The sequence below is a fragment of the Lissotriton helveticus genome, chromosome 4_1 (genome assembly GCF_964261635.1).
Source record: "Lissotriton helveticus chromosome 4_1, aLisHel1.1, whole genome shotgun sequence".
Classification (NCBI taxonomy): domain Eukaryota; kingdom Metazoa; phylum Chordata; class Amphibia; order Caudata; family Salamandridae; genus Lissotriton; species Lissotriton helveticus.
The window spans coordinates 1,365,669,827-1,365,814,005 of record NC_136063.1 but is presented as its reverse complement, the minus strand read 5'-3'; the positions used below and the strand labels follow the sequence as shown (position 1 = coordinate 1,365,814,005).

The window sequence follows — 144,179 nt, the reverse complement described above, 5'->3', positions numbered from 1 at the left end:
ATTCATGTCTAATCTTGGCTATTTTTGTGTATCTCCCACAAATTGTAAATCTGCCCGATTTCTAAGAGGATATCTACATTTTCAGCTCCTACTAGATTCTTAGCAAATCAATTCCATGGACACCTTGGCTTTTCTGTGCTACAAATACGTACAACGGTACAATTCCACCTCACATCTCGCATTCCCTTCAGATTTCTTTCAATGTCGAATGACTAGGTCTGATGTTTTTGCTGTTACTGGGTCAAATGATATGTAACTTATTGATTTTTCCACTTCTGTTTGCAGGAGAGAGGCCTATTTTTATAGCACTTTAAGGTGCTTTTCACCTGACTTCTTTAGTTCGCAGCTAACAGTTCTTTGGTTCACATCTAACAGAGTAGAAGGGTTGCTTTCGAGACGTGTGTGCTGTCCCAAGGCACTAGCCTGGAAATGCAACCCTAGCTGGCTCAGTGTGGAATCAGAAGCATTTGCCACACACTCAGAACTGGCCTCTTCTGCCTAAAACATAATTGATAAGGCAGCCTTCGAATGACTCAGATGTGTAAATGTACTTTTTTCTTGTAAAAATGCATTTGAGGAAATTCTGATCCATGAACTTTAGTGGAAAATTGACCACGCATAGCCATCAAATCTGTTCTGCCCATCAAATCCGTCCCTTGGGGAATTTACTGAGTTCCACAGCACATTTTTCTATTTCGAGCTTCAGTTATAAAGGGTTGTTGTAAAAAAGTTATGTTGAAAAAATAAAACTACTGCACAAGTGTGCGATGGAAGCATGCATTGCTTTGCTACCCTGTTTCCCGTTTGCACTCCCCTTGCACCCTGTGCTGCTGTCTTGCACCATGCACCTCTCATTGCAACATGGGCTCCTCTTACCCCTTTGAAAACAGCATTCTCCTCTGTTCTTTAGTCACTTGGGTCGTGACGGGACCAAAACATCAACCCACACACTGGTTCTTTGAAGGTGGACCATCTGGTACTGTCAGATTGCCCGACAGGGCTGTCAAACTCTGCACATGGGAGCTTTATTTATTTACCATTTTGTGAAATTTCGTTTGTGGGTGCCCAGAATCAATTAGTTATAAGTAGGGCTCCCTGTTTTATGGTGTTTATTTTTTTAACATTTCCATCTGTATTTATCCATATTTATTTTTGGGCCTTTTTATCTGTATTTATCCATATTTATTTTGTGTTTTGTGTATAAATGAAGTTGTAAAACTGTACGTGTCCATATTTATTTAACTGATAGACGCACTCATACTTTTTCTATGATTTAGCTATTTAAGCTGCCAAATATTACATGACAATAAATCCACTAAATATTAGCATTATACCACAACTGTATGTTGACATATGCCATTATTTAAAGAAATGTTGTTCTGTTTTTAAATTTCCCCATGCTGACCGTTTGTTCGGCTATTGGCTAAAATTCATGATAGACAGCACGGAGAGTCACTTAAAAGAAGCACAATTTTCTGTATTTATGCACTTTTAAAAATAAATCCAGACAGAAAACACATTGCTTTCTGTCTCTATTTATCTGTAAAAATCCGTAAAAACGGAAAACAGGGAGCCTTAGTTATAAGATTGACACATTGGGGCACATTAGGATGGCGGGTGGACATCCCGTCGTAAAAAGGGACCGCCCGCCATAAGGTCAAGGGTCCCGTGGGTGCCATTAGGATGTGCCCGCCTGAGTGGGGGGCACATCCTGCATTCCTAACATTGTGGCGGGCAGTGCACGCAGCACCGCCGGCCACAATGCCAGGAAGGCATGTCGTGCACTTATTATTATTATTATTGAATTTGTAACGCGCAGCAGCTGCCCACAAAGGGTTTCCCGGAGCGAAATGTGGAGTAATGTAAGTAGGGTTAGGAGGACAGTGTTGTTAGATGTTGAATAACCAAGTTTTTAAGGTTTTACGAAAGCTCATATAATTCACCTCGTTACGTACTGTAAAAGGCAGGGAGTTCCATAGCGAAGGCCCTAGGTAGGAAAAGGACCTGCCGCCCATACGTGTGAGCTTGATTTTGCAGTGCCTGCCATGTTGTGCATGGAACTGCAGGGGGGTACCATAGGTACCCCCCATGTGCGCCCCCCACCACCGTGGAGTCCCTGGGGGCCCGCAACAGGCCACCTAAGCAGACCCTGCAGGCCTTTCCGTGGCGGCAATGCCGCAAAGTAAAGGCATTTCAAAACCCACATTCTACTATGGCTGGCGGTGTCTTTCAGACACCACCACCATATTGAACCCTTTTCCCCCCGGTCAACAGGAAAAGGGGCGGACAGTCTTTCCATCCGCTGCGGACCCCCCAGCCATCGTAATATGGCAGGGGGTCATTTCTGCACGGATGGCGGGTGGATCGCCCCGCCGGGCCGGCGATGACTACCGCCGGCCTGTTGGGGGCGACCCGCCCGCCATCTTAATGGGGCCCATTGTGTACAATTCCCAAAGATTTACAAAAGGACGTGTAGAGAAGAGGCAACATTGGTGCTTGCTATCCACACGCTTAGAGAAAGTGACACATTGGCATTAACAATGCATGTTTTCCTTGCAGACAACAGGTGTTTATGGCTGTCCTAGGCCGGATTTAAAAAAAGACACACAATGCCGCTCATCAGCCACAAATTCTGCACTGCATTGTGTGACAGGAAGGGAGCAAGAAAGCGCCATACCTACAGAGATATGGATCTCCCCCCTCTCCCTAGCGCTGATATCAGCTGCTGTGCATCACGCACACACCTTATCACCATAACACTAAGGTGCCTGCCTGAGCCTAGCATAGGTTTTGTACAGGAAGGATACCCTTCCAGTACAAAATACCATGCCTAGACAAGTTCAAACACTTTTCCCACTTTGTATGTTTGGTGCACAGTGCAGCAGCATGCAAAGTCAGAAAAAAAGGGGAAATAAAATATTTTCTCCTGTTTAACGCCTCCTTTCAGATGGTGTTAACCTTTGGCGCTAAACGCTGTCTAAAAATTTTGTAGATAGGGTTTTGAGTCAAAAAGCATGGGTCGTTGCATGGAACGCCCATGAACTACCCAGTAATGCCCCCCTTGGCGCTAAGTAACACAAAGCAATGCTTCGCACTGCTTTGCGTTACTTGTAGGGTACTTTCCAATGCAAAACAAGTTTTCGTCTGGAAAGTAAACTGGTATAAAACATTTTGTGCTGGTTAGCGTCACTTTTGTGACGCTTATTGTTGGACAGGCCCCACGAAGGGCTCGCTCCCTCCCCGCATGACAGGGCCCAGACACCGGCTTTCCGGGGGCGACCCGCAGAAGCAACCCGCAACCCGTCCCCTCCGGGACGCCTGCTCCCGGATATCTCTGTGTCACGGGCCCGGGCCCCCGTCAGCCCCATTGCCCGGCCCAGCCGCCATCTTGGACACTGCACCACGCGGCCGCGTGGCCTCAGCTCGACCCCAACCCTGGGCCCGGCCAGGCCCCGCCATCCCGGCACCACCATCCATCCAGGAGGTGAACGGACCACTTGGCAGGCTAATGGGAGAAAGAAGTGTCGATGGCTCTCCCCCACCAGGTGCCGATCGCCCCCAGCCTCCCCGGGTGCTGGCTCCACCCCCCTGCTGGGTGTCTGGACTCCCTCATCCCGGACCTCCCGACCTCCCAGTGCGAGGGTCCGGACATCAAAGGGCGCCAGACCTATAACCGAGGAGCCCCAGAGCAGGAAGGGAGTTGTATCCTGGAGTCGAGAGACACCGAGAAGAACTCATCCTTGACGGACTGCTGGCGCTGCCGCAGCCCTGCCTTGTGAACTATCGTCCTGCCTGCTGGCGCTGCCGCGGCCTTCTGCAACCTTCATCCTCGTGGGACCTGCTGGCGCTGCCGCGGCCCGTTGTAACTTCCATCCTCGTTGGGACCTGCTGGCGCTGCCGCGGCCCGTTGCCACCTACGACCTCTTCGGGACCTGCTGGCGCTGCCGCGGTCCGACCCGTCCGACCGCCGAGCTCGAGGATTGTGAGCTACCGCCGTTTCACCTCAGTACCCGTAGGTACCAAGACTGTCCCGCTACCCCCTTTCCCTACTAGAGACTAGAATTGAGAGGATCATTGTGTCCTGATCTCCTTGTATCGTACTACCTTACTTCAAGAACTGCCTATAAAAGGTGTTAATCTGATCTTCGTGTGGTGTCCATCTGTGGGGGGGAAGTTACTTGTCTGTACGATCGCTGGAGACGGCCCTCACCGGAGGCCTCTCCCCTTGTGCTCGGCCGACCCTCCAGGTCCCCGTCTAACATTGGTGGCCAGCGGCGCGATCCGAACCAACGCGTAACCGTACAGAGAGTAACTCACCCTACGACTAATCCACAATGACGACCAGAGAGAGCGGATCTGCAGAGAAATTCCAGATGGAAAAACTGGAAGAGTACAACCACCGAGAGCTAAAACAATTTTGCATAGAACTAGGCATTGCCACCACCGGTCTGAGCACGAAAGAGGACTTCAAACACGCCCTAGAATCCTGGGCAGAGACAAATATCGCCGGACCCCGGGACCCCGAAGCCCCGGAGACAAACACCACTCTGACGGAAGAAAGGAGAACGGATCTCTCCCGGGAAGAGATCCGAGAACGAGAGAAAAATAGACTACACGAGTTAGAGTTGGCACGGCTCAAATTAGACGGAGAATTGAAACTGGCAGAACAAAAGATGAACTTAGAACACTTACGGCTCCAAGAAGAGCGAGAGGAAAAGCAGAGACAGAGAGAACTCGAAGAAAAAAGACTGGCATACGAACACGAGTGCAAGCTAGCGGAGATAGAAATGCGCAAACAGAACAAAGACCTAGGGGTGCCCGAGCAACCGCGCCCCCCAGGTACTACCGAACAGAAGGTCCACATCCCCAAGGATGTGGTCCGTGAATACTATCGGAACGACGACATACAGCAGTGGTTCAAGGCCTACGAGATCGCCATGACTGCCCACCGGATCGCTCGAAGTGACTGGGGAGCCGGTCTATGGGGGAGATTCGTCAATGAAGGCCGGGATGCCCTGCTGCAGCTTCCGGACCATCAAATGACGTCCTATGACCACATGAAGGCCGCCCTCCTCAGTCGATATGGGCTGACGCCTGAGATGTACCGCCAGAGGTTCCGCAACTGCACCCGGATCCCGGGTACAACCTGGATAGAATATGTGAACTATTTCAGCCGAGCCTTCGAGGGATGGATCAAGGGTAGCAAGGTAACAACCTACGAACAGCTCTTCAACCTCATTGTGTGGGAGCACCTCTCCAACAACTGCTTCGTCGAGCTCAGGCAGCACCTCCTCGACAGTAAATTGACTGACCCACGGCAGCTCGCCGCCGAGGCTGACCGATGGGAGAGCACCCGAGTGACCCGGAGTGGGCCAAACGAGCAGAACAGAACCAACCAAGGTCATCATCGTCCCCGAGGAGGAGGACAGGGCCGGGGCAGAGACGCCGTCCCGGCCGCTCCCGCCAACAACACCCCACCCCCGGCCGGCCGGGGCAACCCCCCGATGCGCCCGGGGTTCCGAGCCAACGTTACGTGTCATCGATGCCAGCGAGTCGGCCACTATGCCAGTGACCCGACCTGCCCAAAGAACCAGACCCCCGGACCCCGCCAGGTGGCTGCCGCCGCCCTAGGAGAAGAGCAAGTCTCCGAAGAGCCTGAAGAGTATGAGCAGGAGCAGCCCGAGTGGGAACCTGCCGCCATGACCCTGGCCTGCCTAGGGGGAAGAGACCTGATCCCGCGGGCTCCCCTACCAGCCAACACCAGGAAATACAGCCAGTGGGTGAACATAAATGGGCGTAAGGCCGAAGCCCTGCGTGACACAGGGGCCAGTGTGACGGCCGTCCGTTGTCACCTGGTGACCCCAGAACAAATTCTGCCAAACGTTCTTTGCCCCGTCCGATCGGCCGACAATTCGGAGAGCCTGTGTCGGATGGCCTGCGTCCCCTTCGAATGGGGAGGAGTCTCCGGTATGTTAAAAGTGACTGTCCGCGACGATGCCCCCGTGGACTGCCTCCTGGGGAACGATCTCGAGAGTTCCCCGTGGGCAGCCGTGGAAAGAAGAGAGCACCTGGGGATGTTAGGCCTCCCGGGCTGGGCGTGCGTAACAACCCGGTCCATGGCCGCCGACACCATCCCTAGATCTGAAGAACCCGAATGGCCAGCACCTCCTCCCCCGATCGCTCCGGAGGGAGACTCCATCCCTACCGACAACCCGGAACAAACCCACGAAGAGCCCGCTCAGCCCCAAGACCTTCCGGACCTGGCTCAGTGGCGTCAGGAAGGGGGGCCCACCCAAGAACAATTCCGGCAAGAGCAAAAGACATGTCACTCCCTCGAGGGACTGCGACAGCAAGCGCTCGCCCAGGGCGCAGGAGACACCGCAGGGGCCCACTGGATCTATTGGGACAATGACCTACTGTACAGCGAACAAAGAATAGCGGAGCTGGGGGCCAGTCGAGTGCTGGTGGTGCCCCTCCGTTTCAGAGACTTCCTTCTGAACTTGGCCCATGATGTCCCTCTGGCTGGACACTTGGGGCAAGACAAAACATACAACCGCCTGGTGACTCACTTTTACTGGCCGAAAATGAGAAATGACGTCTCCACCCACTGCCGGTCCTTCCCGACCTGCCAGGCAAGCGGGAAGAGCGGCCGCAAACTCAAGGCACCTCTGCAACCCTTCCCCGTTGTGACCACCCCGTTCGAAAGGGTGGGAATAGACATTGTGGGGCCCCTGGACCCCCGAACAGCACAAGGACATCGATTCATCCTGGTCCTGGTGGACCACGCCACCCGCTATCCTGAGGCGGTTCCCCTTCGAACTGTAACAGCACCAGTGGTAGGTCGAGCCTTAATGGGGATCTTCTCTCGAGTGGGCTTCCCCAGGGAAGTCGTCAGCGACAGGGGCACGAACTTTATTTCAAAATATATGAAATCCCTATGGCAACAGTGCGGAGTCACCTACCAATTCACAACCCCCTATCACCCGCAAGGAAACGGACTGGTCGAGCGATTCAACCGCACTCTCAAGGGGATGATCATGGGGCTGGAAGAACCCCTACGCCGCCAGTGGGACGTGCTACTACCGTGCCTCCTCTTCGCCTACCGAGAAGTCCCCCAGAAGTCCCTCGGCTTCAGCCCTTTCGAACTCCTGTACGGACACCCTGTTCGCGGGCCTCTCAGCCTAGTTAAAGAAGAGTGGGAAATGGCCCCCCTGAAGACCCCTCCAGACGTCTACAAGTACCTCCTGACCCTCCGTAATCAGACCCGGCGATTCAGAGAGCTCGCCAAAGCCAATCTTGAAGCCAGTCAGGAGGACATGAAGAAGTGGTACGATCAACATGCCTCCTCCATCGAATTCGAGCCTGGCCAGCAGGTATGGGTGCTGTTCCCCATCGAACCTTGTGCCTTACAGGACAAATGGACGGGGCCCTTCAAGGTGATCGAGCGTAAGAGCCCCGTCACCTACCTCATCGACATGGAATCCCCCCGGAACTCCCTCCGGGTCCTCCACGCCAACAGACTCAAACCCCACTTCGTGCGCTCGGAGCTCAGCCTGCTGATGGCTACAGACAGTGGGGCGGAAGAGGACTCCGAGCCCTTCCCTGACCTACTGGGGGCCGGGGAAAAAGATGGTTCAGTGGACGGGGTCCAACTCTCCGAGGCTCTGACCCCGGAGCAGCGCCAAGACTGTCGGGCCCTCCTGCTGCAATTTGCAAACCTATTCTCCCTCACACCCGGGGTCACCCCCTGGTGTCTGCACGACGTGGACACTGGCGACAGTCCTCCTATCCGACACCGGCCGTACCGAGTACCAGATCGGGTACGCACCTGCATCCAAGAAGAAGTCTCCAAGATGCTCGCACTCGGAGTCGTCGAACCCTCGGATAGCCCCTGGGCCAGCCCGGTTGTACTGGTCCCCAAAGCTGCGGCCCCGGGCACCACACCCGAGCTCCGGTTCTGCGTCGACTATCGGGGTCTGAACGCTGTCACCCGAACCGACGCTCACCCCATCCCCCGAGCCGACGAACTAGTTGACCGCATGGGGGCGGCCCGCTACCTAAGCATCTTCGACCTAACGGCGGGCTACTGGCAGATCGGCCTCACCCCCAGGGCACAAGAACGATCCGCTTTCTCCACCCCGGATGGACACTACCATTTCAGAGTGATGCCATTCGGCATGAAAAACGCTCCAGCCACGTTTCAACGACTTGTGAACCAGGTATTGGCGGGCCTCGAAGAGTTCAGCGCCGCATACCTGGACGACATCGCGGTGTATAGCCGCCACTGGTCAGACCACCTCCGCCACCTCCGAGGGGTCCTGCAGGCCCTCCAACGGGCCGGCCTCACAATCAAGGCCAGCAAGTGCCAAATCGGCCAGGGGTCCGTGACCTACCTCGGACACCAAGTGGGGAGCGGTCTGGTGGCCCCCCTCCAGCTCAAGATCGCTGCCATCCAGTCCTGGCGCCCCCCCGTAACCCAAACCGAGGTCCGAGCCTTCTTGGGGCTCACCGGATACTATCGGCGGTTCGTAAAGGACTATGGCAGCATTGTGGGGCCCCTCACGGAACTCACATCCAAGACCAACCCAAAAACAGTCAACTGGACTCCCGACTGTCAAGCGGCCTTCGAGAAGCTGAAGGCCGCCATGTGCACCGCTCCTGTGCTCCAGGCCCCCGACTACAGCCGTGAGTTCATCGTCCAGACTGATGCCTCAGACCATGGCATCGGGGCCGTCCTCTCCCAACTGAACCCCGAGGGAGTCGACCAACCAGTGGCCTTCATCAGCAGACGCCTCCTGGCCCGAGAACAGCGTTGGAGCACCATTGAGCGAGAGGCCTTCGCAGTAGTATGGGCCCTCAAGAAGCTCCGGCCTTACCTCTTCGGAACCCACTTCCGGGTACAAACAGATCATCGGCCCCTGCAATGGCTAATGCAAATGCGGGGGGAGAACCCCAAACTTGGCAGGCTAATGGGAGAAAGAAGTGTCGATGGCTCTCCCCCGCCATGTGCCGATCGCCCCCAGCCTCCCCGGGTGCTGGCTCCACCCCCCTGCTGGGTGTCTGGACTCCCTCATCCCGGACCTCCCGACCTCCCAGTGCGAGGGTCCGGACATCAAAGGGCGCCAGACCTATAACCGAGGAGCCCCAGAGCAGGAAGGGAGTTGTATCCTGGAGTCGAGAGACACCGAGAAGAACTCATCCTTGACGGACTGCTGGCGCTGCCGCAGCCCTGCCTTGTGAACTATCGTCCTGCCTGCTGGCGCTGCCGCGGCCTTCTGCAACCTTCATCCTCGTGGGACCTGCTGGCGCTGCCGCGGCCCGTTGTAACTTCCATCCTCGTTGGGACCTGCTGGCGCTGCCGCGGCCCGTTGCCACCTACGACCTCTTCGGGACCTGCTGGCGCTGCCGCGGTCCGACCCGTCCGACCGCCGAGCTCGAGGATTGTGAGCTACCGCCGTTTCACCTCAGTACCCGTAGGTACCAAGACTGTCCCGCTACCCCCTTTCCCTACTAGAGACTAGAATTGAGAGGATCATCGTGTCCTGATCTCCTTGTATCGTACTACCTTACTTCAAGAACTGCCTATAAAAGGTGTTAATCTGATCTTCGTGTGGTGTCCATCTGTGGGGGGGAAGTTACTTGTCTGTACGATCGCTGGAGACGGCCCTCACCGGAGGCCTCTCCCCTTGTGCTCGGCCGACCCTCCAGGTCCCCGTCTAACACTTATACTGAGTAAAAATGTTTGAAAATCTACCCCTAAGTGTGTTGTCTGTTGACATGGTTTGCTGTATTATTATGAAGCTGTCGTGGACCAAATATATCTGTTAAAATATAGCGTTAGTTTGATTTTAAAAAAAGTCAGCATATCTGTGTGATTTAATGCATGATTGGTAAATTCAGATAATACTGGTTTTTAAGGTGTATTTTGCCAGACCATAGCTACCTAGCCTTGCAAAATCCACCTTGAGTACTAATATTAATGGAAATTACATATAATGCATTAAAATACACCCATATTCTGACCAGGTTAAAATCAAGTTGATACTATATTAACAGGTATCTTTGTCCTCAACCACTTGATAACAATTTCACATGTATGCTTGGGTTAAGAGCTACTCGCATGGACCAGCTACCACCAGTGCCCGAAGTTCTGCTCAGAAGCCGGCGACCGGTGCAATTAACAAGGGTGTGCCGGATACCGAGGCTAGTATTCGTTAATCAACTGAGAGTTTTCCTACATTCACACATGAGTTGAGAGTGGGAGTTTTAATTTCCCTTTTTTTTAAATAACAGAAACGGCAAGCACAGATGGTTGGGTGTATAACTGTGCATGCTTAACCACATCAAGGCCACGAGCCTCACAAGGTTGTTGAAATGTTGCCAAAAAAAATATCGCATATGCGATATTAGAACATAGGAATGTGGAGCACTCCATTGCATGCAATGGAGTGCTACGAGCTTCTAAGGGCCGGTAAAAGCCCTCAGAGCAACATTACAATCTGTTTTACAAAGGACCCTCGGAGCCTGAGGGGATTTAAACCCCCTCGGACTCCAAGAGGCCTTTGTTTTATTTGTTAGAACATTCTGCCCTCTAGTGGCAGAAGGATCTAATAGCCATATAGCCCTCCGTAGCTGGGCTAAACCAGCCATTACAGTCCCACTCCCTTGTTAAAGGCACTCGCCTTCGGCTCGGGCCTTTAACGTTGAAGCGGACCTTTACTGGCCGGTATGGCCCGCTACGGCGAGCTATAAGGTTGTATTAATCAAGCATGATGCAAATAAACTGCAAATGAGCCTGAATGATTGAGTACAAGTTGGGAATAGTCATGTCATTATATAACTGTTACTCTGACTTTTTACCAACCTTTTGTTTACTATCAGTGTGTGACTATGAAGGAGGCGTCCCCACATTTTAGCCATGCTGCCCATAGTTGAATATGACTAGGATAAGTGATTATGCAAATGTGCATGCATTCACAACATTAGTGTATTGATTTATATTTACTTCCACAAAAGAAAAACAGTATTCTTTCTTGAAATAAGATAGTCTCAAAACAAATGTTTTAGACGTATTTATATATTAGAGTATCCTTCACTTTGCACAGTTGGGGGCCATTATCTCCCCTTTTCCTCCTCTTATTATAACTAATAATTGTAAAATAAATACATTTCTCTTTTTAAAACAAATGCTATAGATAGTGTTGGTCACAACGTTGGTGGTTTCATCACTACTTTCAGAGGCTAGAAAAAACAAATTACGTTATGATGTTTCTATGTTAGGAATTCAGGCGATTCTCTCCTAGTCATAAGATAGGTGAGTGCTTCAAGATGGTTGAGACTTTGATTTTGATTTTAAAAAGAAATAATGAATTGTAGGTAACTAAAGAAGGGTCAGTACAGGAGCGTGTCACATGGATTGTGATTTGGTCTTGAACATCTTTTTATTTCCTTTTCTGCGGGTGAAGCTGTATTGCCAGAGGAACCGGTAGTATTACAGTTTTTACCCTTATAGCATGGGTTGAAGGTATACCATGCCCTATTACCCTAGACCTTGTTAGACTGAACGAGTGGTCGAAACATGTTGGTAATATAATGACAATACAGACACTTTAGATCAGGAGATTCATTATTAACCACCAATTGACCTACACCTTTTCATGTTTTTAAGCATACCAGGGGTACTCAATAAATAAAGGAATGATTTCAGTATACTTCTAGGTATATTTGAACCTTTCTCCCTCATTCACAACAAAAAACAGGACCGAGTGTTTTGTCCTGACTATAGACTTATAAGAACTCCCAGCGGGAGACTAGCTCCCTCAGGTTAAGTCTGCAGGGGTGGCATTGTTCCTACCCCAGTGTGAGAGGTCGTCAAATGATGAAGCATGCCTCAAAAAGTTGAGGGTGAGATAACCTCTCCAAACCCTTTTGATGACCTATACTCCTACTTTAGTTTTTAACAAACATGTGGTCTGTGTTTTTTTTTCTTCAAAACTTATGGCGAACAAAGCGGTACAAAAAGGGGTGGTGATGGACGGAGCCTCTGAACCAATGGGCTAAAGAATGGTGATGGATTAAACCCAGATCTGTTGACTGGGTGTGAGTGTTTGATTGGTAGAGACGCTCAATCCATCACCACCCCCTTTTGTACCGCTTTGTCGCCATAAGTTGGCAGGGTATGCTCGGACGTGAGTCCCTTGCTCATTTTGCCACTGGATTCAAGCAAGCCTGGCTGAAGACGGCGGTAATGCCAGAAACCGGGCCTAGGAAGCTTGATTCCGGCCCAGGGAAGGCATGGCTTGGCAGTTCGGGCTGGACTGTTCCCATGAGGCACAGGGTCAGACTGATTTGCATATGGCCATGTCTGAGCTGGGGTGGCAGAGTGGGCTAAAGAATGGTGATGGATTAAACCCAGATCTGTTGACTGGGTGTGGGTGGTTTATTGGTTCAGATGCTCCGTCCATCACCACCCCCTTTTGTACCGCTTTGTCACCATAAGTTGGCAGGGTATGCTCAGACGTGAGTCCCTTGCTCACTTTGCCACTGGATTCAAGCAAGCCTGGCTGAAGACGGCTGTAATGCCAGAAACCGGGCCTAGGAAGATTGATTCCGGTCCAGGGAAGGCATGGCTTGGCAGTTCGGGCTGACTGTTCCCATGAGGCACAGGGTCAGACTGATTTGCATATGGCCATGTCTGAACTGGGGTGGCAGAGTGGGCTAAAGAATGGTGATGGATTAAACCCAGATCTGTTGACTGGGTGTGAGTGTTTGATTGGTTCAGATGCTCCTTCCATCACCATCCCCTTTTGTACCGCTTTATCGCCATAAGTTGGCAGGGTATGCTCAGACGTGAGTCCCTTGCTCAATTTGCCACTGGATTCAAGCAAGCCTGGCTGAAGACGGCTGTAATGGCAGAAACCGGGCCTAGGAAGCTTGATTCCGATCCAGGGAAGACATGACTTGGCAGTTCGGGCTGGACTGTTCCCATGAGGCACAGGGTCAGACTGATTTGCATATGGCCATGTCTAAACTGGGGTGGCAGAGTGGGCTAAGAATGGTGATTGATTAAACCCAGATCTGTTGACTGGGTGTGAGTGTTTGATTGGTTCAGATGCTCCGTCCATCACCACTCCCTTTTGTACCGCCCTATATTGAATAAGGCCAATTCTCTAATAAGTCTGCCAAAATTAAATCTTCATTGAGAAAGGGTTTTTGTTTATGATTACCAGGATCCCTAATATATGTAAGCATCAATGGTAGATCATGTTTATATGGAAAAGATGTTGGAAGAGGTCCCACCATACCCATATTTCTCAAACCATATGAGAGAAATCCTAAACTGGTTAGATACAAGAGAGTGGCCTTATTTAAGCAAAAGCTAAAACAGCTATGGAAATAGCTTGGCATCCCACAGATTAATGCAGTGATCCCCCTCAAAAATGTATGCCCCACAGATCTTACACAAACAGCAAGAGGTTGGGAAAGAGCCAATATGGAAAGGGGGGCAGGAGACTGGATTAGATTAGCAATAATGAACTATTATTCTGGGAAGGAAGGCAGACAAGATCTCCCTCAGCCAGGTCGCAACATCCTTGACTCAACAAACTCTTCCCGCTTCAGATAGAGGAATAAAGGAAAAGAATGGGAGCAATATACAATCCTAAAAACATTACAAAGAAGTTTTGGCAGAGGGTAAGACGGCTTCATATTTTCCATAAAGATGCTGATAAAATGTTTCGCATTGGTCAAAAAAGGGGATGAAAGATATTGGAGCAAATCTAGCTGAGGGGGACTGGTCAGAAATACCAGTTTTTAACACCCAGATGTTGAGGGGGGCAATGTTAAACAGATGCCGATGTACTTTTTGTGGTTAGTATATTATACCCCTAAGAAGTTACATGATTGGAATGCAAATATCCCAGCTAGATGTTCTAGATGTAACCAGATAAGCATGTGGGAACACATGATTTGGAGTTACAAGAAGCTAATAAGATTCTGGGAAAAGGTTCTAACATGTGTACACGAGGTTTTAGGAGCTTAGTTTGTACCAGATGCTAAGTCAATACTCTTAGGAAGCTCCAGACACCTGGATATAAGATTAGAAATATGCAAAGTTGCTGGTTAATAGCAATTTTGCTAGCTCATTCAGTGATAACTAACTACTGGAAATCAAGGGATTCACCAGAGTTTTAAATATGGCTGAATAAGTTGAGTATTGTTTATAACAAAGACTATTGATCTGCAAAAAGGGTGGAGAGGTGTAAGAAGTTTTTTAATGTTTGGAAATATTTCATTTGTTTAATGTACAGCACTTTAGTGAAATGAACTAATAGATTTTATGAATCAAAAAATAAATAAAGGAATAATTAAGATAAAAGATAAAAGAAGTTGCACTTCTTCTCTTCAGCACTTTATACAGCAATGTTTGTTGTACTCTTACCTTGGTTCATGACTGAGAACCTATTCTGTTCCCCCAGTAAAAGAAATGTAGGTGGGCCCTCGTTAGGGTTTTTTGGATGCCATACAGGATATGTTTGGAAAATGTATGAATTGTAGTTTAGAAATATGAATTGAAGATGAATGCACTTCTTCCTGCACTTTATATAGTAATGCCTGATGCACTGTTTCTCTCCCTCGTGATTGAGTATTTATTTTGCACCTTCAGTCAGAAAATTCAGTAGGGTCATCAGTAGGATTGTCTAGATGTTTTGTACAATATGGAATAATCCTCTATTTTTGTTAATGGAAATGAATTAAAGTGTTGTATGGAAACTGTGAAACTAATTAAAAAATATATAAAAAAAGAAACCTATAATGTACAGAGATGACCACTGAGCCAATGGTCATCTCGAAAATTGACAGACGATAGTTCATCAAGATAGTGAAAGTATTGTCCTCCATCACCCTGACAGAGGATAGTCCTTCAAACTTAACATCTGGCCATAAGCCATTACACCAAAACATAACATAAATATTAATGCAAAAAGGATTAATATAGTCAACTGCAATGAGGGCACAATTAACAGAAGTGGCCAGTAAAGGCAACATTCAGGAGATTTAGCAAGATTGTAGGGCAGTTGAACTAGCCCAAATAAGAGATGGCTTCTGAGGAAAAGGAATTCAGGTCTTTTTTGGAGGCAGTATGTGAAGGGAATAGTCCAAGATTGGGGGGGAGTCTACATGAGGAGAAGAGTTCTAAATTGTGGGGACGCACCCTGGGAATGATTGAACTAAGGGACAGTGGGGCATATTACCAACAAGTAGCGATATTTATCGCTAAATAGGCTTAGCAACGATTTTTTTATCGCTGCTTATCGCTGGATATGTTAGCGGAGAAAACATGCTATTAGCAACATTTTTCTCCATTGTGCTAAAATGTCCAGCGATAGCGGCGAAATGCGTGAATATCGCTGAGAATACAGCGATATTCACGCATTAGCGGCGAAATGCTCTTAGCCATGTTATCCACCTCCCATTGGAGAACATGGCTAAGAACTGGTCAGGGCAGGTATTAGTATTTGGAGATATTTGTGCTTAGCGTGAATATTTCCAACGCTACGCCTGCCTTGCTAATAGGCGATTGCGACGTTAGCGGTCGCTAACTGGTTGAGTGTGCCCACTTTGCATGTCATTAGCGATAAACATCGCTGACATGCAAAGCGGGCCCCAAACCGCTCGCTATCGCCTAAAAGCTGTCGCTAACATCAGTTAGCGACAGCTTGCTAATAGGGCGATAGAATTATCGCCGCTTAGCGGCCGAAAACGGCCGCTAAATCGGCGATAATTGCCTATCACCCCCCCTGGCAATATGCCCCAGTGTTTCTGGGAACAAAGGAGCACCTAGCTCTTTTGTAACAAGTATTAATTCCAAGTGGAGGGATCTGTGCCAGTGTGGGGTTGATGCATCAATTGCTATCTGTGCTCTGGAACAGTAGAGGTAAGATACACATACTGATTAAAAGGAAAATAATAATATTAATTAATCACATCTCAAAGATAGTCATCACTTATGTGTCAATGGTGGCTTGTTGTTCAATTGCTCCACTTTCTGCACACACAGAAAGTGGAAAAAACAATAAGAAATAAAGATATTTCTCATCGTTACGCCTCATCTGGGAAAGCGTAGAATTTTTACGCATTCCTAGGTCTACCACTAATGGTAAATCAGGGAATGCCCCAACATCCATTGGTGGATGTGTGGGAACAACCCACACTTCACCCATAGAACACCTCCCTGCTGCAGAGTAATGCAAAGCAGCGATTTGCCTTGCCTCACTCTAGATTTATCAAGCAATGCAGGGACTCAAAACCTTGGTAAATCTGGCCTTCAGTTTATTTTTTTTGTAATTCTGAAGTTTAGTGGAAACAAATATTTTAATATAACCAAAATACATCAATATTCTAAGTGATGACATTTCCACACATTACCGTTTATGTGCAGTAAAACTGTGTGCCTGTGCAAATGTAATGGTAATTTCAATTGATAATGTATTGTCTGTAATAACAGTGCACAATCACACCATGCATACTCCACACATCGCCACTCTACACTACTCCACTGTACAACACTCTACTGCACTGTATGCCACTTCACTCTATGGCACTGTGCTCCACTCTGCGCCCCTCCACTCTATGCCATGCCAGTACATTCTATGACACTTCATTCCAATCTACTACATGCCACTCCATCTACTACCCTCCATGCAACTCCATTCCGCCCCACTCCACTCCATGACATGCCACTCAACTCTCAGCCCCTCCACTCTAAGACACTATACCACTCCACTCTACTCTACGCATCTCCACTCTAGGTTCCTCCACTTTATGCCCCTCCTCTACACTCTACCCCAATCTAATCTACCCCACCCCAATCGGCCCCACTACACTCCAACCTAATCTAACCCACTCCACTTCACTACAATCTACCCATATCTATCCCACTCTACTAGATTCTACACTGTTTCAGTCCAGTCTACCACAATCTACCCCACTACACTCTAATCTACCCCACTCCACCACACTTCAGTCTACCTCAATCCACCACACTCCACCCTAATCTAACTCACTCCACTCAACCCCATTCCACTCCAGTCTAACCCAATCTTCCCCACTCCACTCTTTCCCACTCTTTCCCACTCCACTCTACTCCAATCTACCCCACTCCAATATTCACTCTACTCCAATCTACACTACTTCACTCCGATCTATCGCAATTCACATCACTCCAATATGCCACAATCTACTCACTCCAGTCTTCCACAATCTACCACACTCAAATCTGCCCCATTCCACTCCCTTCTACCCCAGTGTACCCAACTGCAATCCACAAAATCTACACCGCTCAACCCCAGTCTACCCCTCCAATCTACCCCACTGCACTCCAGTCAACCCCACTCTACACATATCTAACCCACTCTACCTCAATCCTCCCCACTCCAATTTACCCCACGCTGATCTATCCACCCAATCAGCCCCACTACATTCTACTCCACCCAATCTACCCCACTTAAACCTACCTCACTACAATCTACTCCACTCCATAACACCCTAATTTACACTGCTCCACTCAACCCCAATCTACCCCACTCTAATCCACTCTACTCAAATATTCACCACTCCACTCTACCCCATCGACACCACTCCACTCCACCCCAATCTACACCACTCTACTTTACCCCAATCTACACCACTCCACTTTACCCCAATCTACCCCACTCCACTCCAGTCTACCACACTCCACCCCAATCTACCCCACTCCACCACGCTCCTATCTATCCAATCTACCACACTCCACCATAATCTACCCGACTCACTCCACTCCAATCTATCCCAGTTCAGTCTACCCCATTCCAGTCTACCCCACTCTACTTAAATCAAATCTACCCCAATCTAGCCCAGTCCATTCCAATCTACCACACTCCAGCCCACCAATCTACAACCACTCCACCCCTAACTACCCACTGTACTCCACTCCATCCTACCCCTTGTCTACCCCACTCCACTCCAATCTACCCCACTCCTCTCTAGTCTACCGCAATCCACACCACTCTCCCCAACCTAACTCACTCCACTTTATCATAATCTTCCCCACTACAATCTACCCCACTCCAACGTACCCAGTCCACTCCAATTTAACCAATCTTCCCAAATCCAGTCTACCATTTTCCAGTCCAATCTACCCACTCCACCCCATTCCACCTTAATCCAATCTACCCCACTTCAATCTACCTAAATCCAATCTACCCCACTACAATCTACCCCAACCCACTCCTCTACAATTACACCACAAAACCCCAATCTACTAATCTCTACTCCACTACAATTTACCCTACTATACCCCACTACAATCTACCCCACTCTACTCAACTATACTCTACCCCACTCCAGTCAAGCACAAACTACCCTATTCCACTCTTCCACAATCTATCCCACTCCAATCTACCGCAATCTTTTGGAAATTGAAAACAAGATGAAAGCTGTAAGGCACATTCCCACTAAGACTAAATATTAAAAGCAACACAACTATGACTTCTGTTTAACAAACAGACAACTTGTCAGAGTAGACACAGATTCCAAGAGCCTGCTGATACAGTGACTGGTTCTTTTCCCAAATACTATTCCCATCTCAAGGACCACCCCAACAAAGAATGTCTTCCTAACTAGGAAATCTAAATTTAAAAATACATCTGTATTACCAGCTGCAAAATCACCCATACACGATCTCGTCGCAATGGTTCCGGCAGGTTAATTCGGCTCTGGGCCAGTTCCTGTGGGCAGGGGGGCGGCGCGAGTGGCCCTGCGCACCTGCTTTTTGTCCACGTACTGCGGAGGACTGGCGACATCAGATATGTTGTCCTATTATCAAGCGTCCCATCTCCTGGTCTTGAATGAATGGTGGTACGGGGACGGGGACAGAGGGGACCCAGCATATGCCCTTAAGAGATACTTGATGGACCCGGATACATTATACACTATTTTATACTCAGCAAGGCTGAGGAAGGGGCTGCCCAGGGCAACCCAGGTGCCCCGAACGCAGTTCTTTAAGTACTTACAATTCAGGCATGCCCTCACGCCCTCACTGGAGGGACTAGACTCCATGCCTGCATTCAGCCCGATAGAGGCGAAGATATTTGTGGGAGACCTAGAGGAAAAGAAAATATCCCGCATTTACCAAACACTAGTCACACATTGCTCTTCCAATTTACACTACGGGACCGCTGGGTGGGGGACATGGGGGAGTTAGAGGAGGAGGATTGGCGAGAAGCCCTTGAGGCCCCTAGAGGAGCGGCCATTGCCATGCGCCTGCGCTTTATACAGTTCAAGTACCTACATAGGGCTTACTACACCAGGGAGAGATTGTGGCGGGCTGGTTTGATTGAGTCTCCAATGTGCCTGAGATGTGGACATGTAGTGGGTACTTTCCTACATACTGTGTGGAGCTGTGTTGGTTTGGCTGGATTTTGGACTGGGGTGTGGGACTGTCTATCGGAGGTGCTGGGCTGGGACCTCCCTCGTACCCCCAAATTAGGACTGCTTCATGTTCTCGAAGGGGTGGGTGGTAACATCTACAAGAGACATTTACTTTTGCTGCGTCTTACAGTAGCAAAGAGGGATGTGGCTCAGGCTTGGAAGGACCCCAGGGCTCCCAAAGTGGTTGTATGGAAAAAAGGCCTTGATTTTTGTATGGGGTTGGAGCGGCCAATATTTGAAGCCAGGGGCTGCCCTAGGACACATTACAAAATATGGAAAAGGTGGGCGGACTACAGGGGTCTGGCTGGAACCCCCAGCACCGTTAGGAGACGCAGAGGGGTAGATGTGATGGTGACATGGAGGCGATATCATACACACTGTTTTATGTATGGAAAACAAAATTTCTACAGGAATGAAGAGACATTGCTCAGGGGGGGAGGGGGGAGGGAGTGGGCCAAAGAGGGGGGGGAATGGGGCAGGGGGGCAGGGGTTAAGTATTAAGATGTATTATGGATCGCTGATTATGCTATGATGTACTTGTTGCAGCTCCTCCGGGGTACGGAGTGCTGTGTCTTATGTGCGATCCGTCAATAAAAAGAGTTGTTAAAAAAATACATCTGTATTGAGATCTACCTATTAAAAATATGTATATAGTTTTATAAACTGCGTTATCATTGTAATATCACATACAATTCATTTATTCACTTATACACAATGAGTTTTTGAAAGCTTTCTGTGATTTAACATTATCACTTCGTACATACAATGTGCATTTTCTTTGAATTACTTTATAATTTTAAGAACTACAAACCAGTAGCCTCTGTTAACGCAACATAAAGTGCTGTGTACTAGGATTTTGCAGTTTCGTATGGCATACTACATTCGACTATATTTGAATTTAAGTTCACTATCATGTTCCATGACCTTTTGTGATCTCTAAGCACTTGTATACATTTGCATCTGTGTAACCCCATGGGTATTCGGGATTAATAAGCATATTGGGGCATATTACCAAGGGCATTATTGCCGCTTTAGCGGGAATTTTTCCCGCTAAAGCGGCGATAATTTTATCGCCCTATTACCTAGCTGTCGCTAACACCACTTAGCACAGCTAGTAGGAGATAGCGATCATCTTGGGGCCCACTTTGCATGTCAGCGATATTTATCGCTAATGACATGCAAAGTGGGCGTGCCAAGATGTTAGCGACTGTAAACAGTCGCTAACATCGCCATCTTCTATTACCTACAAAGGCGTACTTTTGGAAATATTCGCGCTAAGCGTGAATATCTCCAAAAGCTAACTTCTAAGGGGGATGCCCTGCTGCTGTTGCGTTGGAGTTTTCAAACACCCTATGGGCATAAGCTGTGCAGAGTCTCCACACAGGAGCTGGAAACTCACTCTCTTCAGGATTGTCCTGCTCACGTTTTGTTCCATGTGACTCCATGAAGGGATCCAATGTTGTATGGCATGCAGTGAAGCCTTGTGAGTTGCAGGTCTGTTGTCTCAACCACCTCAGAATATATTTGGTAGGAGGGGACCACTTCTTCCCTTCTAGGCACATCATGAGGCACTCCACTGAAGTCCACAGATACATCACTACAATACAGAGATAATTTGTGAGGGGTGCAAATAAAGGCTTCCAGTCTCATAAGGGTCTTTCTTACCAATCTGTGCTCAGACTGGAGGGAAAGGAAGAGCACATATCACTCACACGCTGGTAAGTGAGGAAGACCTATGAGTGAGAGAACAGGGAGTACACTTTTTGGTTCAGCTTTTCTTAGCATTGATCAACTGACACAGCCGCAGGTCAAATTTTCATTTCAGGAGGGAGGGTATGGATCTCATTTCCATCCACCCTTGCTGTTTGTAGGAGACAGGACATACACATTACCTCACCTCTGATCTTCCAATCCCCCAGATTTCTCAGTAATAGGACTTATCTTCAAAAGTATATGCTGGGCTATGACTTTGCACTGCCTGCCCTTAGGCAAAAGAAGATTCACTTTCTATTTCACATCACCGGTGTCAGTGCTCGCTAAGGATGGTCTGTGGCCTTCTGCTGGACCAACACCCTTCTCATTGCTTACAGGTTCTTAACTTTGCATCCTGGCTAAGGTTTGTCCCTTTTAGGGTTCTGGGGATGCTATGCTTCCATTCAAGGGAACTGGCAGATGGCATTTTTCTCAAGATGCACTCCTTGATAATTTTTCTTCCTCCCAGATGAGAGAAGAGAGTGCAGTTATTTGACTCTATGGGTCTCAGCAAGCCCGTCGAAGGTATTTCCGAGCATTCAATGCTCTTGTCAGCACTGAAAGTAGGAAACAGAGTGTGAGAAAGTGAAAGAAATCTGACTTATTTATTTATTTATTTATTTGCGTGTTTTTATAGCGCTATGAATAGACTCCCGAAGGAGTATCTCCGCGCTGTTAGCAACCAGTAACGCAACTGACAAGAGAGCAATACAATTAAAAAGAGAGTACTGTGAGGCTCCGAGTCCAGCAAATGAACAGCTAAAATGAACTAAACAGAAAGGTTTTCAGATATTTTCTGAATTGAAGGTGGTTATGACACTGTCTTAGTGAGAGTGGGAGGGAGTTCCAAAGATTGGGACCTACTACTGACAAGGCCCTACCACCTAGTCTGGATTTGGTTATCCTAGGAACATTCAATAACAGCTGGTCACTGGATCTAAGGGATCGAATAGGGGCATAAGGAACAAACTTGCTGGCTAGATACTCTGGTCCCAATTGATTAAGTCCCTTATGGATAACGCAGCAGGTCTTAAACTTCACACGTTGGCGTATTGGTAGCCAGTGTAATTTTTGGAGTAATGGTTTTGAGGGGGATCTGGGGGGTACATTTAACACCAACCTAGCTGCGGTATTTTGCACCACCTGTAAACGGTCTAGAACCTCCTCGTTTGCACCTTCCAGAAGACCGTTACAATAATCAAGTCTGCTTATGACCAGAGCTTGAACTAAGGTTTTCCTATGAGAGTCAGGGAGAAAAGGAAAAATCCTACGGAGGAGACCAATCGCATGGAAACAAGATCCCACAGTGATATTAACAATTTGCTTCATGGTCAGCTCCGGCTCCAATCTGACTCCCAAATTCTTGATTATTGTTTTGGGCTCAGGAACTGGGCCCAAATCTGAAGGCCACCAGTCGGGGGACCATTGAACCCTGGCTTCCCCGAAGAGCATCACCTCCGTCTTTCCAACGTTGCATTAAAGGAAGTTGGAAGACATCCACCTAGCAACTGCCTTCATCCCATCAGAAAAAGATTGTATTATTTCCGGGGTGAGTTGTTTAAAAGGGAAGAGCAGCTGCGTGTCGTCAGCGTAGGACACTGGATAGAATCCAAAAGCTCTGGTAACATCTGCCAGGGGAGCCACATAGGTATTAAATAAAGTCAGGCTCAAACAAGAGCCCTGTGGTACTCCCTTGGTGATGTTAACCTCTTCCGACCTAAACTCACCCATGGTGACAGATTGGGTGCGGTTCTTTATTTCCTTCACTATGCAAGGGAAGGAGTTGGAGACTGTGGAGAACTGGCAGTGGAAGTAGGAAGGAAAGACTAGATATCAAAGTTCTGGGAATTCACTCACTTCCGGGTTGGGCCATGACCTCCCTGTTGACTTGACAAAAGCGGGATGAGTATTTAACACTTTCAGTCCAATTGCGAAGTTATTAGCAATTGATCATGTAGTTGTACTGCTTTTACACTGCCTAATACTTTGTCACCCGACTGTCTGTTCCTCCACCTGTGTTGTTTTGTCTTTTTTTGGTTTCCCTCAACTTTACCTATTAAGTACCTGCCTCTTTGTTTCTGTTTCTATGTTTTCCCCTCCCGTTCCTGGTTGGTGCAATGGTTCATCATATGATCACCTGCCCTGGAGTTTGGTCAGGTCCTTAAATTGCCATTCTATTGATGTGCCACTGCTCCTTGTCTTTCATCCCAATCTTTTGCTCCCTTTTCCCATTATATGCTCCCCCTTATGCCAAAGACATAGGGATTCTGTGTCTCTCTCCCATCTGCCTTGTCCCCTCAATGCTCCATAGGTCGCACTATTACTAAGATATACCCTTGTCCGTAAACGGGAGGGAGGATTTAAATTCTCTGTGGCTTTATCTCCTTAACAGTTCTCCCCTTCTCTTTCCACCTGGAAGCAGTTCAAAAAGATGATCTGTCGGTCCTCTGTCTTTTCTCTCACTAGGTTGTTCCCCATGAGGACATATCATTGTTCTAATGGCCGCCAGGCAGCCTTTGGATACATCCATTGGTCATATGGTTCCAATCTCTATCTACCTATGTCACCTGATCAAACTCAGAGGTCTAACCCCCTCTTAGATGATGGTCTACTAGGACAGAAATTCCAATTTTATGTTATTGATAGCTTTTGTGTAACGCAGTGAGGCCCAAATGTTTCTGGTGTTTTACAATGAAATAGTCATAATTTTGTAACAAAGAAAAATAACTTTCATTGTGTTTGCAAAGTAAGGAAATTAGGGAAAACTCATCAAACAAAGGTATGCACTTCATATAGTGTAATAGCTCACTAACTTAACTACCTAGAACAGTGGGGAAACTGCAGGAAAGGGGGAGAATTTTCCCTATACAGTGCTAGTCCTAGCAAACGGTTTCCTATCTTGCTTCACGCCTGCGGTTGTGGTAAGGTCTAGATCCTCAAGCAGGGGTCCTCCCTAAAAGACAGCAGTACTCCAAGTGGTATCCTATATGTTTTTTTGGGGGGTCACTTAGATTTCTAAGAAACAGTGAGTAGGAAGCTATTATAGGCGGCTGTTTTCAAGCATTGTGCAGAGGGTAGAAAGCTTCTCTTTCACACTCTACACAACACTGATGGTCCCTGCAGGGCTGCTGGGTGTGCCCCAGCCTACACGTACCGAGGAGAGTGTGGTGAGCACATCCTTGCAGAGGCACCTTATGATTTGAGAAACCGCACTCACACAAAGCCAGTTTTAGCCCAAATCCTATTAACCCATCAGCTAAGGTATTTTCTTGCACACATGGGGAATGTTACCCATTGATGTGAGAAATCGCCAACTCTTGCAACTTTGGCTCATCCGCTTCAACGCCAATTTCCAATGAACAACTGGACTGCTAACAGACTCTTCCAAACACCTTGCTGAAATAGGAGCTGTAGAAATCAAAACATTTCCTATGGAGGAGACTGCAGTAAATAGGCACAATCATTGGATTAATTTTTCCAAGGGAATTAAGGTTTGAGCTCCAAAACACTAAAATAGGATACACTTTCTATACATTTACAAATGTCTTCCTCATCCACATGTTAAAGTCTGGCATGCTGAGTGACATGCTTGTGGTAGGAGCCTATCAGATGGATTCTCTGCATTCAACTGTGGTTCCAGTTATGAAGAACAAGAATGTTAACATTCTGCATTCATGACAAAATTGAGGCACTCCTGAACACCACGTTGCTGTAATATGTCAGATTGAATTAAAAACCTACCCAAATGAGCAGCCGTCCCTACGGGTGGTAAACCATGAGTTGCTATTTGGACGTTTAATTTTGGTTTTTAATTCTTTCACTTCTTTTTATAAGTATTTGCTTCTCCCTGCCTGAACATGTTTTGAATTTCAAAATAATTTTTATTATTAGTTAAATGTAGGGACAATGGCATACCATGTTCTAAAATGCATATGTATTGTGTGCAAAGATGTACCTCTATATACTTTATAAACAACTACATTCAAAGTAGAACATATTTAAAAAAGCAACATTGTAAATCAGAATGAGCCAATTATTTTTAAACACAATAATAATTGTCATGGTCTAAACAAATTTCAGAGACTGTGTACACCTAATTATATCTTACAAACACATGGGAGTAATCTTTTTTGGGGGCACATTTATTTCCGGAACTTGAAGCAGCAGCGAATTCAGCCTTCTGTCTAGGAAAGTGAATGATTCTAAGTACACTTTCTAGTTCTTAATTAGAACGCTGTGATCCTCACAGGTAGCTGATGTGGGAAGAAGGTGGTGATACATGGGTTGATGCTGTAAAGAGGGTTGACTCAGGTACTAGATGTGAATCTCCTCAGTAGATATTAATCGTCTAGGAGTCCATAAAAAAGTAGCATTTGGTAGTGTACAGCTGTTTAATTTAAAATTTTCAGTACAGGATTCCAGTGAAGGTAAAAATACCCACAACAATTTTCAAAAGGATCATGGAGATTGTGCACGAAATTACTGTATTTCTATTTTCTTTCATTACATGAAAGTGAACTTGAAATAAGTGCATTTTCAGAAGGGTGAGTAGTTATTATCAGGGCACAAGTCCTAAAAAAAAAAAGAAGTGGGGGGACGCTGTCACCGGAAGTGACGTTACGACAGGAAGTGATGTCACCAAAGGTGGCTTGCACCATCTGCCTCGTTGCCTCCCCTCGCTCACCCCTTAGATGCGATTGCATCTGCGAAGCCAGCGCGTGTGTAGCGTGCTGTGAGCTCCGATCTCGTCCCAGAGAGGCCAAAGAGTGAAGGCCAGCTGTTTGGCAGGGGGGACGCTGTCCACCTGGTAAAATAAGTGGGGGGATGCCGTCCACCCGTGTGGTACCCCGACTCGAGCCCTGGCTATTATATTCAGGGAATAACGAGGTGTCCCTGAAAGTTGCTCAGACACAAGAGAATTTGTGTTTTAGGGTATTCGGATGCCTAGTGATCGTCTATCATTTGCATCACAATGTTTAATTTGCTTTGTTCATTTTACTTCAAAATTCATGTTACCTGATTTAAATTCCATGCAATCCCTCTGTGAAAGAGAACTTTTGTTTTGAACGAAGAATCTCCTGTTATTTTGAGGACGTTGGGCTGTGTTTTTGGTATTTCCTACTTTTTTTCTAAGGTATCTGCAGTTGAGCATAGCGACATAAATGACAAACACCATACACTGTATTCAAGTTATGTTTTATTTTACATATGTTTACCACGTATTTTTTCATTTGATATGCATTCCGCAGAGTAAAGGAAGTAGATGTACTTGTTTCATTCCACCAATGGCCATTGCATAGCCTTCAGAAGGTTTACTTCCGGGTGACTGTGATAGCGTCTCCACATTCGAATTTAGTATTCCCTCCGTCAGGATTTGTTTCCTCAAGTTGATTAATCTGTAACTGAAAAAAGTACATGTTGATTGTAACATTTCTACGAAAAATGGTCTCCAGTAACAGCTGTCGGTCATTTTCTCACATAATCAAAACAGAAATAAATTACGGTATGCTTTTTTTTTTTTTTTACAAACAGCCCCATTGCCTTCACAATAGTCAACAGAACTTCCCCTGAAGTCTATATGCAGGAAGAAAACATTTTTAGTAAACTATATTTAACTGCACAGTACTTTTGGAATGCCTGTGCAGGGCAGTTGCTTGGTACGTAGATAGGAGGAGGCATGCAGTATGGCATACTGTTCGCAATTTTGGATCATCAGGTGTATTTCATGCATAGGAATAGCGATTGTTTTCATTGAACATGAGCCATAGGAGTACCACAAAAACCGGCCCTATGGTCATTGCTCAAGGCTGGGAGGAAGAGGCAGCTAGTCTAAAAACAAGCTATGCCACTAATGTTTTGTCGCAACAGGGGCAGGTGCAGTGTTCAAAGGCACGGCATTGCGCTTCAGTATCAGCAACGATTCATGATGTGGCTAGTGCAAATCACTGTGCATCTACCAATCCACAATGCATTTAGATGCATTGTAGGTAAGCGTAAAACTCCTAATTAAAACGATACTGCAGCAATCACATTTACATCTATTCATTCATTTAGGTGTTTTATACAGTACTGCCTGCTACCATCTGATTCCTTCAGAGCCACAGGGGAGTTAACAAAACACAATATTGTGATAAAAACTGAAGTTAAGGATAGAGCCCCTATTTTGTGTCTCCAACCCCTGATCTAAAAAACACTTAGAAAGCAAGTCTGAAGAGGTGGCCTTCAGAAGTTCCCTATAATCTAGGGCCTTGTAGTTCCAGAGATCTGCCACTATGGGGCAGATTTACTAAGAACTATTGTTGTCATGATGTGACGCAAGTCGTAGCAGGGCAGCGCAAGTCCTTAACTGGGTTTTACTAAACCATGGAAAGCCCCTTAGCTTGGTTTTGTGTGCTTTAGTAAACACAAAGTAATGCAATGCATACCTTGTGTTACTTTGCGCCATGTAGGAGTTACATGCGTGGAGCTTGAGCATTCCTTTGCATACACCCATTGATATTGATACAAACCCAGATCTCCAAACACCTAGATTTGAACCAAAATAGTGCGCCTACCCGACAGAGGCGGAATGAGGAACAATAGGTCGACTCTGCAGCACTCGTACAAAGAGGAAAATGCCTTCCCCTTCCGTACAAAAACAATCCTGCCTAAAACGTAGAATAGTGCAAGGGTACCTGCGTTGGTGCTAGGCAGCACACAGTGCACCAGTGCAAGAAGAGACATAAATGCTCCATATCTTCGTAAATATGGAGAATTGCTGCCCTCTCTCTTTCACTTAACGTAGCACAGAAAGTTGCCTTGCTGCCTTGCATGAAAGAATGGTAAATCTGCCCCTGTGTCTCCACCTCTTTAATTATCATTGGTGGATAAGGGCCAGATTAAACTTTTCCCCAGTAGGGTGCGTGGGCCTTGCAAAGAACTCTGAACTTTATGCTGGCCGTGGTAGAGACCTTAGGGTAGGCTTGATGCGATTGCAGAGGGAAAATCTGGCAGGCTGGTTTTATAGCCTTTTCAACATAGCACTGTGTATTTCGAAGATTACGGTGCCAATGTTATATTCTAGGTGTGTCATGACAAGTAAGACTTTGTAGAGAAGGGCGAGTTAGAGATGGATACTTTAGGCCACCGTATTGACTTTTAAGAAAAAGAAAGATTTAGAGCCAACAGTAGGCACACATTCCTGATTTGTGTGCAGTCGAAGGATAGATTCGAACACCTTTGGGCATATTATTCTAATTTTTAAAAATTAAAATGCTGTTTTACAGGCAAAGCCATGGCCTCCCTTTAGGCCTACACCAGTCGCTTTAAAGTTTAGAAATTTTCTTCACAGACAATGACATCTTTGTGTATGGAGTATAACTCTATTCAAAGAGTGATGAACAATTTACTTACTTTTTGAAATATCCTGTCTGTGGGATTCTGTCCAGGCACAGATTGCTCCACCTTTCAATTCACCCTTCACACCAGGCTGGATAAAGAAACCTTTCTTGCAACAGCTATTGTGCACCTGTAAATGGCGCCATCATCCTCCACAGTGTCCTTTCCCTGCCTCACAAAGTGATGACATGGGTCCACGCCTTATAAGTGGCAACCATGCCCTGGCATCAGTTTACAAAGGCAACTTTCATACCCTCAGACTTTGAGCAACTGAGAAGTTGGTAGGTGGATACTTTGCTGAATCTAAAATGGGACCTTTTGACCCATCAGAGGTCCAATCCACAGAATAAGGAGGAGGATGGGTTGGTGAGGGATCTGTTGTTAGACATTATACATGTAAAACAGCATTATTGAAGGTAAGTAACTTTTTTTTCTAATGGATACTTAAAATTGCAGATTCCTCACCTTTTGAGTAGATATCAAACCACTACCCCCTCAAAGGTGGTGGGTCTGAGGAGGGTACTTTACACGAGGACTTCTTGCAGCAGTGAGCGGGCAAATTGGCCTTCCCTACTGTTAGAAACGGGACCTCTGGCTGGCCAAGGCTTGCGCCAAGGTCAGTCAGAGACCACCATTTCTAAGGTCAGGGCAAGGGAGTCACACACCAAGATAACCCCCGCTCACCCTCTAGGTAACGTGGCGCGAGCAGCAAGGCTAATCTCGGAGGCGATGTGTAAAGCGTTTGCGCGCGCACCCCAGCGACAACAACCAAAGGCCCACCACAAAGGAAACTCCACACAAGGTTGTATCAAAAATAGCCTTTGTATTATAATAATAAAAACACATTAGATAACACACACACTTTACAATGTGCCAACAGGCACGGGCAAGATTTACAAGGGATTATGTACAGGACAGGGCCACCTGGACCACTGTCAGGGGTATGCACTTTTTAGAATTAATACTTGTAGGTATAACACTTTAGCACATCAACATATAATGACTGTAACACACAAAATAGTTATATGTAGCATACAACCAGTAACTACTGGTAAAGGGAAAATACCTCCTACGCCACCCTAAACACTGTAGGGAAATCACGCAGGGAACTAGGACCTTATCATCAGGACCTATGGAAGGAAAACCTATCACCTAAGCAAGTCACATTTAGCAAAGGGAAGGAAACCTAAAATAATCACCTAGGCAAGTAACATTTAGCAAAGGCAATAAAACATCAACATTCCTCTAAGCAGGTCACTTTTAGCAAAGGGAAATAAAAGCACAAGGCATTACCTAAGCAGGTCACTTTTAGCAAAGGTAATGACACAAACAATCCTCTAAGCAGGTCACTTTTAGCAAAGGGGATAAAAACATAAAGAATTACCTAAGCAGGTCACTTTTAGCAAAGGTAAAAACAAACATTCCTCTAAGCAGGTCACTTTTAGCAAAGGGGAATAAAAGAACAAAGAATTACCTAAGCAGGTCACTTTTAGCAAAGGTAATAACAAACAAGGGCACATGAAACATTAAAACACATTCAGAGGTGCAGGTAGAACATTTGCGCAGAAATCAAATAAGCAGGAATCATAAATTGCGCAGGGTGCACATGGCACAACATTAGAAATGTCCCTCAGGCCAACTGGCCTCGCAAGGGGCTGGAATGCCCTGAGTCTCAAAGTCAGGGAAGGCTGCGCAGGCAGCACAGCACAAAAGCCTAAACGTAGCAACTGTCCACTAAGTGCTGGACAGTTGTAAATATGAACTGGGCAACGTTGGAGCCAGGTGGGCTCAAGAACAAAGTGGGGAGACACAGAGTGGGAGCCTCGGGGCTACAACCAACTAGCTACCTGTGTCCCCCTAGAGCCTCTCAGGGCTCGCTAAACAAATGGGGCGCCTTAGAGCTTCAGCGCTCTCAAAAATAATGATGTGGGCGCTCAAGAGCCTTTCTGGGGCTCATAAACAAAATAGGGCACGCAGGAGCCTCTCTCAGGCTCGTGGAAAGGACTGTGGCTGGAGCCTCATGGCTCAACGATCAACTGGGGGCCCTGGAGCCTCTCAGGCTCGAAATCGGGAATGCCCTGAGCCACTGGGGCTCGAAATGTACAATTTGCCCCCAGGAGCCTCGGGGCCACTCAACACAGAGGTGCGGCACGGTGGAGTCCCTCACGGGGGACTCGAAATGACGTAATGCCCCCGGAGCCCTTGTGGGCTTCGAAATCACTGTGGTGCCTCTCGCAGGCACCGGAGCACACCGAGAGCTTCCCTCCCTCGTGGCACTCACCGGCTACTTGGACAAGCTGCTCCTCGGGCGGGACGGCAGTGCGGGGAGCTCCTCTCACTCTCCGGGGCTCTCAGGCAGACCGGGGCTCTCAGGCTGGGCACTTCCGGGTCGCGGCTGTCGTCCAATCCCAGCGCGGCCCGGCAACCAATCACCAGGCGGGAATGCTTGCTCCGGGGCCGCCAATCACAGCGCGGCCCTGGATAGGGAGGCGGGCGCAGCGCCTCTCCCGCTGTCTCCGGGCTGAGACGGTGATTTCTGCACGGGGCAATGAAGCGGCAAAGTCCGCGGTAGCACACAAGGCAGGGTGGGCACCTGCCTGGACCAAGAAGCGCTCTCAGCGCTATAAGCATAAATAAAGCGCTCGAAGCGCTAACAGGCAAATAAGCGCTCCCAAGCGCTTAGGGGCTAAGCACAGCGCTCTCAAGCGCCAGAAATAAAAGCAAAGCGCTAGGGCTCAGGGAAAGCGCTCCTAGCGCTATAAATCAAGTAGAAGCGCTTCCAGGCGCAGCAACAGCTCCAGCAGGGTCTGGAGGCAGGCAGAGGGGCAAGGCAGGGCCAGAGCCAGCACACTGGGTCTCCAGGCAGGGAGACAATCCAAGTGGCGGTCCTCCTGGCCCCAGCAGCAGCAGCCCCCTCTGGCAAGGTCCAAAGCAGAACAGAGAACAACTTCTGTGGGGACACAGCCCCATTTTTATACAGAGAAATCCTTTGTTAGGAGGTGCAGGGTGGGGGGAAACCAGTTGCAGCTGGCTTGGGAGTACCCTTGATGGCCCAACCACCCCTTTCATTCACTGGGGAGGCTTGGGTCATTAGACAAACCACAGGGGGGCGGAGCCAGCATTGTGTGGGGAAAAACCCAGCCCATCCAGGACACAGATCTACTCCTCCCACACATCACTCATGCTGATCTCACACTCACCACCGGGCAGACCCATCCAGACTTCCTGGAGCCTGGCATGCCAGCCAGCTCCAGCCAATCACGCTCCACTATCCTCACTGCACACATACATCAATGTCCAGAAGTAGCACTTCCCTTCTAGACACATACATGCCGCAGACACCATCTTGCAGCATTCACTCTCACGAGTTCATACATACTAAACTCGAGCCTGCACTCCCCACACATCAGGAACTACCAGGGCACACACATTCCCCATGCATTCCTATGGGAGGGCAGGCCAGCCATACTACACGCACGCACTTTCACTCTGGGACACAGGGAAAAAGTGCGCCAAGACCCAAAAAATCACTACACAGGGTCACAAATAAAGGCAAAAAGATTAGGGGTGAACCTGCCCTAAGGCCCAAGTCTAACACCTACAGACCTGATAGTGGATACAGTAGTGCTTGTAAGATGTGGACAGACACCCACAAATCAGCCTAGCAAGTGTCTAACACCAAAACATCCCTCTTTAAAGCCAAAGTGGTGGCTTTTACCCTGATGGAATAAACCCAAAATGGCACAAGAGACTCCTTCTTGGTGAAGGCAAAATACATCTTGACACAGAAAATGACCTATTTTCAGCTGGTTAATTTTTTAACTGCTATTCTCTTCTTTACACTAGTGAATGAAATGAAGAGTTGGCCGTGCTACCGGTGCTCCTTAGTCCGATTTTGGTCCAACCACTAAAGCCTCGCCTCATTAGTGAGATGCCGAAGGAAGAAGAATGCTGGGGGTGTTATTGACTGCCCCACATGAAAGAGTGACACCCCTTTTGGAAGAAAGGATACCAGAGTCCGAAGTACCACCTTGCAAGAATCTATAGTGTTATAGGGGTATAAGGAGGCTGCAATGACAGTGTCTGTAGCTCACTGTCACGATTTGTAGAAGGGATTTCAATGGTAAAAATAGTCTTACAGGTTAGCAACCTCAAAGGACTGTTCATTGGCTCAATAGGAGTACACAACAAGAACATAAGGAACAAAAAAGCTCCCACTGCTTCATAATAAAAGGTGCAGGAGGAAACATATATATAAGTCTTTTAAAAAATGCATTACATAGGTTACTTGAACAAGCTGGGCAGATCAGGCAAATGTAGATAGACAAAAAGGGCAGTCAAGGACAGAACAAACAGAAATGAGTCAGAAAGCTTCGCCAAAAGTGGACCAGCAAAATATCCTCGCACCAGGCCACAAACTTTGTCCAGTGATAAAGTAGGTGGACTTGTTGGACCGGCAGAGAGCAGCCAAGATGATATCTACCACCTGTGAAGGAAGGTTAAAACGACTTAACTGGTTTCTCTCAATCTCCACACTTGGAGGTGTTGGTTGTCCAGATAAAGATCCCTGTACTATTGTTGGGACAGCAGGTCCTCCCAAAGAGGTAGACGAAGCGGAGGACAAATGCTCAGGCCCAGCAACCCTCTGAGTCCAGTCCGGGGATATCAGCCTGATCACTTGTGACCTTCCTCCGAACTTGGTGAAGCAGCAGGAAATACATACAAGAGAATGGCATCCCAATGGAGTGTGAAATTTAGGAGGTCATCTGGACAGCATCCTGTCCCTGGAAGCAAAGTCCATGAATGTTTTCTACACTCACCTTCACCTTTGAATACAAATTCTCTCCTTTAATAATTACTCTTAGCATATGACAGAGTGAACACTATCATTTAATCTCACCTTTATTACACTAATTTAATTTAACTTGAACCCACAGACAAAATCTTATGACAACTGCAACCTACTCAGAATGGCATGCAACAAATGCTTACAAAAACCCACAGAAGATCACCAGTTCTGAGATCTTAACACCTTCTAACAATTCAATACTGAGTGGCCTTTAAGGTCCTAATATTTGTTCGTTACGCCCTACATCTCAAATTACCTTATTTTCTAGTCAATAAATTATCCTTTTATCAACCTTCATGCTCCTTCAGATCAGAAAACAAATTCTTGCTTGCCAGAACTACGATCAGAATGGTTACATATGGAGACTGCTTTTTCTACAGCAGTGACCAAACGTGGCATTCTCTACCTTTTTAGTTTGTAGTCAGAAACACACATACTCTGTTTTAGAAGCCTACTTAAAACCTGGATTTTTAATTATTGAGTATCTTCTGGCTTTTTTCCCCGGTCACTGTTAGGTTTTACAGTTGTGTCTTTCTTTAGCTACAAGAAGCATTTGCATATGAGCACTCTACAAATACATTATGACATAATACATCTCCCAAGGAACCTCAAGGTGAGACTTCCAGGGCACAAAAGGGGTTATACTCAGTGTTCTTCATGGCGACAAAAAGGTCTACTGAAGACCCATTGGGAGAAATCGCCCCTGACCTACCTCTGGATGTAGCTGCCCTTCATTGTTGGCCAGATTTCATTTGCTGAGCACAACGCCTCTGACATTGTGAGAACCCACTAGGTGATTGGCCTTTATCGATTTACCTTGAAGGTCCAGCCACCACCACAGTTTCAGCACTCCCTGGCTCACAGTACCCATGACCCCTCCTACTTGCTTTACTAACAAATGGCAGTCAGGATCTGATGGACTTGCCCTTGCTGGGTGTTAGGAAAGCCTTGTTGGTCATCCAAATGGCATGTAACTCCAAGAGCTTGACCCTGGTCCCTCTGCTCCATTAGAGACAAGAGAACTCTGATCTCTACCTCATCCATGGGCCCCTAAACCCAGAGACAATCCATTTGCCCCTCCATCAGCTCTAGGTGAGGCATCGATAATGATGGTCACAAATCATGTTGGCATCGTTCCACCACCATTGATCCTAAATGCGGATGTTTTCTGAGAGATGCCCCAATGCCAAGCCGTGGTTCAATAGCAGTGGTTTAATTGTAGAGGTCACATCTGCCAATAGGCACGATGCACAATGCCAAGACACAAGTTAGATTTTTGGAGCTGCCTGTGTGAGTGCCTCAGACCATCCGCCCGACATAGGAAAGACACTTTTTACAGTTTTTGGGCCGCCAGGAAAACCCTGTCAATACCAAAGAGACAAAAAATAAAATACCCTCCCATCTTCGGAGTAAACTCCCAGGGTGTGATGGCCAGTAATGTTTTGTTTTTCAAAAATAAACTCTTGCTCTGGGGCTTGTTTTTGAAAAACAGAAAAGTTTGCTGAGCAGCTGCATGAACCACTGCAACTGCTCAGCAAATTTCAAATCCCTCACTGGAGCCGCAGTAGTGGTGGTGGCTCCTCTGAAGGCATAGCGATCTATGTGATGCAGGTGTAGATCTTTAAATATGGCTGGCAGTAATCGGACAGAGTGATGGAGCTGAAAATCTATCACCTTGTATCCATCTTCATTTTTATCTTCCAAAGACACCTAGCAGTGTGCTACCCTTGCACACCTCTGTCAACAAACACCTCGGCCCCCATTATGAATGGACTCAGTAAGTCTGGCCCCTCTGAAATTACTGATACCTAAGGACCAGTATCTATATGGATCAGTGTTAACAGGGGTTTACAAGTGGGACTATGAGAAATTAGAAAATACTGTAGGATACCAGTATTTCTGGATTCAATTTCCAGTAATTCCTAAGGAATTATCAATCTGCCCAGATTTGCGGTGTTCCCACTAATTTCATATTTCCATTGGGACCATTAACTGCTGTTAATGGATCCTGTGGAATTAAAATGAACCTCATAATGAGGCAGCTTGTGTCTTGCCTCGAAATTCCATTCCCTTTCTTGCCCACTGAATCAAAACTCATTTCATCAATCCACCACGTGTGTTCACCTCTTAAGGTTTCCCTTTCAATAACTACTTGGGCCCCCATTAGGATGGCGGGCGGATCGCCCCCGCCAGGCCGGCGGTAGCAGGGGCGATCCGCCCGCCATCCTAGCTGGAATGACCCCCCACCATATTAGTATGGCTGGGGGGTCCACGGCGGACGGAAAGACCGTCCGCCACTTTTCCGCCCCGGTCGAGTTGCGACCGGGGCAGAAAAGGGTTCATATGGTGGCGGTGTCTATCAGACACCGCCAGCCATATTACAATGGGCTTTTTCAGATGCCTTTCCGTGGCGGCATAGGCATGCGGAGTCTGCTTTGGGGGCCCGATGCGGGCCCCCATGGACTCCGAGGGGCGTGGGGGGTGCACATGGGGGGTTCCTATGGTACCCCCAGCGGTTCCATGCACAGCATGGCAGGCACCGTGTGGTGCCTGCCATGCTGTGCATGGAAGTGCACAGCATGCCTTCCTGCCATTGTGGCGGGCGGTGCTGAGTGCACCGCCCGCCACAATGGTAGGAATGCTGGATGCGCCCGCTACTGTGGCAGGCGCATCCTAATGCTAGCCACGGGACCCCTGCCCTTATGGCGGGCGGTCCCTTTCACCGGTAGGATGATGGGCGGACAAAGTCCGCCTCTCATCCTAATGGACCCCTTGGTGTTGTGCTCCTGTTTATCCCTGAAGAACAGCCACACTTCATTCCCCTGTGCTCTTGGCCCTTTCCACCAAAGTCAATACATGAAACTCAAGAAGGTAGCCTTGCAGCAGCTCTCAATAATGAGTCACTGCTCATGCTGCGACACCAGTGGGCAGTGGCATCTTAACGCATGGGCACGCTGGGCAGCCATCCGGGCGCCCCAGGAGCATAGGGGCCTCTTGCAGACTACAATTTAACACTAATTTTACGTTAAACATTTTTATTCCTGTGAGTGGTCGTGTAGACAGGGCCCAGTGCACTGCTTTGCTCGGATGCCTACAATGCTGTTAAGACGTCCCTGACAGTGGGTACTATAGACCCACCCAGGAGCATACTATGTGTTGCTGGACACTAACCAGAGATAGTGACATATGCTCATTTTCCTTTGATCACTCATGCTCTTTCTCTAGACTCCAAACCATAAAAGTAGGGAACCCTGGGTATCTCTCAATCTTTTGGTGGAGAGTTGCTACATTATATAGAACACACCTACAATAATAGCAATATTCGAATGGCCTTGTATTTGTATTTGTATTGGTTATTTGTAGAGCGCAACTATCGCTCCGGAAGGAGCATCCTGGCGCTGATAAAACAGAGTGCATACAATTGCGGGTTTCGAGTTAAATGGCTGTCATTACGTACTCTTCTGGAAGATTGAAGATCCAGGTTTTCAGATGTTTCCTGAACTGTTTTTCCTGAGTAAGCAATCTAAGGTGTTTGGGCATTGCATTCCAGGCCTTGGAAGATAAGAAGGTCAGGGTCTTACCCGCCTTAGTTTTGAGGTTGAATTTGGTCAGTTTAATGAGGTTTTCTCCTGCTGATCGTAATGTCCTAGTTGGAATGTAATGGGGGAAACGCTTAATGAGATACTTCGGGCCGGCGCCATTGAAAGCTCGAAAGCAACAATCAGGATTTTAAATAAGATCCTCTTGTGGAGGGGCAGCCGATGTAAAGTTTTTAAGGCAGTTGACGCTGAGGATTTTCTTGGCAATTTGAGGACCAGTCTGGCTGCCGCGTGTTGTACACTTTGGAGTTTTTTTAGTGTGGTTTTCTTAACGCCAGCCATCAGGCCATTGCAGTAATCCAAGTGTGCGAGGATTAGAGCTACAGTGACGGCTTTTCGTGAGTCGATGGGCAGGAAGTCAAAGAATTTCTTTAAGGTTTTAATGATGCTAAAGCAACTTCCTGCAACATTCCTCACGTGTTGGTCAAATGAAAGCTCGGTGTCGAATAAGACCCCTAAGTTTCTTGCTGATGCCACAGTTTGTGGGGGAGCGGGAGAGTCTTCGGGCCACCATTTATTGGGACAGAAATGTTGGGACTTTCCCATAGGAAGAATCTCTGTTTTACTGATATTACATTTAAGATGGTTTTTATCCATCCAGAGAAACACATCCTTCAAACAGTTCTTAAGGTTTTGTTCAGCATTGGTAGAGTTCTTCTCCAGAGGGACAATGAGCTGAGTATCATCGGCATACAATGTTACAAGTATGCCGTATGATTCAATGAGAGAAATGAGAGGAACCATGTAAATATTGAACAGGAGTGGGCTCAGAATAGAGCCCTGAGGAACTCCTGATAAAACCTTTTTTTCCTTAGAAAGGAAAGGGCCTAAAGCGATTGTTTGTGATCTCTCTGTCAAAAAAGAGATAATCCATGACAATACTACCCCCGAGATTCCGATATCTCTAAGTCTCCCTATTAGTATAGTATGGGAGATGGTGTCGAACGCCGCTGTGAGGTCTAATAGGATTAGAACGGCGTTCTTTCCTTGGTCCTGCAAGATTTTTATGGAGTCAGAAAGTTCAATCAGGGCTGTTTCTGTGGAATGGCTAGGTCTAAAACCCGATTGTTGAGGATGCAGGTTATTGTTGGTCTCCACGTACCTTTTTAGTTCTTTATGTACCATTTGTTCTGTAATCTTGCCCAGAACTGGGAGAAGTGATATTGGGCGTAAGTTGGTCCACTCTGTGGGGGGTTTGTTAGGTTTTTTCATCAATGGTTTTACGACTGCCTGTTTCCATTGGCGAGGGACTATGCCTGTATTAAGAGAGGTATTTACAATCTTGTTTATCAAAGGATTGACCACTTTGATTGCCTGATGGAGAATACGTGGGGGGCACGAGTCAGAAGGGGCACCTGATTTGCAGGCAAGAATTACTTCCCTGGTGAGGTCAAGCGATACTGGTGTGAAGGTGTTAAGATTGTCAGTTGCATTTGCTCCTTGGTGAAAGGGGGTCGAGGGCTGGTCGATTTTAGGAATTGGGAAGTCTTTTTGTATAAGGTCAATCTTTTCCACGAAGAAGTCTGCAATTTGATTGCAAAGCTCTAAGGAGGGTGGAATTTCCGGCTGTAATGTTTTTGGATGCGTAAAGGTCTTTACAATGGAAAATAATGTTTTTTGTTTTTGTTTTGCTTCCCTTATAGCATTAGTGTAGTAATCCTTCTTAGCAATTTTGATAGAGGCTAGATATATTTTCCTCTGTTGTACATAAAGGATTCTGTGGGCAGGGTCATAGGTTTTACGCCAATTGCGTTCACCTTTCTTACATGATAAGTGGAGCACTGCTAGTTCAGGTGTAAACCAGGGGGCATTCATCTTCCCTCTTTTTCCTTTTTGCGGGGATGTTTTAGTGGAACCCGTTGTGTGATCTCTTGCTGCATCCAGTTATGGAAGTTTATTGAATCTAGTTCTGCATTGTCGGACAAGTTGGGAGTCTGAGTCTGTATTGCGGGTCGGAGTTTAAAACTATCTTCGACCTTAGTCCAGTTTATACTATTTACTGCCTGTTGATTCAATTTCAGTGAGTTAGGGGGGCGTGTTATTTTGATGTTAAAGGGTATCAGGCTATGATCTGTCCAAATTTGTGGAATGGGAGTGTGAACGTTCAAGAGGGGAAAGTTTGTGCATATCCCATCCAGGATATGACCTGCTTGATGTGTCTGTTTAGTTATCTTTTGCTGTAAATTGAAGATTTGGTGGAAATTAAGCACCTGGGTGTCTATTTTGGATTCCAGATGTAAATTGAAATCTCCCAGAAGTGTGAAGTGAGGGTAACGGAGAAGGAGCTGCCCTAGGGAGTTGATCAGTGATTCTAAAAACTTAGTTGTGGATCCTGGTGGGCGGTAAATTAGCCCTCCTGAAAAGGAGGTGGTGTTCTTTAATTTGATGGAGAACCCAATCCCCTCTGAACCCTGCAGCGGGTCTAAGTTAAAGGTGTGACATTTTATATGATTTCTCAACACCAGACCAAGACCTCCTCCTCTCCCCTTCGTTCTATCCTGCCTAACAATAGTATAGCCGTCTGGTAGGGCTATTGCTAGGTCTGGGTTACTGCTGTTCGTAAGCCATGTCTCAGTTATGAGAAGGCAGTCCAGATCTTGCTCCAGAATAAGGTCATTAATGTCCTGACTATGGGCACCCAGGGAACGTGCATTTATCAGTCCACCTTTAAAAGTTAAAATGTCGGTATATGTGGTGGTAGGCGGGTCTGTAATCTCAACAACAGGGGACTCGAGGGAGGTCCACTTGCAACGTTTACAAGAGAAAGGTCCCATAATCTTAGTCATATTCATGGTACAGGCACAATAATTTGTATTATTGAAAGTATGAAGGTCGCTTGCCTGATACAGAAGGGAAGGGGGTAAAGGTCCAGAGTATCCTGCGCCTGTCGCGTCCTTGGCGCGGACGGGCGCAGACGGGCTCGCCTTTGGCGCGCCCGCTGCGCGGACGGGAGTGTTGGCCTTCATATAGTGGCGGAGGAGGGTAGGAGGCGTCGCAAGACTAGAGCGCTGCCCTTTGTTCTCCCCAAGATGGCTTCCGTCCCTGAGTTCGGTGCATCAGCTGTAAATCGCTGTGCAAGGACCAGGGATCGAGTAGGTGCAGGAACGCGGGTGAGTGCAGCGTTTGAAAGAGGAAATCAAATCTTCCAGTGAAACACACACACAGCGTTTTTAAAAGGAAATAAAATCTTCCAGTGAAACACAACTAATAAAAACAATTAGCTTCGTTTTTTATCCAAGCGCTAGCCTAACCCCCGGCTTTCCGCCTCAGGGGACAATTTAAATGCACAATGAGATAATGTGCGCAGAGTATGAGGCTACTTTTGTACCTGGGAGGGCGGGAGGCGTCGCAAGACTAGAGCGCTGCCCTTTGTTCTCCCCAAGATGGCTTCCGTCCCTGAGTTCGGTGCATCAGCTGTAAATCGCTGTGCAAGGACCAGGGATCGAGTAGGTGCAGGAACGCGGGTGAGTGCAGCGTTTGAAAGAGGAAATCAAATCTTCCAGTGAAACACACACACACAGCGTTTTTAAAAGGAAATAAAATCTTACAGTGAAACACAACTAATAAAAACAATTAGCTTCGTTTTTTATCCAAGCGCTAGCCTAACCCCCGGCTTTCCGCCTCAGGGGACAATTTAAATGCACAATGAGATGGCCTTCGGTGCAAAGCTCCAGCGATTTGCAAATTGGTCTCAAATCTGTTTGCAAATGCTAAAATATAGATTCCTTATGTGCAACAGTCAACAAAGTAAGATTTCTTAAGTTTGAATATAAACCAAAGATTCGAGAAATTGAAAAACAAAGACCGCTTTTGCGATTTCTTAAATAGGATTTGCAAATTGTTATTTGTATGTGCAAACCATTCACAAAATGCATCCAAAAAAGAAGAATAGCTTGTGCAAATTGCTAGTGGAAGCAAGTGGTAATCAGGTGGCAGGTATGAAAGGCCACCTGAAATGGCTGCACATTACGTGATGGTGGCCTGGAGGCATGTGCTGGAAGATCGACAAAGGAACAGAGTGTGTTACTTTACTGGATCAAACCGAGGCCGAAGGAATATGGGACACAGACTCAGCAAAGCTGTCATTTTGGATTTAATTAATGACTTGCAGAAAATGCTTGCAAAGCTCACTACACGTTCATGTTTTATGCTCCCTACACCTGCTGCAGTCAGGGAGTTACCAAAACATTGTGGCTTTTGCTGGTGGAATGTTAGTGATATGTCCAGGTTTTTTCCATTAATGCAATTTTCTCGAGAATCAATGCATGTTTTTTTCGAATACCCCTGTAGATTTGCATTCAACTAAAGTACAATTTTAACCCCCTGGCTGCAGCCGGAATACCTCGCCTGTGCGGGACATTCTGATCGCGGGCGTGGTCATGACGGCTCCCGGCCGTCATCAGCACACGCCCACCGTAACTGATGACGACCGGGAGCCGTCATCAGCCCCGAAGGGGTTAATGATTTGCTAATTTTCTTAACATAATAGGATGTTTAGAAGATACCCCCATACTTATATACCCACCCCTTGTTTCGGAGTACCAGTACAGAAACAGAAAACATTAATAACTCCTTAACATTTAAGTGATGTTCAATTCAGAATATATCATAACTTACAATATCCCCCATTATCCTGGGAGTACTCATGACTCTCATATGTTGCCATTCTGCACTCTACAGTCATCTTGTACGAGGAGACACAGGAAATGGCTGATTGCTAGGTTAGTGCCATTAACAAATTTTACAAATGTTTCACATACACCGCTGTATTTATACTGACACTCATATTTTTATTCTACAGGGAGCAATGCTTATGCCAGTCATCCTTGCATCATGAGGTCTGTAAGCACAGAAATGTTGGTCACAAACAAACCAGGACTGCAAATGAAAGATAATTTATGATTTTGAAGAGCAGACTTAGATGTCTTCAGTTGGACCTGGGCCTCTCTGCAGGGTCACCCCCAAACGTTTTGTCTTCACCCCTCCTGTTTTTCTGAATTAATTTTTGTTGATGTTAGGACTGTTAACCAGTGCTAAAGAGCTTGTTATCTCTCCTTTAAACATGGTAAAATGGGCCTACACCCAAATGGCCAATTTAATGTGTTTGTAAGTCTCTAGTAAAGTGGCACTACATTTACCAAGGGCCTGTACATAAATGTTACTAGTGGGCCTGCAGCACTTATTGCATCACCTAATGCAGTAGCCTATTGAAACATGTCTCAGCTCTGCCACTGCAGCCTGTATGCTGTTTTAAACTGCCAATTCCACTTGGCAAACTAACTCCTTTGCCAAGGCTAAAACTCCCTTTTTGATATATATAAGTCACCTGTGGAGTTGGACCTAAACAGATCGAAGGGCAGGGTACATTAATTAATAATTAGTAATTAAAAAGTTGGAGAAGAACTTTTAAGCTTTACCTGTCCTGGTAGTGAAAAACTCACAAATGTGTTCTTCATTACTGTGAGGGATACCTCTCCCGTAGGATATCATTGGGTTACCTTTTTACATTTAATAAGTGATAACTTTTGATTGGGAACCGGTAAACTATAATGTATAGCCTCAGGTGAATTTTAATTTAAAACCCTCTTAATGGTAAATGTAGATTTTAAGTCACAATTCTGAAAATGTCACTTTTATAAATTTGGCATTTTAGTACTGTGGCCTGCTCCTGGGTCACATGACTAGGTTTAATTGGCAGTTGACCATTGTGTGTTCCTCCCAGACAGTATTACAATAGAGGGAATGGGTGCTGGCAGGATGGAGCATCCTAACTTTATGAGAGGGGCGGAGCTGTCACCTGTCACACTCGCTCTTCAAAGACACTGACTCAGCTCACACACAAATAACTTCACACTAACCTATTGTGACTGCAGACAGACTGGGACCATGGCAGGGAGGCAGGAAATTCCAGACAGCTCTGTGGGATGGGAAAACTCCAGAAGCTTCTCCCACTTAAAAAAACTGGCATCATGTATATTAGTACATTCCTGAACTTGTTGCTATTATTGGACTGCCTGACTGCCCTACTGCATTAGGCCTGTCCTGCTGTTTGAGAAGGAAGCCTGTACCTGCACCTTCATCCCAGGTTGAAGTGACTCCAAGGGTCAGCTGACTGACCACGTACTCTGAGCTACAAGGACACAACACGGTCCAGAGGCCTCTCTGCAAATGCCCAGCTGACCTGCTGTACTGGAATTGCCTGGACATGCCTGAGCCCTGCCGGCCTCTGCTGGAGTGAGTTCCTGATCCCCAAGGAGTGCCGACCCATGGTGTGGTATCAGTTGAGCTCCTCCTAGAAGAAAAGGAGAAAGTTTTGGGTTCTTCACAACCCTGAATGAGACTGTTCAATGCCAAGTTCTTGCCACCCGCGCCAATTGCCAATGCAAAGCTGTGGTGCACTGACTCCTAGCTCTACAGCAACCGCCATAGATGAACGGTAACGTGAAATCTGCACAACGTGCTACAGCATCGATAGCCTGCTGAGAGTGCCAATGTAAAGCTCCAGCAATGACCATCCACGACGCCTGACAGGATCTTCGCACTACAGCAATGACGGTCAGTGTTACACAGCCTGCCATTCGCGCTGCAGCGATGACCATGAGTGATGCTCTGCCTGCTCCTCATGACCCCCTACACTGCAAAGAGAACACTTTGCGCTGGAATTTAGAAAGTAACTTTTTCAGTAGGACTAGCCTGCTCCCTGTGACCAGTCCACCCACCACCGTGGTCAACCTGAACTTGTTACTTTCACATGGTCTCACAAGACCAGAAAACTGTGTGTGGCACTTTGTGCTTTTAGGCACCTTAAATCTTTGAAACTGCATATATCCAGTTCTACTAATTAGATTGTTGTCCTTTTGGAGTCAAATAATGTATTACATTTTACTCTACATTCCTAAATTGGTTTCAGATTTTTCTAGTGTTGTGTCTTCACTTTATTACTGTTAAGTGCTGCATAAATACTTTATACATTACCTCTAGGTTAAGCTTGACTGCTTTTGTGCCAAACTACCAAGGGGTTAAGCACAGGCCAACTTAGTGACCTTTTGTGGTTCACACTTAGAAGGATTGTGGCTGTTGCTTAAGTAGGGCTTCACCCACCTCAACCATCCACCCAGTTTCTCACATCTGCCTATCAGTGAGGGTGCTTGGTGGTATGTTTTGCAAAACCTAGACATTAACAGAGTTACACATCAGGTTGAATAACCATATTTGTTTCCTTTTATTTCACAGATATTTTTTAAATAAAATAAATTAAATGAACAACAAATAAATGTAAATTTGGAATTGTAGTATTCATTCATACATTTATGTATTACGTATGTAGCAATGGACCTATTATTCAGTATTCAAGCATGTTTTTAAAATCCTAAAGAACTCCACGATGTCCTTCGTATAGTGCTAACCAGGTAGGGCCCGATAGTACTACGGTCTGCACCGACTGTGGGTTTCTTCCCACTACAAAGTTTACCACGGACATTATGACTATCGCTTCCTATACCCAGGCCAGCATCAAAGCCTGTCTCATTAACACAAGATCTTTGAGGAAGCACCATGCTGATATTGCAGACTTAGTCACTGATAACCAGTTAGATCTAATATTTATCACGGAGACCTGGCTTGATACGTTCTCTAACCCTATTGTAGCATTGGCTACCCCTTCTGGTTACAAAATCCACCGGGTGGATCGTCCAGTTGGTAGAGGTGGGGGTTTGGCCATTTTATTTAGAGATCGTTGGTCCCTGCATAGTGAAACATCCTCTAGCTGGGGGGTTGTGAGGCCCTGGATTTTAGTCTGCAACTATCGGCACACTTTACACTGGGGGGGTCACTTTTATACCGACCACCGGGGCCAGCTGGCGCATTCCTCGAATCCTGTGGGGATGCGTTGGCAGACAGATCACTTTGTTTTTCTAACGTTCTAATGTTTTTCTAACGTTTAGCTCTTCCGCAAAGCTCTTAAGACCTGGCTCTTCTCAGAAGCCTATCTGTAGCCGCCCTGTTTTTCCCCTCGCTCAAACAGCTATACCATCAACTGCACCTTGATGCCTTTGGGTTTAGTTGGCCCTTACAAATCTTCTTTCATTCATTCATTCAACTATCTGCTCCTGGGGGATCTTAATAAAGTTAATATCCATCTTGATCTTATAGAGACGGCGGATTCAGCAGCCTTTCTGGATACTCTCCAGCTGGCCCAGCTCTCTCAATGTGGGAAAGACCCGACCCATCAAGGGGGACACACTCTGGATCCTATTTGTGCCAACTTCCCCATATCAGTGTTGAAACAACTCCCTGTCGCTTGGTCGGATCATTTTCCCATATTCTTTTCTTGGGCTGTTCAGCGTCCGCCACGACCAGTTAATTGCCATCGTTCCCCCACCGCCAGGAAGTTGGAAGCAGGGCAATTTAGCTGTAATTTAACAGTATCGCGTCCTCCTCTTCTAGGTGATCTGGAGGATAATGTGGCCAAGTTTACCGACTGGATCACTGATTCTGTCACTGCTATCTCCGCCTCTGGTCATCGTAGGCTTGGGAGAGAGTCTCCTTCTAAACCTTGGTTCACCTCGGAGTTGAAGATGCTAAAGCATGCCTGTTGGAGAGAGCGTGGCATTTTAGTGGATATTGCCCTATTGCCAAACAGGCCCTCAGAGTTAAACAGAAACTCTATTATTCAGTTATTGAGATAGCCAAAGGCCAGCATTTTGCTACTCGCATTGACCGGGCCAATAATAATTCCAAAGAAATCTTTGCTATTGTGCAGAGTTTTGTAACGCCTAGCGCCCAGGCGGCGGTTATCCCTTCTTCTGATATCTGGTGCAATACTCTGTCAAAATATTTTAGGGATAAGATTGTTGACATACAAGAATCCTTTCTGAATGCACCCAAACTGACTTTGATTGTCTCGATTGGGTTGCAGGAGAGAGATTCGGACCGCCTTTTCTCTGCATTCAGCCCGGTGGACATGTCATCCTCACTTAGAATTCTCAAAGCACTTAAATCTGGCTCACCTAAGGACCCTTGTGCTGCTAGGCTCCTGGCGGAAGTGTCTGACACGATCAACGGGGAAGTCAACCTAGTGATCAATCAGTCGCTCTGCGAGGCTTATGTCCCGCCTTCATGGAAGCAGGCTCTGATACTGCCTCTCCTTAAGAAGCCGTCCCTTGATCCGCTGCTTCCTGCTAACTACCGGCCGATCTCGCTTTTGCCAAGTTTGGCCAAAGTCTGTGAGAAGGTTGTGACGTCTCAGCTTACCAGCTTCGTAGAGACGGCGGGCCTGTTACACCCAGCGCAATCGGGGTTTCGTGCTTCTTATAGTACGGAGTCAGCATTATTGGAGGTGGCAGAGGCAATACGGGAGTGTTTGGATGCCAGTGGGAGAGCAGCCTTGGTTATGCTGGATCTCTCAGCGGCATTCGATACGGTGCCCCACTCTCTTCTCCTTGATCGCCTTACAGAAATTGGCATTGTGGGCTCGGCATGGAGCTGGATTAGATCCTTCTTGGAGGATAGATCACAGCAAGTCTGGCTTCCCCCATGTGCCTCTGCGCCTAAGCTTTTGTCTACTGGTGTTCCGCAGGGGTCATCACTTAGCCCCCTTCTTTTTAACATCTATGTGACTCCGCTGGTTTATCTGGCGGAGTCTCTGGGGGCTAAGGTGATTGCCTATGCGGATGATTCGCAGCTTCTGTTCTCTTGGAGGAGGGGGGATGACTCGGTCAGTGTGGTGCAGCACTGTCTATCATCTGTGTTCCATTGGCTGGCGAACGCACAGTTGAAGTGCAACGAAGAAAAATCGGAAGTACTCCTGTTTGGTTCGTTTCCAGGGGATTTCAGAGACAGGTTGTGGCTTCCTGACTTTCCTCGCCCCATGGCGGCTAAGGGCCCGCCAAAAATTTGGGGGTTTGGTTTGATGAAAATCTGAACTTTTCTACTCAGGTGAAGAAGCTGACAGGGACCTGTTTCGGCACTGAAAATCCTGAGAACGTTTTTACCCCTTTTGCCAGTCTCCGCCAAAGACACTGTAGTCCGGGCTTTGATCTTATCCCGATTAGACTACGCAAAAGCTCTTTTGGTGGGTAGTCCCGGATATTTGACGAGGAAATTGCAGGTAGTTCAAAATGCGGCAGCCAGACTACTACTGGGACTCTCCTCAAGACAGAGTACCCGGATTCATCTTCGTAACCTGCATTGGCTCCCAGTTGAGTCCCGTCTTAAATTTAAAATGCTGTCCATTGTTCATCGGGCCCACAATGGGTTAGGCCCGATCTACCTGCAGAATAGATTCGTCTTTTACAAACCCTCTAGACAACTGCGTTCATCCGACCAGCTTTTAATACAGAACCCTCGCTTTAACCGCCATAGGCTTGGTGGGAGTTTCTTTACTCGCAAAGCAGGCCTGGCATGGAATATGCTACCGCTGGCGCTTTGGAGTGTGCATGACCCAGTGATCTTTAAGAAAAGACTAAAAACACCGCTTTTTTGAGTTTTTTTAACTTGAGCTTGGAATTACTTTTTTGGAGTTAGCGCCGGGATACTTTGAGTAGCTGTGCGCTTTATAAATTTAACATAACATAACATAACATAACATATGTCAACATAATATTTAAATGTTACTTTCTCTTAGCTTGACTGCATTTTCTTCAGACATTGGCACCTGTAGAGTTCAAGTCCTCACTTCCTCTCATATTGAGTATATTTAAATACTCTCCCAGACAGAAATATTACTGGAGCTCGAACCTTCCTCTCTGTCTTTGTTTAAATGTCAATTTTGCCTACTATGGGCCTGATTCTGATGCGTGTTGGAAAGCTTCCCGACCGAATCGGTTTGGAAATGGTTTCCAACCCACTCGGATCGGGAGAGTCTGACGGAAGGAGTTCGATGCATCCGGATGCTTCCAGATACGATTTGGTTGGACTCCCATTCACTTCAATGGGAGTATATGTTCTTAACTGCATCATAATTGGGCCCTGGGTCGGGAAGACACGTTCCCGATCCGATTTGGAAGGAGCAAACGCCATTAGGAGGCCTTCCTAACCGCATCAGAATCAGGCCCTTGGTGGGAATGCTTTCCTAACCTCATCAGAATCAGGCCCTTAATTGTGAATGAAAATGTAAAGCTCTGCCACCCACAAATGTAGTATTGGCTTCTAATTTCTCAACAGACAGATCAGATAACTTAAGGCAAATATCAGAATTGCATTGCCTACATCTCAGTGCTTTTCCCTTTCTATAAAAGTTTGGCATCGTGCTTGGATTGTATTAGCCATATCATTAATACTATTTGATAATGTCAGAAGAAAGCATACTGGTTTTCTTCAACTCATTGATCTTATGTGATAGATCATATGGCTCTATGCTGTTTTTGGAACATTAAGCATAGCATACTCTAGTTTTCTAAAATGTTAAGCTAAGGGTCCTCCATCTTCCTCTTTTCTTTCTTGAGACCTTTGAGCCCTAGCCCCAGTTGTTTGAGGCTCCAATAATGAGGATGTCCTTGTGTTATAGAAAGAATAGTAGAAGTGGTAGTTGGCGTATTGATTGTTTTGGCATCTGGTGGTGGTGGTAGGATGGCATCTGGTTCCAGAAATTCTATCAATATTTTTACTGTTATATTTATTATTATTTAATAATGATTGAATTTTACAAGTTATATGAATATTTTTCATAAAAAAATTGCAATTTGTTTATTAGAAAAAATTGACTGAAACATTTTTACATTCACACATATATGTATGTGTGTGTGTGTGTGTGTGCGTGAATGTAAAAATGTTTGTAATTTTTTCTAATTCAAAGCCTAACATTTTTTAATCAAATATATTCCTATAACATGTAAAATGCAATCATTATTAAATCATATATATATATGTATGTGTGTATATAAGTGTGTATATATGATCCCAGGTTTCCACCACACAGGAAAAACACGGGCACAGACTCCAATTGGTGTGAAGATTTATTCCATTACAACAAAGTCCAAATTATGTGTTTCGGCCGCGGACCTAAACGTATGTCTGGGTTGCTGCCATATATATATATATACATATATATATACACAATTGAATGACAGTAACCCAGAGAAAAATGTTTAAACCACTATTGCAGGACTTGGGGATGGGGACATGGTCACTGTGTCCTGAACATTTTACAAAAATAAAGTATAAGGACAAAATAAAGTAGTGACACCCCGACTACCTGGCACTTGTGGTGGCAGATACAGGGGGACAGGGCCCCTTCTACTCCATTCCATTTTAAGGAATCCTTCTAGTTATGTGTCACTCTTTATGACGTGTGGCATAGGAGGTGTGACATTGAGCTACAGAGGCAATGGTGTTTGGTGGTGATGGTGGCAGCTCTAGCGGTAGAAAATAGTCCACATTCTTTGCTGCTGTGCATGTCTAGGTTTGTTTGGCAGGTTTACAGTACAGCTGTATGTGTGCTGGATCTGCTGCCCAACTGCAGTATCATTCTTGCTTCTCTCTGTACAGAGTGGTTAAAGTAGCATTACGGTTAGCAAGAAGACAGGAAACAGTCAAAGATGAACCCAGTTCCTCTTTTCTAAAAAAAACTGTTCTTTATCTCTTTCATCAAAATAAAGTTTGGTATTCATTGCTCTCACACTGTCCTTGCTGCAATGCAACCACACTCTCAAGGCTGTGAGTAATCAATCAATATTAATTTGCTTAATTTGAGACAGCTCTCTTTTTTGGGGGCCAGGTCTTAGACATTAAGAATCGCTGAGGCTTTTTTTTCTAACCTGTTTACATGTTATCTAGTGTCTAGAGACCAGCAACGGTGAGATATATAAGAAAAGTAGTCAGTAGTAGTATGAAAAATAGTAGTGGTAGTATAATGGTAGTAGTAATTGTAGTAGTAGAAGTCATAGTGGAGTTCCGGACTCAATCCATCTCAGAGGTGAAGTCTTCTCACAGTTTGTCCTCTGCAAAATAGTGTAGTGCAGTTGTTCCTAACCTGTCATCCCAGGACCCCTGAAGGGCTGTTAGGCCTACTCGGGGGCTGTGACTGTGTTACCAAATTAAATAATATTAAAATGAATGCATTTGAATGAAAATTGGAATAATGTGAAAACGTTTTCCGTAATTATTGGTGAAATCTAATAAAATTGCAATATTTGAAAATTTGTTGGATGTATACTTGTTTTTGTATTTTTGTGTATTGTTTTAAGGTTCAAATCAGAGAAATTGTTTAGGGCCGGGGTCCCCAGCTTCCGTTAATGACTTTTGGGTTTCCCCGGATTCTAGTAATGATTCAGTTGGGGTCCACAGAAGTCAGAAGGTTCAGACCCGCTGGTCTAGTGCTAGCTTACATGAGGCACCTGCAAATTCCTCTTCCACTTAAAGTTTCTTCTAGGATTGTTTTGCAGATTTTCAAACAGCCCAGGTGAAAAGCTTCTTGGCAGTCAAAGGTTTACTGATGATGTTAAACCTGTCATCTATTTATAATTTGACCAAAACCAAACCATGATGATAAAATGAAGAGGAAAGTTTACAATGCGTACAAACATTACTGAATTATGTAAATTCACATCCCCAGGTATGAAAAACTCTGGACCACATATCATCCAACCCACAAGATAACTTGAGATGAAGTTTTAATTCACACACCACTGAAGTAGTTGTAGTGACCGTCCTGAGCTCCTCGAAGGCGGTCGCTCCCCACGCTGCTCCCAGCCCAGTACCTGACCTGACCTGGTATCGTAGCGCTGCTCGCACTGTTATTGCTGAACTCGACCTCACTAAAGCTGCTCTGTGACTTGGAAGCATTGTCGCATTACTCGCACTGCTATTGCTTAATTGGATTTGATAGTAGCGCTGTGCCACTAGACTGCGCATTGTTTGTTTATTGTTGTCCATTGCTGCCTTTGCCTGCTTGCCGATTTGTGCCTGACTGTGCCGATTTCACTGGCCATTTCACTGCCATTGCCTTTCCCTGTGCCCCAATCTCGTCCTGCTTGCCTTTTGGCTTGCTGCCATTTTGTTGTTGTTGTTGGGCCCCCCAGCCCGCCTCTCCGCCCGATCCCGCCTCCCAGCTGATCCTCCCTCGCCCCTCCCCCTCCACCATCCACATATGACAGATGCTTCTGCGCGCAGCGTTCACGCGCCCCATGCGCGCCGAAGGTGCGCCGAATGTAAGCCCGTCTACGCCCGTCCGCGCCTGTACCGCGCCCAGAGCCAGACCCCCTGGCCCCCGCAAGACCCACTCCGCCCGCCTAACATATGACGCAGCTACCCTCTCAGCACTTAACCCCGGCCGACTCCCAACCTGCTACCAAGCCGCGCCAGGGCACACCCATGGTCCCTTCACCTGCCAATCCTGCAAGTTCTGCTGCATCAGGACCCACACCAAATCCACAAACTCCAAACATAACTCCGACACTAACCACCTAAAGTGCCTCCTGCTCAACACCCGCTCTGTCCACAGACACTCCATTGAACTCTGGAACCTACTCGACACCACATCGCCGGACGTCGCCTTCCTTACAGAAACATGGATGAACGCCTCATCAGCACCTGACATCGCCATAGCCATCCCGGACGCCTACAAGATCATCCGTAAAGATCGCACCAACCAAACAGGAGGAGGCATCGCCATCGTCCATAAGAACACTATCCGCATCACGACCAGTTCCGACGATAACCTCGCTTCCGCCGAACACCTTCACTTCAAGATTCACACCGACCCCAAAACCACACTCAGAGGCACCCTCATCTACAGACCTCCAGGACCCCGCACACAATTCAGCGAAGACATCACTGACTTCATCAGCCCACATGCCCTCCCCTCCGAAAACTACATTCTACTGGGAGACCTCAACTTCCACCTGGAAAAGAAAAACGACAGCAACACCACCTCCCTTCTGGACAACCTGGCCAATCTCGGACTCAAACAACTTGTTGACACCCCCACCCACCTTGCTGGACACATGCTCGACCCAATCTTCACCTCCAGCAAGCTCATCTCCTTCGATCACACCACAGCTCTCCATTGGACGGACCACAGCTGCGTTCACTTCAACTACAATAATACCACGACCCACAACCCCCCACAACCTATTCCTCGAAGAAACTGGAACAAAATCACCACCGACCAGCTCTTCACATCGCTTCACCAAAACCCCCCTCCCAAATCATCGGACCCAAACCAAGCAGCCACCAACCTCACACAATGGATCACCCACAGCGCAGACGAACTAGCACCCTTGAAAAATCATTCAATCAAACAAGGTAGCAAAAAAGCCCCCTGGTTCAACGATGACCTTAAGAAATCCAAGAAGCTCTGCCGTACTCTCGAGAAAACCTGGAGAAAAAACCCAAACACTGACAACTTAGCCACCTTCAAGAACGCCACCCGCAAACACCACCAACTGATCCGATCCACCAAGAAATCAGCATTCAAAGATCGACTTGACAACAATGCCCAAAACAGCAAGGAACTATTCAACATCATCAAAGAATTTACTAACCCCACCGCCGGCACCAACGACATCACTCCCTCCCAAGACCTCTGCCACTCTCTATCCTCTTTCTTCCACAACCAAATCGCCGATATACATAACAGCTTTGAAAACCAGTCCGAAGACCAACTCACTCCACCCTCCCCCGAACCTAAACCATTCTCCAACAACCTTTGCGACTGGAACCCAATCACCACCGAAGACACCATCCGCCTGATGAACTCCATCCACTCAGGATCGCCAACCGACCCATGTCCCCACTACATTTTCAACAAAGCAGACTCCATCATCGCTCCCCACCTCCGAGATGTCATCAACTGTTCCTTTAACTCCGCTACCTTCCCGGAAAACTGGAAACACGCAGAACTCAGCGCCCTTCTGAAGAAACCCACAGCAGACCCCACCGAACTTAAAAACTACCGCCCCATCTCTCTCCTCCCATTCCCCGCCAAAGTCATCGAAAAAGCCGTCAACAGTCAGCTCGCAGCCTTCCTTGAATCCAACAAATCCCTCGACCCTTCACAGTCCGGCTTCCGAGCCAGACACAGCACCGAAACCGCCCTCATCGCAGCAACAGACGACATCCGAACATTACTGGACAACGGAGAAACAGTTGCCCTCATCCTACTCGACCTCTCCGCAGCCTTCGACACAGTCTGTCATAGCACCCTCATACAACGCCTCAGCAACATCGGATTACAAGGAAAAGCATTGGACTGGATCATCTCGTTCCTCACCGAAAGAACACAAAGAGTCCGCCTCCCCCCTTTTAAATCAGACCTGACCTGACCTGGTATCGTAGCGCTGCTCGCACTGTTATTGCTGAACTCGACCTCACTAAAGCTGCTCTGTGACTTGGAAGCATTGTCGCATTACTCGCACTGCTATTGCTTAATTGGATTTGATAGTAGCGCTGTGCCGCTAGACTGCGCATTGTTTGTTTATTGTTGTCCATTGCTGCCTTTGCCTGCCTGCCGATTTGTGCCTGACTGTGCCGATTTCACTGGCCATTTCACTGCCATTGGCTTTGCCTGTGCCCCAATCTCGTCTTGCTTGCCTTTTGGCTTGCTGCCATTTTGTTGTTGTTGTTGGGCCCCCCAGCCCGCCTCTCCGCCCCGATCCAGCCTCCCAGCTGATCCTCCCTCCTACTAAGAGCATAGATCCTACCATCCGCTTTAAGCGCTGTGACCGTCCTGAGCTCCTCGAAGGCGGTCGCTCCCCACGCTGCTCCCAGCCCAGTACCCGACCTGACCTGGTATCGTAGCGCTGCTCGCACTGTTATTGCTGAACTCGACCTCACTAAAGCTGCTCTGTGACTTGGAAGCATTGTCGCATTACTCACACTGCTATTGCTTAATTGGATTTGATAGTAGCGCTGTGCCGCTAGACTGCGCATTGTTTGTTTGTTTATTGTTGTCCATTGCTGACTTTGCCTGCTTGCCGATTTGTGCCTGACTGTGCCGATTTCACTGGCCATTTCACTGCCATTGGCTTTGCCTGTGCCCCAATCTCGTCCTGCTTGCCTTTTGGCTTGCTGTCATTTTGTTGTTGTTGTTGGGCCCCCAGCCCGACTCTCCGCCCCGATCCCGCCTCCCAGCTGATCCTCCCTCCCACTAAGAGCATAGATCCTACCATCCGCTTTAAGCGCTGTGACCGTCCTGAGCTCCTCGAAGGCGGTCGCTCCACACGCTGCTCCCAGCCCAGTACCTGACCTGACCTGGTATCGTAGCGCTGCTCGCACTGTTATTGCTGAACTGGACCTCACTAAAGCTGCTCTGTGACTTGGAAGCATTGTCGCATTACTCGCACTGCTATTGCTTAATTGTATTTTATAGTAGCGCTGTGCCGCTAGACTGCGCATTGTTTGTTTGTTTATTGTTGTCCATTGCTGCCTTTGCCTGCTTGCCGATTTGTGCCTGACTGTGCCGATTTCACTGGCCATTTCACTGCCATTGGCTTTGCCTGTGCCCCAATCTCGTCCTGCTTGCCTTTTGGCTTGCTGTCATTTTGTTGTTGTTGTTGGGCCCCCCAGCCCGACTCTCCGCCCCGATCCCGCCTCCCAGCTGATCCTCCCTCCCACTAAGAGCATAGATCCTACCATCCGCTTTAAGCGCTGTGACCGTCCTGAGCTCCTCGAAGGCGGTCGCTCCACACGCTGCTCCCAGCCCAGTACCTGACCTGACCTGGTATCGTAGCGCTGCTCGCACTGTTATTGCTGAACTCGACCTCACTAAAGCTGCTCTGTGACTTGGAAGCATTATCACATTACTCGCACTGCTATTGCTTAATTGGATTTGATAGTAGCGCTGTGCCGCTAGACTGCGCATTGTTTGTTTATTGTTGTCCATTGCTGCCTTTGCCTGCTTGCCGATTTGTGCCTGACTGTGCCGATTTCACTGGCCATTTCACTGCCATTGGCTTTGCCTGTGCCCCAATCTCATCCTGCTTGCCTTTTGGCTTGCTGCCATTTTGTTGTTGTTGTTGGGCCCCCCAGCCCGCCTCTCCGCCCCGATCCCGCCTCCCAGCTGATCCTCCCTCCCACTAAGAGCATAGATCCTACCACCCGCTTTAAGCGCTGTGACCGTCCTGAGCTCCTCGAAGGCGGTCGCTCCCCACGCTGCTCCCAGCCCAGTACCTGACCTGACCTGGTATCGTAGCGCTGCTCGCACTGTTATTGCTGAACTCGACCTCACTAAAGCTGCTCTGTGACTTGGAAGCATTGTCGCATTACTCGCACTGCTATTGCTTAATTGGATTTGATAGTAGCGCTGTGCCGCTAGACTGCGCATTGTTTGTTTATTGTTGTCCATTGCTGCCTTTGCCTGCTTGCCGATTTGTGCCTGACTGTGCCGATTTCACTGGCCATTTCACTGCCATTGGCTTTGCCTGTGCCCCAATCTCGTCCTGCTTGCCTTTTGGCTTGCTGCCATTTTGTTGTTGTTGTTGGGCCCCCCAGCCCGCCTCTCCGCCCGATCCCGCCTCCCAGCTGATCCTCCCTCGCCCCTCCCCCTCCACCATCCACATATGACAGATGCTTCTGCGCGCAGCGTTCACGCGCCCCATGCGCGCCGAAGGTGCGCCAAATGTAAGCCCCTCTACGCCCGTCCGCGCCTGTACCGCGCCCAGAGCCAGACCCCCTGGCCCCCGCAAGACCCACTCCGCCCGCCTAACATACGACGCAGCTACCCTCTCAGCACTTAACCCCGGACGACTCCCAACCTGCTACCAAGCCGCGCCAGGGCACACCCATGGTCCCTTCACCTGCCAATCCTGCAAGTTCTGCTGCATCAGGACCCACACCAAATCCACAAACTCCAAACATAACTCCGACACTAACCACCTAAAGTGCATCCTGCTCAACACCCGCTCTGTCCACAGACACTCCATTGAACTCTGGAACCTACTCGACACCACATCGCCGGACGTCGCCTTCCTTACAGAAACATGGATGAACGCCTCATCAGCACCTGACATCGCCATAGCCATCCCGGACCCCTACAAGATCATCCGTAAAGATCGCACCAACCAAACAGGAGGAGGCATCGCCATCGTCCATAAGAACACTATCCGCATCACGACCAGTTCCGACGATAACCTCGCTTCCGCCGAACACCTTCACTTCAAGATTCACACGGACCCCAAAACCACACTCAGAGGCACCCTCATCTACAGACCTCCAGGACCCCGCACACAATTCAGCGAAGACATCACTGACTTCATCAGCCCACATGCCCTCCCCTCCGAAAACTACATTCTACTGGGAGACCTCAACTTCCACCTGGAAAAGAAAAACGACAGCAACACCACCTCCCTTCTGGACAACCTGGCCAATCTCGGACTCAAACAACTTGTTGACACCCCCACCCACCTTGCTGGACACATGCTCGACCCAATCTTCACCTCCAGCAAGCTCATCTCCTTCGATCACACCACAGCTCTCCATTGGACGGACCACAGCTGCGTTCACTTCAACTACAATAATACCACGACCCACAACCCCCCACAACCTATTCCTCGAAGAAACTGGAACAAAATCACCACCGACCAGCTCTTCACATCGCTTCACCAAAACCCCCCTCCCAAATCATCGGACCCAAACCAAGCAGCCACCAACCTCACACAATGGATCACCCACAGCGCAGACGAACTAGCACCCTTGAAAAATCATTCAATCAAACAAGGTAGCAAAAAAGCCCCCTGGTTCAACGATGACCTTAAGAAATCCAAGAAGCTCTGCCGTACTCTCGAGAAAACCTGGAGAAAAAACCCAAACACTGACAACTTAGCCACCTTCAAGAACGCCACCCGCAAACACCACCAACTGATCCGATCCACCAAGAAATCAGCATTCAAAGATCGACTTGACAACAATGCCCAAAACAGCAAGGAACTATTCAACATCATCAAAGAATTTACTAACCCCACCGCCGGCACCAACGACATCACTCCCTCCCAAGACCTCTGCGACTCTCTATCCTCTTTCTTCCACAACAAAATCGCCGATATACATAACAGCTTTGAAAACCAGTCCGAAGACCAACTCACTCCACCCTCCCCCGAACCTAAACCATTCTCCAACAACCTTTGCGACTGGAACCCAATCACCACCGAAGACACCATCCGCCTGATGAACTCCATCCACTCAGGATCGCCAACCGACCCATGTCCCCACTACATTTTCAACAAAGCAGACTCCATCATCGCTCCCCACCTCCGAGATGTCATCAACTGTTCCTTTAACTCCGCTACCTTCCCGGAAAACTGGAAACACGCAGAACTCAGCACCCTTCTGAAGAAACCCACAGCTGACCCCACCGAACTTAAAAACTACCGCCCCATCTCGCTCCTCCCATTCCCCGCCAAAGTCATCGAAAAAGCCGTCAACAGTCAGCTCGCAGCCTTCCTTGAATCCAACAAATCCCTCGACCCTTCACAGTCCGGCTTCCGAGCCAGACACAGCACCGAAACCGCCCTCATCGCAGCAACAGACGACATCCGAACATTACTGGACAACAGAGAAACAGTTGCCCTCATCCTACTCGACCTCTCCGCAGCCTTCGACACAGTCTGTCATAGCACCCTCATACAACGCCTCAGCAACATCGGATTACAAGGAAAAGCATTGGACTGGATCATCTCGTTCCTCGCCGAAAGAACACAAAGAGTCCGCCTCCCCCCTTTTAAATCAGAGGCCACCGAAGTCATCTGCGGCCTACCACAAGGATCATCACTCAGTCCCACCCTCTTCAACGTTTACATGAGCCCCCTCGCATCCATCGCGCGCCAACACAACCTCAACATCATCTCCTACGCAGACGACACCCAGCTGATCCTCTCCCTCACCAAAGACCCAAACACCGCCAAAACCAATTTACACGAAGGAATGAAAGAAGTAGCCGAGTGGATGAAGAACAGCCGCCTAAAACTAAACTCGGACAAAACGGAAGTCCTCATCCTAGGGTCATCCCCTTCTGCCTGGGACGACTCATGGTGGCCACCGGCCCTGGGAACCGCACCCAGACCCACGGACCACGCACGTAACCTGGGCTTCATCCTGGACTCCTCCCTCTCGATGACCAGACAAGTCAACGCCGTTTTATCATCATGCTTCAACATCCTACGCATGCTCAAAAAAATATTCCGTTGGATCCCCACCGAAACAAGAAAAACGGTCACCCACGCATTGGTCACAAGCCGACTAGATTACGGAAACACCCTCTACGCCGGAACCACAACCAAACTACAGAAAAAACTCCAACGCTTTCAAAACGCCCCAGCCAGACTCATTTTGGACATCCCTCGACAAGCTCACATCTCCGACCACCTGAAAGACCTCCATTGGCTCCCTGTCAACAAGAGAATAACGTTCCGTCTCCTTACCCACGCACACAAAGCCCTCTACGACCTAGGACCCGAATGCCTCAACACGCGACTTTCCTTTTACACCCCCCCCCGCCAACTACGATCGTCCAATCAAGCCCTCGCCGCAATTCCACGCATCCACAGATCTACCATGGGGGGTAGATCCTTCTCCTACTTAGCGGCAAAAACCTGGAATTCCCTCCCCTCCAACCTCCGCCTTACACAGAACCACCTCTCCTTCAGAAAGCAACTTAAAACTTGGATATTCGAAAAGTAAATCACCTCCCTCCCTCAAGCGCCTTGAGACCCTCTGGGTGAGTAGTGCGCTATACAAATTGCAGAACTTGAACTTGAACTTGAACTTCTCACAGAATGTACGCGTTATAAAAATACCTTTCCTATTCATTTCCTATTACCTATCTTCTAGGAAGAAAATACTGCAACCTGAAGCCCGGACTACTATAAAAGATCTCAGAGGAAAATATTACACACAACGGCAAATCATCATCATCCTTATCTCTTTCCCAGTGTTTTCTTTTTGCAGTATCATTCGCACCATCAATGTCCTTCTCATTCTTCCCCCACTGTAGTTTCCTCCACCTCTTCTCCCATATGTTCTGGTGCTTTCTCCATGTTGGGTCATCCCCAGGCAGACATCTTCTCCAAGCTGCACCTCCACACCTTAACTCCCCTGCAATCTCCTTGTCCCCACTCTTCTTACCACCTATATGCTTCCTTATCCCCACAATTTAGTACAGTTCCCACTGCAACAATTCCTCTAAGCATTCCCTCAAACCCTTGTCCTCTATGTAGACAATTTCCTCCATTTATGCACACTGACTGCACAGTCTTCTCTTATCTACCCTTAATCCAAGTACTCCGTATTATCTTTTTTTTTTTAAATCTTTTTTTTTTAAGGAGCCAGCATATTTTCCCACAAGAAGAAAAAACATAATTTGTTAACTACATAACGTCTAACTCATTAATTACTTGATCAATATACACACTTTTGCAAGCAAAATTCAAATACAGTAATGGAAGTAAGATATATTATGAAATACCTTAGCAAGAATCTAAGGAGAGTAAATCCAAGTTTTTACATCAGTTGTGTGAATTTTCTACCACAGGCCTATTCCCAATTCATATTGGATGAGATCCTTTTTAACTTCATAAGAGAGCGAGTGCCTCTGGCCTTAGCCAAGGCCGTTTCGGACTCATAAACCTGTTGCAGCATTACCCACTATTCCTTGATAGTTAGTGAAGTGGGATTGATCCAAACTCTGGCTATACATAAACAGGCCTTCACAATGATGATCAAGACCAATGGCCCTACGTGACCCATATAACCTTGCTTATGCCCCAAAAGAATGTCTTTGTCAGTTAGTTGTAATTTTTAACCAAAGCTTTCTGTAAGAAGAGAGGATAGATCCACCCAAAATTGCTTAAGCATTGAGCAGTCAGCAAACATATGCTTTAATCAGCTGCATACAGCTTACATTTCGGACAATATGATTTATGAGGAGCTCGGGACGTAGCCCATTTATGCTTTAATTCAGCTGCATACAGCTTACATTTTGGACAATATGATTTATGAGGAGCTGGGACGTTGCCCATTTAGAGATAGGTTTCGGGGTATAATATAACATGCAGATCGTCCTGAAATGCTGAAGTTTAAGACGAACAGAAGCCACTGACCACTCTAACCCCCACATTATTCAAAGTAATGTTTTGCGAGTCCTTAATAGCGAATTTTAAGGATTCGCTATTAAAGACTCGCAAAACGGGATGCATGTAGAAATCGCAATATTTTTTGCGATTTCTACTGATTCCTTATTTGCGATTCGCTAATTGCTCATCGCAAATAAGGATTGGCTTTCCCATTCATTCCTATGGACCTAAAGGCCCATAGGAATGAATGGGGACTCATTCCTTATTTGCGATTAGCAATTAGCGAATCGCAAATACGGAAGCAATTTCAAGGGTGCCAGGGTGTCCAAAGGACACCCTGTTGCACCCCATAAATGGTAATGTACACTGGTGTTGCGCACACACATGTCCCAAGGACATGTGTGTGTGTAACATACAACTTAGAAAAATGCACTTAAGTGCATTTTTCTTAAGTTTTTGCTATTTACCACGTAGTTAGACTTCGCGGTAAATAGGGGCCCTAGATTGCGAATTCCCAATTTTTAAATGGTTCATGCATTGCATTTAAGGAATCTCAAATTGAGATTCCTTAAATGCAAATAATCGCAATGTAGCGATTTCTAAAATTGCGATTTTTGCATTTGGGATGATGCATCCCAAATGCAAAAATACCGTTTGCAAAGGGCCAGATTCTCAGAATCTGGCTCTTTGCGAGCTGATTTTGGTTGGATGAATCTGGCCCTAAGATTGCTGAAGCATTCTGTATATCATTAGCCGTATCTCAGATGAGAAAAGCCAGCTCCATTTTGAAGTTATTTGCAAGCTATCACCTGGTACCAGTGAGATAAGTTTCTGAATGAAATGAACTAAACCCCTGGTTATCATACAAATTGCCTTTGTTATTAATACCTAGACATTGCCAACTTTCCCTATATTATCATGAAATATGTCTGGAAGTAGTGGATTACCCCACAGTTTGGTAAAATTATGCACTATAGGTAAGGAGTATTTCTTGCGGATTTGCTGCCATACCCATGCTATATCTCGTACTATCTTGAATCTAACCCTCTTATAATAGTTTGGGTCTGTGAGTTTATGAAGTATAAATCAGATTGAGGTCCCACATGCAAGTTGGTAGCCCAGTGAGGACAAATCAGTTTCACGCCCTGTTAGTAAGCTCTGGATCCATCCAGCAAATGAGGTCCAATAGTATAACTTGTAATCTGGAAATTTGAACCCCTCCTTGTTTATATGTCAATTTGATAAGACTTTAGGCCCTTCTGCCCCTTCTATACCCCCAAATAAAGCTGCCAAATTCACTTTCTAGATGCTTAAAAAAGGAGCCAGGTATATGTAGCGGGATTGAACGAAACAGATAGAGAAATTTTGGGAGTATACTTATTTTTATGATATTACACCTGCCAAGTATTCTGAGAGGGAACCGATGCCAGTGCCGAAATTTGGCCATCACTAGTTTTAAGAGTGGCTCATAATTAAGAGTTACTACATCTTCAACACGGCTGCTGAGCCATATGCCTAAATATTTATCTATGACCTCTGGGACTGATAGCGACAGTCCCGGTTGGTAATTATGGATTATCTGTGTTTTCGTCAAGTTTAATTTATATCCTGAGAAGGCTCTAAAAAGCTCAGCCTTTCCTGTAATACAAGCTGAGGCCTCTACTGGGTTGCTAGAAAAGACTGCTATATCATCCACATAAGCAGTTAGCCTAAGTTTCAAAGCACTTGAGTTTACCTGATGTATACCCACATTCTGCAACTGGTGGCAGATAATTGGCTCAATATATAACGCAAATAATAATGGAGAAAGTGGGAACCCCAGTTTGAGGGCCCCTATGTACTGAAAATAAAGATGACTAAGGGCCAATCAACATGACCTTAGCTACAGGTTTATTATACAGTGTCTGGACAAGAGATATAATCCGACTTCTGAAACCAAATTCCCTCATTGTTGACCATAATGCTTCCCAACTTACTATATCAAAAGCCTTCTCGGTGTCTAGGATTACCATGCCAATCTGTTCTTTCAACTTCACTGATACATCGAAAGCTGCTATAGCAGTGCTAACGTGAGCTGTAGTGTCTCTTCCGAGGACAAACCCATGCTGTTGGTCTGAGATGTATAGTAGGGGCCAGGCGATTAGCCAAAATTAAAGAATTGCTTTTAGCATCTGAGTTAATCAGCGAGATTGGTCTGTCCGAGCTTCTCTCCCCCTGTGTTTTGCCCATTTTTGAGAAATGCTACTATATTAATCATTCTCCAAGAGACAGGGGCATCCCCGCCAGTGCTCCGTATTATAAAACTTCTTGTCCGCCTTCATCCGTCTTCATCAACATAACTTCCCATTTTTCTCTTATTCTTTACTTCTGTGCAGTCTTGTCACCCATCAATCAACCACATTCTACAGAGTGTTTTTCTCTCCATCACAAGTATGGAAGTGTGAAGTATCTTAGTGCAAATGTCAGGAGTCTCACTCCCAAAGGCATTATGTTAATGGCAAAACACATTGTGGTAAAAATCTAGCAAGTCAAAAACAATGACATCTTTTGCCAGCAAATATACAAACTGCTATTTACTGCACTGCTATCCAGCCAATGCCAAGCAGTGCCTCTGGTGATGGATGCCAGAAGCAGACATTTCCCGTCAGAGAATATGGCATTCCATTGCAGGCCTCCTTTCAGTTTTCAAGTATGGAAATAGCAAGGCCGCTTCTACAACCCCTCAGCCCCCGATCCCTGAGTCCTATTCTGATATGGTATGCCACATGAAGATGAAGCGGGGAGGGGAGGGTGCATTGTGAGTGAGTGAGTGAGTGATGGTATTTTTAAAGCGCACTAATGCCGAGGCGTCTTGGCGTTATGCAGGGTAACTGGGTGTATGCCGGCCAATGTCCTATCGCGTGAAAAGCCAAGTCTTAACCTCCTTCCTGAACATCATGTGATTGGAAATTAGTCTCAGGTGCAAGGGCAGTAAATTCCAGAGCCTCGCGGCCAGGAGGGAGAAGCCCTTCCCACCCCAGCGTTGTCTGTGGAACTTCGAGACCATCACCAGCCCCTGAGAGGCAGACCTCAGGGGTCGGGTTGGCATGTACCTAGTGAATAGGTGTTGCAGATCTGATGCTCCCACCCCAGCTAAGGACTTGTGGACCAGGCAGAGTGCTTTGAAATCTATCCGCCTCCGAACAGGGAGCCAGTGTAACTGTCTAATAGCCTTTGAGGTGGGGTGGTATTTAGGCAGATGGAGGAGCATCCTGGCTGCTGCGTTCTGAATTGATTGCATCTTAGCCAGTTGACCGCATCCTATACCTAGATAAAGGGCGTTTCCATAGTCTAATCTGGAAAAAATAGTGGCAATTATCACCGTTTTCCTGAGATTGTAAGGAATAAACTGCAGGATCTTTCTCAGCCCCTTAAGCATAAATAAACAGGCCGAAACCACCTGATTCACCTGGGGCTTCCAGGACAGATCTTTATCGAAGATAAACCCCAGGTTCCTTGCTTTCACCACTGGGATCGAACAGGCTCCCGCCGATGTGGGCCACCATTCAGAATTCCAGATAGACTCTTTCTGTCCAAACTCTAAGACTTCCGTCTTGGCAGTGTTTAATTTTAGGAAATTAAGATTCATCCATTGCATGACTTCGGACATGCATGCAGCAAAGTCAACGGCTATGGAGTCCATAGAGTGGGACACGGAAACGATCAGCTGAGTGTCATCAGCATATGACACCAGCTTAAAACCCCGCTTCTTTATTAGTTTGGCCAGAGGGGAGACATAGATATTAAACAGGGTAGGTGATAGCGACGAACCCTGGGGGACTCCTCCTGGAAGGGAAAACTTGTCAGACTGGTGTCCATTCCAGTAGATGGTTTGTTCCCTATCGGACAGGAAGGAGGAAAGAAGATCTAGAGCTAGGTCTTTGACACCAATATCCTTCAGCCGATGGATAAGTACCTCATGGTTTACGGTGTCAAAGGCCGCTGTGAGGTCCAGCAGAACCAGTGTGACCCTGCCTCCTTCATCCATCCCCTTCCGAATTTCCTCGGCTGCCGTTAATAGAGCGGTCTCTGTGGAGTGATTAGCACGGAAACCATGCTGGGTGGAATCAAGAATCTGCCACATCTCTAAATACGAGGATAGCTGCATGTTCATGGCTTTTTCCACTAACTTAGCTGGCAGCGGCAGACAGGAAATAGGGCGGTAGCTCTTCTCATTGGAGGGGTCCAGCTTGGGCTTCTTGAGCAGAGGCCGTATACAAGCCCTTTTCCAGACCGATGGGAAGATTCCAGAAGTCAAAACCTGGTTCAGAACCGGCAGTAGTAAGCCGCTTATCTCGACCGGTGCCAGGTGGAGTACAGAAGGGGGGCACGGGTCCATAGGGGAGCCCGACTTGGTGGTTAGCAGTAGGTCTGACAGCGAATTCTCATCAAGTAGGGAAAATCTTGAGAGGTCACCTAATGCTGTGTAGACATCATCGCGCCCACTGAGCTCAACCTGTATACTGTCCGCTGCTATAGATAGATAATTATAGACGAATTGGACCTTGTGATGGAAATAGAGAGCCATCTTATCCGTGAATACTTTGTATGAATGAGCAGCTTGTTGAATTTTGCTTGAATAATAGGAGGTTTTTGCCTGAATAATTAGCCTCTTATAGCCCTCAAGTGCAGCGCAGTATATTTTCTTCTGATCTGGGTCATAGTTTATTCTCCAGATCTGCTCCTGCTGTCTGCACTTAATTTTGGCAGTTTTTAGGTCAGATGTGTACCATGGGGCTGACACCCGTTATTGCCGCGCTTTGATTGCCTTCTCTGGAGCCACCAAATTGGCCATTTTGAGAAGGCTGGCGTGGAGGGCCATAGCCGACTGGTTCACATCTGCGCAGGCCTCTATTCTTTCCTCAAGGGCACCCAAAAGGTCCGTCCTGGTGACTGATTTCCAGTCCCGAAATTTCTTGGGAGGAGACCTAAGTGGCCTGCTGTGAGGGGCCATAATGAGAGGTAAGGAGAAATACACGGCAAAGTGGTCAGACCAAGGCAGAGGTGATACCTTGTTTATTACAACACTAGGCATATTGGTGCAAATGCCGTCCAGATTGTGGCCTGCCAGGTGAGTTGGTACATTGACTATCTGTTTAAGATCGTGACAAGCGACGGTGTCTAAGAGGTTAACCGTCTCCGCGTTGTTTGTGACCTCTAGGTGGAAATTAAAATCTCCAAGGATAGTATAGTGATCGTGCTCAAGTGCATTTTCAAGGTGGGTTTGTAATGCCACTGCGAACAGGGCCCTCGGGCCTGGGGGCCTATATATTAATAGGCCGGAAAAAGAGGAGGTATTGTCAGCCTTCAAGGTGAAGCTCATTGCCTCTGCGCCATCAAGGCTGTGTGGAATAGCCTGTAGCGTGAAACAAGATCTATAGATTACGACTAAGCCACCTCCCCTACCTTCGGCTCGATTGACATTTGCAACTGTATAGCCTGATGGTACCGCTATGTTCCAGTCAGGGTTGCTGCTATTGTTAGCCCAAGTCTCTGTCAGAAACAAGGCCTCTAAATGTTCTGACTGTATTAGACACTCAAGTTGGTATTTGTGTCTAACCATCGATCTGACATTGAGTAACAAACAGCTTATGATCCTCCTATTATCCCTCAGTGGCTTGACGTGCCAACTCGTTTAATCCTCATTTACTGACAGACAGGGCTCCCTCTCAAGTTAACTATGTAGGTCAGAGTGGCTGATCATGCTTGACCTGGGCTTGGAGGGAACAATAAAGAAGCAAGCAAGAGAGTAGACTATCTTTAGCCCCATTTCCTGTCTTACGTTAGCTCATACACTTAAATCTGGGCAAGCTCAGAGACTAAACTAATCTGACTGAGAGTTTCATACTGAACAGATCATTAAAATGTGACCCAGTGGTCTGGCAACTATTTTTGCCAAGAGTCAAGAGAAAATTCAGTAAGGAGTGGGTGTGGTTTAACCGGGCAATACACAGCAAAAACAGCTCCAGTGCAGCACACTGAAGAGCCCCTATGTGAGACAGTATTTTGTTTGCACTTCTCACTCGTCACACTCATTTTCCCCCATTGTGTTGCTCTCTATTTCTATCATCTAATTTCCCTTCCCTTTTGCCTTTCTTCTCCTGCTTTCTTAGTCCATGATTTTCTCAAACTTCAGTTTCCCCTACAGTTCTTTGAAGTAGCACTTGTGAAACAGGGGCTACAGTTACCTTCCCCATCTAACCCATCCAAAAGAGGATAGATTCTGTCCACTACCAAACCCAGAGATAAGCATTAGTTACACTTTGGGCAGTCCTCTTCATTAGATTATTTTTTTCTTCTGCCCCACCTCCCTTGCATAGTAAATCCCTCAGTAGACAGCACAGATTTAACACTGCTCTTAGTCCTATCTGTTCTATAATCCATCATGCCTTTTTCTGCAGGTTCAGGCATCCCTTTCACTCCCTTTCTTTCCCTTCCAGCTAGAACAGGATATGGCATGTATGGGTAGGTGAGGGTCTTCAGCCTACTTAGCCCCTATGCTAGCTTTTTTCGGTTGTGAGGCCAGAGAGATTTAGCATATCATTTGTTAGTGTAAAAGGTTAGGGGTGTTTGGATTAGGACATCAACTCCTCTCTGCATCTCCTGCAACATGACATGTGGAGAAACAATTTCAATTATGAATGATGGCAAAAGCTAAAGTTTCTTGCACATGATTGACTGAGTTTCGGGTTTCCTTTAAGTATTTTGCAAAGATATGTTTCTTGTGTATGATGTTCTAGGGTTTTGTAACCTAAATAAACATTCAGGGCCTAATTACGATGTTGGTCGGTAAGCTACAACAGCTTACTGACCAACATGATAGGTTTACATTGGGACCGGGCCGGTCCCTCCCCGAAACGGTGTTGTCCGACTAACATCGTAATGAGGGCTCATTTGTTAAATTCATACAAAATAAAATACATTTTACTACATATGAGCTCATTCTTCTCTCAGTGTTTGATGAAACACACCAAACAAGGCAGTAGACCTAATCTTACTAAGAAGAGCTATATATGTAGCATGGATGGCCTTTTTTTGGGATGTGTTGTGAGAAAAAAGAAAAAAGAGTGAGAGTAAGGGGATGAATATGAATTGCCCGCTGTAAGGAGGCTTGAATTAGGAGGCTAGAGTTACTGATTCTTGCCAGTGCTTCCTCTCTTGCTCCATAGAATTATGAGTGCAATGCCACTTAATACTGACAAATCATGTAGATTGGTTATCTTCAAATTATTTACTGTTGGCACTTTATGTTCTGTGCGTTTCTCTATTCCTATACAGCCCAGCAGACAGTTTCTCTTTATCTTCACATTTTCTGGGTCCCAAACTAACGTTACCCCAGGTGTATTCAAAGCTAGCTTCTAGGTTCTTGCAAGCACTTAAGAAAGATTTGGACTCTATGGTCTTTCCAGGAGGATATACTCTGGATCTGTTGGCTGCGACTCTATGGACCAATTCAAGGCTGATACCCTATATTTGCTCACTGAATTAGCTAAGCTAGAGCATACAGCTTGTAAAGACGAGTTGCAGTCTTGTTTGCTCTATGTTTGATATCTAGGCCACATCTCAGCTTGAAAAAGATACATATGCTGACCACATCAATGCTTTCTCTAAGCTACAATCAACACCTGTCACCATTTGTCATGCACTCACTCTTTTGGGAAGGGCCGGCTAATGTACATTGTTGACTTTGGATTATGCTGGTATTGTCAAGTCTTGCAAGATTTAAAAAACAGAGATACCCCAGAACCACTGCCCTTGTTGAAGGAGGCTAAACAAGCATTTGTCTCTTTAAAACATGACTTATCCTCTGCACTCTGATTCAGCTTACCAGATTATGTCAAACATTTAAATTATTCTGTCACAGGAGTAAATGCCTGATTGGGAGTACTGGCGCAATATCGTAGTGACCAAAAGAAACAGATTGCTTACTATTCTTCCACTCCTGATGCTGTGGAAGGTGGACTGCACCGTGCCTGCGCGTGATATAGGCTCATGCCCACATTGTTGATTTATCTGAAAACATTTTCCTTGGGTCATCCCTCATTGTTACTGTCCCACATGTTGTGGCTACACTGCTAATGACCACTAACCTTAGCACATTTCTATGGTCAGGCTGTCTAAGTATGAAATATTGCTGCCTTCTCATAATGCATTGGTTCGATGTCCTGGGTTGAATATAGCGTCCTTGCTCCCTACCTTCCTCTAAAGATAACATCATGGCTCCTCACCAACCCACTCAGAATAAAGTATCCAAGGGTAATGCTTTTGCTGACTGAACTGCTAAAATGGCTGCTTTGTCCCCTGATACTGAGGCATATTTGTATGTGTTCAGGATACTGAACCCATCCCGCCCAGATTAAGAGATCTTTCCAGTTTACAGAAAAGAGCCCCAAACAATGAAAAGTGTACATGGGGTAAGCATGAAGGTAAAAAAACACTTATAGATTATGATGAGACAAACATGGAAGAGTGTTAGCTGCAAAAGTGTTGCTGTCAACTTTAGCTGAATTGTCCCATAGTGCTGTTCATGATAGCTGAAATTGAATCATACCTGCAAGCAGGCACTCATTCTTTTGCATCCCATTTACCGCCATATCCTAGCAATACTGCTTTTTAGGTTTCGCCTGGCGTTCACTGCCCAAGCAGTGTCGCGCAGGCGAAATTTTATGTTTTTCAGTAAGAGGCTTTCACCCGCCTCTCTCTTCCATTGGCTAGCTCCATAAATGGAGGCTAGCCATTGGAAGAGAGATCTGTCAGTAATTCTCGGAGCAGACTGGTGGGCGTTCCGGTGATTTTTTTCTCCCTCCGCCCCTTTGCGAACGTCATGCAGCGGTGGGCGGGTGTTTTTTTGGGGGGTTTTTCGGCATGTTTTTGTCACTTCCATCGTGTCTTTTGCAGGAGTGGGCTGCGCGATTTAAGTTGCCGGGATGTATTTCTTTATTTCCGAGCAGGTAAGCAGCATTTTGTTATAATTTTCTTTGTACGTCCTCCGTTTCCTGTCGTCTCCGTGTATTCCGTCCGTGAATTCTTTCCGTCTTCTGTTTTTGTTGTTTTGTTGTTTACGTGTCCTGTCGTTTCCGTGTACCGACGTGCGTGGCGCCGACATAGCTTTAAAGCAACCGGCAGTGTACTTGTGTCTTCAATAATGGTGCATTGCCGTGTGTCTACTTCACACACAATCTCACTCGAGGGATGTCACATAATAGTCAGTCGTGGCTCCAGAAACTTGAGCTTCATTCCCAGCGTCCCTAAGTCCCCCTTCCCGCAGCCCTCCTCCTTTCCGCTCTTGCCTCGCCCCCCCCGCTCTCGCCTCCCCCTTCCCTCTGCCCGCAGCTCTTCTCCGTCCCGCTCTCGCTTCGCCTCCCCCCCACCATACCAATGTGTGCACAGTGACTACTCCGTAGCAGACACATTATCACAGCTGGACACTCCCATGCGTAGCTCTATGAGGTTTGCACAGTTGTGCGTGAGAGCTATTCGCCGTGCCAATATGTTGATTTGCGTGACCCTGTTAACACTTCTGTGTAGGCATAACAATAATCTGTTGAAGGGTGGTGTAGGTAAGCGTAAAGCCTACTGGAGACAAAGCGGCTTATAAGCTTAATAGGCGCATGGCGTCACTATAAGTGGAACATGTTTTCCATTGGGCCATCAAGTGCACATCTAGTTTACGCCCAGCCTACCCAACCTACTTACTCTTTTGAAAAGTCAAGGTGCTGAGCTGTGCACAGTTGCGGCTGGGTTTGATGATCCATGTCTGTAGTTGAATCGTTTAAAGTAATGCAGTGACTGCGGGTGTGTGTATAGAATAGTGACCATATTATTTGTAGCCATACAGATGTACATTTTTGATGAATAAAATGACCAAGAACGAAGCAGAGCACTGACTTACATTATAAATGATGGATCTGTTTCCAGGAGCGTCACGTGGAGTGCACTAATAACAATGCGCCAACTTTGATCTGCGGCTTAGTAAGTACTTTTTATCTAGTTCACCAAGTGTTCCTCTATTCCTACAGAAGCTTGGGTTTTACAAGTACGTAACGTATCCTATGTTGCTTTACAAGGAAGGCTGGGAGGTAGGTGGTGCGTGTGGGTACGTTTTCGGCGGACAGTTTATTTTAGGGCACAGATGTATTCTTCAGAGGCAACTCTTGCATAGCTGAAGATTGCATGGAAGTGCTGAATCCTCCGAGCTGGAGAGAGGTCAACTGAATGCTGCTAACTCACCACGATCAGCTCTTCGAGCCGTCCTTAGACTTTCTAATTCACTCTGGAGCATGTCTCGGAAGGGAAGTCGCATAATGATTCCGATGTTGAATACAGACGCCGAGCTGGGCTCCTGGATGCAAGTCGCCATGTAAGCTGATCTCTTCATGCTGGTGTCGAAATATATTGCGGGGTGGCCTTTTTTTTTTTTTGTAAACTAAATGTCGATCCAATAGTTCATGGGTGAAATCGCTTGATTCATTTGGTGTGTGTGCTTTGTAGTGTCCCATTAATGTCTTTACCCATGTTTGAGTGGGACAGAGGAGAGCGGTGGCTTCTACCTCCAAGCAGTTCCGACTTTGTTAGTTGCTAAAGGAGGACTGTGTTTCAAATGGTGTTTAAAGTCCTTTGCTCTGCCCGTGTTTGCGTTCGCATTGTATAGTTGTGTACACCTGATCTTTTCTCTTGTGTGATGGCGATCACGCGACACGGTGATTAGTGCTTTTATATTGGCCTCCGCCTGATTTTCATTTCCGGTATAACTTGTGTTAGTTGTTGTGAAGCGCTGGATTTAGCAGTGTGACTGTTGTGTTATAGAACTCGTCTGCAAGTAATTGCTGTCTGCTGAGCTCGTCCAGTAGGGTACAATAGGTCTCACATTTGCGAGAAATTAAGCTATTGGCAATGTAAATGACAATGCCATTTATTTATCTGTTTTCAAAACCAACACATAAATAAAAATGTTGTCATTTACAATGCCAATAGCTCTACCTTTTGCAAAGGCGAAACCATTGCATTGTAAATGCTTGTTTTGTATGCCAAGCCTACAATGTTGATAAGAGTGTCATAACTCATTTGACTGTCCATTCTCCTCCATGTGGTCCCTTCCTTTGTTCACATACGAATCGATTTCATTCAGATGTCTTGGTGTTGCTGCTAAGTATATGTACTACTTTGGTGTGTATGTTTTTGAATAGATCAAAACGTACCCTTGTGCCCGAGCAATCAGTGTTCCTAAAAGGCCACTCCGAGATTTTACCCTTAGGTTTGGAATCCCATTATGGATTGGGAATGACTGAGAGAATTATTTTGTGCGAACCCTTCTTCGAAAAGGATGCAAAGCCTAGGCAATTAACATTTTCAATGTGCTTCTCTCCCTTAGTAACCTCTATGAAGGTTTGCGATAGTGCTTAGACTGCATCTGCCATGTCAGAAATACTGTTTGCTAAAGTATGAAGAAAAAAATTGAGTGATGCAATGGAACTCCTAAACATTAAGGGGCCCATTACGATGTCGGGTGGATTGCCTCCGCCAGGCTGGCTGTAGCCACCGCCGGCCTGGCCGAGGCAATCCGCCCGACATCCACTCCCGAATGCCCCCCGCCATATTAGTATGGCGGGGGGGGCCGCGGCGGACGGAAAGACCGTCCGCCGCTTTTCAGCCCCGGTCGCCTTGCGGCCGGGGCGGAAAAGGATTAATTTGGTGGCGGTGTCTCAGAGACACCGCCAGCCATATTAGTATGGGCCATATCGGATGCCTTCGCCACGGAAAGGCATGCGGTCTTCACTTTGGGGGCCCCCTGCGGGCCCCCAAAGTGAAGGAGGGGTGGGGGATGCACACGGGGGTACTCCCCTGCATTTGCATATTCAATGCGGTACGCACCGCGCGGTGCCTGCCGCATTGTGTATGCAAATGCATACATGCATTTATGGCATTGTGGCAGGCAGTGCAGAGAGCACCGCCCGCCACAATGTTATAAATGCAGGATGCGCCCGCCACTGTGGCGGCTGCATCCTAATACCACCCACCGGACCCCCGCCCTTATGGCGGGCGGTCCCGAGTCCCGATAGGATGGCGGGAGGACTAAGTCCGCCCGTCCTCCTAATGACCCCCAAAGTGTCTAATATCTGTAGTAAATCTGGTCTTAAGTGGTCTGATGCTTAACTCTTGGCCCTCTGGTTAATGGAGAACAGTGAGCCCTTGCTAGATAGTGTTAAAAATGTAGCTTCAGCCCGCGATTATCTACTTTGTCCAAAAAATGAAGCAGTGTGTATAAAACTATTTAATTATTTTAAGGAGTTTATGTATATATTTTAATTGCTGTTTTCTGCTGCTGTTTGCACAAGAGGGAGATGCTGCGTTCATTTCCCACTTTTGTTTTGCTGTCAAGTTAAAAACTCAGCCAAAGAGAGATTCTGGATTGCGTTTTGCACATGTACTGCTGCTATTGAATTGTTGTTTGCACATATTAGGCCATGCTTTATAATCTCTTTTCTTGCTGCTAAAGCTGAAAGTTTTGCTGAGGATGAATTCTGGATTCTATTTAATACAAGAACTAGCTGCTACCTATTGCTTCTTGTACATTTTTGTATTTCTTAGGATATGCCTTGCCACTTTATTCTGTTTGCCATTAACTCCAAATGTAGAATGAGTTCTGTTATGTTTAATTTCTTTTTGTAACAATTTGTACGCACTTTTAAGTGGACCTCATATGAGTTCCAAATCTTAATAAATAATTGAATTGAGTCCTTATGAGATTTTAATGGGCAGGCCCATGAACCTTCATGCTACCCCACCCCCAGTCTCCCCAGGTTTACTTGCACTTGCATTTGAATAATTATGTGGCTTTACAATACTATAGACAACTGATTCACTGCCTCAACAGCTTCCCCTCTCAGATTCAAGGTGTACTGGCAGTACTCAGCAGCCCCATAGTAACTTACCAGGATTAACATCTTGTGACTGAAATCACATCATGGTCCATGAGCGAAGGTCAGCGCTCCAGCCCCAGAGGGGACCTCCATCCCAGATCCTGCTCATCACTAACACTGCTGCGAAGTGTCACGGGTTGCATGTCTGGATTCACACATCGCACTGCAGGGAAACTACAAAACTGAGCAACACCAGACCAGCAAACCAAATCACTCCTGGTTCAAGACACTACACAGAGGGGCATATGTACAAAGAAATGGAGTGGCACTGTTAGCAATTCAGCAGTGCTGTGCTGCATCATTGAAAAAATGCTGGGATGCGCCATATTTACACAATTACAGTGCAACCCTGAGTTTTCCCATGCACTGAAAAAGCTGCCGCAGTGCCAGCGTAGGCAACCTTGCACAATGGTGCAAGGGTGCCTGCGTTGCAGGGATGATTGTTTATGTGCAAACAATCTTTATTGGCGATTTGCTCCTTCTATGTGTGCTGCAGAATGTAGCACACATAAAAACAGCAAACAATGGGGAGAAATAAAAGTATTTTTCCTCTTTGTGCCGTTCGAAAGCCACTCTTTCAATAGAATTAATTTTTGGTGCTGACTCAGATTGGGCATTTCTTGTAAATCTGAGGCAGTGTTAAAAAGCAGTGGGTGTCGTCTGGGTAGGCCCCTTTGAATCAGAAAACGGCATCTAAGGGTACAATATTTACATGGCGGTGTTAAGCCATACAAAGTGGCTTAGCGCCGATTGTAAATATGGAGAAGGGCATTGCGCCACCCGAGCGCTGTAAAAAGTGACGCTTTGGTGGCACAATCCCCAGGGTTCATCAACAGGCACCACCGGGGCAGTTTGCTGCCCTGGTGGTGAGACACCTCTAAATTCCCTAATCCCATTTGGTTGGATTCTCCTCTGGGTGTATCAGAAGTGCGCTGGCTGAAAGCAATGCACCGCACTGAGTCTACTGCTTATCCGTGCAACAAACAATCAAACTACAAATACAATACTTTCCTGAAATGTTAGGAGCAAAACACGCGGGATTTGACACTTTCTTCTTGTTAGCAAAAAATCAATTGTAGGATATTACACAATCGTATCTTGGACAACAAAAGATGAGGAAATATGTTCCTTAAAGATCCTTTAGATCGACTGACATAATGCAAAAATGTGCAAATTATGTGGGGTATTGAGATGTTTAGGACTCGATTCAAGATTATCGAATTGCCAACTTGTGCCCATCTGAGCAGAGCAATCTGTATTTCCTTCCTTTCGAAAGAAAAGTAGATATATAGTCCGGTTGTTTGTTAACATCATCTTTGACTGTTTGGGAATCCACCATCGCTGCTATTCTGATGAATAGATCCAATTCAATCTGTTTTGTGGGTAGTTCAAATAAACAAATACATAAATGAACAATTGAATAAATAAATTAAGTGTTTAATTACTATATTTCTCTAAATAGCCATTTAAATGTGAAGCTCTGAATATTTCTACTTTTGCCTACAGCTCTAAATGAGCATTTCACTGTTCCAAATAGATGTAACCCCTTAACCATAGTACAATATTTTACTGAAGGTCTAACCAGCAATAGAAGTATATGCCTCGGGTTGTATACTGCAGCTACTTTAACATACTTAAAGTGAATATTTTTAGAGACGTTTTCTTTGGAGGGCCCTTGATGGAACACAGAGCACAGCTTTGTAGATCACTTGACAAAGAACGCGAACAGGGGCTAATAAATGTTAATTCAAAATGCTGCTTAAAACTTTTATCTTCAAAAATCGATATGGCCGCTACGCCCTCTGAATATTTTAGTGATGCAAGAAAAGATAAGCACTATGGAGTAAGGCATGATTTTCTCTATAATTAGTTCTATTGTAAGTTTAAAAAAATAAGAATATAGTGTAATATGTGTATACACACATACATGCACGCACGACACACATACACATATTGCACACTGCTGTTCTTTAGATAAATGACTTGGCCCAGTTTACTACAGTACCTACTAAGGGAAACCTAGAGACCCCTCACGAAAAAAAGTTGACTGCAGGCTTTACTGCCTATGGCGTCAGCTTCGTCTGGGTATTTCCCATGTTGAGAAGATGCGGGACTTCTCCTCCTGGACAGTCTTTCCATAGTAGTGGGAAACCAAATAGCTCATCAACAAAATGGAGTCTGATTAAAGGGTTAGTGTAAAGAAACTACTTTTATTGAAGATTGTCCTCTGTCTATCTAATACTGTCTCTTATAATTCTTAGCCTAAGAAAATAAAGTTCAAGAACAATCTCACAGGTTTGTTCATTCTTCTTTTTCATGTATCTTGGAGAACAGACCTGTCCTTGTTCCCGGGACGGTGGTGGGGAGTAGGAGGCATTTGGCTCTGGATAATGACTCCTCTTTGCCTTTTGCAACACTAGATTTTGGAGCCAAAGTCCCCCAAACAAATCACCAGATAAATTGGGGGAGAAAATGTGGCTTAATGGCTAGGGCGGTCGACCGCGGAGCTGGGGAACCAGGTTTGAGTCTTGGCAGGGATGCTCAACAATCTGTGATTCTGGACAAATCACTTAATCTCCCCATGCCTAACAGAAATTAATGTGTCCGTCTGTAACATAACTGGTGCTCATGTCTCTTTCTCTCAAAAAGTTCGACAATCCTCCACCGTTCCTCCTCTCCAGTACACAGCTTCCCCTGCGGTGTCTTCTTTGCTCTACTTGTGGGCTTCATCTCCTCTCCCCACTAGTCTATCTTCTTTTCTTTCCTTTTTGCAACGTGTCGTCTGTTTCTACAGGTGAAGAAAGGGGGCCAGGATGTGAAAGTAGATGGGGTGTCCAAGTGAGTGCTTCCCTTACACTTTCCTCCTGCAGTGCTAGGCACTACCCTTTTCTCTCTGCATAGACAGGCTTCTAGTTACTAGGCAGATACTCAACTAGTGAAGTAAAGAGTGAAGTTTACAGGTGGTGTCTCCTAACTTCTGGGCTCCTGGCCAGCATTGGTCACATAGCAGCTCTCTTTGCACACTGCAGAGCACTCCCTTCCTTGGTCATGAAGAATGGTTTGGGTCCCACTTTTATGCTGGCTTATTTTCCAGTCAAGGGATGTGAATCCGCTGTCTAAGGTTTCAGACCCAGTTTGTGTTGATCTTCTTTCAAATTTTATTTTTTAGCTGTAGGTCAGATACAGCCTTTTTGCAACATGATGGCTCACACAGCAGGCAGCACTGCTGCTGAACCCAATTGTGAGTATCCAAAACAAGGGCAAAATGGCGTATGAGATCTCTGCATCTGGCTAACATTAGCCTTCCTGAAACAGTAATCAGGGATGGACAAAAGGACAGGTTGTGCCTAAAACCTTCCTCACCTTTAACAACAGAAACTGCCGACTCACCCCTACCATCTATCAAATGGCAATACCCAGGGAGCCCTTTTCTAACAAGGACCTAACTGAGGGCTTCATTTAGACTTTGTGATGGAGTAACTCATCTACCATACTATAAATCAGACACTAAATGTCTAAGAGTAGCTCAGTCTCCATTACACCCTCACTTCAGTGTCTGAGTCTCCAAGCTTCAGTCACAGGAATGCAGTCAATATATTTCCACTGCCAGGGGAATCAGTATCCACCCTCCATCTTGTGCTACCAGGGACCATTCAAAAATAATCCCACTGGTCCCAGCCCTCAGGCTGTCACCACACTGGAGGTTTTACTTCTACACACATACTACATATGGAATGTTAGCTCATGGGTCTTGGAGTCACTTTAAAGTAGAACTTTACACGAGTGGGTCAGTATGATGGAGCGAGATTCAGAAATGTTTTTCATTTCAACTCGCGAAGTCACACTTCTATAAATAAATAATAAGATTAACAGTTGTGCTATGTATGTATTAATTCAACCTAGTTTAAGTTGTATCTACACATGAAAAACGCGGGATACTAACATGTGTGCTCATAAACGTGCATTATGTTGTATTTCCTTGTTTGTGAAAAATAATAAATTAATCGTGTCTATTTGTCATGTCAAAAATTAACTGCAGCTGTTTAGAATAAATGGCATGTGCTTATTTTGCTTCCCTGTCTATGTGGTGTCACTCTATTCTCTATAGGTGCATAAAGAACCTTACTGGATAAAAAGAAGAATGGTAGATATGAAAATGCTGCTTTATTTGTTTGCTTCTGCTAGGTAATTTAGACTAATGGGTTAATTATTAGCAATGGAGGGTGGCAACAGAACAAATTATATTACTTGCATTAATTGTTTTCTTGTGTTTGTTTATACAATAGTTAATGAAAAAGGCTTTGGGCCTAGTGAAATTTTCCGTGTTTGCTATAATCTGCTTGGAGCCAGAGTGAGTCCATGATGGCAACAGTTTTCTCCTTCTGAAAAGTTTGTCGTGCTGAGATGACATTCTCTTAGCCGAACAAGGCCAAGGCCAGGAACCGGCGAAAGGCTTATGACATTCACGCATCCGAGGAAGCTAAAAACTTCATATGTTGCAATTGTTGCGAACTGGAGGAAACTGCGTTGTTCGAAAACTGGAGACAATGGTCTCTAAGAATGATGACGGAACTATGATTTTGAAATGCGGTGACACGTCGCCTGTCACTTGTGAACCAATTGGACTTCAATTCAGCAGAGAAAAATATACAATTTTAGATTAGCTTAGCGTAGAAAGGTATAAAAACTCTTGCCCCGTGGAAGAGTTATGCTTCTCCTTGCAGACCTTTTGATGAGGGCGTTATGCTGTTGGACTTCTCTTGGAACACGTAAGAGCCCTCAAAGACTTTACTCTTTTTCCTTATAGATAGCATTAGTTAGGGACTTAGGTTTTGAAAATGCCAAAATGATAAATTTCATTTGCAATAATAATTTTGATTCATAATAAAATTGTCATAACTATTTACAATGATTCAAATAAAAATGCTTTAATAACATTTCTAATACATTTTCCAAATGAGTAGCTAATAAAAATCTTACTTTGGAAAACAAGCTGGTCTTGTTATTTTCATGGGTATAGGTTATTCATAGCTAGATCTTATTGCCACAGTGGCTTAATTAGCTTGTAGGGTTGTGAAGTATGATGAATTCATTTACCATGGTTGTATATAATTTGTGAATAGGTTAATTAGGTCACATGATTCAGTTGGTTATAATATGTCATGTTAGATTTTATGGGCCTTATGAGTGTTTATTGATTGATGGTGTATATAGTGGCGTTGGGTAGCGTTGCTTATGACATATTTCCAAAAGCCCGCTGGATCAATTTTTCTGGTAGCAGATTTGATGGTTGCTATGGGAACCGATATGTCATATGGTAGTTGCATAGGATCGATGATTAACATATGTTGAGTTTGTTCATTTGCGTTATGTGTAGTCGAAAGGGTTTTTCTGGCGTGGAAATCCCTAGTTGTACCGGTACAGAGTAGTGTGGCCAGAGTGTAAAGTCACAAGTCACACAGTGCATTTGATCTGTTTCAGAATAGTGGTATCGTCGTGTATCACAAGTGTTGTCGTCGTGCAGCACATGTTAGGGATATAGGTGTGTCAGATAGAATATATGCATAGTGAGGATTGTCTATGAAATCGAAGCTTTGAGTATAGGGACAATGCGCCCGTTCTAAAACTCTCTGTGGGAAAGTAATAGAATTAATTCAAGCTTGAGTGAAGGGTAAGGTAACGTCGCTTATTTTACTGACGATTCATGTTATCAGTGGGGGGTTAGAGTCCCGCCAGGATTTCATGTGTGTGTGGTTAAGGATACTTTCCGTTTGAAAGTGCGTAAATGGTCTTGTAATTGCGTTCGAGTTAAACTTTGAATTGCTACTTTATGTGCATTCAGAGGGAAGCGCGTTCGTTATTACGTGTGTGAAGGGTAGAGTAGAAGTTTACTTTATCAGCGAATGTATATTCTGTGAGAATAGCGTTGTCTATTCCACGCAAAGAATTTCTCGTGTGTCTGTAAAAACTATCGCTTTAATTAGAGAAACAGACAAATGGTTTGTTCTTTTTGTTGTTGTTAATTAAATTTCATTGAGAAAAGCGTCTTTAAAATGGCGCTGTGAAAAGTTTTTGTGAAGGAGGGGTGAGCGCTGAGAGTGAGACGCGAGAAACCGCAGCGGCTGTGTACGTCACACGGTCCGCGCAGGCATTGGGTACTATACGTCACAAGCTGTACTTTAATTGGCTCACGTGACTTTGTCGAGCTGAACGCTGATTGGCTCTGGTGGGAAGCTCTGTTTTTACTGGTCGAGCAAGGTGGTGACGTAGCTCGAACCTGATTGGCTTGTTGGTGTGTTTCGCGCACGGATTGGCTGGTGTTACGGAACAACCAGGAAACATTTACGATCATTTCTGATTAAGCGGATTTGATTTAAAAATGGCTTATTACTTTAAACATGTCGAGAAAAAGACTTCGATGTTACAAAAATTTAGAAATTTTATTTCACCTGACAAGAAAATTCAAATGCGAGGTGGTAAATTACTTCATAAGTACAAGACACCTGCAGCCTATATGGAAGGTGAATATGGTTACCATACTGTCCTGTGGTTTGATGTTTGGAAAAATTACACAAAGGACGACGGCGTATTGGCTTGGCCGGATGATGGTTCATTTAATGTTAAGGTTTTAAGAAATCTGAGAGAGAAAATGTCAGCTCTAGTACCACGGCCTAGACCGACACAATTTGAAGCTTTGGTTGAATGGGAGGATGAGATGTTTCAACTTCAGAAAGAAGCAAGTGGGATAAAAAGACCTCCAAAAACACCGAGTTACAGATGAGAAACGCATGAAGATAGAATGCATATGTGGAGACAGGGAGATATGTGCGATGGTCTCTATTTAATGAGAGAAATGGTTTTAGGCTCTCCAGGTGAAAAGAGAACTGAAAAGAAAAATAATGTTGTTATAGATAACGAATCAGAGGATCCAGTATTGGAAGAAATTTTTACGACAAATAATAAAAATGCCCCTTTGAGACAGCCTCGTTCATGGTCCACTCCAACGGTTTCTGCCGGAACCACTCCTAGTGCACCCCCAATAAATGATTCTCCAAAATTGTACCCAAATAATTGTGAATCTTTTGGAACTCCAGAACAGTTTGAGACAAGAACTAATTCTAGTGCTTATATTGAAAACAGAAGTTTTCCAATGGAAAGGGAAGCCCCTAGAAATCTGATGAGAACTGACAGGAATGAGGAAGTTGCAAACACTTCAGAATACTTGCGATCAAAAGAAAAATTAATTCAGCAGATAACCAAGAGCATGGAAGCAGTGACAGTTCCAGTAACGATTGGTCCTGTTCAGCCTGTCTTTGATCAAAAAGAAATTAAACAGCCAGGTTTAACAATTCCATTAAATGCAGAAATTCAAAAAGTAGCTGAGAAATTTTATTCAGATTTATCTGAAATTAATCGTGAAAAATCAAGGATGCCTGACTTGACTTTTAATCAAGGTTCTTTTAACCAGATAAAAGCAATGCTCTCGCAACCACAAAGCAGTGTAAATACATAAAAAGAAACAGTAATTTCAGTGAAGTAGAAAACAACAACAGATCTTCAAATTCTAAATTTTTCTCCTTCAGGACGTTTATTGGATCCACATTCAGCCGACACGTGTTTCGTCGTGTTCACAAAAGTTGAGTCGACACGACTCTTCAGGGCTGATAAAATAAAACAACATATGTATAGTGTATATCGCTTTAGCAGAATTAATTAATTACAGGAGTGCACGGTAGTGATAGTGGGTATCCATCCACGGGTGTTATGTGTCTAGCATGACATATGTGATTAAAATACCGTGCACATCTACATGTCATTGTGGTGGTGAAAGTGCTAGACATGCGTCAGGCAAAACATCTCCAAATGTAAATGGTCATAACGCTGGTAAACCGCGTCACCTGTAATCTCATGCTCACGAGGAACCGCATCCGAGAAGGAATCAGGGTGCAAACTATGTTGATTGATCCACAATTAAACAAAACGTATCGTGCTCAGTGTGTAAGACAAGAGTCTATATATATACGGTGAAAAACACCATGCAAGTTGGATGCATCAGTAGTGACCACTATTGCGTACCTGGTAAATAGACCCAAGCATCTAAGGGTCGATGCACCACGTAGGTGAGTTGAGCGGAGAATCTAAATGATAAAATAGTACAAAAGCTGATTTGTCTCGGGAGGAGAAATTAAGAGCGGGCGCGTAATGATGGTGACAGAGTGTCATTCAAAAGTTGTTGTCCGTAGCTTACCCAATTTATAGATTGACAGGTAGTCAATCTCTATTCAATTCAAAGAGCCCTGGTTCCGGGTTCAAAGTTAAATGTGCGACAACGTTTCAGACGACGGCGCTCAGTAAAGCGCGTGTGATGCAAGAAAACGGGAAAGACTGTAGGGAAAGGGGAAAGAATAAAAAAGAAAACCTTAAGTAAAACAAAATTCAGCACAGGATAAGTGAAACTGAATTCAGTAAGGAGGGAGACAACGTATGGTCCAGCTCATCTTTCAAAGTTCACATAATTCACATACCTAGACACGTGTGAGTGTCCGTCTGTACCGGGAGGGGATCCCAATGTGACAGTTGAGAACCGAGTTCCTATTCCGTACTTTCCATGCGAGTGTGCACTAAAGTAAACGGAAGCAAGAAGATACAAACAAAAAGGGGGTCAAAATGCCGCCAAAGTAAAGCGCTAGGCATTTGGAGAAGTCCAGAGTATAGAATGCCTAAATCTCACCTAAAATGCGGGATCCCTCCTCTGTGTGTTCCCGGTCGCTGTGTTCCAAGAACGGACACGTGACCGGAAACCGGAAGGGATTTTGTAATGTACGTCTGCCAATAGCTAGAAAGAGCCCTGTGAGTTAGGAAAGTCATTACAAACCACCATCTTGGTTGAGGGAAAAAGTAAAAGGTCAAACAAAACATTACGAGACACTAACGGGTGAGGAAAGGTTCACTTCTTAGCAATTAGTGAACCCACTAGGAGATTTGGAAAGAAAAGTAACCCGTGAGCCAGTATGACTCCATGAATAAATGCAGGGTTATAAATATGTGTTCGCATGTCAAAAGAAAATCATGTTCCGACACAAGCATGACAATAAAGCCCGCGCGGAAAAAAGGGGGTTCACAGGTCATCTGGATACAGAGAACAAACTCTCTAGAAGGTAAAAGCATTACGGTAGTAGCCTTTCTTGACTAAAAAGAAAAGTTTAGCTGTCACGTATGTAATACCTAAACGTTCAGTTAAAAATTTCCTAGCTTAGCTGGTTAAAGCCGCAATGAAGGTCAGTGTCTAGTATAAGAGCATGCCGCTATAAACCATAGAAAAGCCCCGATTAGTGCCACCATCAGTGAAAACAAGAGAGTCCACGCAGTGATTGGTGACAACATAATGCACATACATAATTTGCGTTTCATATTTTCTTACGTATATACTCGTATATATAGCGCGAATTAGTGTCACTATAAGCAGATTTAAGGATACAAAGTCATGCTTAATATCCTTATGTAAAATCCAATACAAAAGGCTATCATTAGTATTACAATACATAAAAAACCTAAAATACAGTAACGATAGATCAAATGAGCTAGATTTTAGATTGTCACTGCAAAAGGATAGTAGAAAACGTCCTTCAAAGTGAAAACATCTATGCAGAACTCGTTATCAAACAGAAGGTTTCATGTATTACAACAGAGTCAGTACGACAAGACTGCACAAAATTCATCTAAATACAGAAAAACAGAGAAATAGTATTTCAGTTCCCCATGAAAAATTGAAGCTCTGGGTCATAGTTAAGCCCATGTTCCACGCATTGAAGACGCATGATCCAAGTGGCCTCCCTACGTCTCAATGTAAGTTCCCTGTTACCCCCCCCTAATGTTTGGGGGGATTACATCAATTCCAAAGAAACGCACCTTCACTTCATCCTCAAGTGGTTGGCACGCTGCAACATGCAGGGCAACCGGGTACTTGGGATCCCTTTTCTGAATAGCCCTCATGTGTTCTGCTAGGCGCTCCTTAAGGGGTCTGATGGTGCTGCCCACATATTATTATTATTATTATTATTATTTATTTTTGTAGAGCGCGTAGTCACCCGGAGGTATCACAGCGCTAAAAAATCTTATCTCCTGAGTACAGTGGACCAAGGGAGGGGGAGAGGGGAGGAGGGACAAGGAAGATGACAGGGAGGGCGGAACAAAGGAACAAGATAAGGGCCAGGAGTGATTCACTGTGGGAAGAGGTGGGTTTTGAGCTGTTTCCTAAACCGGAGGTATTGAGGTTCGAGACGCAGGGCTCGGGGGAGAGCGTTCCAAAGTCGTGCAGTCTGGACTGAGAAACGCCTTCCTCCCGATCGGGCTCTCTTAAATTTGGGGGCAACAATGAGGTTTTCGGTGTCAGAACGGAGGGGTCTTGAGGATTTGTAAGGGGCGATGAATTTCTTGAGAGCAGGGGGGCCTTGATTTCGTCGTAGTTTGTGGGGCAGACACAGGGCCTTGAATTTGACCCGCTCTCTTATGGGGAGCCAGTGGAGGAGTTTTAAGGCCGGTTTGGCCGACGCTCTGGCAGGGGTATTCGTGAGGATACGGGCCGCGGTATTCTGAATTCTTTGAAGTTTATTCAGGGTCATCTCTGGGGCGCCCAGGTATATCACGTTGCTATAGTCAAGCCTCGAGATTATTAGGCCTTGAATAAGCAACTTTTGGGAGTTGGGGGGCAGGATGGGCAGGACTTTCCTCAATGACTTCAAAAGTCCAAAGCAGGTCCCGGCCACTTTCTTTGCCTGCACGTTGAACGAGAGGTCGGTGTCAAGCCACACTCCCAGGCTCTTTACTTCCTCTCTGGGTTCTGGAGGAGGGCCCAGACAGGCTGGCCAGATGTTTGGGGACAGTGTGAGTCCTTTTGGGCCCAGGAGCAGAACCTCCGTTTTTGTCCCATTTAATTTTAGGGCAGAGGTGTTCACCCAGTGATGGACCTCCACAATGCAATTAAATAGATCTGCTGGTTGTTGTTTGGGGTGGGATAGTGACACAACCAGTTGTGTGTCGTCAGCGTAACTGACGACACTCACTCCGAATGGAATGATGACCTCCTCCAATGTGGACATATAGATATTAAATAAAGTGGGGCTCAGGGAGGAGCCCTGAGGCACGCCACATTGGAGGGGAATTTCGGAGGAGCGGGCGTTGTTCTCCCAGATTTGGTAGGTCCTTTGAGCCAGGAAAGATGTAAGCCAGGCTGAGGCGGAGCCCTCTACACCGGCTCCCTTGAGTTTTTTGATAAGGAGTCGGTGGTCGACGGTGTCGAAGGCCGCGCTTAGGTCGAGGAGGATCACTGCCACTGATCCTCCTCCGTCCAGTAGCGTTCTGGCCTCTTCAACCGCTGCTAGGAGGGCGATGTCTGTGCCCTGCCCTGGGCGAAAGCCCGTCTGGGAGCTTTTTAGTATGTTATTGCCCTCCAGGAACTGGGAAAGTTTTCTATTCACCAGTTTTTCAGCAATCTTGCTGATTCCTGGGAGTAGGGAGATGGGCCTATAGTTTGCCAGATTTTCGGGGTCGAGGGAGGGTTTTTTTAACAGAGCTTTCACGACCGCCGCCTTCCAGCTTGGGGGTACGACTCCCTTTTGGAGTGAGGTGTTAATCAGGTGAGTCACGGGGGGGATGATCGTGGAGGCTACCTTTTTGAGAATTCGGAGTGGGGCGGGATCCTTAGGAGAGCCGCTTTTTATGGATGTTAACGTGTCTTCTACTTCTTCAGTCGTGACTTGGCCCCATGAAGAAAGACGGCAGGGTGTTGACGGTTGCGGGGAATCGCGGAGGGAATAGCCTCGAGGATTTTTAGGATTTTCCCGTGAAAGAAATCCGCCAATTGTTGGCGTTTGGTCTGGTCAGCTGTGGGGTCAGTGGGATGTTTAGGTCCGGGTGCTGGGGTTTTCAGAAGGTCTTTTAGGATAGCATAAGATTCCTTGCTGGAGCATACTGCTTTCTCTATTCGCTCCTGAAAAAACACGATTTTGGTTTTACGGATGGTGGTTTTGTAATTAAGGAGAGAAGCAGAATAGATCTCTTTATTTGTTTCTGATTTGACTTTCCTCCAGGATCGTTCCGTTCTCTTGCACTCTTGACGCAGGGCTTTAAGCTCTGGTGTGTACCATGGAGCCGAGGCTACTCTTTTGGAGTGTTTGAGAGAGGCGGTTTTAGGGATGAGTGCATCAAGAGAGGAGGTGATCCATTCAGTGACCTGCTCGTCAGCCATAGCTGGATCGCTGGAGAGCTCGGGAGTGGACTCTGCTAGAACGGCGGCCCATTCCTCAGGTGCCAGTTTGTGCCACCGTCTGTCAGTGGTCTGAATTTTAGGGGTTTGAGGGTTGGTGAGGGGTGTTTCCCAAGAGATTGGGACAAGAAAGTGGTCTGTCCAAGGGAGGATCAGGGGAGGCTTAGTAGTGATGGCTGTGGCATTGGTGAGGACGGGATCCAATAAGTGTCCCTTCTCATGGGTGGGTTCATTATTTACCAGTCGGATACTGAGTGACGACAGGTCTTGGAGAAGGTCAACGGCTATCCGATCTGTAGGGTCTTTCAAATGTAAGTTAAGATCGCCTAAAATGAGAAAGTTGCTGACAGAGGATGCTAGTTGTGCGACTGATTCAATAAGGGCGTTAAGGAATTTTCCCGGGGGGCCCGGGGGGCGGTAGATCAGTAAGCCCGACAGGGAGTGGGCTGGGGAGAATTGAATGGAGAATTGGCAGCTTTCGCAGTCCTCGATTTGAGCATCAGTGGTTCTGCAGGTGAGATGATCCTTAAAAATTATGGCTACCCCCCCTCCCCTCCCTTTGGGTCTATGAAGTGCTTGACAGAAGTACCCTGGAGGCAGGGCCACGACGATGTCCGAGTCGGTGCTGTCTGATAGCCATGTTTCCGTAAGAAAAAGCAAATCAAAATCATGGTCTAGAATTAGCAAGTTTGTTTCAATTGCATGTTTAGGGAGGGAACGGCAGTTAAGAAGGCCAATCTTAAGTCCGGGTTTTGTAGATGCGGTAGGGGGTGGAGCGCAGAGCATACAGTAGTAGAAAGGTTTACCTTCGGTATGCGTATGGTAACAGGCCAAGATTGTTCTCGGTTGAAGTGCGCGGAGCATGTCTCCAGTGTATACCATGCGCGCGCGAGGGGTTTCCGGCAGCATTTCTGGGTCTGGGTCCGTCTGGGCCCGGACGGGCCCAGACGGGCTTGCCTTTGGCGCGCCCGCTGCGCCCGTCCGCTGCGCGTACGGGTGTTGCACATATTTAAGCACAGATTGGGTGTGGCCTCAAGAAGTGGGCGTGGCCTGACTGCAGGCTCGCTCGCTGCTGTCGGGAATGGCGTTTTTCTATCCCGTGGCGGTGTTGAAATCGACTGCCAGGGAGTCAAGAGGTAAGAGTAAGTGCCCCAACCGCTATGCAGGTGAGGGGAAGTGCGCAGTTTTAAAATCACAATGACACACAATTTTTAAGAAAATACACGTTTTTTAAAGTAAAACCTCCCGGCTGAGCCTCAGGAGTACAGATGAAGTGAGGGCGGGAAAGCGGCGCTTTAAGTAGTCTTGGGGGGCGTGGCCTCAAGAAGTGAGCGTGGCCTGACTGCAGGCTCGCTCGCTGCTGTCGGGAATGGCGTTTTTCTATCCCGTGGCGATGTTGAAATCGACTGCCAGGGAGTCAAGAGGTAAGAGTAAGTGCCCCAACCGCTATGCAGGTGAGGGGAAGTGCGCAGTTTTAAAATCAGAATGACACACAATTTTTAAGAAAATACACGTTTTTTAAAGTAAAACCTCCCGGCTGAGCCTCAGGAGTACAGATGAAGTGAGGGCGGGAAAGCGGCGCTTTAAGTAGTCTTGGGGGGCGTGGCCTCAAGAAGTGGGCGTGGCCTGACTGCAGGCTCGCTCGCTGCTGTCGGGAATGGCGTTTTTCTATCCCGTGGCGGTGTTGAAATCGACTGCCAGGGAGTCAAGAGGTAAGAGTAAGTGCCCCAACCGCTATGCAGGTGAGGGGAAGTGCGCAGTTTTAAAATCACAATGACACACAATTTTTAAGAAAATACACGTTTTTTAAAGTAAAACCTCCCGGCTGAGCCTCAGGAGTACAGATGAAGTGAGGGCGGGAAAGCGGCGCTTTAAGTAGTCTTGGGGGGCGTGGCCTCAAGAAGTGGGCGTGGCCTGACTGCAGGCTCGCTCGCTGCTGTCGGGAATGGCGTTTTTTTATCCCGTGGCGGTGTTGAAATCGACTGCCAGGGAGTCAAGAGGTAAGAGTAAGTGCCCCAACCGCTATGCAGGTGAGGGGAAGTGCGCAGTTTTAAAATCACAATGACACACAATTTTTAAGAAAATACACGTTTTTTAAAGTAAAACCTCCCGGCTGAGCCTCAGGAGTACAGATGAAGTGAGGGCGGGAAAGCGGCGCTTTAAGTAGTCTTGGGGGGCGTGGCCTCAAGAAGTGGGCGTGGCCTGACTGCAGGCTCGCTCGCTGCTGTCGGGAATGGCGTTTTTCTATCCCGTGGCGGTGTTGAAATCGACTGCCAGGGAGTCAAGAGGTAAGAGTAAGTGCCCCAACCGCTATGCAGGTGAGGGGAAGTGCGCAGTTTTAAAATCACAATGACACACAATTTTTAAGAAAATACACGTTTTTTAAAGTAAAACCTCCCGGCTGAGCCTCAGGAGTACAGATGAAGTGAGGGCGGGAAAGCGGCGCTTTAAGTAGTCTTGGGGGGCGTGGCCTCAAGAAGTGGGCGTGGCCTGACTGCAGGCTCGCTCGCTGCTGTCGGGAATGGCGTTTTTCTATCCCGTGGCGATGTTGAAATCGACTGCCAGGGAGTCAAGAGGTAAGAGTAAGTGCCCCAACCGCTATGCAGGTGAGGGGAAGTGCGCAGTTTTAAAATCACAATGACACACAATTTTTAAGAAAATACACGTTTTTTAAAGTAAAACCTCCCGGCTGAGCCTCAGGAGTACAGATGAAGTGAGGGCGGGAAAGCGGCGCTTTAAGTAGTCTTGGGGGGCGTGGCCTCAAGAAGTGGGCGTGGCCTGACTGCAGGCTCGCTCGCTGCTGTCGGGAATGGCGTTTTTCTATCCCGTGGCGGTGTTGAAATCGACTGCCAGGGAGTCAAGAGGTAAGAGTAAGTGCCCCAACCGCTATGCAGGTGAGGGGAAGTGCGCAGTTTTAAAATCACAATGACACACAATTTTTAAGAAAATACACGTTTTTTAAAGTAAAACCTCCCGGCTGAGCCTCAGGAGTACAGATGAAGTGAGGGCGGGAAAGCGGCGCTTTAAGTAGTCTTGGGGGGCGTGGCCTCAAGAAGTGGGCGTGGCCTGACTGCAGGCTCGCTCGCTGCTGTCGGGAATGGCGTTTTTTTATCCCGTGGCGGTGTTGAAATCGACTGCCAGGGAGTCAAGAGGTAAGAGTAAGTGCCCCAACCGCTATGCAGGTGAGGGGAAGTGCGCAGTTTTAAAATCACAATGACACACAATTTTTAAGAAAATACACGTTTTTTAAAGTAAAACCTCCCGGCTGAGCCTCAGGAGTACAGATGAAGTGAGGGCGGGAAAGCGGCGCTTTAAGTAGTCTTGGGGGGCGTGGCCTCAAGAAGTGGGCGTGGCCTGACTGCAGGCTCGCTCGCTGCTGTCGGGAATGGCGTTTTTCTATCCCGTGGCGGTGTTGAAATCGACTGCCAGGGAGTCAAGAGGTAAGAGTAAGTGCCCCAACCGCTATGCAGGTGAGGGGAAGTGCGCAGTTTTAAAATCACAATGACACACAATTTTTAAGAAAATACACGTTTTTTAAAGTAAAACCTCCCGGCTGAGCCTCAGGAGTACAGATCATATATATCTTATATATATATATATATATATATATATATATATCATATATCTTGCCACATTGGCATTCAATGATATAGACCACATACCTAGTTAGACATGTAATGTTATATTTGATTTTATACACGGCACCATCATGTCCTGTAAAAGTTTTAGTTCCATGTTTACCCCAAACACATAGAGAGCAGAAGCTGCATTTGTAGAAGCCCAAGCTCCTCGTGGTAAGCCAGTCTAAGGCTGAAGAGTTATGTGGGACCGTGGGACTAAGTTTGTTTTTCAGAGTACATCCCTTTTTGTATGTAATGGCCGGTCTTTCTGATAGCCATTCTCTCAGGGTTACATCCTCAGTTAAAAGTTTCCAATGCTTATTGAAGCTTTTGGAGATTGTGTGGTGTAGTGCATTAAACTCAGTAATGAGTCTGATTTTATAGGTTGAGGATTCCATTTCGGTGCGTTTCTTTAAACAATCTGGCCTTGAGGCTCGACGAACCCTTTTCTCTGCAGATTTCAGAGTTTTCAGGGGATAGCCCCTCTTAAGAAATCTGTTTTCCATGTTGGTTAAACAGCTGTCAAATTCTTTTTGAGCGCTACAGTTACGTCTAGCTCTCAGGTATTCACCATAAGGTATAGCCTTTATTTGGTGTGTAGGGTGAGAGCTGCAAGCATGGAGAATAGAGTTGCATGAGGTTGGTTTCCTGTAGAGTCTACTATGGAGTTCATTGTCTTGCACATAAAATTCCAAGTCTAGGAATTCCATCTTCTCTTTGCTGGATTGCATGGTAAACTGTATACCCCATGTGTTGCTATTAAGATGTTCGTAGAAGGTGGTCAACGAGTCTAGGGTACCGGACCAAAGTAGAAAGCAATCGTCGATATACCGACCCCAAAACAAAATTGAGTCGATATATGTAGCACCTTTAGGGCCCCAGATGAGATCAGATTCAAGGGCCCCCATGAACAAGTTGGCAAAAGAGGGGGAAAATTTTGAGCCCATCGCCACCCCCTTTGTCTGTCGAAACCATTTACGGTCGAAGATAAAATAGTTGTTGTTCAGAATTATTTCCATCATATTTGTTAACATCTTCGTGTGAGCCCACAACGAAGCAGGTCGGTTGGAGAGTATTTTCTCCATAGCCTGCATCCCCAGTTTGGGGTTGATGCTGGTGTACAGAGACACCACATCCAATGTGACTATTATGGTGTCTGGTTGCCAATCAATGTCTGACATCACCCCTAAAATGTGTTTCGAGTCTTGGATATAGGACGGTAAGTTTTTAACCAAAGGGCCTATGAATAGGTCAACATACTCCGAAAGTCTCTCAGTTGGGCCCCCAATTCCCGAGACTATAGGTCTGCCTGGCGGGAATGGTAAGTTCTTGTGTACTTTGGGAAGTGTGTACAACCATGGGAAGGTCGGTCTAAAAACCTTTAGATAGAGGTATTCATCTTCGTCCAAAAGGCCAGATTGTTTCCATTCAAGTAGCGATTTATTGATTAGGATAGTCAGAGGACCCATAGGGTTATGGGAAATTTGTTCATAACAAGAAATGTCATTAAGTTGTGTAAGTATCTCGTTGTTGTAATCTACGAGGTTCATCACAACCACATTGCCACCCTTGTCCGCCTCCCTAATGATGATGTTAGGGTTATCACTGAGAGTAGAGAGTGCAAGACGTTCACCTCTAGTCAAATTGTCTTTATATTTAAACTAGTCATTAAGGTTCTTAATGTTCACTTTGTTTATATCTTCCAGGACATGCCTATGAAAGTTGTCTATAGCATTCCCCCCAGAAAGAGTAGGGGTCCACCTAGATTTATTTTTTAGGCCACTGGCCATTCCATAATCTGTCTCAATGTCTAATTCCTCTAGAAGCCTCTCCATTTCGTAAGGGCTGTCTTCTCTATCTGTCAAAGAAAGAAGCAGATGGGTAGCTTGCACATCTTTAATAGTCAAGATCTCTTTGTTAAAGACAGTAGGAGAGGGTACAGAAACATTGGTAACAGTAGGTTTACAAGCAAAATGTTTCTTCAACTTTAAATTCCGTATGAATTTGAAAATGTCAATTTTACTCTGACAGATATCACCAGTAGTGTATGGGTTGAAATTCAAACCTCTGCTTAGTAATGAAACCATCTCAGTAGTTAAGGGAAAGGAAGAAAGGTTGATAACCTGGACTGTATACCCTGAATTGGTCAAATCCTTTGTGTGCCTGACCTGAGTTTCTTCCTGTACTCCTCGTTTGAGGCTACGTTTCCCCCTATGGGTTTTGGGTCTATGGCGCCCCTGTTTGGTCCTGTTCTGTTGCCCTTCCTGATGCGTTCCATTTCAAAAAAAAGGGCATATTGGTCAGATCAGTGTTGACCACTCTTTCGTTATCGGAATCACTGAGTCCAGTAGAATTCAGTGAGGAGGTACTGGAAGCGACTGAACTAGCCAGGGTCGATCCACCCGTCTGGGAGCCTTGTTTGGTTCTCGGAATTAATGAATCATATTTCTGTTCATACGTGTAGACCCTCCCATTTTTATAGTCAGCCTCATCCCTTCTGATTTGACGGGCTTTCCTGGTTTTGATATCTGCCTGGTGTTTAAGGAGAATTTCATCCATGATGGTATAGTTTTAACAGTAGATTCAGGTTTATTGAGATCTTTGATCTCTTGCTCTAAGGTGGATATTTCTAGTAGAAGCTTAGCAGATTTACGTTCGGCACTCTCTATCAGTATATCCATTAGTGTCATTGAGTTAACATTAAGAGATTCCTCCCATTTGACCATTAGGTCTATGTCAAGATTGTCATAAGTGGGAAAGGTCTGAGATCGTAGACCTCTAGGAATTTGTTTCATTTTTCTATAGTAGTTCAGGGTGGTTCCATCCCACCACCGAGAATTCTCTTGTTTCTTAAGCTTTTCTAAATTGAAAAACTTAGCCCTGAGTCCTTCTACAGGTGCAGGACCTGTAGTGGCAGAGGCCTGGTGTGTGGGCATTCCTTTCGCTAAGTTATCAAAAAGGTCTGATGCTGCCTTGTCCCTGTCCATAATAGGGAGCAAATGAATGAGTGATCAAGTATAGTAACGTGGAGGCGCCCAATCTGAAAGACAGTCAGAGGAAACAGCTGGTGTCTTTAACCAGACACCAATGGGTGCAGAGTCAGATGCTGAGTCTCCTGAGAAAAGAGAATCAAAGTCAAAACTTGATGTTGCAAAATTAAAAGCAGATTTGGAAGAATTAATAATTGGCACAATTGGTCCTGACAGTTTAAAATTTTACCGAGAGGATGAACTCCTGTTTATCAGCAAAAGTATGCAATGGAAAATAAAGAATAAATATGATCAGCTGGAGGAACTGGCAGAGGAATTAGAAATTGATTTGAACAAACAGAAAAACCTGGGAAAGCATTACAGATTAAATTTTACAGAAAAAGACATTGAAAATTTCAATACAGGAGGAAGAATTACACACATAAAAGAATTGATTGTTTACATCAAGAAATTGGGTGACTTAAGTAAATGGAGAGTGAAATGGACCAAAAAGATGGAAGATGAGAGGTTGGATAGGTTGGATAATCTGTCCAAACAGTTTCCGATGAGAGAAATTGCAGGTGGAGGGTATGTACATGTTCCCTGGACAAGACAGGACATTTTGCTCTTTACTAATGATTTTCCTCGGCTGAGAGAAAAGCCTGTGGAATAGTACCGACAGGTAGACAGGTTTATTAAGGTTTCAAAAGTTCTGTGGATTGATCTGGATGGCTTTTTCGAGATTGTTGTCCCATCAGATCTCTGGACAGAATGCAAAATTGCTATTGGTTGGCCAAAAGCTGAACCAGATCGAGTTAAAGATACGGGTGCTCCAGCACCGGAGGTCATGGAATTTTATGAGAAAGTGATTTACTGGTTAAAACAAAAAATTGCCCCAAAGGAAGTAGATTGGGTTAAAATAGACAGGACAAACCAGGAGCCGAAGAATCAGTTCATTCATTCTATGAAAGATTATTATTGGTTTTCAAACAATACAGTGGCTATGAAAATTTAGATGAAAAGGATATGAGCCACTTTATTTACAGATTTGTTTATGGTCTTAGACCAGAAATTGGAGAAATGATCAGGAATAATATTGTCGGATGGCAATCAAATTCAGTTGATGATATTTTGAGGAAGGCAAAATACTGTAGTGATGAGTTAGAGGCTAAACAAAAGAAATTAAAGGAAAAAGCAATGTGGGCACAGGTAAAGGTAGCTGAGCAACAGATTGCAAGTCTTGAAAATAAAAATGGGAATTTTGTGCAACATGGAAATTTCGTGCAAAATCAGAATCAGGGTCAAGGAAAGTTTAAAATTAATTTCAATAATCCTAATAAGCTAAAGTTTAATCCAAAAATTGAAGAATTAAAACAAACAATGCCTTGCTTTAACTGCGGGGAGATTGGACATTGGAGAAACAAGTGCAAAAACCCACCCAGAAAATTTAAAAATACATCATTTAACCCACAGATGCAGAATGATGTTGATCTGCAGCAACAATTGCAGCTGCAGCGTCAAATGAGTGAACTGAGTCTTCAGCGACAGCTACAACAGCAGTTGACCCAGCAGCAGAATCAGATTCCATTGCCTCCTTTCCCAAACTGCGGGGGAGGTCAAAAATTCAATCCAGATATTGGATTCAGCGGATGTGATCAGGTAATAAGAAATCAAAGACCAAATTTGCAAAGTGCATCAGGACAATTTTTGTTAACAGAAAACAAAGGAAGAGATTCGGATGACTGCTTCTGACGGTGCCCGAGAGAGGGGGAAGAGTGTGTGATTGGAGCCACTCTTGAGGTTGACCAGTCTGGTCCATTTGTAAATGGAAAGGTGAACGATGTAGAGATCACTTTCCTTGTGGACACTGGTGCTACCCGTTCCACTGTTAGATCAGTGGAAATTGAAAACCTACCTCTCTCTGGGGATACCATCCAAGTAGTCGGAGTCAGCAATCAACAAATGAAGACTGATCTTACTGAGCCTGTGAATGTGGAAATAGGCAATTTCAAAGACAAACACAGATTTGTAGTTTGTAATAGCAGTCCAGTGAATTTACTAGGAAGAGATATATTGTGTAAAATGAATTGCAGAATATATTGCTCACCTGGTGGAATTGAATTGCAAACCATGGAGGAAGATGGGTTGTACAGACTGACTATGCTAATGATTGAGGCAGAAGAAGAGAAATTGTTTCCTACCTTTGATAAAGAAAATTTACCAGAGGAATTGAAAGAGACAGTTAAATCTGAGATTTGGGATTTAACTGGAAATGAGATGGGTCTGATGAAACATGTAGATCCAGTAAAAATCACAGTGAAGCAGGGAATAGATTTTCCAAACATTCCTCAATATAAAATGAAGGCCGAAACGATTGAGGGTGTTATTCCTGTAATTGAAAAATTCATCAAGCAAGGTGTTTTGAAAGAAATTGAGAGCAGTCCTTGTAACTCACCGATTATGGGGATCAAAAAGCCGAATGGAACGTACAGAATAGTTCAGGATTTGAGAAAAATGTATCAGATTGTCGTTCCTTGTTGCCCAGTTGTTCCAAACCCTGCTGTCATTCTTTACCAGATTCCGCATGATGCAGAATGGTATACTGTCATTGATCTTTGCAATGCGTTCTTTACTGTTCCATTGCATCCAGAAAGCCAGGAAATCTTCGCTTTCCGGTTCCAGAGTAGGACCCTCGCATGGTGCAGAATTCCTCAAGGGTATACAGAAAGTCCTTCTATCTTTAATGAACTGTTAAAGAGATCTTTGGAAGATTTGAATTTGCCAGGCAGATCGACATTAGTGCAGTACATTGACGATCTGTTGATTGCAGCAAAAACAAGAGATAATTGTGTGACAGACACGATTAGAATTTTGAATCATTTGGCAGATGAGGGACACAAAGTGTCTCCTGCAAAGTGGCAGTTTTGTAAACAGGAAGTAAAATACCTTGGTCATAGAATTGCAAAAGGAATAAAACAGGTGACAATTGAGAGAATCAAAATGATTCAGGGAATGAAACCTCCAAAAACACAAAGACAGGTGAGAATGTTCCTGGGAATGGTTGGTTACTGTCGTCAATGGATTAGTGGATTTTCGGTAATTGGGAAGCCACTGCAGAGACTGACAAAATCAGATGTGAAAGATCCAATTGTTCTTACTGATATTGAGTTGGAAGCTTTTGAAAAACTAAAAAGAAGCTTATGTGAAGCTCCAGCTCTGGGCATGCCAGATTATGAAAAAGGTTTTGAACTGTATTGCAGTGAAAGAGAAGGATGTGCTTTGTCTGTGTTAATTCAGAGACATGGTAACATGAGAAAGCCTATTGCTTACTTCTCAGCAGTTCTCGACCCGGTTGCGAAAGCCTTGCCAGGTTGTTTAAAAGCAGTTGCAGCAACAAGTGTTAGCCTGGAGCAGAGTGAAGGAGTAATAATGGGATTTCCTGTAAAAGTCTATGTTCCTCACTCAGTTGAAATTCTCCTTACAAGGAGCAAAACGCAGCACCTGACAAACAGCAGACTGACCAAATACGAGAAGATTATTCTGGGATCAGATAATGTGTCAATTGCAAGGTGTGTGAATTTAAATCCTTCCACACTGTTACCTGACACTGAAAATATTGATGAAAATGATGTGGAACATGAGTGCTTGGATGTCATGGAATACTGTACCAAGCCAAGGCAGGACATTAAAGATGTACCATTGCCTGAATCAGATCATGTCTTCTTTGTGGATGGCTCCTGTCTGAGATCAGAGGGAGGTGTTTTGAAAGCAGCATATTCGGTCTGCACAGTAGCAGATGTTGAAGAAGCTTCATGTCTTGAAGGAATTCGTTCAGCACAGGTGGCTGAATTAATTGCTTTAATTCGTGCTTGTGAAATAGCAAAAGACTTGAGAGTTACCATAATTACAGATAGTCAGTATGGATTCGGAGTTGTGCATGATTATGGACAGCTCTGGTCTCAGAGAGGCTATATGACGTCAGCAGGTTCTCCAATCAAAAATGCAGAATTTATTAAAAGATTAATTGATGGCATTCAAATGCCAAGGGAGATTGCTGTGGTAAAATGCGCAGCACATCAAAAAGGTGAAGATTTTATCACCAGAGGCAATAATTATGCAGATGAAATTGCAAAATTTTGTGCAAGAAATGATTATGCACTTAATCGGGGAAAGAACAAAGACTTTGGTTCAAGTTCATTGATGCTAACATCGGTTGTTGAGACATGGGAAGAAATTAGGGACTTGCAAAATGAAGCCGATGATGATGAGAAAAACACATAGTTGAGAGCAGAATGTAGGCCACGAGATGAGGATGGAGTTTGGACTTACAAAGATGGCAGAGTAGTTTTACCAAATTGCATGATTGCTGACATGGCCAGAATGTATCATGGTCCTGGTCATATTGGAAGAGACTCTATGATCATACTTTTCAAAGAGACATGGTTTAATACCAAGTTCAGGACAATTGCAGAATCTCTTTGTCAGAGGTGTTTGACTTGCCAACAAATGAACCCAAACAGGAAATCAGTTGTGGGAACGGGAGTCATAGGACGGGAGGGTGGTCCTTTTACCAGATTACAGATGGATTTCATTGAAATGCCAATACACAACTGTTTGAAATATGTTTTGGTGATTGTATGCTTGTTTTCAAGATGGGTAGAAGCATTTCCTACACGTCATTGTGATTCCATTACAGTGGCAAAGTTGCTTCTTAGAGAGATAATACCCAGGTATGGTTTCCCAGTCACTATAGAGAGTGATGGAGGGGGACATTTTGATAACAAACTGATGAAATTGATCTGTGAGGCATTACACATTGAGCAGAAAATACATTGTGCATACAGACCAGAGGCATATGGGGTAGGTGAGCAGATTAATGGAACAATAAAAAATAGAATTGGAAAAATGTGTCTTGATACAGGTGTAAAGTGGACAGATGCTCTTCCACTTGTTCTGATGACTTTGAGAAGGTCACCTGATAAAAAGACAGGTCTGAGTCCTCACGAAATCCTTATGGGTAGAGTCATGAGGCAAGCTTTTGTACCAGTAGGAAAACTGTTATGCATTAATGACAGTGCAATTTTGGAGTATTGTAAGTGTCTGTCTGACGTAGTGACTTCTGTGTCTAATCAGGTGGGAACTGAAGCACAATCAAAAGACAAAGTGCAGACACATGATCTGAGACCTGGAGATTGGGTCAGAACGAAAGTTCACCGAAGAAGGAACTGTTTGATCCCGAGGTGGCAGAAACCGAGGCAGGTGATCCTTGTTACAATGAATGCAGTGAAGTGTAGAGGATTGAAAAGGTGGATACATCCAAGTCACACTATTCCAATACCTACACCTGAAAACTCTGATGAAGAGAGTGATACGACAGATGATTCAGACTCTGAAGAGGAAGTAGAAAGGAATCCAGATATTGAAGATCGACAGAGTGGTCGACATCTGGAGAAACCATCTGTGAATGGAGATTTGATTGGAGAAGAGTTGAAGATTATTGAAATAGATTCTGGAGATGAAAATAATCTGCTAGACAAAGAAAGAGCAGAAGGAGTAGAAAAAGAAACAGGTGAAGAGAAAGAACCTGATCAAGATTCGAGAAAAGAAAAAGAAACAACAGAAGAGCCTGAACAAATTCAGAAGAAAGACCAGGAGGGTATCGAAAGGCAGGAAACGAACTCTGAAAGCTGGAACAAGAAATCCGGATCTGGGAAGTTAAAGGTGATTGAAGAATTAGAGGAAGACAAATTACCGAGTACCAGTGATGGGAGAAGGAGTGCTGTTCCTAACGGAGTAAGGCTGCCGATTAGAAAAGATCCTGGGATAACAATTGAAATTTCTGACAGTGACTCTGGAGAAAGTGATGAGGAATGTCAGAAAGGAGGAGTGAAGAAAAGATCATGGAAAACAGAATCTAATGAGTCTGAGCCAAGAAGAAAAATCTTGAGAAAAGGAGAGACTTGGCCAACTGAAAACGGAGAGTTGAGAGTCAGGTTAGTGAAAAGATCGAAAGAGCAGGTGAATGAAATCACTAGTCAGGGGGATCCTGAAAAGAAAGCTGAGAAAGGAAAGAAAATAGAAGTGATTTCTAGAAAGACAAAAAGAGTTTTGAAACCGAATCAGAAATATAAGTCTCCTGAGTGGGCTTATATAATAATACCACCTGTAATTGAAATAAACAGTAGCAGTCAGGAAGAAATTGAGGACAATAGTGACAACGATTGAAGTACTAACCTGTTAGAATTTAGGACTAAGTTTAGGTTTCTGTTCTTGGCGGAAGGCTGAAGAAATTGTGTTAGGTGACACAAGGTCGAAGAAATTGTATTTAGCTGGAGAATAACTTGTGACACAAGGTCGAAAAAAGATTGTTAGAGGGTTTAAAAAAAAAAATGTAAAAGGGGGGTGTGAGGTTTTAGAAATTTTTGAAAATTTTTGTTTTCTCTTTTTGTAAATAAGTTAAAAAAAAAAAAAGATGCCTTATGTAATGGTGCGTGGTACTTCAAAATGTTCCATTTTCAAGAAATGCTGTAAGATGACTCTGGTGTGTGTGCTCATATTAATTCTGCTCTGGTTAGTTTTAGCTGTCATCTTTCCTTTCGGGATCGATAAGGAGAGGTACAAGGTCAATATGACAAGCAAAGCTTCAGTTAGTCAAGACAAACATAGTGCAACACACAAAACTAACAAGGTTATTGATCACAGACCAGATGTTCATCAGGACAGATCTGTTGGTGATTTTTCTAGAAATACATTTTCACGGCTTTTGGGAGAGTACGTTAAGGTCATGGGTGTCAAAGATTGCTATATCTGTGTGAAGTTGCCTGCTTCTGTTTCTGAGGGAGTGACATACAATATGCTTCCTCTTACTTATGGCATAACATGCAGTGTGATAGCTAGCTTATTTTACCAGACTGGTCGTTTGGAGTATTATTATTCCAATTATGATGAGATTTTTGATAACCTGAAAATAGAGAATGCTTTAAATAAACATAAACAAGCTAAACAGATGAGGGATTTCTTTTTAGTAACTAATGAACTTACTTACGAGTATGCATACAGAAATAATTTGACTTGCAAATTGAGAGCAGAGGAAAAGACTTTCCTAAATCTTGTTGAGGAGAGAAGGGCAATTTATAAAAGAAATGAGATGGTCAAACAGACCAAATCTAAATTCTGGCAAAAGGAGGATGCTAAGCTTAATGGCAAATCTTTTGACAATGTTGCAATTCACATAGACAAACCAATTAGTGGCAAGCTTTGCATTAGAAGAGACAATACACTGTTTGATAATTATTTTGTAGGAGTTAGCAATTGTGAGGACACTTACCAAATCTTGGGGGGTTGGGGATTCAAAGGTGGCAGAGATCCAATTTTTCCTGGGATCTATTTTGTTTGTGGAGATAAGGCTTATTATAATCTCCCAGACCATTGGTACGGGACATGTTTTGTTGGTCTTGTGTTCCCCAAGATTTTTCATGTTGACAGAAATGCAGAAGGTTCTTTTGAAATCAGTAGCCATTCAAACAGGTATAGGAGAGAAAGTTTCTCAGAAATTTTGGGAGACATCTTTGAGGCAGTGATACCCTTAGTAGGTATAACCCTGAATGCAGGAAGAATCGGAAAATTATCTACCATTGTTGACAGATTGTCCACTGACACAGCAGGTGGTTTTCAGTTAGTGGATGTGGAGGTCATTGCGGTCAGATCAATGGCGATGCAAAATCGCCTTGCTTTAGACATACTCCTAGCAAAAGAAGGAGGAGTCTGTGGCATTTTACATGTGCAGCATTGCTGTACTTACATTCCAGATCAGAGTAAGAATATTGAAATGTACATTAGAAACATCAGAGAGATGCACTCAGAAATAGTCCCCTTAGAAGAGGATGATTTTTCAGAACGTCTTTCAAAAAGATTCCAAGCTATCAAAACCTGGTTTCAAGAAATAGGTGGTTCAGTTCTTGGCAAGATTCTAACACCTTTGTTTGTGATAATTTTTGTGATAGTTTTGACAAAGATCAGTTGCATGTTACACGAGAGAAAGAAGCACATAAGGGAAAAGAGAAGAATTTACAAAATCAAAAAGGAGCAAGAGAAAGAGATAGAGCTTGAGGAGTTGCGCAGAGCTCAATATGAAAGTTGTAAAGATTTTGCTGAGACAAGTCTTTAGAAAATACTAACAGAATGAAATTGAACCATTTTCGTTTGAGATAAAATTTACCAAATTTTTGGGTGTGGTGTGGTGATTGGTTAATCACCAGATGAGGGAGTTGATGGAGCGAGATTCAGAAATGTTTTTCATTTCAACTCGCGAAGTCACACTTCTATAAATAAATAATAAGATTAACAGTTGTGCTATGTATGTATTAATTCAACCTAGTTTAAGTTGCATCTACACATGAAAAACGCGGGATACTAACATGTGTGCTCATAAACGTGCATTATGTTGCATTTCCTTGTTTGTGAAAAATAATAAATTAATCGTGTCTATTTGTCATGTCAAAAATTAACTGCAGCTGTTTAGAATAAATGGCATGTGCTTATTTTGCTTCCCTGTCTATGTGGTGTCACTCTATTCTCTATAGGTGCATAAAGAACCTTACTGGATAAAAAGAAGAATGGTAGATATGAAAATGCTGCTTTATTTGTTTGCTTCTGCTAGGTAATTTAGACTAATGGGTTAATTATTAGCAATGGGGGGTGGCAACAGAACAAATTATATTACTTGCATTAATTGTTTTCTTGTGTTTGTTTATACAATAGTTAATGAAAAAGGCTTTGGGCCTAGTGAAATTTTCCATGTTTGCTATAATCTGCTTGGAGCCAGAGTGAGTCCATGATGGCAACAGTTTTCTCCGTCTGAAAAGTTTGTCGTGCTGAGATGACATTCTCTTAGCCGAACAAGGCCAAGGCCAGGAACCGGCGAAAGGCTTATGACATTCACGCATCCGAGGAAGCTAAAAACTTCATATGTTGCAATTGTTGCGAACTGGAGGAAACTGCGTTGTTCGAAAACTGGAGACAATGGTCTCTAAGAATGATGACGGAACTATGATTTTGAAATGCGGTGACACGTCGCCTGTCACTTGTGAACCAATGGGACTTCAATTCAGCAGAGAAAAATATACAATTTTAGATTAGCTTAGCGTAGAAAGGTATAAAAACTCTTGACCCGTGGAAGAGTTATGCTTCTCCTTGCAGACCTTTTGATGAGGGCGTTATGCTGTTGGACTTCTCTTGGAACACGTAAGAGCCCTCAAAGACTTTACTCTTTTTCCTTATAGATAGCATTAGTTAGGGACTTAGGTTTTGAAAATGCCAAAATGATAAATTTCATTTGCAATAATAATTTTGATTCATAATAAATTTGTCATAACTATTTACAATGATTCAAATAAAAATGCTTTAATAAAATTTCTAATACACTTTCCAAATGAGTAGCTAATAAAAATCTGACTTTGGAAAACAAGCTGGTCTTGTTATTTTCATGGGTATAGGTTATTCATAGCTAGATCTTATCGCCACAGTGGCTTAATTAGCTTGTAGGGTTGTGAAGTACGATGAATTCATTTACCATGGTTGTATATAAATGTATATAATTTGTGAATAGGTTAATTAGGTCACATGATTCAGTTGGTTATAATATGTCATGTTAGATTTTATGGGCCTTATGAGTGTTTATTGATTGATGGTGTATATAGTGGAGTTGGGTAGCGTTGCTTATGACATATTTCCAAAAGCCCGCTTGATCAAGTACACCACACTTTTCTTTGATACAGAGAAAAAGGTCTGGTCAAGGCTAATAGTTCACAAAACATGTTGCACTTCCACCACCACTTCATGTGATCAAACCAGGACATGGACAGTAGTCCAATGTCAGCGATGATGGCACGCTTGCTGTTCTTGGTCATAGGATTGATTCTGGACCTTGCATTTGATGGCCTAGACAGACCTAGGCCATCAAAAACATAGAGAAATTGAATGTCATAAGGAAATAAGTTACCGACCTGTAACTCAGGTTCTCTAGCCTTCGTATATTTCGTACATTCACATGCTTGAAAAATTCCTCCATTGCCAAACAGCAGAACATTTATTAAACATAAAGACACACATAAAGACACACATTAACATTATTTGAAAACAAAGTTATCTTTTCTCACCTTTCTACATCATTCTATGACCCAAACTTCATTTAATCAGAAACCACCACACGCAGCTGATCCCCGACCTGAAGCCTCCAACTGATTTTCTAAACCACAAAATAATTATCATAACAATATTGGAGGGTTGAATATCAGGGGAGATGGGTGGGGTGGGCTGCATGTGAATCTATGAACGATACCAATGCTGGGGAACCTGAGTTACAGGTAAGTAACATTTGTCCTTCTCCAGTATTGAATATTTCATATATTCGCATGCTTGAATGCTGACTAACAAACCAGTACCAACTTATACAATTAGCGGAAGGTGAGAATGAGGTGTACCTTAAGCAAATAAACTCCTTAGTATCACCTGCCCCACTACAGCCTAATTTCTCGAATGCATGTCAGCACAATAATGCTTTACAAAAGCATGCGTCATCTTCCATGTTGCAGCTTTACATATATCTTCCAACAACACTCCAGCATAAAATGTAGCCATTGCCATGGTTGCTTTTGTTTAATGTGACTTAACTCTACCCTTTAATGGTCTTTTCGTGAGTTCATTTGCTGTTGTAAGAAAAGACGTAACCCATCTAGCAATAGCCTGCTTAGAAACTGGCTCGCTTTACTTTGAAGTTCAAAATCCAGAACAAGTATGTCTGTTTTATGCATCTCCTCTGTTGCCTGTAAATACAACTTATGACATCTTCTAATATCTAACAAATACAAAGCCTTTGCTGCCACAGTCTCAGGGTTCGAAAAAGAACACGGTAACATACTATCACTATGATGTGAATGCAGGAGTTATTACTCCTGGGTATCCATCCTAATCCATTGGGTTATAGTGAAGGTACTAGATGTCTAGAATGGGGAGCCCATTGATGTGAAACACTTTGGTTGAGGAGAACAGAGCTGGTAGCTGAGTTTAGTTATAAATCCGATTCCCTGATAGGTAACGGTTGGAAGAGGTCAAAGAATCAAATTCAGTATATTGGTATAATGTAGTTCTTTATCCCAAGTTATTCCTATAACCCAGAGTAGTGAAGCAAGCAAAGATGGGACCTTTGTGGTTTTCCCAGGACTCTTTATTGTGATTTGTACTCGGTTATTCTGGTGTTTTAGAATGACAACTCAAATGAAAGTGCAGCCAACACATGTTTAACCCCTTTGTGGCGCACAGGCCTGGGGCTTTTACAAAGCTGAACAAAAAGGAAATGCAGCAAATTACAAAGAAAAAAATAATATCAACGTAAAAAGTGAAGAACAAAGACAAGGAACAGAGCCCAAATGGTCAAACAAAGCTATTTCAATTGGCATTTAAGGCCAGAAGTCAAGATTCACCCAATTTCGTTGTGAATCAAGAGGGAGAAAGGGCGAAAATAGAGAAATCAGCAGGGCATAGTTCAAATTATAAGAGCATCCGTATGGAAACATCAGGAATTAATTGGATATAGTTTGAAGTATAGCATTAATTATTTACAAGTACAACATCAAGTATAGGTAGTGGCATGAGCAGCAACAGAAGTCATATCAAGGTCCTGATGGAGCCTAGATCTTAACTGATGTCTACCCTTATCAATTCTCACCTGAAAAAGATAATTTCAACAACTATTTCCTGATGAAGACATATTAACTTGCTAAGCCCAAAAACATGAGAATATATAATGTATCGTAAAAGCATGCAAAGTGTTCTACATGATGATACGACAAGGTAAACCAAATAAAAAGATAATGTGAGAACTGCACATGAACATATTTACGAGTTGAGAGAAAATAAAACATCGTTAACATAGTGAGATGTGTGATACTAACATTCAAATGTGCATCATACCTGAAAATACATGTACGGATAATGAAGTTCTTGAACTCCGAAATCGTTTAAACTAAAGAGATTTTACGTAGTGCAAATCTGAGCTTTTGTAGTGTCTACATAATAACACATGTATTGAGAGTTGATAAAGACAATGTAAAAATAACGCCTTAGAATTTTTTTTGTACTACCTCATATTGAGATGTAGTACCTGCAAGAAACTATAACTGCTTCAACGGAGAGAATCAAAATGCATATATGAAAATGTGTGATTTATAATAGAATTAACCTGTAGTGATCCAGTAAAGTTTTATGTAGGCCTCAAATCCTTCTTTTACCCTGCATTAATACAAAATCATGTGAGACTCAACCCTATGAGAACTTTCTGTGGAGTTTAATTTCTGTAGTTGCTAACAAAGGACTCACCTCTCGCTAAGAAGCATACTCAATATAAATGTAACAGTATTGTTACAAACCCAGGGAAAGGTGCCTGGGAATGGATGGACTGTAAGCAAAGTAAAGTTCCAACTACTCCCGTGAAAATGATGAAATGGGAACACAAATGAACTTAATGGAACCTAAAGAAATTTGCAAAAAGGGTTACTTATTTCTCTCGGATTTGTGTGTTTCACTGATCACCCCACATCAGCCCACTATCAGCGACCAATGAGAAAACCCATGGACTGATGGAATGGATACGTTAAGGAGTGTAAATCTGAAACATTGGAGGTATAATTGTCTCATTAGAGGAGGAGAGGAGGCTGGTTATCATTTTCCTTTCCTGCCCAGCATGCTGGCAGACAGACTTAGAAGTAGATCAGAATGGTCCCTATGTGGATGGCAAGGTAAATGGAACACCTATTTCATTCCTTGTAGATACTGGTACTAACCGTTCCACTGTGAGAACTGTGGAAATTCCTAACCTACCCCTTGTGGGAGAAAGAATCCAAGTTGTAGGAGTGTCAAACCAAAATGATATTGACCCCAGTGACAGAACCTGTAACAGTACAAATTTGGTCTTTTGAAAACAATTTTATTGTTATAAAAATAAGAAATGGGCATTTCCAAGGTTTTCATTGCATACATCATTAATACAGGATTAAAAAGGCGAAACATAACGGACACAGCATAGCATTTCAATGAGGTATCAGTAATACAGTCAAGACAGCAGTTCAATATATTCAACCCGCTTCCCGAATACCTCATCCCTTCCCCCCTTCATTCCGAATCAGTATCACTATCCATCTGAGGCGGTTCACAAATGCGCCCTCTATATTCATTCCAAGCTCCCCAAATCTTGGCCCACTTTCACGGACATTTCCGATTCAGATATACCGCCTTTTCGGCAACCATCGCAGAGTCCAGATCAGTACACCAGTCACTGAGCGCCGGCACCAAGGGGGACCCCCAGGCCATAGCCACACTCCGTTTAGCGTACATAATTCCAAGCGTGGCCCAGTCTTGTAGGGGGTTACTAATATCATTAGGCTCTCAAATGTTCAGCAAACAGCGACGCGGTTCGGGGACCAGTGAAACCTGAACAACTTGTGATATAGTCCGCATAACCTTGGACCAGAAATAGGCAATTCCAAATAGTATGGTAGAATGTCCCCACCTCACCACAGCTTCTCAAACAATACTGATGTGTAATTCTCCCTATCCTGTGTAGTGTGACCCTAGTATAGTAGACTCGATGTAGAACTTTTAATTGTATCAATCTGAGCCGTGACGGCACAGCAACCTCCCGAGGAGAGGAAAGCGCGGCCTGCCAGTCTGACTTGTCAAATTCGCCTACCTCCGCTGTCCAGGCTGCTTTTAGTCTCACCGTGGGGTCAGGCATGTTGTTGACCAGCTTACGGTGGACCAGCAAGGTCGCCTTTTTTAGCATATGCTCCGTAAGCAATCTATCTTCTAAAGGAGTGGATTCTGGCAGCTCTTCATCAAGTGGGAGCACCGACTTGAGGGCATGACTAATCTGTAAGTAATGGAAACGTTCCGTCTGTACCAAGTGAATTGGGCCGCTAGCTGGTCAAAGGTGAGGATGGCACCCCGCCTGTAAAGGTCTCCAACCGTCGATATGCCTATCCGATCCCAGGCCTCAAATCCCTTACTATTACAGTGCCGGCCGAGGCGTCGCGACATCCAGAGTGGCGTCATCTGCGCGATCTTGTCTTTACATTTAAGGCTAGTAGAAGCCAGATACCATAACCTCACTGTGTGTGCCGTAGAGCCCAACAGGGCCACTGCACCTCTGGGGTCATAGAGCGCTGCCATCACTCCTCCGCCCCCTAGGTCGTATCTATCCGCCTTGAACGCTGGCTCAGTCTGCGGAGCGAGGAGCCAGTCGTTTATGGTCTTTAGTTGGGCTGCCCAAAAGTACAATTGGATATCTGGAAGTGCTATACCTCCATCGAACCATCCCCAAAGCAACTTTTGCCGGGAAATGCGCGCCGGTTTGTCCCCCCAGAGGAGACCGGAGACTAATGCGTTTATGGATGTAAAGTATTTTTGAGGTACGAGAAACTGAGTATTTTCCAGGATATACAGTAGTCCTGGTAAGGTCATCATTTTGAATAACGCCGCCTTTCCTAAGAGAGTCAGTGGTAGGGTGTGCCAATGCCTCACATCCGTGCAGAATCGCTCAAGCGGAGGCAATAAATTGCGGTGAAAAAAGACCTCTTGATTAGGTGTCACCCACACCCCTAGATATTTAAAAGGTCCATCAGTGATCACCAGTGGACAGTCGTCCGGAAGTCGCGGTGGGGGCCCTTTAAGGACAAACAACATCGACTTGGACCTGTTGATTATATATTCTGAGACTCGCCCGAAAATGTCACAAATGTTGAGAAGAACTATGAGTGACCACCTAGGGAGAGTTAAGTAAAGAAGGATATCATCGGCATATAACGATATGCGGTCCTCCCAGGACTCGGTCCAACTGAGACCCTTTATCATGGGGTCCCACAGTATCCATGCTGCCAGCGGCTCCAAGATCAGTGCGAAAAGCAGGGGTGACAAGGGGCATCCCTGACGCGTGCCACGGCCCAGTCGGAAGTCCCTGGAAATATGGCCATTGGCTACAACATGTACAAGTGGTCTTGTATACAATAATTTCACCCAAGCACAGAACTTAGGTCCAAAGCCTAAATGTCGCAACACCGCAAATAGATACGGCCACTCGACCATGTCGAAGGTCATTTGTGCATCTAAGGAAAGGATCACCGCCGGTTCAGAGAGGGCAGGGATCTGCGCCATTACTGCGTGGACCCGTCTTAAATTGAGAGCAGTGTTCCTGTTCGGCATAAATCCGGATTGGTCCGGGTGGATAAGCGTCTCTAAGTGCGGGGTCAATCGTACGGCTATCATTTTGGCCAGTATTTTCGCCTCCGCATTTAATAATGAAATCGGACGATATGATGTGCATTCGTCCGGAGGCTTACCAGGTTTTGGTATGGCTATTATCGTAGCCGTCCGCTGATCTTGGGGCAATTTCTCCTTAGCCAAGCTGTCTTCAAACATTCGCAACAGGTGCGGAGCCGTAAGATCAGAGACGCGCCTCTGTGCTTGAACCCGTGCCTTAAAGTCAGGAAAGAAAGTGACCTCATAGTTGTTGATCTTCAGCGGAGGACCCGCTCTGGATGCCTGTAAGATGTTGTTCCTATCTCGAAAATTAGAAACTCTTGCAATCAGGGGTCTGGGCGGAGCCCTTGTCTTAGGGCGACCGCCCGGCACTCTGTGGGCTCGCTCAATGGAGAAATAAGTGGAGAGAGCCTTCTGTTTCAGATATTTCTGATCAGCTCCTCCACAAAGAGGTCCGCCGAAGGCCCTTCTGGTTTTTCCGGAACTCCGAGGATTCGTATGTTGTTCCGACGGGCTCTCCCTTCGTAATCATCCAGCTGCTGTGCCATGCGGGTCTGTTTCTTCTCCAAGTCAGACATCTGTCGTTGCAGTTCAGAAGTATCCTCCTGTAGTGCCGCTGTTACCACCTTTAGTTCGTTCACTTTTTCGTTCATTTGTTTGAAGTCTGCATGAAGCAGGGAAACCTCAGTTGTGACAGAGTCCAATGACGTGCGCATGCCTCCTATGGCCGCCATTACGTCGTGGAGCGTGGGCTCCTTGATCGGGGATGGCGACACCTCAGCGTTGTCTTTGTTCATTCTCGGCGAGTCTCCTTTGTCACCTCCCTTGGTCCAGGCGAATTTGGCCAATTGCGCCTGAGGGGCTCTCTTGGAACCTCTGCCCCCTGCAGCCATCCTCCTCGGTGGCATAGAAGGTTAGCCAGGAGCACGTGCACCAACAGTAACTGCAGCCTGCTATGATATCCTACAGATCATCAGGGGCAACAGCATGCACTCCGGGCTGCTCGCGGCGCTCTAGAGCCCAATAACGCTTTTCAGTAGCCGGTAGTACCTTGGAATATGCCAGCAATATCCGACGGGTGCAATCGTAATATGTCCACACTGGTGCCTCCGAGCAGGTCGCTCGGCCTACTGCAGCAGATGATCAGCTCAACGTCACTGGCCAAGACCCAGGAAGGTGTCCCCAGTAATCGCCACTCTGCAGGGAAGGAAGGACAGATAATTCCGTTCAATAGACAGTACCGTCGTGCAGGGGAGGGCCCCGGGACAAAAGCGCGAACATCAAAGAACCCCACGCTGCTATACCTTGGCTCCTCCGCTCCACAAGGGCATCACCAGTCCCTGCCATAAACATGAAGAGTGTCCAGAGTCCCCTTCACCACTGCGTCACATAACAGAGAGGTCACCCATCATGGTATTTTAGGGCAGCACCCCATTGATGGCACGCGGAAGCAACAGGGTGTTGATGGCTTCACAGGATCACAGGGAGAGGGGGGAGAAGTGCACAACCACACCAAGGCTTCTGCCACTAATCATCCTCTGGTCTGCTCCTTCATTATTCCAGGCACATTCCAGGGACCTCCGCCGCAGGGCACCGAGCATCAGCAGGTCAGAAACCAGTCCTGGTCAGTACTGCCACCTCTATCTTGCAGCCAGGCTATAGCGCTTACAGTGGAGGGGGGGGTGGGGGGGGCGGTGCCCCTAAAGTCTCCGAGGTGCCTTTTTTATCACCTCTCGCAGCGTGGGCATGAAAGGATCAGTAATCCGTGGAGGGGGGGGCCCGCAGCCCCCCAGTCCCGAGCAGCCACAGCGCCCCTCCCAATGTCTGCCAGGGACAGGCCCCAACTCCAAGGCCCAAACATACAGCAGTCTCCTGGGCCCTCCTCACCGCAACTCCCAGTAGCTACACAATCCAGTGCGTGATCTGTCCCTCGTCGCCCCTCGGAGTCACCCCTCCACACTCGGTGGGCCAGGCCGGCAGGATCAGTAGGACGCAGGCAGAGAGGGGGTCTCATGCGGCGCCCGCCGCACCTCCGGTCACCGTTCACTCCGGTCCCACCGCTCACCGGGAGCCAGTCTCGGGGCCCTCCCGTGCACCCCGGGGCACCTCCGCTCCCCTCAGTGCAGGTAAGTTGTGGCCAGTTGTCTATGAGGGGGAGGGAGGGAGGGCCCGCAACACCCTGGCCCCGGGCACTTAGAACGTCGCACCCAATGTCTGCAGATACTAGGCCCCGAAGCCGGGACCTAAATTTATAGCGTCCCCCGGGGCCGGCCCCTCCGCACCTCCGCGCCGCTCCGCAGCACAACTCAGAAGACACTCATCAGCCCTCTGCAACACTACCTCCCCGCTGTTGATGAACTGAGCCAGTGGGAGCAGGCAGTTGGGCGAGATTATAGCAGGTCTCAGGCGGTCGCACCTCCGATCGCCGTCCTACGCCGGCGTCGCCATTTTGCGTGGTCCGGCCCCAGGTCTCTCCGGCAATCCAACCCCCTCCACTCAGGGTCCACTGTCCGCAAACCCCTCACCGGAGCTTCTCAGGGGCGCCGGGCAGCACGGCACGCCGTCTCCGCCAAAGTTTTTTCGGATCCGTGGGCTGTGTCTTCAGTTAAGGCCACGGGTCGATCGGAGCACACCTAGACTGCGGTCATTGCTCTCGGCCGCTAGCCACGCCCTCTGCCAAAATTGGGTCTTTGGAAGATTAAAACGAGTTTGTGGTTCAGTGAATTTATTAGGGCGAGACTTCTTGTGCAAAATGAATTGATCCATCTATTGTACTCCAAAGGGAATAGAATTCCATACAACAGATGTAGATATGGTGTTTAAAATGACCAGATAAAAGATAAAAGTAGAGGGATTATATCCTTTACTTACTGGAAATATTTTACCCCTTGAACTGCGAGACACAGTCTTACCAGAGGTGTGGGACTTCACAGGAAAGGCTATTGGGTTGATGAAAGAAGTAGATTCAAGTTGAATCACAGTAAAGACAAATGCAGTATTTCCTAGAACTCCAGTGTACAGTCCAGAAACCATTGCAGGCATAACACCTTTGTTCGAAGCCCTGATTGAGCAAGGAATCCTGAGAGAGATTGTGGGAAGCAAGTGTAATTTACTTATCATGGAAATTTGAAAACTAAATGGGAAATTTACAATTGTCCAGGATTTAAGAAAAATAAATCAAATTGTGATACCATGTTGTCCAATTGAACCAAATCCTGCTGTGATTCTATATCCTATTCCTTGTGAAGCTGAATGGTTTTCAGTGATTGACTTGTGTCAAGCCTTTTTCTCGATCTCTTTGCATCCGGATAGCCAATATTTGTTTGCGTTATGGTTCGGAAACCATGTCTTGGCATGGTGCCAAGTTCCACAAAGTTATACAGAGAGTCCTTCAATTTTCAACCAAATCTTGAAGAGAAATTTGAAATCATAAGAAATGCCAAATAACTCTGTGCCTGTGCAATACATAGATGATTTGCTGGTTGCACCCGGTACAAAAGAGGTTTGTGTTTATTCATTTGGCAATAAGTGGACATAAGGTGTGTTAGACCTGTCAGCCCTAGGGTGATATTACCCCACATTTTTTCCCTTTGCGCCTCATTTTTGCCACCATCTTTTTGTTGGACCTAGGCCTCTTGGCTCCTTACCACTGCCAAACAGTGCTGAGGTGCAGGTGCTCTCTCCTAATAACATAACTGCCACAGTCCCCTGCTACTGCGGAGTGGCCATTGAACATACACGCACTAGTAGTTAGGAGCAGGCTGGGACATCCTGATACTGTATCTTTGCCGTCCCGCCTTTTTGTCCCATAGACTAACCTGTAGAAGCTCCTGGATCCTTCCAGCCCAGGGAGGAGTTATGCTTGCCGCCTTTTCAGGAGGGTCACCTGACCTAGGGGTATAAGAGGAAAGGAGGGAAATCTGTCTAGTTAGTTGGGGCAACACTGGACCTGGGGAAACCTCTGCCGGAGTATAGGCGGTTGGGCCTAGAGGGAACCTACACTACTGAGACTGACTGAGCTTAGGCCCTGCTGTACCCAAGATAGCTGAGGGACTCTGCCAGCCTGCTGACCTTGCCCAGTGAGGGAGAAACCCAGGAGACCAACTCCAGTGTGCCTTAGGGAACCATACTACCTTTCATGCCTGCCAACTCAACCCGAACCTGTCCCCCAAGATACTGCAATCAAGAACCTGCAATTAAGACCTGCTAACAACTAGCGCTGTGAACCTGGGACCTGTCATCCCCTTCAAGCACTGGAGACCCTGTGAGAGCTGCTGCAGCTGGGGGAACAACAGGTAAAGCGATGTGCCCGCCTAGCGCTATACTGCCAGACCTGTACCCACCTAGCGCTCAATTGTCCGAACTGTGCCTTCCAAGCGCTATCCTGAAGGAACTGTGCCCCTTAAACGCTTTAGGAGCGGACTTTGCTCCTTGTTGCCAGCACTGATTCCCCCCCTTGAGCCTGCTCATGTGGCAACCCAAGCGCTGTGCGAGTAAACGCGCTGCAGGCCCCCAATCACCGCCGCACCCCAGGTACCAACAATTCAGCGCTGTGTCAGGAAGCGCGCTATCTGCAGAAATCACCGCTGCGGCCCAGGCACCGTGAAATCCCAAAGAGCTGCATGCGCCTCGAGCCCGTGTGTGCCTTTAACTCGGGCGCTACCGCCGAGCGCGCCTTGGGCCCAGAAATCCCCGCCGCGGCCCCGGCACCACGTGAGAAGAATCCGTTGTGGCCCAGAAGTCATCGCTACAGCCCCCGAAGCCTGGGGAGGGCCGCCGCAGTAGTGGAGAGTGCCGCGCTAGGCCCTGAAGCATTTCCCCCAGTTGTCGACGCCATCGGCTGCGTCTCATGGAAGGCGCTTTCCCATTGGTTCTTGCGGCCATGCCCACCGGCAGCCGCATCCTGATTGACTGCTGTGCCCGGCCCCCAGGACGCCGCGACCCGATTGGCTCCGGGGCCGGGAGGAGGCCTGTGGCTCAGGGCTGATCCTGCACGTTGCCGGAGGGGCTCCACGGCCAGTGGGAGCCCTTCAAACAATTTCCCTGCTGTCACCCCCTCCAGGTGAGAGCCCTGCGGAAGCAGAGCAGCAGGCTGCCTGGGAAGGGAGGTGAGATCTCTGCCAGCATCGGGGCTGCCGTCAGAGCGCAACGAGAGTGGAGCGGCAGCCCCGTGGTTGCTCAGGTGACTGGGACCAAGCCGCACAGGCTCCATATAACCCCTTCACTGCGAGGGGTAATTCCCCCGCTGTGCTAGGGAGCGGGGGCACGCACAGCGCCCCCATGCTCATGACGAGCTCAGCTCGGGACGAGCTCTGCTCGTCACAGCTGCACCCGTTCCTGTGGAACGCTCAGCACAGCAGGGGAATTATCCCCACGTGTGAGCGTTCCACGGCTCATGACGAGCTGAGCTTGTGATGAGCACCGGAGCACCGTGCCTCATGACAAGCTCAGCTCGTCATGAGCATCGAAGGTGTTAACCCCCTCATGACAACGTTTGCTCAAGTTAAAGCCCTGCACACGAGGTGGTATTCGGAGTGTACATCACCCTAAAAGTTGTGACTTGCAGGGCATCTCCCCATGAGAATGATTACCTGCAGCCTGAACACTGCTTAAGGAATGTATCGTGAGTAAACCCTTGCATAGGGTCTGGTCTGCTTAGAGAGTGTACCTGCATAGGTAATGTTACTGAAATGTTTTGATGCTGTATTCATGCTCCCAAAGTGTTGCCTCTTCGCGGAAGTGCAGAGGGGAATGTTACCTTTACTAATGTTTGCATAAGAGATGTTGCCTATGATGACCCTGAATATCACAAGTGTTATCTTTATTGAATTGATGACAGAGATGTTGACTCCATTGGCCTAATATCTTCAGAAGTGTTACCTGCCTGAACTAAAAGTAGATAAAGAGTCTTGGTTTATGAAACAACCTGGTGTGGTGCCATTCGATTGCGTGCAAGTTACTGTCTCAGTGCGAGTGTGTGCTGTACCACTGCTTTACACATTGCCTTCGGGTGCCTCCTGCCTCGCACCAAGCTGCCGTGTCGGAATTGGTGACTCCAGTTCTAACATGGTGGCACCCACAAAAATCCAATTTTGCAAAAGAGAAGTTTTCTATTTGGGATACCTCATTGAAAAAGGAGTCAGGAAGATGTCTCAGATTCGTATCACTGCTATTTTACAGACGAATCTGCTGAGTACCCAAAAAGAGGTTTGCATGTTTCTGGGAATGGTTGGCTATTGCAGGCAGTGGATACCAATTTTTTCTCTGACAGCCAAGCCACTGCAAAGACTTACACACAAAGAAGTGTCTGATCCCATTCCATGGGATGTGGAAAGCATGTGCATTTTTCATGAACTGCGAGACAATGTGTGTCAAGCTCAAGTATTGGGAATGCCCGGCTTTAACAAGAGTTTTTCATTGTTCTTCAGTGAGCACAAAGGTTGTGCACTATCAGTTCTAACGCAAATTTATGGAACTGCTCGCAGACCTATTGCATACTTTTCAGCTACTTTAGATCCCGTAGCTGTTGCGTTGCCCTGATGTTTGAAGGCTGTTGTTGCAACATGTGTGAGTTTGGAGCAGTGTGAGAATATTATGATGGGTCATCCTTTGAAAGTGTATGTTCCTCATTCTGTTGAGATTATGCTTACCCAAACTAGAACACAGCATCTTACAAATAGTCGGTTAACCAAATATGAGCAAGTGATTTTGGAAGCAGAAAATGTGACTGTGACAAGATGCACAAGTTTGAATCCAGCTACCATGATGACGTTGCCAGGTCATGAAGATGTGATGGATGAAGTGGATCATGATTGTTTGGATGTGACTGAACTGTGTATCAAACTGCGTCCTGACATCCAAGATGTCCCATTGCCTGAATCAGATCATGTTCTGTTTGTGGATGGATCCTGTTTTAGAGATTCCCGAGGTACCTTGCGAGCTGCATATGCTATCTGTACTGTGGTGGGTGTAGTAAAAGTAGTGTGGTTGAAAGGAGTGTATTCAGCACAAGTGGTTGAATTGATTGCACTTACCAGGGCTTGCACCGGAGCGCCGTGCCTCATGACGAGCATGGGAGCGATGTGCGCGCCCCCGCTCCCCAGCACAGTGGGGGAATTACCCCCCGCAGCGAAGGGGTAATATGGAGCCTGTGCGGCTTGGTCCCAGTCTCCTGAGCAACCACGGGGCTGCTGCTCCACTCTCGTTGCGCTCTGACGGCAGCCCCGATGCTGGCAGAGATCTCACCTCGCTTCCCAGGCAGCCTGCTGCTCTGCTCCCGCAGGGCTCTCACCTGGAGGGGGTGGTGGCAGGGAAATTGTTTGAGGGGCTCCCACTTGCCGTGGAGCCCCTCCGGCAACGTGCAGGATCAGCCCCGAGCCTCAGGCCTCCTCCGGGCCCCGGAGCCAATCGGGTCACGGCGTCCTGGGGGGGCGGGCACGGCAGTCAATCAGGATGCGGCTGCCGGTGGGCGCGGCCGCAGGAACCAATGGGAATGCGCCATCCACGAGACGCAGCCGATGACGTCGACAACTGGGGGAAATGCTTCAGGGCCTAGCGCGGCCCTCTCCACTACTGCGGCGACCCTCCCCAGGCTTCGGGGGCTGTAGCGATGACTTTTGGGCCACAGCGGATTCTTCTCACGTGGTGCCGGGGCCGCAGCTGTGATTTCTGGGCCCAAGGCGCGCTCGGCGGTAGCGCCCGAGTTAAAGGCACACACAGGCTCGAGGCGCATGCAGCGCTTTGGGACTTCAAGGTGCCTGGGCCGCAGCGGTGATTTCTGCAGATAGCGCGCTTCCTGACACAGCGCTGAATTGCTGGTACCTAGGCTGCGGCGGTGATTGGGGGCCTGCAGCGCGATTACTCGCACAGCGCTTGGGTTGCCACATGAGCAGGCTCAAGGGGGGGGGGGTATCAGTGCTGGCAACAAGGAGCAAAGTCCGCTCCTAAAGCTTTTAAGGGGCACAGTTCCTTCAGGATAGCGCTTGGAAGGCACAGCTCGGACAATTGAGCGCTAGGTGGGTACAGGTCTGGCAGTATAGCGCTAGGTGGGCACATCGCTTTACCTGTTGTGCCCCCAGCAGCAGCAGCTCTCACAGGGTCCCCAGTGCTTGAAGAGGATGACAGGTCCCAGGTTCTTGTTGGAGGTTGAGGAAAATATTTAGCAGGGGCAGATCCTGTATTTCCAGGAGTCTACTACATTTGTGGGAGGAATGCTTATTACAGGTTACCAAAACAATGGTATGGATGTTGTTACATGGGAGTAGTTTTTCCAAAAATGTATAATGTAAATGAAAACATGGAACCAATGAGAAAGAACACACACGTTTAAGAAGAGGAATTAGTGGTGCTTAAAGTATTGGAAATATTTTTGGAGCTATAATACCCTCTTTGGGGGTAATACTAAATTCACACAAAATTATGAATCTTTTAACTGTGGTAGATCGACTTAAACTGATACTGCTGGTGCATTTCTTGTCACAGATACAGAAATGATTGCTATCTAGCCTATTGCTTCTACAAAATCGGCTTGCTCTAGATGTACTTTAAGTGAAAGAAGGTGCAGTCTGTCGCATGTTAAAGGTTCTACAGTGTTGTACTTATATCTCTGACAAAAGTAAAGATTAGCGGGAATATTTTAGCACCATTACTAACTTAGGGAAAGAACTAACAGAGCTAAAAGTTGATAGTTCTTAGGAAACCATTGTAAAGGGATTCTCATCTGTGGGAAGTTGGTTTGCAGCACTTTGAGGAAGTCAAGTGCGAAAAATACTGACACCATTAATAACTATTGCTATTGGCTTACTAATCATAATAATCAAAAATTGTTATTGTAAACGCAAGGGAGTTGAAGAAGAAACTAAAGGGAAGAAAAGAAATAGAGCATGAATTGAATTAGAAAATAGGCAAGGTGGATATAATGACATGAGACATTTGGAACAGGCTAGGTTGAAACGATGAAGACAACTGCATTCTAAAAGTGACAGAATGTGATCAAATGATGATAAGATAAGAATGTGTGATGGCTTGATTTGCCATCAAAGGGGGATTTATGGAGCGTAGATATTAACTGATGTCTACCCTTTATCAATTCTCACCTGTAAAAGTTAATTTCGACAAATATTTCCAGATGAAGACATGTTAACCTGCTAAGTTGAAAAACAAAAGAATAAATACTGCATCGTAAAAGCATGCAAAGTGTTCTATATGATGATACGACAATATAAACCAAATAAAAGAAGATAACATGAGAACTACACATGAACGTATTTATGAGTTGTGAGAAAATAAAACATCGTTAACATAGAGTTGTGTGATAATAACATTCAAATGTGCATTGTACCTGAAAATATATGTACGCATAATGAATTTCTTGAACTGCAAAATCGTTTAAACTAAAGAGATTTTAGGTAGTGCAAATCTGAGCTTTTGTAGCATCTACCTAATAACACATGTTTTAGAGAACAATGGAGAGGTGCACTCCCAAGTTGGTATAGCGTCAATAGAGAACCACTGTCTACAAGCATCATACTCGCCATATACATTTTCTGCTAATCTTGCCCCGACGAAGTTCAACCTTTGAATGAAACGCGTTGGCTGATGTTTTGCACAAATCCCATGGATTGTTTAAAATAAAGATTGATATATTTTTGCTATGAAGACACTGATCAAGCTTCTTTATTGACACTATACCAACTTGGGAGTGCACCGCTCCATTGTTCTCTAAGTTTTGTATTTCTGCTTGACAGTTGGCATCCCACAGCAGCGGGTGCAGGAGCAGAGTGTGCACACCGACTTCCATCATACAAGTAATCTACTCACCAAGAGTTCACATCGAGGAAGTGCGACAATTGGAGTCTGCCGTTGGTTCTCTATTCTCACTAATAACACATGTATTGAGCGTGACACGGTAATATAAGTTGATAAAGAAAAATACAAATGATGCCTTAAAAAACTTTTAGTAGTACCTAATATTGAGATGTAGTAACTTACAGAAACTATAACTGCTATAGTAAAGAGAATCAAAATGCATATATGAAAATGTGTGCTTTATAAATGAATAAACCAGTAGTGATTGAGCAAAGTTTTCTGTAGGGTCAAATGCTTCTTTTACCCTGCATTCATATAAAATCATGTGAGACAGTCACCTAAGACCTATGAGAACTTTCTGTGGATTTTCGTTTCTGTATTTGCTAATAAAGGACTCACCTGTCACTAAGAAGCATATTCAATAGAAATGTAACAGTATTGTTGCAAACCCATGGAAAGGCACCTGAGAACGGATGGACTGTAAGCAAAGTAAAGTTCCACCTACTTGAAATGATGAAATGGGAACACAAATGAACTTAATGGAACTTAATGAAATTTGCAAAAAGGATTACCCAATTCTCTTGTATTTGTGCGTTTCACTGATCACCCCACAACAGCCCACTATGAGTAACCAATGAGAACCCCATGGACTGATTGAATTAATATGTTAAGGGGTGTAAACCTGGAACATTGGAGGTATAATTGCCTAATAGGAGGAGGAGAGGGAACTGGTTATCATTTTCCTTTCCTTCCTGTTATGCTGTCGGACAGACTTTAGATCCCTATTATCTTTCCTATGCTCCTTTCCATCCCCATTGGGTGGAATAGACTTTTATGAACTGAACTATATCTAACTGCAACCTCGGCTCCTGTACTTTGCCAGCTGGTAAAGTGTGCAGGGAAATAACCTTTCGGCTGAGAGGTTAATTGACTCCGACTGTGGCATATGGTGCTGCACATTAGACTTGACCAGATCTAACCGAGGACAAACTTGAAGCAATCAGCTTTGCTTTGGTTTGTATGATTGATAACTGAACCTCAGAATTTGTCCTGTTCTCTATACAGAGGATTTTCCAGCTTTCTAATAATGTTCTGTTTAGTGGTGTGAATCTACCTGTAAAAATAATGTTGTTATTAAATCTTAATTGAAATGTATTTTCTTGACTTGTCCATGCAATACGAGGCTTATATTAATATTGATTGTGTCTCTTTCTTTTGGTCATATTTCTTGCCTCAAGGCATTTGTTTCTGTGGCTGAGAAAGTGTTTAGATTTGGTTTGAGATAACAATTTTTTTATTCCAGGTCCTCATAGAACAATTGTTCACTTTTCGTAGTATTCCAGTCTCAGTGAGCTCAACAAAAAGATCCATCGGAGGCCTATGGTTTGTAGAAATCAGAGAAATTATTGAGATTATTGTGAGATTGAGGATTTTGTTACTGAGATGGGCCTAGTAAGATAAAGTGGTTTGTAGGTTAAATACAAATTTGGTAAGCTTCGAAATGCATCAGTTCCATGCAATGTAAAAGTAAGTTAGAGCATTTAGTGATATCCGCAATATAAGAAAAGATTAAAGCAAAAAGCATATATTTATATGTACAGAATTGAATAGCATGTAGGTGATCCAAACAGGTACATCGTGTTGGCCATACACATTATGCGCAATATATTAGGAAGAGTAGAAAGGAGAAAGAGCAATTGAGAGGTGAAGAAATTACAAAACAAAACCAACTTAGTTGTTGCTCATTGCAAGGTTTATATAATAATTTAAAGAAGAGGAAATGTAAGGTGCAAGAAACCATATGTTTTTGTGAACCCAAATTGTAGTAATTACAAGCCATATAGGATCCTTTGTGAATGGAAATAATATCTTGTTTTATCAGGTTATGGAGGAGGGAGGAGAGGAACAAGAAAGATTAGTGACCCATAAGCCTCTGGGAGAAAATCAAAATTTGCTCCAGGTGCTTATTTACAAAGGCATGTCAAAATGCTCCAGAGGGATACTGTGAGCATGTGAAAAATAGTATAGAGGAAAGGGGAATACTGGTAGTAGGGTGGTCCAGTAGGGCGCACGCTTATGCAATAGTAAAACAGATCTTATCCTGAGAGAGGAAATACATGTAATTAGCCTATTTGGATACTGGGTCTCAGCAGTCACATTAGTGGGGAGGCGTAATAATACTCACATTAGAGGGCAATAATAAACAGTCTCTCATGATGGAGAGGGGTGGGTATGTGGTCCTAAGCTGCAAGGAAATACAAAACAGCAAGTATGTAATACCAAAAAAAATAACATAGCTAGAAGACCTGTACGCGACCGCTTTTGCTGATACTTATTCTTCATCAGGTACAGAATTCTACAACACATGTGACTGCCACCGCTCTCCCACTAAATACCCAGCCTCCACACCCCTGGACCCCACTATGTTATATTTTGGCATTACATGCCTGCAGTTTTTATTTTCTTGCAGCTCAGGGCCACATAACCACCCCTCTCCACCACGAGAGAGGATTTATTATTATCCTCTAAGTTGAGTACCGTAATGCCACATCACTAATGTCACAGCTGAGATCCAGTATCCAGATTAGCTAATTACATTTATCTCCTCTTTCAGGATATGATCCTTTTTACTATCACATATGCGTACACCCTACTGGACCACCCTTCTCACTGTGTTCCCTTCTGCCGTATACTTTTTTTGCATGCTCATGGCATCCCACTGGAGACTTCGGCTTGGGCCTTTAATACTTAAGCAGGCCTTTAATCGCCGGTCGGGCCGGCTACATCGAGCTCTAAGGATATATTAATGTGTGTGTTTATGTTTAATAATTTGTATATATGTTCTGCTGTTTGGCGAAGGGATACTTATTCAAGCATGTGAATATATGAAAGATCCAATGCTTGCAAAGAAATGATACATTTATTCAAACAATCTCCAGCAGACAAACTAAAATGATTACTTTGATGTTAATGTAGACATTCTTCTTAATATTTGATTCAATACCTGATGTCAGAATGCTTGGGGAGCAGAAGCAGTAACAAGTGCTTTTCATTGGTATGTTGTTTCTTTTAAGTTTCATCAATAAAGACTAAATGCCAAATTCTGTTAACATTTCAACATGTTTCTGCTTGCAAACCTATGTACATTCTGGCAGAATAAATCATTAAATATTATTTAATATCTGAATAAAATGAGTGTGGATCAAGTCAATGGAATCAAAAATGACTTACCGAAACAATGGACTTTGACTGTTTTGCCATACTATGTTGACTGTAAGAAAAATAAATACAAATGTTACTTACTCAAACAATGTATTGAACATTACAATTCTCACAAGCTTTGTGCATTCTCCTATTTAGGTCTTGCTTACTGACAGCTTTAGCTCGTATCACACATGTACCCGCATGGCAATCATCTTGCAATGATTTTTTTCCTTCAGAAGAATTATTCAAAATTGACCACTGTGCATGTGTGCAAACACATGGCAACTATTTTGTAATGATGTTTCCTAAAGAATAAGAAAAAAACATTCCAAAATGGCCACTGTGCATGTGTGTGCATGAACAGTGGCTGTCTTGCAAATATTTGTCTTCTGCTTTAAGAAACATCATAATAGGATGACCATCATTCATGCTTATGTGTGCATGCATGACTGCCTGCTAGGGAAAACACCAAGCTTTGCACAGCAAATAGATTTCATGGGTGAGGTATATTGACTTTTTCAGTGCTTGTTTATGAAATACTATACAAATAATTGCCTGTTGCTATCCGTCCCTGATGGCTATATTCTGCTTGAATTCTACCATCAATAGTGTTCTTATGCCATTGTAAAGAATGATTGAACCAAAAATATTAACAGACTTAGAGCCAGATATAAAAAGCTTTCTGAGGTTGCAAATGGCCCATTCACAGAATCAGGTCGTTTGTGACCACCCAACAGTTTATTAATGTACAAAAGGAAATTGCGATTCAGTTACTTGTTCGGTATTTGAAAGGCGCACGTTTAGGGCATCCCTTTCAAATATCAAATCGCAGTGGTATGTATTAATATTTTGCAACCGAATTCTGGTCGGAAACATTAATACTTTACAAGCAGTTCAAAAGAGGTGGTAACTTATTCGCAAATGGGAAGGTGTCACCATGTGATCCCTTGAAAAAGTAAAAACCTTATTTTTTTAAAACCAGCATTGGCCCCACGGACCATTGCCCACTCTAAAAAAGAAAAGACACTTGAAAGTTTAATTTTCTATTTTTTTCTTTTTACACATCCCCTCTTCCTCTATGGAAAACAGGCTGCATTGAAGAAGAAAAAAAAGATTGCTTTATTGAAAAGCAATCACATACATGGTGGTCTGCTGACCTCAGCAGGTCTGTCAGTCTTAATGAGCCAGAAATTGCGACCTAAATCATTAATATTCATGAGGTAGGTCGATTCATGAGGTAGGTCGATTTGTGACCCAATAGAAATCACTGTTTTTTCTTATATAAACAATTGTATTGATATGAAAAACAGTCATTGGGCATATAAAAAGCATTCCATGCATACAGAGAGAGAGTCAAGTCAAGAAATCCAATACATTAATACATAGAAGAAGACAATTCAGCTGTGTCAATTAGGCGACCCCACTGCTCTCCTCAGTTCCGCACCTCCCTCCACTCTACTCTGAATCGCTATCGTTATCAAGCTGTGGGGGCTTGCAAATGCACCCTCGGAGGAATCACTGTTTTTGATTAAAGTTTCATTCATTAACAACAGCAATTTCCTATTTGGAATACGGTGATAATTGCTATTCCTAATGTTAGTAAATCTGGCCGTTAGTGTCTACTAAGGCTTCTCTGTAATGGCTTGATAAGAATGTTGGACTAAATGGGCAAGGATGACTGGACTTAGGTGAATGCGTATAAAGTTATGTGTCAAATAAGTGTCAGCCTAGTTAATGTTCCTGCTGATGTATATGACATCTGGTTCCAAAGAGCTGCCACAAATAATAAAAAAATTGACCAAGCTTAGAATTCCATACCGCCAACAGTGTTTCCATGGCTGATTCATAATCGATGCGGAAGAGTGCCATTTAGGAAAGTGATTGCAGTGTGCACTATGTAAACCAAAATGCACCAGCTCCAAAGAGGAAAAGGTTTTTAGAGTAATCACATATCAAAGAAAATGCACATGCAAGAAGAGGTGCATTTAAATCCACCTGACCCAGCAGGAATCAGGATATCTTTAAGCTCAACCCACAAGTCCACCTCCTCGAACCAAAAAACGTACACATCCTCCAATGCATGATGTATACATATGGCAGGGGTCTTCCAAATGCTGTACATATATGTGCACCAGACCTAGAGGGGTAGATACCACAAGTTACTGCAGGTCATCACAGCAGCTAGGTTGTGCTTTGGCACTAAACTAATGCTTCTTATGCATTTTACAACTGAGCGTTTATGCCCACAAAAATATATATCTTGGCAACCTAAGCAGAACTTATTTCTAAATTATAAAAAATGAAACTTGCTACAATGGAATGAAAAGTTAACATAATTACTGTACGATGCACTTGAAAGGGCTGCTCCAAGGGGAATCATTTGGAAAGATTGCAGTTCCACTAACAGCCAACATAGGACCTTGCTTGTGATTGCTTGTGTTCACCTGTAGTCAGTCAGAGTCAAAGTAAAGCAGAGGCAACAGGAAGTGTCTGTGCTTCTTAAAGTGGAAAGGAATGCTAGAGTAATCCAATCTTTAATATGCTCATTTGGATGGATGGTTGAAGGTAAAGCCCACCAAACCACCTGTCTGATGGGAGGCCCGGCCTGTTTACGTACTTCGCACTAAAGTGCACAGTGAGGTCTTTTCTTCATAAGGAAGGATGAAATGAGATCCCACTGCTTAAAAATAACACTAATTCATGCAACAGAATTTTGAGGGCAGCGCTCAAGCATCTAGTTAGAGCCCAAAAATCCCCCTAAAAATGTCCTCATTTGCCACGCTGGGGTTTTTGTGATATATAAAAAAACTTTAAATGCAATGGCGACTCTTCCTTTATGGCAGAGGTATGTTGTCCCCTCTGCCAGTGGGCTCAAAATGTGAAAAGTAAAACGATAATAAAACGTGCTTATTATCGTTTTATTTTTCCTTTCCCGCCGCGTCTTGGGGCTGAGGCCATCGCAGGGGGGGGGGGGGTGGGGGGGGGGCAGTCACAGGAGGAGTGGTGGCACTGCACTTAGTAAGCATTACGGTTTGGCCGGCTGTCTCAGGACGGCCAAACCGTCATGTGCACTCCCCAACTCGAGCTGCATTTCCGGATAGAGAAAATAGCAGGTGGAGGCTCCCAGTCACCTTTGGAGCGGAAAACATGTCCTCTCAGGCCAATCCCAGAGCTTCTCTCATGCATATAGCTTCACGTATAGGACTTGGTTTGTGTCGTGTTTGGAATTAGATGATCAACATTCTGTCCATCATTTTTTTGTGTTGCCAAGATAAAGAAACTGCAGTCAAATTAATGCACCATATTATAAGCAGTCTATGGATTGTATGCATAACTTAATGTATCAACCTGACGAAGTTTGCGTTGCTCGCATTGTTTCAGCAGACACAACAGTACAGCACAGCACATGTTTGTCTGCTAGCTGGCTGTCTCTGTAAACGTGGTGTTCTAATTTGTAATATGTTCTGTTGGATGTGTTTGTGTAACATGTATTGATGGTTAGTACAGCTGGATGTCATACATCAGCAGGTTATAGGGGGTATCTGAGTGGAGTACAGTGCACATGAGGTGTTCTACCAAATTCTTGTATTCTGTTGGATGTTTTGGGTGGCTTGTCTTGTTAGCAAATGCTGTTGGGAGTTACATGATAGCCTGCTATTAAGCAAATCTCACTTAATTTGGATTTATGTTGTGTGTTTTCACTAATGTGTTGTTGAAAATTACATCATATGTTAAGATATGGTAAATGTGTGCTATTTTTGACACATAGTCACTTCTATCTAATGTGTTCTGTTGGATGTTTATGCGTGGCTTGTCATATTGGCAAGTACTGCTGTGAGCAAATTGGTAGCCATCTACAAGTCATTGTACCAGAAAAAAACTAAAGTTGAATGGAAGTTAAGGCTGATGAGACATCAAAAGGGACTATAACACATAACTGAAAAATACATGAAATTCAGAAGTTAAGATGCCTCTGTGAACTTATCTTCCACAGCGCTGAACTAATTTCACCTTAACTCCCACCTACCCCATTACTCGTAAAATGTGAAAATGAGACCTTATTGACAGCCTATGTCACAGGCAGTGGCAGCTCATCCGGTAAGGTGGAGGAGTGGCGCCCCACTGCTCAAAAGGAAAAATAAAATGATAATAACATAACCTTATTATCATTTTATTTTTCCTATTGCAGTCAGTGGCGGGGCCGGGCTGGCCAGAGCAGGCGGAGGCGTGCTTTTTCCCAATTTTGCCATACAAACATTCATGCGCACTTTGCATGTACCCCACCAGGCTCCCTGTGCCCGTCTGAGCACTAATCCAGGGCTTTGCAGTATTGTGATTGGCTATGGGGAGCCTGTGTGCCCGGGTGCTTCGTGCTGCTGGCTGGGACAGGAAGAAGGAAATGAAGAGCCGAGGACGGAGGACGCGGCGGCTGGCGGATCTTTCAGGTAAGTCCTTTCTTTTTATATTCACTCCCCCCCACCCCCCACACACCCCCGTCCATCAAAAGTCATTGGATGCGCTCCTATTTATCTGACAGGTGGCAAACAGTAGCGCTCCCTCTGTATCAATCGGAATTTGTAAAAAATGAATACGGAGTACCGCAGGGGTCTCAATCAGCCCGATTTTGTTTAATGTGTATCTGCGACCATTGCTGGGGATCATTAAAACGCAGAACATCAGTGTGATTAACTACGCTGATGATACCCAGCTTATGGTGTCCCTGGATGGTGACCAAGCGGATTCACTGGAGAGTTTTCATGCCTGCGTGTTTGAAATGGCAAATTCGCTGAAGGGTAACTTGCTTCAATTTAATAGCGAGAAAACAGAGATCTTACACTGCAAACGAGGATTGCCAAATGATTTCTGGCCAATAACCACAGATGGCTCGTTGACACCTGTAAGCTCAGTACGCAATCTGGGGTCAGTTTTAATGAGAAAATGAACTTTGGAGTCCCACGTCAACAAATTAGTGGGAGGATGTTTTACTCTCATTCCAGGACTGCGTAAAGTACTACCATTGCTGCCAGTCCAGGCAAGAATTACAGTGGTCAGAAGCACTATATTAAGCCGCCTAGATTACTGTAACACCCTACTTCTAGAATCCCCGGGATATCTGATTGCCAGACTTCAGAGTATCCAGTCAGCGGCAGCTAAGCTTGCACTGACACGAGCACGCCGCTCATCAACAACACAGGCATTAGGAGGCTGCATTGGCTCCCAGTGACTCAAAGGTTTCTGTTTAAATCCTTGTGCGTAGCTTTTAAAGCACTTCATGGACAAGGGCTCAGGCTGATCCAAGACAGATTCCAATGGTACGTACCCACATGCAACCTTCGCTCTTCTGCCTACCTTGCCAGGGTTCCTAGGCCAAAGAGAGCAACCCTGGGGGGAAGAGCTTTTAGTGTGGCGGCTGCCCGCCTCTGGAACCGGCTCCCCCTGGAAATCAGGAGCATACAGATTTTACTGCTGTTCCTTAAGAGAGTAAAGACCTGGCTCTTTCCAAAAGTTGATCTCTGAGTTAGTAATTCCTATGTACAGCTGCTCCCATTTAGATCAGCTGCCTAGCTTCCGTTTTTCTTTGCTGTCTCAGCGCCAGGATGCCCGCAGGGTTACAGTGCGCTCTACAAATGATAAAAATACATACATTAATTAATTAATGGTTGCAGGGCATGTAAGAGCCAGTGAGATTGTATACCTAAGCACTGGCGCGAGTGCAGTGAAATGGCGATTGTACGATTATCTCTTTGTTTGGCAAGTAATTGTTATTTTTGAGGAAGAGATTCAGTTAGTTTGTTCCTATGGTACACAATAACACTGGATATATATATATATATATATATATATATATATATATATATATATATATATATATATATATATATATATATATATATATATATATATATATAAATCAACACTCCACAATGCTTGTCAGCACAAAAACGGAGAAACAGACACTTTCCTCAGCTTTTCATTTGTAGGTATTTATTTTCTTTTTTTTTTCAAGTGAATTGCATGTGCAACAACCGACGCGTTTCGGCGAACTCAGTCGCCTTGCTCATATATATAGTGCTCTGTTGAACGTTTCCTGGGAACAGAGACATCCAGTTAGGAGACATACATGTGCTGTGCTGGAATGTTGTGTCTAATGTGTCTGTTGAAACGATGCGAGCAATGCAAACTTTGTCAGGTTGATACATTAAGTTATGCATATAATCCATAGACTGCTTATAATATGGTGCATTAATTTGACTGTAGTTTCTTCATCTTGGCAACACAAAAAAATTATGGACAAAATGTTGATCATTGTAAAACATTCACCCCCAGTCACGGATCTGGGTTAAATCCATCTTTTTTTGCTCATCATGCCTCCCCAGTTTGGACCCAGACATATGAAAATCAGTCCTGACCCTGCTCTCCATGGGAACAGTTCAGTCCAAACAGCTAGGCCAGGTCCTCCCTGGATGGAAGCTAGCATCCTGGGACCGGTTTCGGGGTATCACTCCTCATCAGCCAGGCTAGCTTGAATCCAGTTGCACAGTGAGCACAGTACCCAGGCTTGGGCATACCCTTCTTAATGTTGACCAGACTTCAAGAAGGCCTGAGCCACTGTATTCCGTTAAGACATGTATTGTTGATATCCATGATTTCCATGATGCTCACATCTCTATTTTCATTTCAAGTGCCACATCTCATTGACTCCACGAAATCACTTTGAATTCTGCTTGATAAGAACCTAAACAATACAGGAGCACATCAGAGCATCTACCAAAGGAGGGAACTTCCAGCTGGTCATCCTAAGAAAACTCAAACCCTACCTTCCCTATGAGGATTTCAAATCGGCAGTGCAAGCACTGGTCATCTCCAGACTAGAATATGGCAGTGCTACTTTATGCGGACTGCTGAAACTCAGTTTAGCCCCCATCAGAGCTTCTCTAAATGTGGCTAAGAGACTTATCACAGGTTCCAAGAGGACCAACCACATCTCGCCGGACTTGAAATCACTCAACTGGCTTCCTTTTGAGGCAAGGATCCAATTAAAGATTGCTTGTATGGCCCATAGAGCTCTTCACTTTAATACCCCACTCTACCTGACAAATAAGCTGGAACTTTCTGGGGGCTCCCGGTCCACAAGGAGCACCGACACCTTGCTGCTCAAGCCAAAAAAATTCAATAAACTTAAAACCCACAATCGTACATTTTCGGGACAAGGCTTATTCCATCCACGTTTGCCTTCAAAAGGGAAGTGGAAGCGCTACTTATGATCAATGCGCTGATCAAGAAGCTTTGCTCCTCTTACCTCGAGACTTTCTGGCTATCTAAACTATTACTTGTCATTTGTTGCGGCCTACTGTCAACTGCCATAATGTCCCTTTTGTTCTTGATGTATATTGCCCTAATTTTCTTTCTACCCTAGCCTTCTCCCTATTTTCCACCATTATGTCATTTTTGCTCTTGTTCCACATTGACCTACTTGTACCTTGATTTGTCTCCTTGAGCTGTGTTCCTATGTCTTCTTCAACCATATGTAAAGCGCTCTGATACCCACTTGGGTCATGTTCGCGCTATATAAAACTTATAAATAAATAAATTATCATGTTTGCTAGTTAGAAGAATCAGTTAGTGTTTTAGCCTTGGGAAAATGTTAGACTAGAGAAGATAATTGAAGCTTGACGATGATTTGTGCTGTGCTCGGGAATGGGAGAGAGCCTCCTGTACCAGGTGCACCGGACTGCAGACACTCTCAAGGCCATGCAGTTGTGTACTTCTTTGTTTGGTGCTGTGAACTTGGGGAGTCTACCTACTCCCAAAAGATGGTGTATCCTGATTGGTCTATTTGGAGGGAGTTGGTGAAGAAACTTGTAGAGATTCTGTGTTGCTATAATTGTGAGCTATTTAGAATAGATTAGCAGATCCTGTCCTGACTTTGCTGATGGAAGACCTTTCCCTAACTGCTGCTGGAGAGCCCATATTTCCTAAGTTCTTGAGTTAGGTTCTTGAGCATTTTCTTCCTTTTGCCCTGACCCTTAATTTAGTTAATCTAATGCTGACATCTTCCGCTTAGAATTTCCCCTTGCCACTTTCGATGCTTAAGGAAGTTCTTTTATGGAACTAATACATATCTGTTTTGCATATTGTATTTGATTATGATTTGCTTTTTCATCTATATAATATGTAATTTCAGATCGTACAACCAAAACAATATGTACATGTTTCAAATGGGGGTGGGGTCGCACACTACTCACACACCGGCGGTGTCGCCCCTAAGGACTCTGGTCAATGTAGTAAAGTGTTCGCGATGCATCATCTTTCGATCTTCTGCTATCTTCGCTGTCTTCGCCATCCCTTGACACGTGTTTCGGGGTATCACCCCTCATCAGCAGGGATAGGCCGTGTACTGGGGTTGCCGATGGCTGCCAATATCTGCCAGGTATAGTACCACTCAGGCGCGTAGGTGCGGGATCCCAGGCTCGTCAGCCCAATATGTACATGTTTGTTTCATCATTGTTTGACCCATTAATGTAAGCCTGCAACTTTGACTAACTTGCTAATAAACCTTTATGGTTTGAAGCCATCATCTCTGTCATCATTGTGGAGCCAAATCAGTTTCACTGTAATTTGGTTTGTGTTTCTGATGCTATCTCCTTTCAAAGACAACTCTAGGACCTACAGGTATAAGAAAGTGTGCTGGATCATGAGAAAACAGTGAATTACCCCTTTGTCCATCCTCCTCATCCCAGTCCTTCCTACATGAGGTGTCTCCACCTCACCCTATTAGTTCCCTCATTCCCTCACACCTCCTTCATGTTTCGGTCTTGTCTAGAACAGCTTCCAGGTAAGCATGGTACACTTTGATGACATTATCTTGAGCGATTTGCTTTGACGGGTGCAGTGGAGGTGCAGCAATCCGTTCTGTTGTCTCCTAGTCCATGTGCTGGGATGGGAGGGTGAGATATCTGATAAGCGTGCTGCATCGTAGTCTATACACTTCAGATTGGGGTATGATGGCTTTCACCAGTATTTAATGTGAGTGCAGGATAAAGAAAGTCCTGCACCAGGGGTTTCTATGCACGACAAGTTTGCACAATAAGAGATTTTTTACCTATAGAAACCCCTTTGTAAAAAAGGTCTGTGGCATTAGCGCAACAGCTTTTGAAGTGCAGAAGAGCTGAGAAAAACTCTGTTGAACTAAAACGTATTGTCCAGAGGAGGAGATGGTTTCTTTATCGAGGTCGGACCTCCAGACCACGATTTTGTAAAGGGAGTGGCCTCTGAATTAAAAGAGCCAGCTGGGGATGGACTAACCTATAAGGCAATCTCTCAGTGCTGGGTGTTTAAAGGCATGTTTTATGACCAGTGTGCTGGTTGTTAATGTGGATTTTAAGCACAAATGCATGTAGTCTTTGATTCCTTGCAAAACACATATATATTGTGTCTTTACAAGTTCAAAACTGCCCTTATTTGCAAACAGCTATCTGACCCGCTAGGGGAGGCCACTTTTATTTTGATGCCTGCTAAGGGACTTGGATGGAGAAATAGCTGAAAAAGGGAACTACATTCAGGGGAAGCAATTCATGGAGATGAAGAAACAAATTTAAGAGGTTTTTAAATTTTGATTCCACTCCACAGATGTCAAACGAGTGATTTTATTCCCAGTATAATGTTCAATCCTTAGGGTGAGCTTCCATTTTTATAATGTATCGAATAACATTCTTTAGAAACAAAAGATGGTCGTAGAAAACTTTTAATTCCAGAGATTTTTCAATCAGAGTTTTATGAAATGTTGACAAAGAGTTCCCACAAATTCCAAAAGCGAACTCATTTCTTTCCAGCATGGCATCTTCCTCATCCGTACCTTCTGAAGCAGCATTGTAAACTGTATGTATTGGATAAGAAGGTCAAAAGTACTCTTAAAAGATCCTATATAATTCTAATTTCACAATTACAACTCAAACCTATGCAGCATATGTAGCTCAGATGTTGCTGAAAGACTTTAAATCTCTGTTTTATTGCCTTCTGAAAAGAGGCAGAGACAACCACAGTTCTGTGTAAACAAGTTAGGGAAGTTTCTTTCCAATGCAACTTTTGATACTCTGTGGTGTTCAGCTACCTCCATATGGTCTTCCTTAGCAGTCAGAAGATTATTGTAGATGAAACTATAGAAATCTGAGCTTGGACCAGGAGCGTTAAACCCACATCTGGAGGTTTTGCTCAAATCTCTTTGGTCCAGAATTAAATTACCTTATTCCAAAGACTGCGGGGGAGATACAAATCCTACAACCATTAAGGTATTTATCTTTGAAAAAGCCTTTTCTCCAGAAACAATCATGCAAGGGGCATAGGAATATTATCATCCCTGGCCATGGCTGAGGGGCTCTGTTGGCTGAAAAATCCAGATGTCAATCAGCTGAACTTCCACACCCAAAAAATATGAAAGGGAAGGTCCATTAGGGGGAGGTTAATGAACATTTGAGAAAAGTGAATAAAAGATAGATAGGTTCTGTTTGTCATCAGAATTGGCTATTCTGTCAAATTGAAAGAGTGGCCTCCAGAACCACTTTTTTAGGAACCCCCTTCACCAAAGTTAGAGATCAAGGGTAAAGCTCTTTTACAATGAGATCTTCTAGACAAGGAGGTAATCATGGAGGTTCCACAAACTCAAATAATCTAGTCATGTATTCCTTTGTATATCTGGTTCCCAAATCAAATGGAAGGTATCAGACTTGGATCTTCAGAATGCATACTTCCACATTCCCATTCATGCGAGTGGTCAACATTTCTAGTTCAAAGCCCTCCCATTCAGTCTAGAATCAGTACAAAGGGTGATTGAGAAGGAATAAGCTCCAGTAGTTGGCATATTGCTTTTAAGGTGCATTCATAGTTATCCTCATCTGGATGACTGGCTAGTATCTGCTTCTTCTTTTGTTAAGGAGGAGACTGACATAAAATAGAGTTTCAACTGTCTGAAGGGCTTGGGATTTATAAACAACCTTTATAGGTCAAAGTACAATCAAGTACAGGAGAAGCTGTTTTTCTGGGTGTGGTTCAACACAAATCTGGGTTGGGTTTTTCTACTTGTGTCACGGAGAATTACATTGTCAGACATCCTGTTTTATCTTCTATCTTTACCCACAAGCCCTAGCCAGATTCTGGTTGAGGGTCCAGGGTCTGATGGCAGCAACAGCTGCAATAGTCCAATAGGCACATCACCATCTGAAGTAACATCACCTTATTTTAGACAAGTAGCCCCCAGACTCATAAGCCTTTGAAACACTAATTCCTGTCTCACGAGAGATAGATCAAAATCTAAGCTGATGACTGATGCCAGAGAATCTGGAAAAGGGAATGCCGTTGGTATCTGCTGTGCCATTAATCTTAATGTATGATGGGAGTCAGTCTGGGCTGGGTGGAAAGTGTAGACTCAATCTGAAGTCCTGCAGTCATTGAACTGGAGGGAATTGTCAGTGATTCTGAATGCACTCAAGAGTTTCTGCACAGACAAAGAGGTAGGCCGTAGTTTTGTCAATTGTGAGGGAGGAACTAAAGTAAGACCCCTAGCAAAAGTAGCACAATCCCCGTGGTTTTTGGAAGAGCTATCTTTGATATCCCTAAAGTGCTGTACATTCCAGGGAAAGAGAGAACTTTCAGGTGGACAGCCTGAACAGGAATATCCTGTCTTCTGTGAACTTTCAATTGGGGAAGAAGGAATTTCAACAGCTCATAGTATTTACAGCCAGCCCTGGCTACATCTGTTTGTCTCTCCATCCAATGCCCTCCTTTCCCAGTTCAGTATGTTAACTTAGTGCAAGAACATTTGGGGAAAGATGCCCTCTTAGTAGTCTTTCCAAAGGGTGTCCTTTATGTGTTCCTTCCTATCACTCTTCTCTTGAGGGTGCTTCTGAAGAGTTGTGAAGAGGTGACAATCATTCTTGCAAGAAATGTGCATGAGCAGAGCACGCGCATGCGCAGTTTTAGCAATGATTACCAGAGACGGCGAGGAAGAGGAGGAGGGCAGCCCGGGAACTCCGCAGTACAGGTAATTGTTTTTTGTTTTTGTTTTAATTAATTTCTAATTAATTTTTAATAGGGGGCAGAGGCGGCTGGCGGAGCCAAGCCGGGCAGAGTTCCATGGAGTTTGTTCCCAACTCCGTGGAAATCCGCGTAATCCAGCTCCGCCCAGGGTTAATATTAATTCAGAAAAATAGAAAAGTGGCAAAGCTTTCTTGCGCAAAAGACAATATTTACACTCCCCAAATCAAAAACAATCCACAATCACAGTGTGCTCCCAAGGACAGGGACAGCCACTTGTATCCCCTGATATGAACCAGTAAACCAGTCCAAAATGAAAATTAGAAAGAATGTCCTGAGCACAACTTTGCTCCGAGTAATAAGAAGTCCAATTAATCTTCTTTTATGGTGATTTTATTTATCAAGTCAGATAAAATCTTCTTTTCAATCATATATGGCAATCTTCAACAATTCATCCAAAGCCAACACGTGTTTCATCAATAACGATGCATCCGCATCTCTGACTTCTTAAGGGCTATAATTAAATTTAAAAAAAACCATACTCTATCATAATGTATATTCTTTAAGACACCACCACCATATCACCCATGTGACAAACGATAATCACAGAATGAATTCTAGGTGAGGGAATCATTCCTGGTAAAAGGGTCATATTAAACTCCACTACTAAAGGTACATTATGTTGCAAAGGGTCTAGATCGATTCAACTACATAGAAAATGACAGTACTTAGTGCAGCACCATTAGAAAAAGAAAAAAGAGTGAAAGCCAAAAAATCCTTGAGTGAAAAAACCCCATGCTGATGTTCCAAATTCTGCTCACCTATCAGGATATTCCTTCAATTCCAAAATTACCAACTAGTTCGCATCGCACGAAAAAGATCACTGTATCAGTTTATAACGCAGCACTGTTGAAAATAATAACCTAATGTCACTAATTGAGCAGTATACATGTTAAAAGATATTATAATATATAAAAGTGTAATGATTATCAGATGGGAAGCAGTCTTACCGCTCAATATTCCATTAAGCTGTCCAAGTGGAGTGTAAAAATTGACTCGATCTGTTGATAAGTGTCCTGTAAATTATAGATATATTCTATAAGGTTTCATCCCTATTCCAATTTATATACACAACTGTTATTGCTTTTAATTCATGTAATTTAAAACATAAGTCTCTCAAAATTTCAGCGTTTGCATAGTCCGGTAAATCGAGACTTGCACTGTATCGATTCATCCAAGCTACATATTTCGTGCAAATCTCGAGCTTCCATGCCATACCATTTCAAAAAACCGGAGCCATTTACAATCCGCGAACGCCACTACCTGCTATGCACAATAATAAATAATTGATAAGTCCCGCGAAATGCAGACAAACGTTACATCCACATATCCTCGATCATACCCCGACATGGAAACCTAGGTCTGTCCACTAATAAAAAGCCAAGTTCATCTTCATTAATTAATCCCTGCTCTCGCCACTGTTTCAAATGCTCATTTATATTTCGTGTGATGTCAAATGTCGGGCTGTTAGACAGTTTTACATAACATTTACTATCACTCACTTGTTCCAAAATCTCATTATCATAATCAATTTGATTCATAACAATCATACATCCACCTTTATCCGCTTCCCGGATAATAATGTTTTGATCATGGGCTAAATCATCTAGAGCTTCCCTCTAATGCTTAGTTAAATTTTCTTTAAACCGATAATTCCTATGATCCCTTCTAATAATTTTCCATTGGTCCATCTGATAGGACAGCTTTATAAAAGGTGTCTATATTGTTATCGTTTGACAATTGGGGGGTCCAATGTGACTTTCTCTTAAGCCCACTATCTTCACTGAAATCATGCTGTAGCTCCAACTCCAAAAAATCAATGAGAGAATGGACACTTGTAACTACGTTACAGTAGGTTTGCTTAGATCACCCTCATAAACGCTATGTTAGTCTTAGCAGGCCTTTATGTCAGTGATTTTGAATCCAACTATGTACTCACTGACACAAATCCATTCGTTACCAGTATACTCTAATGGAAACGATATATAGATGATATCCTGATGATTTAAAAGAACAACAAGGACCTAAACGTATTTATTGATTGGCTCAATGCGAGAGACAAATGGTTAAAAATCACCTTCACATCAGACAATACTAGTATTGACTTCCTGGATTTAACAATTTTCATTGAACAAGGACAGGTTGAAACAAAAACATTTAAAAAACCAACAGCAAAAAATAGTCTCCTGTCATACAATAGTTTTCATCCCAAACCTCTACAGGACAATCTACCTTTTAGCCAATTCTTGAGGCTAAAAAGGAATTGCAGTAAGGAAAATGATTACAGAACACATGCCCAAGAACTAAGCCAAAAACTGAAAAAGAGGGATTACAAACCTTCAACAATAGCCAAATGTAGCAAAAGAGCAAAAAATCAACCAAGAGAATGCCTTTTACAAACTAATGTGAAGGAACCAACAACAGACCTTGTGACATGTGTCACAACATATTGCCCAGCAACATACGCAGTACAGAAAATAGTCAACAAAAACTGCCGTATTTTAACAACGGGCAAATTCAATTGTCCCAAGCCCAGATTCGCGAACGCAAAATCTAAAAGACTTACTCGTGCACACACGTCCAAAGAAGCACCAAAAAGCTACAATAGTGAGAAATATTGAGATGGCTCCAGTGACTGGACATTACCCATGTGGTATGTGCGTTGTGTGTAAATTAACAACAATGACAAAATCCTTACAAATGACAAATTCGCTGCTCTGGACACAAAGGCAGCATACAAACTGCAATTCCACGCATGTAATTTACATGATACAGTGCCCCTGTGAGAAGAAATACATAGGCATGACCTGTAGAAAAGTAAAAATAAGGATTGGGGAGCACAAAAGCAATATTAAATTGAAAAAGAATACAACAAAACTGTGTACCCACTTTGTAGAATCTGATCACAAGGCAGAAGAAATGAGGTGGACAGTGATTGAAATGCTCTGTGACAAAACTGCAAACGCAGAAAAAATACTGTACGAAAAAGAACAAAGATGGGTAGATCGTTTGAAAACACTTTTAGATGGATTGAATGACAATATACCGTGGCACCAATTTGCATAAGAATAAGAATGAAATAACATATAGAGTCAGTACTCGCCATGCAGTCAATTTCATGTATGCCCGCCCCCCCTTTTGTGAACCAGATGACTGGATCCCCAGAAGTCCAATCTTGATGTCTTCTACAACACATAGACCCCTTCATGTATAACATGTAATAACCCTGAGTACTTTTCCTCCAGAGATTGAATAACCACCATCGATATGTCGCAATAATTAATGACTACAAACTTGCCAGGAGAAAACATTTCCATTGCGATTTATGCTTTAAATTCAGTCCCCTTTCTATTTCCCTCAGATGAAAAAGGAGGCAAGTGACGAGGCTTCCGCGTCCAGGGGCAGAGCCAGCACTAGACGCGGAGTAAGCCTCCACATGCGGGTGAGAATCGCGGCGGAATACCGACCGGCAGCGTCCTTTTGAAAATTACGGTAATGTAAACGCCTATATGTTTCCTCCTCTTACAGCCTGGGACCAGCGCGTCCTTAATCCCCTGAAGACGAGCAACATTGACCCTTTCAAGGTAATTCTCTGAGACGAGTAGCTACCGTAAACCTCTATGAGGAATGAGAAGTTAGTCCTCGCCAGTTTGTAAATATTAGCCAATAGCTGTTCATATCGTTTACATACAGGCTAGATGGTTACCCAGACAGGTTTTTTATAAAACCACTTACTGCAAGTAATTCCAACTCCTTCCTGGGCAGAACGTAGGTGTTCACCGCCAAATAATCATTTTGGTTTACGGGGTGGTATCGACATGGGAAATCACCACAGTACCGCAATTAACATCTAGAAGCACAACATGAGGGTAGAGTAACATCTGCAAACCCTCACTGGGCATTATGTATAGTACTATATGTCCATGACTCATTACACATTCTGTCCAGAGGTGTTGTCGTAACAATATCGTAACCAACATTAATAAGCATTGCACAGAGGGATAGTAATACCGAAATTCCCCTTTTTTCCTAGAATGAGTATTACTATCTAAGTTGATGTTTTCTCCACTCATAGCGAACCACGATGTTCTCCATAGGGACTAATACTGTGTTTTCCTGACGCAAAAAAAAAAGATTTTTTTTTTGTTGCGAAGTTAGTCTTAAATCAAGATTGAGTTATCATGCCAAATATGTACCCCCTATTTTTAGAAATATGTTTATTTCATTACAGGTACACTGCACCTATTTTGAAACCAAGTGGTAGACAAAATTAGACCACTGAGCACTTCACAAGTTGTGTGAGTAAGCCTTTTATTGTGTATTGTTTGTCCTGACGAATACCCCATGGACCCGGCTGGGCGAGAAGCGGCAGAAACATGTTGACTTTGTTATAAGTGATATAATAAGATCCAGTAACTCGATCAAAATATATACCCTTTGTTTTTAATAACAGACTTCATCCTATAACAATTAAAGTCTCCTATGGGATGTAGCCTTGTCTTTTTAAATAACCTTCTTTGTGGGGGTATCTGCACATATCTCTGGACACTACTACGCTGCACCAGAGGTTGCTTCAGGCTTGAGGCAGGCATATAGCACGTCTTTAGAAAACCCAATGATAAATGCCATAACGCATATGTGGGGCGGAGAAACGATATAAACCGCAACCAAGACTAACATAGCGTTTATTTTTATTTTTTGCAGAGTTTTATATAGCGCGAACTAGACCCGAACCGAATCGGGTATCAGAGCGCTTTACATAGCACCAGTTACGTTACATGAGGACACACATTCATTTTTTGTTATGCACGGGGAGATTAAGTGATTTGCCCAGAATCACAGGATGTTTGGCGTCATTACCGAGACTCGAACCCAGTTCCTCCAGGTCCGAGGTCGAGCGCCCTAGCCGTTGGGCCAACTCCTCTCCCTCCTTTATGAGGGTGATCCAAGCAAACCTTCTGTAACGTAGTTACAAGTATCCATTCTCTCATTGATTTTTTGGGATTTGTCTTGGGGAACTGAATGGACATCAATTCCTCCTCCCTACTTTGATGATTGGTAGCTCCAACTCCTGCATTAATTTATGTACTGTCATAGGGTCATCCTCATTTTCAGTGATCGATAGTAGCATAACAGTATTCTTTACATCTGATATACTACAAGATGCTTGTAAATTCTCATGCACATGGCTTGAACTAGAATGTAAAAGTGACAAGGTACAATCTAAAGTGAATGTATGGATACAGGTCGATATCAGTATTTATGTGTTAATAATGTCTTTACTGTATATGTCGTCATATATATAGGAATTTTGCCATTAATCTTTTTGTGGTGTTCCAATTTAGAAGTCAACGTTCGATTTCCCGGGGTTCGATTTTAATTGTGGGATATCTATAGCACATTGTTGTGAATTAAGACACAGTATTTTCTTGGCCATTAATACAGTCCGGATAGGTGTGGAGATTTATTTCAGTGTAAACATAATGTGCATTTAATTGTACGCGGGCAATAGATTTTACACAGTTAGTAGCACAATAAAGCTTTCCTCTAAAAAGAAGACGAGTGAGGTAAAAAACACCCAGACTATGAAGTGAAGTCTTGCGCGGCCATATTGGAAAAGTTTCCGTGGGGTTTGTAAGTCTACGGTTATATGAAATTCCCTTAAAAGTACAATAATCTGTTTTTATAGGAATATAGATTTTGCACATACTACGGCAACACAGTGCTTTTTAGAGATATTATTGAAGACATAGTTTCGCTGCTTCTTTTGTCCTTCTTTTAATATAAATACTGCCCGGGAAATTAAGATAGGTACATAGGAGAAGTGGTCGATATAGCAAAAACATTTAACAATTATTCAAATAGTAGACCAAACAAAGAAATGAATTTATAGTACACATAAGGGTTTTAATTCTTCAATTTGATCAAGAGATCTTCAGTCCATAATTCTATTCTTTCAAAGAAATGTCAATCTATACAATATAATACAGTGCTCTAGGTGCACAGAAGATGGAAAGGAGTAGGAGTGATTGGGTCTGTGAGGGATGGGGTAAAGGTAAGGTGATATGAACACAATTCAATCTTATTCAATAGAACCTTTACAGCCTAACTTCGGTCTGCAAGTCCCTTCAAATACATTACACATAGGGCAACATTAGTTAGATATCGAATCCTATGGTGTATGTCCACGTGTGGAAGGTTGCCGACGTTTCGACCCCTGGTTATAAGGGTGAGCGGATCCTCATTCTGGGGTCTTCCTCAGGACAGGTAGGTAGAGCACCTGAAATCATAGAATTGAATCAGTCTTGGTCTAGGGGGACAGGGTCTACTAAAAGTATTATAACAACTACCAGAATACCTACATAAAAGGTCGGCTGGTATTGTCCGATCTTCGTAGGTGGCCATCATGCTCAATCATATCTGTAATAGAGGTATCCTGGTTAGTGGTCTGGGTTATACGCTGAATGGATTAAAGATTATTGAAAAAGGCAGGAGGGGAACAAGCGGAGCAGAGCTCATTAATATTACCGATGTTCTCTTGATTTCAGATAAAGTTCCATGGGGTATGATGGTGTGGCCGGTCGGTCGACACCCATCTCCGTTAAATTTTGGGGCCCGAATAGTAAGTTGCGTCGTCAAATGGCAGCGTCTTTCCAAAGTAAAAGGAAAAAAGAGGGGTATGAGAGCGGCACTCGTGTGCAAATGTTAGAATTCTGCACAGAATGCCGGATCTAAAATGTCAAACCAGAAAGAGGGCACTCCTAATTTATCAGGGCTCAAGAAGGCAAAAGTATCGTAATTGAAAACCTTATCAAGTATGAGAGCACGCTTTTGAGCGATTAGAAACACATCGCTTATCTCCTCGAGGGCCTATATTAGCGGGTCAAAATGCCCGGTGCAAACAGGAAGGGAGCAGTGCTTAGGGCTTGCTTATGAGCGTTTCACAACCACATCTCGTCTCTACTTAAATGCCGGGTTGGCGGGTCGTGGACATATTGCCGAGCAATGTTAAAGGCATCAGGGGGCTGCGTACAAAGAAAGGGCTACACAGGGGCCACAGAGTCTCGAGCGAGGAGCTTCCCTCGTCTTACCTGGACTTCTACATTAGATCTCTCATCGGACGAGCTGTCTGCAGCGCCGGTCCCGGACTGCCAAAGGAGAACCGGTGGGCGTGGCCTCAACACGCGGTGCTGCAGCTAAATGCTAGCGAAGGCTCGGTAGCGGAGAGCCAATGGGTGTATAGTAAAGCCGTGTCTTATCGGTACATGGAAGATATCGAATCGAAGCCTATTGTGGCAAATCGAGGGATTGGGAGTCAATTCTAACAGGAGTGATGTTAACTATAACAGTCTTCAGTTTGTACAGATAACCAAGAAGGGTGGTCATGGCGCATGATTTCATAGTATCGTTGGATAACTATTAAAGGAGTGATGCAGGTACATGGCACCATGAGGGAACATCTTAGTCGAGGAAGGGTATATTCATGCTCGTGAGAGTGCAGCGCATAGGTTATTGTATGTGTCCCGTATAAAATCTTAACATACATGGTTGGATAAAGACAATCTATTCTAATACCTTGCAGAGTGGAACACATATTGGTATAATAAAAGTTGAAAGGCACATTAGTCAAAACAAGGTTGTATTCCTGCTAATAAGAGTGATATATGACAATACAGGTACATCTTGGTCGAGGAAGGATATATTCATGCTTGTGAGAGTGCAGCGCACAGATTGTTTTACATGTCCCGTATAAAATCTTTACATACATGGTTGAATAAAGACAATCTATTCTACTAACTTGCAGAGTGGAACACATATTGGCATAATAGAAGTTAAAAAAGCACATTAGTCAAAACAAGGCAGTATTCCTGCGAATAAAAGTGATATACGACAATATATAGGTGTATTCATGACGCATTATACATTAAATATAGAGTAAATGAAGCAGTCAAAACAAACATCTAGCAGAATGGAAAACGTATTAGTCACATCACTAGATGGTGATAGAGACATTCAATGATAATGCACAAGAATGTATATGTGTATCTAATGTATTACCCTGCAAGTGGTGAGCACCTCCTGTGGGAAACTCAGGGTCTACATTATTTAGGCTCTAGACCCGCCATTTGAGCATAGGTTGCATCCATTTCATTGAGGCCATTCTCTACTGTGTCTAAATGATGCATCCATTTACATTCTCTTATGTTCATGATTGGACTCAGGTCACCGCCTCTGGGTCCTAATGTGATTCTCTCCAGTACAAGCCATCTCAGCGGTTCTGGATTGTGTGATTTCGTTTGAAAGTGTTCAACCAGAGGGGCCCCTACTGTTTGACATCTAATGCGGCTGCAGTGTTGAAGAATCCGATTTTTAATTTTTTGTTTGGTCTGGCCTATGTAGGCAAGGTCACAAGGGCAGACGATTGCATATATGACTTCACTCGTATTGCAGTTCGTATGTGATTTTAGATCAATCGTGTGGTTCCTGTATGCCCATGATTTAGTTTCCATAGATAGGGCGCAAGCTTTGCATCTAGTACATCTGTAGTGTCCCACTATTTCAGGTAGATTCCATAGTGTTTGTTTTGTTGCCGGTGGAGGTTTATCTAGGAGTCACCTGACCACGTGCTCCCTGATGTTTTTAGCTTTTTTAAAAGCATGCATTGGTGGTTCTTTGATTTCTATGATGTCAGCCACCAGATCCCAGTATTTGTTGATCGTCTTCTTAATTTCATTGCTTTTGGTGCAATGTGTTGTTACACAGATGATTCTGTCTTGTGTGTCTGGGTGTTTTTTGGGTGTTATGAGGGACTCTCTGTTGTTAAACCAGGCCCTCTTTCGGGAAATCAAAGATGGCGCTTACTCTGCATGCCAGTCCGATGTAATGAGGAGCACTCTCCGATGCCTGCTAAGTGACTGTACGAGCTTGTTGGCTTGAGATTATAGTCACGTGGTATGGCAGGAATAGTACAGTGTCGGGGTATGATCGAGGATATGTGGATGTGACGTTTGTCTCCATTTCGCGGGACTTATCATATATTTATAATGTGCATAGCAGGTAGTGGCGTTCGCGGATTGTAAATGGCTCCGTTTTTTTTTTAAATGGTATGGCATGGAAGCTCGAGATTTGCACGAAATATGCAGCTTGGATGAATGGATACCGTGCAAGTCTCTATATACCGGAGTATGCAAACGCTGACATTTTGAGAGACTTATGTTTTAAATTACATGAATTAAAAGCAATAACAGTTGTGTATATAAATTGGAATAGGGATGAAACCTTATAGAATATATCTATAATTTACAGGACACTTATCAACAGATCAAGTCAATTTTTACCCTCCACTTGGACAGCTTAATGGAATATTGAGCGGTAAGACTGCTTCCCATCTGATAATCATTACACTTTTATATATTATAATATCTTTCAACATGTATACTGCTCAATTAGTGACATTAGGTTATTATTTTCAACAGTGCTGTGTTATAAACGGATACAGCGATCTTTTTCGTACGATATGGACTAGTTGGTAATTTTGGAATTAAAGGAACATCCTGATAGGTGAGCAGAATTTGGAACATCAGCATGGGGTTTTTCACTCAAGGATTTTTTAGCTTTCACTCTTTTTTCTTTTTCTAATGGTGTTGCACTAAGTACTGTCATTTTTAATGTAGTTGAATCGATCTAGACCCTTTGCAACATAATGTACCTTTAGTAGTGGAGTTTAATATGACCCTTTTACTAGGAATGATTCCCTCACCTAGAATTCACTCTGTGATTATCGTTTGTCACATGGGTGATATGGTGGTGGTGTCTTAAAGAATATACATTATGATACAGTATGGGTTTTTAAAAAATTTAATTATAGCCCTGAATAAGTCAGAAATGCGGATGCATCATTATTGACGAAACACGTGTTGGCTTTGGATGAATTGTTGAAGATTGCCATATATGATTGAAAAGAAGATTTTATCTGACTTGATGAATAAAATCACCATAAAAGAAGATTAATTGGGCTTCTTTATACTAGGAGCAAAGTTGTGCTCAGGACATTCTTTCTAATTAATATTAATACACTCATGCCATGGTCAGTGACATCACTGATGACATCATCCAGTGAGTGTGTTTTGTAAAAGTTTCTGAGACTTACATAGATACTAAACTAATGCATAAGTTAAATTGCTATTATTTGTGTACTCCTAATGAATGACACTGTTTCTAACGGGAAACAACCTTAACAACGCAGTCAAAACACCGCAGTACATTTAGATCGCTGCTTTTACAACGCAAGTCGTTACCACGACTTCCACGGGAGGGCGCTTTAGACTAAGGAATAGTGTAATTTACTATTCCAACACCTTCCTACTGTACGTGGGCTGGAGTTGGAATAGTAAATCATACTATTCCTAAGTCCAGCGCCCTACAGCGCAAGTCATGGTAACGACTTGCATTGTAAAAACAGCAATGCAATGTACCGCGATCTAAATGATCGCGTTGTTACATCATAAATCCGTTTCTAACATATGTCATCTGAGTGGCTGTGTGACTGTATACGTTTGTGAGTGAGGGTCTGTATGGGTGTGCGAGTGGGTGGGTGAGTGAGTGGCTGTATGGGTATGTGAGTAGTTTTGTAGGTGTGTGAGTGGCTATATGGGCCTGTGAGAGGATGTGTGAGTAGTTATGTGGGTGTGTGAGTGGATGTGTGAGTGGTTGTATGGGTCTGTGAGTGGTTTTGTAGGTATGTGAGTGACTGTATGGGTGTGTGAGTGACTGTGTGGGTCTGTGAGTGGATGTGAGAGTGGCTGAATGGGTGTGTGAGTGGGTGTCTAAGTGTCTGTGTGGGTGTGTCAGCAGCTGTGTGAGTGACTGGGCCAGAATGGAACCTCACCTGCAGCTTTATCTCAGAAGAGTCGACAGTTTTTCAGAAAAGGTCTACCTAACTGGAGTACTTTCTACTAGTTAATTAGTAAGTGCTAACTTGATGGGTAAATGTCTAGTGCATATTCTACACTACAGCTGCATAATGGACCACCAGGAAATGTCTCCAGTGACCTTGTGTGTGTTTCAGCAATGATTCTTTCTCTGAATTTATTTCAGAAATCAGTGATAACATCATTCTTTCTGTAGAGAAGACAACAAAACAATGAGACTACAAGAGGGTAAATCTCCACCAAACAAGGATCCTTCCTCTTCACTATGTGAAGGAAGTGCTTCTTTGTTTGGTGGAGATGTCCTCATATTCTCCAGCATCAAGAACGCGTCACTAAAATCATCAGGAAACGCCCTTGGGGGCCTTTTGGTAAGCTGTCCATCATACCGACAAAAGGCGGGAAGACCTTTGCATATTACTAAGGTGGGTGCTTCCAGGTGATTCTGCACTTTTGTATACTCTTAGTAATTTAACAGGAGAACCATGCACTCTGCTCTCACCGAAGATGACAAGAAAGAACCCACTCTTCACAGTCCCTACAGATTGTACTCCAATAGATCAACGATGCATTCACCTCCATAAAGGATTTTAGATCATTGAAGGGGAGGGTGCCTTGCGGCCCCCACTCCCCAGTTCTATTTTGGTCCAAGGTCACTTGATGATGGGTGCCCTGGAGCCGTACCAAGGGCACCCAGTCTGCAGTGTTGGGGAGAGAGGCGGCCCGGGCTGAGGGATGGCGGAGCCGGAATAACGCTAGGGACTGCGGCCGGGGACTGCGGCCTACTCCAGCGTGACAGAGGCGGCCCGCGCTTTGAGCGCCCACTGCCATCGGGGCCCCCGTGACGAGGGGAACATCGCCGCAGGAGAGGGGCCCGCTGCCATCCGGGGCACCCGGCGTGAAGAGGATCGCTTGTGGTCCTGCTGAGCCCCGCGATGGGAGACCGGCGTAATCACAGCAGCGGCCTGTGCCGGAGTG

General features: G+C 44.9%; 1 long non-coding RNA gene across 1 annotated transcript; it reads right to left on the bottom strand.

Annotated features, from left to right (window-relative positions):
- Positions 1–26,402: 26,402 nt before the first annotated feature.
- On the bottom strand, positions 26,403–139,497 carry LOC144827517 (uncharacterized). The gene is made up of 4 exons (XR_013610228.1): positions 139,365–139,497; positions 120,211–120,250; positions 116,268–116,318; positions 26,403–26,624 (listed from the first exon to the last, which is right to left on the bottom strand). It is a non-coding gene; the product is annotated as an uncharacterized LOC144827517 (long non-coding RNA).
- Positions 139,498–144,179: the final 4,682 nt, after the last annotated feature.